Source organism: Hibiscus syriacus, unplaced genomic scaffold (assembly GCF_006381635.1).
Source record: "Hibiscus syriacus cultivar Baekdansim isolate YM2019G1 unplaced genomic scaffold, ASM638163v2 tig00110332_pilon, whole genome shotgun sequence".
Classification (NCBI taxonomy): Eukaryota; Viridiplantae; Streptophyta; class Magnoliopsida; order Malvales; family Malvaceae; genus Hibiscus; species Hibiscus syriacus.
This window is the reverse complement of record NW_024062688.1, coordinates 1,490,444-1,634,622: the sequence shown is the minus strand read 5'-3', so window position 1 is coordinate 1,634,622 and position 144,179 is coordinate 1,490,444. Positions and strand designations below refer to the sequence as shown.

The 144,179-nt window shown below is 34.1% G+C and overlaps 7 protein-coding genes, 1 long non-coding RNA gene and 6 pseudogenes across 8 annotated transcripts; 8 read left to right on the top strand and 6 right to left on the bottom strand.

Annotated features, from left to right (window-relative positions):
* The first annotated feature begins 16,831 nt into the window (after positions 1-16,831).
* LOC120119891 lies at positions 16,832-19,365 on the top strand (annotated as a pseudogene).
* Positions 19,366-31,611: 12,246 nt separating this feature from the next.
* On the top strand, positions 31,612-42,443 carry LOC120119219 (receptor-like cytosolic serine/threonine-protein kinase RBK2). The gene is given in 8 exon segments (XM_039139070.1): positions 31,612-31,637; positions 36,047-36,330; positions 37,165-37,353; positions 37,443-37,597; positions 37,683-37,762; positions 37,851-37,987; positions 38,069-38,217; positions 42,312-42,443. Coding segments are annotated over 8 exon segments (1,152 nt in total).
* Positions 42,444-43,964: 1,521 nt separating this feature from the next.
* On the top strand, positions 43,965-50,850 carry LOC120119218 (annotated as a pseudogene).
* Positions 50,851-54,370: 3,520 nt separating this feature from the next.
* LOC120119217 lies at positions 54,371-63,940 on the bottom strand (annotated as a pseudogene).
* Positions 63,941-70,063: 6,123 nt separating this feature from the next.
* LOC120119373 lies at positions 70,064-70,279 on the bottom strand. The gene is made up of 2 exons (XR_005515824.1): positions 70,222-70,279; positions 70,064-70,127 (listed from the first exon to the last, which is right to left on the bottom strand). It is a non-coding gene; the product is annotated as an uncharacterized LOC120119373 (long non-coding RNA).
* Positions 70,280-73,825: 3,546 nt separating this feature from the next.
* LOC120119929 lies at positions 73,826-76,629 on the top strand (annotated as a pseudogene).
* A 1,612-nt stretch (positions 76,630-78,241) lies between these two features.
* Positions 78,242-79,916, bottom strand: LOC120119963 (NADH dehydrogenase [ubiquinone] 1 alpha subcomplex subunit 8-B-like). The gene is made up of 3 exons (XM_039139742.1): positions 79,841-79,916; positions 79,518-79,742; positions 78,242-78,557 (listed from the first exon to the last, which is right to left on the bottom strand). Exons 2-3 carry the CDS (start codon positions 79,703-79,705, stop codon positions 78,425-78,427), a joined length of 321 nt encoding a protein of 106 aa, XP_038995673.1. The 5' UTR covers positions 79,706-79,742; positions 79,841-79,916; the 3' UTR covers positions 78,242-78,424.
* A 124-nt stretch (positions 79,917-80,040) lies between these two features.
* On the top strand, positions 80,041-82,608 carry LOC120119981 (50S ribosomal protein L33-like). The gene is made up of 2 exons (XM_039139758.1): positions 80,041-80,110; positions 82,172-82,608. Exon 2 carries the CDS (start codon positions 82,174-82,176, stop codon positions 82,348-82,350), a length of 177 nt encoding a protein of 58 aa, XP_038995689.1. The 5' UTR covers positions 80,041-80,110; positions 82,172-82,173; the 3' UTR covers positions 82,351-82,608.
* A 9,505-nt stretch (positions 82,609-92,113) lies between these two features.
* LOC120119372 lies at positions 92,114-96,603 on the bottom strand. Its single transcript, XM_039139179.1, has 3 exons — positions 96,370-96,603; positions 94,097-95,215; positions 92,114-93,901 (listed from the first exon to the last, which is right to left on the bottom strand). The coding sequence occupies exons 2-3, from the start codon at positions 95,136-95,138 to the stop codon at positions 92,280-92,282; spliced, it is 2,664 nt and encodes an 887-aa protein (XP_038995110.1). The 5' UTR covers positions 95,139-95,215; positions 96,370-96,603; the 3' UTR covers positions 92,114-92,279.
* Positions 96,604-101,099: 4,496 nt separating this feature from the next.
* Positions 101,100-101,602, top strand: LOC120119917 (classical arabinogalactan protein 25-like). The gene has a single exon (XM_039139706.1). The coding sequence runs from the start codon at positions 101,100-101,102 to the stop codon at positions 101,535-101,537; it is 438 nt and encodes a 145-aa protein (XP_038995637.1). The 3' UTR covers positions 101,538-101,602.
* A 3,237-nt stretch (positions 101,603-104,839) lies between these two features.
* On the bottom strand, positions 104,840-107,200 carry LOC120119370 (inactive beta-amylase 9-like). The gene is made up of 3 exons (XM_039139177.1): positions 106,802-107,200; positions 105,941-106,423; positions 104,840-105,844 (listed from the first exon to the last, which is right to left on the bottom strand). The coding sequence occupies exons 1-3, from the start codon at positions 107,042-107,044 to the stop codon at positions 104,975-104,977; spliced, it is 1,596 nt and encodes a 531-aa protein (XP_038995108.1). The 5' UTR covers positions 107,045-107,200; the 3' UTR covers positions 104,840-104,974.
* A 6,246-nt stretch (positions 107,201-113,446) lies between these two features.
* Positions 113,447-115,949, top strand: LOC120119178 (annotated as a pseudogene).
* A 2,362-nt stretch (positions 115,950-118,311) lies between these two features.
* Positions 118,312-119,199, bottom strand: LOC120119216 (annotated as a pseudogene).
* A 1,382-nt stretch (positions 119,200-120,581) lies between these two features.
* Positions 120,582-122,036, top strand: LOC120119369 (divinyl chlorophyllide a 8-vinyl-reductase, chloroplastic-like). Its single transcript, XM_039139176.1, is given in 2 exon segments — positions 120,582-120,753; positions 120,756-122,036. Coding segments are annotated over 2 exon segments (1,233 nt in total). The 5' UTR covers positions 120,582-120,692; the 3' UTR covers positions 121,928-122,036.
* Positions 122,037-144,179: the final 22,143 nt, after the last annotated feature.

Below are 144,179 nucleotides of genomic sequence, written 5' to 3'. Positions count from 1 at the left end.
TGAATTGAATACAAACTATAAAATTTGAATGGGTAACGTTTTATTATTGAAATTAGAGTGAATGTAGGATGACTGATCCACGCCCTTCCTTTGCTTTTGTGTTGGTACGTAGCCTTAATTAGGCTTTGGCAGCTAATTCAAAACCCAACACAAAGACGGTATGTACGAACCACTGCGTTTGCCTTCCTCCATCCTTCAATTTTTAGTAATATTTTGGAAATTTGGAATCCAATTCAATCCCAAGTTTTCCCCCTTACAATTCAATCCAAAGTATTTAGTATTTATTTCTGAACTACCACATGCTGTGATTTTATTATTTTTCGGAGTAGAACAAATTAAAAGAAAAGTGCACGTAAACAATGATTATATATGGGAGGATACACCTATACTATTACAAAATTAATATAGTTATTTATTATATATGTCAAATTTTAAACCGATATAAAATTTTGAGACATTCAGTCCACCTTGAAATCTGATTTTTTTTCTTTCTATTAGTTATATATCTTTCTGATTATATTTATCCTGAATTTTTAAACTCGCTCCATTAAAAAATTGTATTGTTAACCTCATGTGATACAATGATAAAGAAACTCCTAAAGAAATCAATTTCTAAGACACCGTGTTCTTGATCCTTAAACAATTCATTACACTCTTCAACTATAAAGAAAATTCTTGCACATTTATTCTTCAAGTTAATTTTGCGCCATTAGCAAGATAACATCACATTCATACTTTAGAAATTCTAAAGTATCCCCATCCTTGTCAAACCCTAAACCTATAAAAAAAAAAGCAACTCCTTTTTGTCATGATTCTTTGGCAATTAGGTAAGCAATTGTGAACTAGAAAACTAAAATAATTATAATAATCACACCTTAAACTTAATTTCACTTTCGAATGCTTATCAAATAATTGATTTACATTATCCAGGTTTTGCATGATTGATTGATGAGAAATGTAACTACACTACACGTCAAACACTTTTACTTTCTTGTATTGGTTTTGGATGGAATAATAATTATAATTAAGGGTTAAGGTCGGTTTTGTCTATGTAGTAGATCTAATTTATTATTTTTATCTTTATCTTATTCGTATTAATTTAGCCATCGAAGTTGCTCAATTGCATCGATGTTTAAAATGTTTACTATTGTTTAAGGTTTTAAGTTAGGGTTTATGGTTATAGTTTAGAGGTTACTAGATTATGATTTAGGGTTCTAAGATTTGAACATAGGGTTTAAAGTTAGTAGGATAATAAAATTAAACCACTTTAAAGACTAAATCTATGAAAAAAAATATGATAAGAACAAATAAATAAATTAAGTCTACTACAACGATAAAAGTGATTTTTAATCCTATAATTAATTATTACCATGTAAACTCCATCATGCATCTAAATAATTAATAAATATCATAATGATCCTAGATAGCTAGTTAGAACGAAACGCATTTTTCATTTTCGAATCATTAACTAAAATTTTATCCAAATAATGAGAGAGTTTATCAATTTCCCCTCTAATGAAAATATTAAAACAATTCATTCTTTCTTTCCTTTTATAAGTTTTATATCATTATTGTACCAAATGGAAATTTAATTTTTTTTACATCTAAATAGAATTTAACTTTTTGGTTTAACCACAGCTATTTGATCTTCCCCTATTTGAATCAAGTTTTACAAAGGTTAAATTTGGAGTGATCCTCTTAACTCAGTTTATTTCGTTCACAAATGCTATAATTCAAACTTTTGACCTTACTTAAGTGATATAATATCTCATCCCATTAGACCAACTAATAGTTAAAACTTAAAACTTAAAAAAACTAATTGTTAAAAACTTATTAAAATATTTATAATTGTTTCTTTTAATGATATTTGAAAATTCGAAGCTAGACTTATAAAGTTAAAGAAATAAGAGGGTTAGACTCCATAAATAACAACCTATAAAGGAAACATGAAAGAAAATTGATTTACCAAAAAAGGAAAAGATAAAGGAAGTGATGAAGATGGGCAGCATCAATTGTTTGCAATGGCAATATTAGCAGCATGCTGACGTGTCACTGTCCTACTAGTATTATTTAGAAGACTATGCTCCCTATGGCCTATGCTGCCATCACATCAATTTTTAATTGATTTTTGCAGTACAAAGAATTTTATAAGAAAGCCGGCGCCACTGCTGCTCTCTCTTTATTGATTCACAAGAAGATTTTTAAAAAAATATATATATATAATTTTTCTCTTAAATTGAAAGACATTATTTGGATAATTCAAAATATTTGTTAGATACATTGTTAAAAAAGTTAAAATAATAACCATTTGAATAAAATAAAAAAGATAAAATGTTTTTATCGGAATTAAATAAATGGACAATTTTAAATGATTTATATATATATAATATATAATTAAAAGTGAATCATTATAACTAACTATAGGTAAATTAATATACAATACAAAATAATTTTTCTAAAAAATAAAACATGAAATAAAATAAAAATAATATAAGCACGTCATAACTATGCATATATGTTAAAACATACACATATGAAAATTACATTAATTTAAAAATAAATATTTAAACTTTAAACAAACAAAAAAAATTTCCTTCATTTTTTCTTTCACATTTTTCATTTCATTTTCAAAATTAACATTAAACTTTAAAACATGAAATAATATGAAACCAAACACAAATATTACTTTTATATCATTTTTATTTCTTTTCCTTTTTTTGTCAAAAAAAAAAAGAATAAATACGAACTTATTACTTTTAATTCTAGAATTTATTGAATGGTATGCCATTATCCAGCAAAATGAAAAAGTTTGATGAAATATAGTTCGGATGATATGAAAATAATTTTTATGATAAATGTGTTAAACTTAAATAAAAAGATAATTATTTATTTTAAATTGATCAAATAATTATTTTCTACGTCGGACTTCTTGAGAAAGACTCGTTATAATTTTTTCGTACAAAGATTATTATTTTCAATTTGAGCAATGCATCTATAGGTTTAGGTCTAAACATTCGTCCATATGTTAATTAACAATTCATATTTGATCCATTTTCATTGTTTTAAATGATCTATATAAAAGTTGTCTATCAATTTAAGAGGAAATTTTTAATGATTTATATACTTTTTTGTTTATTTTTAAATGATGTATATAACATTTATACTTAAACTTAAACAACTACAATAAATAAATAAATTATAAAAATAGTCTATATAAGTTTGCTTTGAGATATTTTTCAATGAATTAAACACTAAATTCACATTTAGGAGATAAAATTAAGCAAATTAGAAATTTTAGGTCTAACTGACGCTAAATATGACATTCGACAGTGGCCAAAACTAGACAAAACCAAAACAAATATGACCAACCATATAGTTTATCCAAAACTGAAAGGCTTGTATTCCTTCCAACAATATTCGTTTTCTTTGTTTTGATACTTACACTATTTTTGTTCATTTTGATATTCAAATTATTGCTTCACACATTATTTATCCTAAAATTTAGAAATTCTTTCAAATAAATAAAGTTGTTGACTTTTTCAATTAATAAAAACACGACAAGAATCCCATTAAAGAATGCAAAGATTGAAGTTTTCCGCTAATGCCTGTTTTTTTCCTCAGCAATAGAGTCTATATTCATAAATTTATGAAACACGATTATAGTAAAATGTATCGTTAAAAACCTCCTTAAACTTAGATAGAGAAAAAGTGTGAAAAAGTTTTTCACTAATATCTTTTTTTCTCTCAGCAAATACAGTCTAATTCATAACTTTTTCCGGTAATGTCTTAATCATGATGCACTCCAACAAATCTAGTAAACCATTTGCACTTTTCCAATTGGATATTTGGGAGTCCGTCCAGTAAGGATGGTTGATAAAGTTTGTGCGCCACCATTACAAAGGGTAGCAGCTATAATTAAAAGCTGGGTGGAGTTGGCTGAATGTTTGCAGCTGAGCTTGGTGTTCGGTGCTGATGTGTAGTGTTGCTGTGATTCGTATGGGGGTGTCAAGAGGTCGTCTGATGTCCACGTGTTTGTTCGTAGTAACTTAGGTTTTCTTTAGTTTATTAGTAATCCGGTCTTTACTTTTAATTGTCTGTACGCTTAGTCCCCTTGTCAAATTGTGTTGGCTGCGTTCCATAGTGAGTATCAGCAGGGTTTTCTACACACAAGCTTGGTAATAGTCGATTGGTCTGTGGGCTTGTTTGGTATTATCTTGAGCTTAGGTGAGGCTTTGCGTGACTGAGTGTCGGGTTTTATTTTTGTTTTTGGTTGCGTTATCATTTCAGAGGTGGTGTACTTTCACTTAGTTAGGGGTACTCTTTTCCTTCATCTAGGCATAGGAAAGTTTTAATGAGGCCCCTAACATAGGTTTGGTTTAATAAAATTCCTTATTGCAAAGAAAATAAAAAGCTGGGCAACGTGAAACAAGTGTGTGATACGTTAGCAGCACTTGGTTTCAGAATATGGCTACAATCTTCAGCAGATTGCGTCAAGAATTTGATCCTTTTTTTTGAATGCCATGGTTGTCAGCTTTGAGCCTTACCCTTTGAACATAGTCGTTTCAGTATTGCTAGACAAGAGACCCTTTAAGGTTTCCCAATATGTTGCAGCATTATTCTCCAAGAGACCAGATTATAGTGGTCAGGCCTCTGGTACTTAAGCATTTACTGGATCTTTCTTTCCACCTCCATTTCCCTCCTGAAGGAAGGGTTCCTATTAATATTGTTGCTGGTCTACCAGCTCTTATGTTGAATCAGTTGCTACATGTTCCTTAAAATCATGACAATATTGATCTCCAATCTAGTTTAATGTGATATTAAACTAGAACAAGTTTCACAAAATGTTATTTTTTTGATATTGAACTAGACCATATTTGGACTTGTATCAGCTTATTAATATTGTGCTTACATCATATGTTGCTTGAATCAGCTTACTGATATTAAACTATTAACGGTCGCTACGAGTAAAATAAATAAACTTCACTTACTAATAATGAATTGAAAAATTCATAAAAATCATATTTAGATATGTTTAAGACACATCAAAGAAAAACATAGAATTAACAAAGACATCCAATATAAATAAGCATCATTTCAAGCATGCAATGATTGGTTTAAAAAATGATGAACTCTTATCATCTATATTGCAGACTTTTCAAAAAGTCTGAACAATCTAGAATTTCGAACTTCATTGTTTTTCTTAGATCAAAATGGGATAATTAATTTTAAAATTTATTCGAAAATGGAAAGAGGGGAAAGAAACAAAAGAACCTGAAATCTGCAGACGTAGTAATCTTCACCAAAGACAGCTCTGAGAATTTCAAGAGGTTTCCTATCGGCTACGACATCCAGTAAAGCAACGAGATCCCCCACCACGTTCGGATAGGTGTATCTCTCGGCACATCGGGCGCATATTTAAAAATTAAAAACAACATTCACATATTTTAAAGATTAAACCTATATATTTGAAATTGCATAACATCAACCTTTACTATTTTATCAAAGTTTCATGATAAATATTCTTTGGTTGTGATAACGTTTCTATTAGATTAGGTTTTATGCGAGGAATATTATAAGGTGTCTTTATTTGGACCATCATATTCATACCATGCCTTTGCAAGTTAAGAATTTTGCATGTCGTCTACTAATAGAATATTTAAATTTTTAACTTTAGAAATTAAGAGTCAAAACTCTAATAAAATGTATTATCTAATAGTTTTGAACTCATGTAATGTAAGAGTTTATATTAAAATATTATGAGTATTAAAATATACGTTTATAACATGTTTTATTTACCATCATATAACATCTAATATGAGATATATACATGTTTTTTTCTTTAGAGAAAACTCTATACGAAATATGGCTAATAGATCTAAATAATACTATTTTAAAAAGATTAATTTAAATGTAAAATAAATCTAAACAAAATCACTTACAATTATGACACTTGATTATGTGTTTGCCACGAAGAAGAAAAATAATTACGTAAAATTAAATTTCCTTTAAACGATAAAAACTTAAAATAAATATAGCTATAGGTTCATTTTTCAAAGGCAGAGAATATTACAAATAAACATTTTAATCACAAAATAATAATTAAAGTCATAAAGTAAAATTAATCTTTATTTCAAAATTTGGTCGTTATTTTTTTATTTTACTTAAACATCAACTTTTTAAAAATAATTAAGTTGGAGGAAAAACCATAAAGTTTATTTCCATACACGCTCATATCCATTATACTATGCTTCGGCATTTCATGTTTCCTTTACAAGTTCATATTCTTTGAATCTTATAAAATTCACGAGCATCCTTGAGTAAATTAGGCTAAAAGAAACCTAACTAGAATATAAGAGACTGAATGACAGTGTTATAGAATGTTTGTTTTCTCTTCTTCATGCACACATCATTGAATAATAAGATCAACACATTGCTCGAAGAGATACAATTCATCCCAATAGTTGCACTTGACTCCGTGCATAAACTTTCTTCTTCCTTGAGCATTTAATCTAGTGGCAGAATTTCTCGTACTAGGAAGTTCACTATATCTGCATACCATGGGAGCATACATGATTGTTAATAATTGTTCATAAAGACATGCCTTCTGTCACGACAATTAATCCATCACTTGGTTCTTAATGTTCTTTTCGATCTTGAATTTTTAAATCAAATATTGCAACAAAACATCTATCTATTCTTGTTTTTGCATTTTTTTTTTTGCCACCAAATATTTAATGTCGGATTGATTTATGTATATTATCACCTTAGTACGGACTAAGTATGATAGAAATTTATCGAAAGCGAACATTGTTGTCAATGATTCCTTTTAGTAGAGGTATATTCTATTGAGCATTTGTAAGAGTTCGACTATGTAGTTATACATGAAGATTTTATTTTTCTTTTGTACTAATACTGCTCCAATTACAAATTGGTTGACATCACACGTTAGTTTGCCCTAAGTATGATCGAAATGCCAATGATGCACACAAAAATCAGAGTTTCTCATTGGAACAAAACTTATGCTTCATTTGAGCATGAATGCGAGTGTGTGTGCACAAAAAATCAAAGTGGTTTTTGTTGGAGTGTGTATGATCCCTCAGAGCGGAATTAAGTGCAATTACGTGCAACCTCTATTGCAACAGTGCACACCTCATGCCGACCTCAACATGTCAAGCCTCTAGTGCCAACGACCATAGGCGCACATCCACCGACCCTATCGCCAGGATAGATAGAAAGGAGCCGAGTAGGACAGCTACCTCTAAAAATTCTAAATTCTCATATTTTAGATAACTTTTATTTATAATTTATTTTCATCTCCTAAATTTATAAATTCCACCTCTTAAAATTTATATATTCCCCTTAACATAAAACCCTCCGTCTATCCCCGTGTAGCATACACTCTAGTCAAGAACTATGATCAACCTAGTGTTGGAATCGTGTGAGCCAATACAAAATCTAGCTGCTGATGGGGTGTTCTCTTCCTTATCTCTTGTACTTTTTCATAGTTGTTTTAATTTTTTAGCTTTCTTGATATTCTGTTAGAGGTTTAATTTTTTAGACAATGTGGTGTTTAATTTTGGGGGGTTCTCTCCCTATCGTTTAATTTTTTAGCTTGTGTTCAATTTTTATCTTCATGTCGTGTTTAGGATTAGTACATCGTTTTTTTTAAAATAGAATGAAATGGTGATCTGCTTTCATGGTGTTAGTGTTTTACCCATGCGTTATAAGCAAATATTTTGTGTTAGTTTCTAGTTTAGAGAATGATCATATGTGTCGTGGTTGAAATTAAATCTAGAATCTATTTGAGCCTAAACTCTAGGTGAAATACAAGGGCGATATGGCCTTCTATGAATTATTTGGGCCTTTCAAGCAACCTAGTGTGCATTATCATCCTTTTTTATTTTTAGAATTTTAAGACTTGCTTTCTATCCCTAAATCAACGAAGCTGAAGTCTTCAAATATTTATTTTTTCTTTTCTCCCCTACCTTAGCTCAATAGTTAATTTAAGTGAAAACTCTAAATGAAAAATTATAACTGATAAAAAATATTCACAAATAAAAAATAGAAGAATATGAGAACTTTGCGAGTTTGTATGTGAAAATTTTAAAATGAAAAAATTATAAATCGTAGAAAGAATTTCGCAAATATAAAAAAAAATGAGAAGGTTTGTGAGTTTATGAATCAGTAACTTATACTGTATAGAGAATAACTTGATTTCAAAAGAAACTTTGTATAGCAAAAAAAATTTACTTGAATTAGATTTCTTACTATTAATCAGTGTATACCAATAAAGGTACAATCATTATGGATTCAACTTGTGAAGCAAGGTTCGTATCGTGGGGACTCTACCCCTGTAACACCCTAGACTAGTACGACGTAGTCGATCGATGCAGGATGCACAAGGAACCACCGAAGTGGTTGACCCACACCTTACTCTTTTCTTATACTATAAAACGATCATTTCAACAAATAAACATTAATTAAATAATAATTTAAAACTTATATTAGGGAGCTCCCAAAATAAATATTTACAATCAAAATATTAGAGACCGACTCTTAATAAAATTTACGACTCAACTGATACAACAGGGTTTATAAAATATACATGCCCTTCAAAAACTGCTGAGACGTACTCTGAATTTACACTGGGTTTGGACCTTGATCTATCTGCTGCACCTCGAACTCTCGATCTATTGACTTGCCCACGGAAAACAATCCGAAGGCTGAGCTGACTAGCTCAGCACCACATTAACACTAAAACATACTAAAAGTTTGTCACTAAAATGCTAAAGCTATCAAGTCTACCGCTATCTGGTCTACTGCTCTATTATGTTCTGCTTTAGTGAGTATACTCGTATACTCACTCTCTATTCTATGGTAGACATCATGGTGCGGCTGAGGGTTCTGCATCTCGGAGCTCACACACTCCTCTAGTCTACTAAGAATGTGGCCCCCAGAATCTCTGTATCGGACACCACACTCTCGACTAGCCCACTCCTTGAGTGTTAGACCTTGCGCCCAAACTATTCAGCTTAAAGTGTCTTGTGCACTCCCTAAGGATATATGGACTAAATCTATATTTTCGACTCTGCTATCTTTTCTAAAGGAATTCAGGTGTCCTGATCATTTTCCCGAGCATTCAAACAAGACTAGTCTTATTTCTCCCACTTTATTCTCATTTCTACATTTAAATTAAACATCATTAATGTTCTCACTTGAAGTCTTATGTGCCCTTAAAAACTAATCTTTTTGCCAAACAGACTGAAAGTATCTATACTAGCCATAGAGTATCGATACTCTTGCAAAGTTTCGATACTTTATATAAGTATCGATACTTTTAAACATTATGTTCTGCCCAGTTTTGAAACTTTCTTAGAGTTTTGAAACTATGACCCAAAGTTCGATACTCTTGAAAGAGTACTAATACTCTTGCCCAGAAATTCACGAATTTACCCAAACGAAGAACAAGTATCAATATTATCCTTATAATATGATACTTTTCTGCATAAGTCATAAAACACATACGAAAATGCTATATTTTAATCCCAAATACCCTAGTGAGGTCCCCAAACATTCTTTAAAGTCTTATGTGATTACAAAGAGCATAAAATTTTTATCATGCTTATAGCATAAATCATGTATCTACCATTAACATATAACACTAAGCTTCATAGCTTACTCTCAAGCTATAACTCATTCTAATGATCACTTGGAGTATGTAAGAGTTGATAGTGTGTTACCTTGCTTCTTGCTTGCTAGAAACTCTCTCAAGTTAACCAGTGTCAACTTCTTTCCCTCTTGCTTTTGTTTTCTCCCACCTCCCTTACTAAACAAAGATAAGAAAAAGGTTTACTAAACTAACTAAGCTCTTGGATTAAAGCTTAAGAAGCTCTAGTTAACTTGAAAACACTATAACCAAGCTTGGATTCATGGATCCCCTTAACTTCCATAAAACCATTTTTGAAAACAAATTCTAAAACTTACAAATGGAGCTTAAAACAAAGCTCGAAGGATGGAGGAAAACATTCTTACCTTGACTACAACAAACTATGCTTAAATACTTGAAACTTGGCTCTTGAAAGGAAGAAGAAATGGAAACTAATGGAAGGAAGAAGAAGAAGAGTTGGGTGAGATATTATGGGGAGTTAGGTTACGTGAAATATATGAAAGAGGGAGAAGTTTTCATCTTTAACAAAAAAGGTAAACTACTTTATGTCATTCTCTTATTTACTTACTTTTTAAAAACACCACTTTCCTATATTATTGGACCAACCTAAGTCCAATACTCTTAAGAATTGGTCTAAAATTGGTATAGAAAATCTAATGGGCTCTACTGACGGGTTCCGGGTTGACCGAAACTACTAACTCAAAATTCGAGGCATTACAACCCCACACCTCAATTGGATTCAGTGGTGGATGGAATATATGGTGGGATGTTTGTCCCCACACCTCAATATTTTGAATATTAAATAAAATTCGAATCACAAAACTCTAAAAAAATTCATAACTCAGCTTGAGCCGATGTTACATGTTGAATAAAGTCCCATTGATTTTTGACTAAGTTTGATCCTACATTAGAAGAGAGTTGACAGACGCATGAGTTATTTTTCATTAATTTCTTATCTCGTGATTTTATCTAGATAGTGCTACTCAAGATATCCACACATACAGAGGACATCGTTAGTAGGGAATGACTTGGAACATAAGCTTGCAATAACTTAATTTGATCTGAGATACTAAAGCAATTTCTGACTACATACAGACCAGTAGATCCATTGGATTTCTTTAGTAATCTACTATGGATTAGCAGATTTTTAAGTTTGAGGGTGTAATAGTTTCAATAGCTTTAATTTTGTTTTTATTAGATTTATAGGTGTTCAGTTTATTTTTAGCTTTTGAGTTTAGTTCTATGGGCTCAAACTGATCCTCTCAGTTACTCTTGCAATCCAAATAATTTGCTGTTACAAATATGAAATTTCATAAAGTTTCCTAATGAACCTGTATATCTAGCACGTTAAATAGACAAGATCTTACTGGACATTACAACACTGTATGGTTGTACAAAAGTTGTCCCTAATATTTGAGTAAATTTTCGTTTTCCTACTGAATTTTAAAATTAATAAATTAGTTACTGACATTATCAATTTATAACAATCGATCACTTGATGTTAACAGCATTAACAATTGATGTGACACCGTTTAACCACAAAAACGATATTTTAACCGGTCTTTCTCTTCACTCTCCCAAAATGCTTTCACCAGCAACATCATCTTCCCTGTTTTCATTATTCAGCAAATGGCCCAAAATCCCTTTCTTCATGCTATTCTTGTCATGAGGATGTTAATTTTCTATTTCTCGCCCTTGACTATGCTCCTTGTATTGCAACCCAACACTAGCAATGAAAACCAGCGCTTGTTGAACATCTGCACCATTAAGCATTGCAACCACCGGTTCTGCAGAAGAAACTGTTATAGCTTACTGCATAAACTTAAAAAAAATTAAAAATATATATATAAAAAACTATTAGCTTACGGTATAAAAACTTAAATTACAGCCTTATCATACAATAAACAATAAAACATTTCTTAAAATTATAAACATCAGTAAGAATTTAAATAAACCCTAAGATTATTTTTCAAGAAATGTTACTCAATTTTTTTTAATAATCCCAAAAATTATTTTCCAAGTATTTTTAAACTGAAGAAAATTCTAAAAAATGGGATTATTTTTCAACAACTTCTTTATAGACTAATTTCTATAGCTTTTGCTTTAGCTTTAGAGTTGTAGAAGTTTAAGTTTAACTAAAACACAAATCTATATTTGTTTGAAATTAAACGGCTAAAATTGCAGAACCATGTGCCATTTCGAATTGCAAACGGATTTCAATTTTGAAATGAATGAACTTTGATTTGCTGTACCCTCGGGCTTTGCTAACCTACACGTATTATTTAGGTTTCATGTAAGCCATATGTTTTGGTAATTGGCACACGAGTTCATTTTTTTGGGTAATAGGATCTCTTTAATTAAAATTTATCTTAAATATCAATCACTAAAGATGTCATACAATTTTTTCATACATATGGTGGTCAATGAGAGCCTTGGTCCATGCCAAATGTTTTTTAATATTAATATTAAAATATTTATAAATATATATATAAAAATTTATCACACCCCTCTATTAAAAATTATATTAATAAAAATAAAAATACTTTAACCTCGTTATAATAAATTTTGGTTGCGCCCCTGCATGTATGCATGCTAAACATATAATTATCATATAGTCATATTATCAATATTTGTACAAAATATTCGTACAGGATTAACCTAGGCTTACGGATTTTACATATGAATATAGTTAAGAAACATCATAAAGACTTCCGCATCAATAAATACATCTATTCATATTTCAGACAATTTTTAAGCATCACATTGTATAACTTATTATATGGTATACAAAGACCTGTTAATAATCTTTAGGTCTGAAATATGACTAGATGTATGTAGCGATGCCAATAACTTACCATATATTTTTTTAACTGTGTTTAGCTACAAAATTCATAAGTATCGTTTTGTAACATCATCAATACCGTGTTAGTGACTAAATTGTGAAATTTCAAAATTTGGGGATAAAAGTAGAATAGTTCAATAGTTCAATGATTTATGTGGAGATATTTCCTGAAAGTTATTAGTAATTATCAAAGGAATTAAAGGGCAAATAGGTCTTTGGACAAGAAAATAATTAAATAAGAATTTAAGGGTATTATAATAACCCATGTGTAGCATGTTTGGAAACAAAGTTTCCAGACAATTCTCATCTTCTTCTCTTCTCCAACGTGAAGACCCAAGCCAAGGTAAGACTTATTCGTTGTTGATTATTAGCTGAAATTTAAGTTGGGTTTTGATCCTTAGATGATAATTAAGCTTAAGGAAAGATTAATTTGTCTTAAAATAAAAAGATGAAGAAGTTATGAAAGATTAAAGAAAATGGGTTTTTAGGTGGAATTTTGAATGAAAAGGTTTAAATTAATTTGGAGGAAGAATTTGACTTGTCATCTATGAGAATAAGAAGTTAGAAGTGTTAGAATTAAGTTTGGATAACATGAAAAATTTAGTATGATTCTTAGCCTTAAGAATTTGGATGAAATATGAGAGATTATAAAGTGTTGGAATAGAAATTAGTTAAAGTTGTTATAGAGTTTAGTAGCATGATAAGGATTTTATACATGAAAATTTGGGTGAAGTATTGATGAATTTCGGGTTATTCTGGGCAGCTGCATCGATGCACTATGAGTGTGTACCGATGCACTAAGACAAAGTTTGAAGATGCATCGATGCATTAAGGGGTGCATCGATGCATGGGAATTTCGAACCTAATTTGGGTACCGATGCATCCATAGTGCATCGGTGCACTCCTAAAGAAAATTAGGAATATGAGTTTATTAAATTCGTTTAAGTTAATAGTATCGAAGTATAAGGTTTAGGCTTCTGATAATCATCTTGAAAATTATATTTATGTAGATATCGAGCCTAAACGAATTATGAAACAATCGAAGAGTTAGGATTGAATCAAAGCAAGCAAGGCTAAGGTGAGTGCAATTTAATTTGTACTTATATTATTGAATAAACATTGTCTTGCGATGAGCCAGTGACAGAGTTACTAAGGTAAGAAGTGAATCCTTAACTGTCATTTGAATTTTGATTGATATGATGTATATGTGATATGCACATGTGATACATGTTATATGAAACAAATGTTTACACATACATATGGTATGTGACAGAAGAAAAGTAATATGTGATTATAAGATCAATGATTACACGTACATGTGATACGTGACAGAAAAGAAGATATATGTGTTTATAAAAGAAATGATATGAATAAGTGATGTTAATATGTGAATTGTTATAAATGATAATGCCCATTTTGTGATATGAGAGCTAGGGGTATAGTTGGCATGCCAAGGGTCGAGGGTTTACCTATGTTCTTCGGGACATAGGACTGTTTACCTATGTTCTTCGGGACATATGGATTGTTTACCTATGTTCTTCGAGACATATGGACTGTTTACCTAGGTTCTTCAGAATCTATGGACTGGTCCTTCAGGACATTTATACGAGCTGTGGTGACAGCATAATTGTACACAACCTCAATGTACTCACATACCTTAAGTTCTCACTGGTGTACATGGGCTAATAAAGAGTTTAAACAAATATATTGAATGTGATATGTATATGTGATTGGTTATATGAAAGGATATATGTTTTTAGTTATATAAACTGTATTATATGAATTATATGATGTTAAGTGTATTTCTTTATAAAATGAAATATGATGGTATATGTGTATGTAGGCATTTTGATATATGAAATGTTTTATGGGTTTTATTATATGTTTATATGCCTCACTAAGTCTATGACTTAGCGTGTGATTGTTTCACACGTAGGTTTGGAAAGCGAAAAGAGAAGTAAAGAGGAACAAGACAAGTCAGTTCTCCTTACCAAAGATCATATTAGAATATAGATCGAATTACATGTATTTTGTTAAATAGAATTTTAGTTGGCATGTAATAAAAAAGGATTTTTATTGGATACGCTCTGATTGAATTTTGGAATGTTTTAAACGTATAAATGTAAATTTAAATGTAAATGTAAATGCATAAAAATGAACGGTTAAATTTTTACGAGTTTTATGTAAGTTTTACGAAAATCACTGTAGCAGTACTGTAGCAATGCATCGATGCACTGTTCATGGCATTGTTCATACCATATTTTACTGTTCAAAAATACATTTTTGCCTCAAAATTTTATAACAAATACAATTCAACAATATATGATCGCATTTTCTGAATATAAGTTCAAATGTTCTGTTATTTTGTAAGAATAAAGGTTTTGAAATGTCAATGTGACATCTCGGACTCGTATTCGGGTCGGATACGGGTTGGGGTGTTACACGTTTAATCTAATAATAATAATTTTATAAATGTTGAAGATATGATTGTATGGTAATGAAATAATGTTTAATTTGCATATAATTATATGTAAAAATATATGACATATGTAGTGATGCTAAGTATATAAAATTAAAAAACGTACATGATTTATTAATTTGACTATATGAATATTGTTAGTTTATTTTGTTGTCTATATGTTGTATGTATATATTGTATGCATATATTATGTATGTTATATGTTCTTAGAATATTTTTAAATTTTTAGTATTTAAATAATTTATAATCTATCATTTATAACTTGTAACATATTTTTCTAATTTTTAATTATGTTTCTGTTTTTTTTAATTTTTTAATAAATTAATTTTTCTAATATTATTTTTATTTACGATTTTTTTAATTTTTAAATATTTTTATACTTAATTTTAGAATAATTTATTTTTTCAAAAATTAAATAATCTCTTAAACTTTTTAAAAAATCAAATTTGGCATTTGAATTTGATTGAAAAATAAATTTAGCTCATCTATCACGTCATCATTCATTGTGAATCATCATATCAACACCATGAACTACTAGTGTTCATAGTTGGTTAATCGTACAGTTTAGCCTAAAAGGTTGGCTAACCATTATAACGGTAACTAAAGTTTACTAATCTTAACCTAACTACTAATAAACAATTAACCGTTAATGGTTAACCATTATTAACGGTTCAAATTATAGATTAACCTACTATTAATATGTTATAATTTTTTTCAAAGAAATGAAACATGAATATTTTATAAAATTTTCGATGATAGAAACATATACATTTTTGGGTCACCCGACCTGACCCGACGAAATTAAGTTTCACCAGACCCGACCCGACAAAATTAAGGTTTCACCAGATCCGACCCGAAATAAAAAAAATATTTTTATTCAATAAAAACAGTGACTTAATTGAAAAAAATTATATATAGAGGGATATTATTGTAATTATCTGTAAATACCTAGGGTAAAATTATATATATTTTTCGGGTCGGGTTAGGTCAGATTTTTTCCACCCTATCAATTGAAATCGTTTAACTTTAATTATTCGATTAATTAACTCATAAAATATAATTATTACTCAGATTAACATTTACAATTAATGATTATCGGTTAATTTGAACACCTCTAATGTGAATCGTGACATTAACATCATAGTGATTAGTGTTAGGTTTCGTTAGTTAAAAAATTAAATTAATTTTTTATTTGATTTAAATGTCACATTAAATGTAAATTCATTTTTTAAAAATTATATATTAAAAAAACGAGTTCCTTAAATTCCATTAAACTTTTTATGTATAGTTTCTTCAATGTTTACAATTATGGGGTATGGTCGTTTCAGTGTTTCAAATCTTAATAAAGACGTTAGCAGCATCCCATTATGGATCCAAGATTCAATACGGTCCACACGTAAAATCTAAAATGAATCAGAGCCACCAATTCCCAATCATATATGAAAATCAAGCCAGACATTCAATTCTGCTGAATCACCCAATTTAACGAACAGGAGGTGGCATTATCTACCGTCCAATAACCCACTTGCGTGGACGTTAAAGTAGCCTTACAAACCAAAAACACAATCTTCTTATCTTATGTCTTAAGCCTAAAGGATAGGACACGTGAATGTTCTTTTCTAGGCACGTGTCTCCTTCTTATTCGCTACCCTCTTTTTGTTTATCGGACCGTCCATTCTCACATGAGTTCAGCAATAGTAGCCGTTGCCTCCTAGACCGCCTTTGCTTTCGCCACGTAGTAGAAACGACACGTGTCGAGAAGATAACGGGATTTCGGATTAGTCAAATTTTAATTTCGCCTTCCATAAATACTCTATCTCACCTCGCCTTCCAACCTCCGCTCTCATCCCCACTGATAAGAAGAAGTTTTCAAAGAGTAAATTCAGATCTTTATTTCTTCTCACTTCTATCTGTTAATTTCAAAATAAAAATGGCGTTGAATTTGGCACACCAGATTGGGACTCTTTCCGGGGCCCAAATTGTGGGGGAAGTCCCCACCGGAGAACAGCCGTCGACGGCGTCCTCGAATGTGTCCGGAGTTCGGAAACTTCCATTGGTGAGCCTCCGGTGCAACGTTCCCGCAGAAACCGTATCCCCTCCTATGTTAACTCCGCCGCTGACACCGCGGAGCGCGGCAAACAGGTCGGGTATGACGAGTCCGAAGCTGCGTGGAGATCTCTCCGCCGCTTGTCAGGCGTATGGGACGTTAGAGCCGGAATCGACGGAGGAGGTGGCGTGGAAGGAGGGAGGGAAAAAAGAGGAGAAGGGAGGGGTTCCGGTGTTCGTTATGATGCCGTTAGATAGCGTGACGTACGGGAACACGGTAAATAGGAAGAAGGCGATGAATGCCAGTATACAGGCGCTGAAGAGCGCGGGGGTGGAGGGGATAATGATCGACGTTTGGTGGGGGCTGGTGGAGAGAGAAGCGCCTGGTGCTTACAATTGGGGCGGCTACACCGAGCTTCTCGAGATGGCCAAGAAACACGGCCTTAAAGTCCAGGCTGTCATGTCCTTTCATCAGTGTGGCGGCAACGTCGGTGACTCTTGCACGTAAGCAAAATTAATATCCTTCCTTTATTCATTTTTAATAAGATGATCACATGAGGTCCTCAAATCAAGTTTTGGAAAATGATATAATTTAATTTAGAATAAAATACATAAATGATCGATCATAGCTGTTGCTCTTTTAACTTCATATTTTTGTTGATACCTTTACAGTTAGAAGACGTCAGTCGACCATTTTTTCGTTTTTTAATTAAAAAATTAACTGTGGTTTGAGTTAGATGTTAATCGCTAATAAAATTTGATCCCAAAATTATGAAATTGTATAGTTATCTAAGATTTGGGATATGAAAGTGGTTGTTTTTGTACAGAATTCCATTGCCCAAGTGGGTTATAGAGGAGATGGAGAAGGAGCCAGACCTAGCATATACTGATCAATGGGGAAGAAGGAATTATGAATACGTTTCTCTTGGCTGCGATACCCTTCCTGTCTTAAAAGGCCGCACCCCTGTTCAATGTTATGCTGATTTCATGCGTGCCTTTAGGGACAATTTCAAACATCTCCTTGGTGACACCATTGTGGTAAATTATGTTCCTTCTGTTGCCTTTTTCACTTTTTGTTTAATTCAACTGCTCAGGAAATAACATTCTTTTTCATTGCAGGAAATCCAAGTTGGAATGGGTCCGGCCGGTGAGCTTCGCTATCCTTCCTATCCGGAGGCAAATGGGACATGGAAATTCCCTGGAATTGGAGCCTTCCAATGTTATGATAAGGTACCTAACATCTGTTCTAGTTTTAGGCCAAGTGTTATATGGTTTTGTGTGTTCTTGCCAACTAATGTGGATGCTATTCGATTCAGTACATGCTTAGCAGCCTAAAAGCGGCAGCCGAAGCGGTTGGCAAGCCAGAATGGGGTAGCACAGGGCCAACTGATGCTGGTCGCTACAACAATTGGCCAGAAGATACTCCATTCTTCAAGAAAGAAGGTGGTGGTTGGAATAGTCCGTATGGTGAATTCTTCCTCTCCTGGTATTCTCAGATGCTTTTAGATCACTGCGAGAGAATTCTATCGTCCGCGACATCAATTTTCGACGGTGCAGGTGTGAAGATCTCTGTGAAAATTGCGGGAATCCACTGGCATTATGGAACCCGATCCCATGCTCCTGAACTCACAGCAGGGTACTACAACACAAGGTACCGAGATGGTTACCTCCCGATTGCTCAAATGCTAGCAAGACACGGTGCCGTTTTCAATTTCACTTGCATAGAGATGCGTGATCATGAGCAGCCTCAAGATGCCCTATGTGCACCTGAAAAGCTGGTCAAGCAAGTGGCTTTAGCTACCGCGGCAGCACCCACTTGCCGGGGAGAATGCACTTCCCCGTTACGAATACGCGCACGAGCAGATCTTACAAGCATCGTTGTTGGATGTTGATGGCTCTCCGGTTGATAGAGGATGTGTGCATTTACGTACTTGAGGATGAACCCGTCACTCTTTCATCCCGAGAACTGGAGTCGGTTTGTTGCATTCTTGAATAAGATGAACAATGGAAAGGTGCCCGTCGGTGTCGGAGGAGATGGAGCGGGAAGCCGAACAATTTGTGCATGTAACACAGCCTTTAATACAAGGAGCCGCGTCGCACTTATGCAGTAGCACTAGTATTTTAGATAAGGGCAGTGGTAGCTTAGGACAGTTTGGATCAATAACAATGCCTCAAGGGTTGTGGCACGCTATAGTGTTTCCTTTTACAATTATTTTTTTCCTTATGGAGTGATTAGAATAATGCATGTTGTATAATTGGTATGCGATTTTACTTTGTACCAAATAGTTGAAGCTCTGCCATTTTTCACGACAGGCTAATATATATATATATATATATATATATATAATATATATATATATATATTATATAATATATATATATATATATATATATATATATATATATATATATATATATATATATATATATATATATATTATACCTTTCTTGCTTTCGAGATGGAAATATTGAATTTGTTGGGTGCCGAATATCAAGATAATTATTGAAAACGGGAAGTTTGAGGTCTAAAATTAAAAAATGCATATACACATAAGTTGTGGCAGACATGTTGGAAAATATTTGTACAAAAATATAATATTAAAAAATGCATATACTCAAGATCGACTTATTAGAATGGCACATGGGGCCACTGGAATGGCTAGCCTAAAAAGACCATTTGATAAAATGTAAAATCAAAATATAATAGTTTAATCCATATCGGGGAGCTCCCAAATAAATACATTAAAATTTACTATAATCAAGTAATTGAAAATAAGTTACAATTCAAATACACTGTGCTCACTAGCTCGGTGTCATAATAACAACTAAACCATACTAAGTGTTCATTAAATGCTCATGCTATCGAGTGCAATAAAGAAAGTGAGTATACTCGTATACTACATAGTACTCTAGGATAGACATCATGATGTGATTGGAGGGTTACACTTCTCGAGACACATACCCTTCTAGCCTACCTAGGGTGAGGTTAAAATTCTCTGCATCACACACAACACCTGACTAACCCACCCTCGTGAGTGTGAGGGGCTTCGTGCCCTAGTTGTCACAAAGTGTCTCGAGCACTTGCTTAAGGATATCCAAATACTCTATACCTCGAAACTATCGTTATATGCTAAAGTAACTCAGTTGTCCTGACCGTTTCCCGAGTATCAGTCAAGGCTAGATTTATGTTGTCCTAGTTGATATTGTTTCTAGTTGTAATTGTATATTAGCATGGTTCTCACTTGTAGTCTTATTTGATGATGTTTTAGTGTCCTTAGGTCCCTCAATATTATTTGGTTTCTTGCTAAAAAATGTGCGATGATACTGATACTAAGTTGTTTTAGTATTGATATTGGCCCATGAGTATCGATACTCACCTTTGGGTATTGATACTTACACGGTGATTACAAGCTGAGAAAGAAGGGTAGTATCTGTAAGGTATGGCTCATAAATATGTACCAGGGTTTTCTATTATAAATAGAGATGTAACCTAAACCTATGAGAATTGAATAAAATTTTCTAGCGCCGTCTAGGCACCGAGGACGTAAGCACATTGCCGAACCTCGTTAAAATTCTTGTGTTCTTTCGTTTACTTTGCCCGATTTATCAACAGTATCGATACTCCTGAGTTAGGGTATCGATACTATTCAGGAGTATCAATACCAAATTTTATTTCACTTTTTGAAAAATACCTTTGTATCGATACTCTTAATTGGAGTATCGATACTCTACCCCCAGTATCAATACTCCCATGAGTATCAATACCAATTTTGTAACGTCTTAAAGTCTGAGTCGATAGTTTCGGGTAGGTAGCCAGGTTGGTTTCCAAATTTTCGGTAAAAATATTAATATTATAATTTTTATTGATAAATATTTTCTAAAAAGATTTAAATAGTTTTGAATTATTAAATTATATTTTTGGGAATTTATAAATTGATTTAACAAAGTGACTAAATTGAATGAATTGAAAATTGTATTTTAGTGACTAATTTGTAAATAGATCACAAATCAAAATCTATGAAGATAGTTTTACCAAGGCTTATGCAAGTTTAACTGTATCTTTAATCTCTTTTTTTGCTAATTTTTCATCTAGATTCATTCTCTTAATTCATTCTCATTTTCATTCCTAATTCTCATTAATCGTTTCTTTCATTTTCTCTCATCCAAACACTATCTTATCATTTTCTCTCCCAAAATTCTCTCAAGCTCTCTCATGGCTAAAACTCTTCTTCTTAATTTTCTATTCACTTGTTATTGATTATTGTTATTTTTTTCTTGATTTTCCCTCTTTAATCAAGATTATTTCTTCTCTTTTTCTCTTTGTTGTTTTCCTTGATCTCTTTGGTATTGCCACTGTTGATATTCATCTTCTTTTCTAGCAAGATAATTATATTTTCCATGGTTGTTTGTGCTTCAATGATTAATGATCCAATGTGATTGATGATTTTATTAAGCAATTCTTTTAAAGAGAAGTTTGTGAATTAAACTTGATTTTCGGAGGTATTTAATGTACTATTTTTCTTGATCACTTTTCAAGGTTTTCTTGTGTTGATTAAGATGTTATTGATGATATTATTATCATACTAAATCAATTTTGAAATCTCACTTGATTTGGATATCGATTTCTTTAAAACAAGCTTGAGTTTGATGTTTTTTTTAGAAATTTAAGAATTTGGATTAATTGAGGTTAATTCTGAGGTTTTAGTTGAGTTTAGTTATTGATATTAGTTGTTCTTGATCAGATCTTGTTGAGGAATAGGAGTTTCAATTGGATGGAGCCACGGAGGGTCGTTTCGGTATTTTCGCTCTTTTTTGGAACAAAAAAAATCTGCTTTGTTTTGGATGTGTTCTTGATGCGTTATTTTGCTTTCCAAGGTGTTTCATGTGTTGATTATTGAGGGAAATTGTTGCATCATGTTTGTAAGCTATTTCGGTTAGTGGACAACAAAAGTGAATGACTTTCATTCTTTGTGAATGAACATGTTCAAGGGTAAAGAAAGTGTAGTTTAGGATGTTTTCTTAGCTTGAACTCTAGTATAAAGAATCTTTATTGATGCACATAATTGGCATGAAATGTGATATGAAACATGGATATGTATTGTGAATTGTATATGTGTTGCAATTGATGAATAGTGGTTTTAAAAGTGATTTTGAAAGTGTGTGTATAAAGTGAAAGTGTGCATGGATGAGTGAATGTCCGTATCCATTTAAGGTTGATCATGACAACCATTTCCGATAAGTGTTTCAAAGTTTTGAAAGTGTATATGTGTAAGCTATGCATAATTTGATAACCACTCTGATGAACTTGGATTAATTGGCTATTTATTCTTAATGGGACCTTTGGATATGAAAGACATGTCTACGAAAGAGTACTCTATGGTTTGGACCTAAGTGAGTCCACAAATAAAGGGGAGTTTTATGGAGTCCATATATCCAATGAGCGAGTTGTGTTTCGAACAAAGACCATGATCTTTAATTCAAATAAAGTGTACATTACGAGTAACTTGCCAAGAGGTAATTGTGCATGAGTGTATGTGTTTTCTATTGGACATATGATGATAAACAAAATGTATATATTCTTCATTTTGTGTTCATTTATGAGGCAGTATGTGAACATAAAACCATGACATGATGGTATGAATGTTGAGTTAAAAACAAGTGAGAAATGATTGCATATAGGGTTTTCCTTTAGCTTGGAATGTGCATTGCTTGGAATGTTACTTGTTCATTGGGATTTTGAGCTCACACTCGATGTTTAACACTTTTCATATGATTAGTAGCTAAGTTGGAGGAGATGAGCAAGCATCTGGAGTGGTCAAGCAAGACATTACTAAATAAAGTGTATGTAGTTGAATTCATATAGTGGCAATGTGGGAATCATTTTGGGACCTAAATTATTATTGATATGTTGGGTTGGAATAAGTGTGTCATGATATATGTACCATTGATTTTGTGTTGGATTTTGTTAATTGGTTTGATTTGTTAATTTGGAATGTTGAACTCATGTTGTTGGTTAAATTGGATATCAAATTTGCCAAATATTGATTGGTGCCTTAAAGAAGTGGTTGATGTATTTAAACAAGTGACATTACATGTACTACATGTGTTAGATTCTTAAGATGCATGAAATGACTCAAAATGCATAATTGGACTAGGCGACTTGTGTTAAAAGTGAACCATTATGCAATGTTTGACTTTTGATGCTAGATTTTTATATGATATTGTGACTTATGTTATGAAGCATGTTACAAGTGTATTTTGACATGTATGATTGGTATGAAAGTGTCCAAACATGTATCTAGTCCCTAGGATTGATTATATGAAAGTTTGGTAACTCATTTATGCATGATCTTGAGTATTCTGCATTTTTCTAGAAAAATGATCGATCCATTAAGGGAAATGATTAATCCCTTTTCAAAAAAGATCGATCCCTTGGTCAGAAGGATCAATCTCAAACTCACTGTTTTACAAAGGATCGACCCTTTATCTATGTGCTTGATGAAACATGGTAAAATTATATTCATTAAAAACCCTAAGTATCCCCAAGTCTTAGTTTGACCCCATGATGTTTATATAAGTTCAAAATGGTCCAAAAATTGATTGGCTAATTAATATTAGACCTTAACTTGGAATTTGATGAGAATTGAGTTGTCACTCTTAAATATACTTAATTACATAATGAAAGTGTCAATTGAATGATTGTTCTTGTATGTGCCTTTTGAGTTGTTTACATTTTAGTCCCTAAAATGGTATGTTCAATTAAGTCTCTGTTTAATGTCCGATTAATATGGAAATTTGCATGTCACTAATTAAAGATTAATAATGAATATTGAAAAATTAATTTAGGGTTTCAACTTATAATTATTTGGTTATGCAAATGATCGGTTTACCTGTAACTGATTGGTTATGATTATCATGCATTGTTCAAATTGTTTCGAGACTTTAGATTATTCGTTGATATTCATTTTCATGTGTTACACAATGTATGATTTAAATTTTATGCTTATGCTTAGTTCACATGATTTAGGGTTTTAGTTCTATCTAAAAAGATTAGAATGACCGATTTACCTCTAACTGATTGGTTGCGATTATCAGGCATTGTTCAGATTTGCTTCGAGACTTTAGATTATTCGTTGATATTCATTGTCATGTATTACACAATGTATGATTTAAATTTTATATTTCTACTTAGTACTCATGATTTAGGGTTTTAGTTCTATTTGACAAGATTAGAATCTGATGTATACTCAGGTACCCAGGTATTTCCTCATGACCGGCATGGGGTGTTACAAAAATGACCTATTGTAATCTGGTAAATGTGCTCAATATCGATACCACCCTATGAGTATCGGACCCCGACTAGCAGTATCAATACTCCTTTTATGAGTATCGATACTTCCCTTCCAAACTCCCCTATTTTAAACTAGTTGATGAACAGTTTCAGTACTCTCTTCTAATATCGATACCCAAACCCAGTAATACCTTGTTTGGGTAGGAAAATGACTTCCTAACCTACCCCAAGTGCCCTACTAAGGTCCCCAAACATTCTTTAAGTCTTATGTATGAAATAAGGGGTCATAATGGGCCTTTATACATGATCAAAGCACCAAAAGCTTGAATCTACCATAGATGTTCATTCATGTTTCACAACTCAATTCTCATTAGCTATATTCATTTTCATGACTCACAAATGATGTGAAAGAGTTGTGAATGTGTTACCTTAGTTTCCTAGCTGTTGGAAACGTTCTTGAATCAATTAAGGGTCAATTTCTCATTGTTTTTAACCTTGGAGCTTTCTCCTACCTCTTTCACTAATTATAAACAAGGTAAACGAGTTACAAACTCATCTTGGAGCTTGGATTAAAGTTAAGGACACTTCCTAACACTTAAATCTACTAAAAACGATATGAAAATGTTTTGTTTTTTTAAACCCCCCACTAAAACCCATTTTTAGCCACCATGGCTTAAAACTTGGGTTTGAAGGCTTAATTTGAAGCTCTAAAGATAGAGATGAAGATTCTTACCTTTGTAAACCCAGAAAAAGTCTGTATGACTACAAAGTTTTGACCTTTGCTTAGTTCTTGGAGAGGAAGGGAATGATGATGAAGAGAATAAAACAAAAAGTATAGTTTGGTGAAAAAGAAATTAACAAACGTGAGATCATCCAAATTAATGGGTTTTCAGCTTTTGTTTTAAAAATTGGTCTAATTTCTCTTTTAGTCTTTTCCCTTTTATCCTAAGATTAAAATGTCATTTTTTAACAACAAATGGGCCTTAAACTAAGCCCAACTCAAACCCCAAGTGGACCAAGTTCTCATACAAGGTAAATGGGCTCATTTAAACCATCACGTGTTAACCCAAAACTTTTAACTCAGGATTTGGGGCGTTATAGTATACAAATAGTCCCTTGATTATAGGGTTATGCTTTATTAAGTCCATTGACTATTAAAAGTTACAAAATGGTCCTTTGACTTTAGAGTGTTGCTTTGTTGAGTATTTTGAGCTAAATGGAAGATATTTTGAGCTAAATATTAATTTGTTGGTTGTGATACGATAAAATTTAATTTCAAACGACTATCATATCTCAATCATCATGTTAACATACAACTTAAACAACCACCATTTTTTAATGAAAAAATACGAGTTTGGAACATAATGAATAGTCAGATAACATTTTGTAACTTTTATAGTCAAAGGACTTAACAAAGCAACATTATGTAGTTAGAGGACCATTTTATAACTTTTAATAGTCAAAGGATTTAATAAAGCAGTACCCTATAGTTAGAGGGTCATTTGTGTACTTTACCCCTATATGTATATAATGACCCATTTTTCAAGTTTTTTTCTGAACTTTTAATCATATTAATACTTGAATTTATTTATTCTCCATATTATTATTATTGTTAACGTGACATTTCAATGATTAATTAAATTTTACAATGGTGTAAAATGTTAATCAATTAAAATATTAACAGAATTAGATATCACATGTCATAATTTGCTTAATTGTTAAGTGATCATATCATTATTATATATAATTTAAAAAATAAGTTAAGATATTAAAATGATAAAAGAAATCATATAACAAATTAAAAAAATTATCATATTCGAAAGCAAAATAATTATTAAAAAGATCTAACCAATTAACTCTCATACTAACTAATTATTAATGTTAATTGTATGATCCACAATTATTACAATTTTGAATTGCGTAGAGACAACATTTAGTTTTGCTAAGGATGTGGTTTATACCCTAACTGGGGGAGAAAAATTCATCCCGCAGTTAGCACTGCCAAGGTTCTAGAGTCGTCTAAATTTTGGACTCAGGTGGCCATTTTTCTTTACTTCAGAAAAGGGGAAAATATACTCTCTTTTTTTATTCTTTTAGCCACAACAAAAGTTCCACGTGATTAGCCTTTTTTCACTTTCGACATAATCACATGAATCAAATGTTCTGGTCCATTTCTTTTAACGTGTACAACATTCATTTTATTATCTAATATATTGTTTTTATTTATGATTTAATATCCATTCAACATTATTTATAAAAAGTTTTTTATTACATAAAATGAAGGAATGTTTTGTTAATTTTCTTTCTACAAAGAACATCGTATGTCTTTTCTTTACTTGAAATAATTAATTAATTAAGAAGAGAAAAATATATATTTTTTAATATATCTTTCTTAAATTTTATCATTTCTAATTTTCAGTTTAAATGAGTGATTTAATGTTTTAGGGATGTGTGGTTTTAGGATTCTTAGGTTAGGATTATTTAGGGCTTTTGTTTTAGGATAGAGATATTCATAGCTTTTTGCTGTGTTAGAAAGTAACGATAATGTTTGAGATTTAGTTTTAAAGATGAATTTATATTGTTTAATTATAATAGAATTTTTATATACGAAAATACAAAATGTTAAGGAAGATTTGAAATAAAAAAAGTTATTATTGGAGAAGAAAAATTACAAATGATAAGAATATGATTTAGGGTAGTGAGATATCAAAAGAGGAGTTTTTTCTATCTTTAAATGAGTTTTTATACTACCAATATTATTTAGGTTGACTGATGTTCTCTCTAATATTTATATCGATTTCAAACGACTTGAAGAATTTTTGAGTAATGAAACATCTGATAGAACTATAGAATAAGTTTAACCCTAATTTTATTCCTTTATATATAGAGAGAGAGTTATGATACACTTACTCCTAGTGTAAAACTTTGGATGAGGAAAAATCAAAGACTCAGATTAACTAATTATTTTTTTCTAGTGAATATCTTATCATTTCTTAATATTAATCTCAGTTTTCGATTTATTTTCATTCAACGATCCTATAAAGGTATAAAGCTTTTTATTTTTACACTGTGTAATTTGATCTTAGCCCATTGTGTAAAACTCTTTTAGTTTTACACATTTTTAGGATCACTGGATTGAGATTAACTCTTTATTTTTTCAGTTAATATATTCTCATTTTCTTCTATTGATCTCATCCTTTAATTTCTCTCATTCAATTGTCCTAAAAAGGTGTACAATTAAAAGGGATTTACACAATGTAATTGGATCCTGCCTGTATGTATGTATATATGTATGTATGTATGTATGTATGTATGTATGTATGTATGTATGTATGTATGTATGTATGTATGTATGTATGTATGTATGTATGTATGTATGTATGTATGTATGTATGTATGTATGTATGTATGTATGTATGTATTTTCGAAGATTGATATTTAATTTAGAGAATAATATGCATATTTAATAATATATTATATCAATTTAATATATAGTATAAAAATATATTTGAAATAAGACTAATAATACAAATACATATATATATTAGAGTGCAGGGATCAGAATAACCAAATGAAAAATAAAATGGCCAAATAAAAAAGTAACATTAACTAAAGACTAAATTAGACCAGTAAAAAATAGTAGGGCCAAACATATAATAAAACCATAAAACCAATCGAGCATTAAATAAAAAAAACTATGATCAAAATGAATACAAGGCTAAACTTAAGACCTATAATGTAAACTAAGTATTTATTCTCTAAAATAGGATTTAGGGGTCATAATGAACATTTTCTAAACTAGAAGCCAAAATCAAAGCATTCACATAAATACAATAACAATAAAATAAGGACGAAATATAATAGGAGAAAATAACATGCTGGAAATCGAAATAAAGTATTTCATTATATGTGGTGAAATTGCAAGTTTGCAGAAGTTACAATGGGCTAATTATTGAATAACACAAGGGTGTTAAGCAGCAGCTTTTCAACATGCGTATAAAAGTATCTTTTTTGGGTTTATGAAATCCTAACAACTTCTTTTTTTTTTTTGCCATTCCAAAAACAAGAGAGATGCTTTCTCTAAAATTCATAATGTTAGGTAGCGTTTGGTTCGTTAGAATGTTTTTGAGTGAATTGAAATTTGTGAAGGAATTAGAATCTGTAAGAATTGTAATTTGAATCTGAAACTTGTTTGGTTAGAAGGAAATTGAATTGGAATACAATTCCATATTCTGTTTGGTTCACAGATATGTGATGAATTTGATTTCAGTAATGTAAAATGACAGAATTGCCCTTCTTATTTTTTTGCTTAATTTTAGTTTGTTTTATAACTTACATGTAGCAATATATTATAAAAATTTTAAAAATATTAATTTTTTATTTTATTGATTAATTATTCATTTCAATAAATTATAAAAAATCATACAAATAAACATCATAACTTAAAATCATCCCAATTAGGGATGGCCATGGGTCGGGTTTTTGGTCCACCCGACCCGACCCGAGAACATGGGAACCTCCACCCGAGACCCGACCTGACCAAAATAAAGTTTCATCCGACCCGAAATAATAAAAAAATATTTTTATTCAATAAAAACAGTGACTTAATTAAAAACTTATATATAGAGGGGTATTATTGTAATTATTCATAAATATATAAGGTAAAATTATATATTTTTCGGGTCGGGTCGGTAATTTTTACCCTAAACCCGAACCCGACCAGAATATCAAACTTAAAAATACCGATCCGAACCCGAAATTTTAAAAAAAATCCGACCCGATCCCGATTTTTTTTAAAATCCGACCCGAATACCAAAAGATTGATGATGGTAGTATGGTCAAATTTCACATTCCCTCCTCCAAAGGATTTCAATTTCATCATGTTATGGATGAAATTTACTTTCCCTCCCTTGATGGAATTGGATTCCAATTCTCCCTTTGAAAACTTGAACCAAACATGGGAAAATAGTGGAATTGAATTACAATTCTTCATAATTCCAAGGGATTCTAGTGAACCAAACGCCACCTTAAGGTTTCACGAAAGAAAGTAGTGATGAGTAAGAGTCGGATTAGAACGAATTTTTGGTTATTCTATTTTATTTCAATTCATTTTTTATGATATTTCATCCGTTTTGAATCTGTTTCAAAATTTAAAATGAAAATTCGATATCAACTCGATTTAATTGAAATATGGTACAAACACTATATAAAGAAGATTGTACCAACAAAAAGTTAAAAGATAAAATTTACTCGATCTAAAAAATATTTTAAAATATATCATTTTATTTTAATATTATATTTCTGAGTTAATTTATTCATTAATTAATTTAATCAAAGTATTTCTATTAAAAAAGACTTTTTATGGTGAAATTTTACGAAGAAACATTGAAAAATAAAATAAAAGTAAAGTCCGTCCCGTCCCTTCCCTTCTCGTTCCGTGTCGTTTCGTCCCGTCACGTCACGTCACGTCACGTCACGTCACGTCACGTTACGTCACATCCTCCTTAAATTTGTTTCTATATATAGGAATGTCCCGTACAGTTCATCTTTCCAGTAAGAGCTTAGGTTAGCATCATTTTCAATCCCTTTTCTCACACCCTCTTAAAGCTTTCACAAAACCAACGAAGAAACATACATCATTTATATCATCAACTTAATTGTTTGAGAACGGTAAGAAGTTCATCTTGCAGTGCAGACGGTTTGAGGAAAGGAGCCTGGACTCCTGAAGACCACAGGCTCATCTCTTACATTAAAAAACACGGCGAAGGTTCCCTCCCACACAAAGCTGCTGCTACTTCATCACCTTTTATGTATATTCGATTACAATGTAATATATGTTTAGCATTATTATTAACTATTAACGACACGCAACACTCTGAAGAAATAACTCGAGACTTTTAAAGAGAATTACATTTGTTTTTACAGTTTGGGAAAACGGGTTATTTCCCACACGAACGTAGTTTTAAAATTGACCTAAAATGTCAAGATTAAAACCACCAAAGGTTGCACAGCGGATAAATCTGTCAAACTATTGAATATTGAAACACAATGAAAAAGAACCGAATAAAAAACAATAAAGGAGAGAACACACTAAATTTACGAGGTTCGACGAGAATATCGTCTACTCCTCGGGCACCACACCGGAAGATAACTTCACTATATCTCCAATATTACAACAAATGGAATTCTTTGGAATTCCCAAAGTGGGAGAATGAAGAATACAAGAGGAAGAGAGAACTTGTTTTTGGGATGATTTCTAATAGAAATACTTAGGCCTATTTATAGTTGAGTTTCAAGAACAATATGTTCAAAGTTTGGCCACCTACCAAAGAATTTTCCAATGTGTACAAGTTAGCCACCAAATATGAAATTCACATGTTCAAAGTTTGGCCACCAACCAAGATTAAATTTCCAACTTGTCAACTTAATTTCTAGACAAATCTAACAAATCTCCACCTTGGCTTGAAATTACCAAGCCTACTCAACTTCTTCAACTCCCCAAATTTGTAGTGCCTCTAATTGCGCTCACAAGCGCCACACACCCGAAGGTGTTCATACTTTCAGGATGTTAATCAAGTTCAAACAATGATTGAACTTGATTACTGTTACCACATTGGTCATCATATCTGCAAGATTTTCTGATGTCGCAATTTTCTGAAGTAGAATCTTTCATTCTTCAAAGATCTCCCGCACAAAGTGATACCTCACGTCGATATGCTTAGTCCTTGAATGGTAGACTTGATTTTTCACTAAGTGAATAGCACTCTGACTGTCACAATAGAGACTAATGTGACTTTGAACAACTCCCAAGTCTTCCATCAACCCGTTAAGCAAAATTGCTTCCTTTACAGCCTCTGAAACTGCCATGTATTCTTCCTCTTTAGTAGACAAGGCCACCGTAGATTGCAATATAGACTTCCAACTTACTGGGGCTTTAGCAAGAGTAAACAAATACCCAGTAGTTGATCGACGCTTATCCAAATCACCAGCATAATCAGAATCAATATATCCAACCATACACTGACCAAGTGCTTCATCCTGTTCAAAAACTAAACCAACATCCACGGTTTGTTGGAGATACCGTAGAATCCATTTCACAGCTTGCCAATGTCCTTCTCCAGGATCATGCATGTACCTGCTCACAACTCCAACTGCTTGTGAAATGTCAGGACGCGTACACACCATTGCATACATCAAGCTCCCAACTGCATTAGCATATGGAACTTTTGCCATATACACTCGTTCTTCGTTAGTTTTAGGAGAGATAAGTTTCAAATGAGAAGCCAATGGGAACATGGGGATTTACTGTTTGGTATTTTCATTCATGCCAAAACATTGTAATACCTTTCTCAGATAATGCTTCTGTGTTAAACAAAGCTTCCCTCTCTTTCTATCTCTGCTTATCTCCATACCAAGAATCTTCTTGGCCTCACCTAGATCTTTCATCTCAAACTCTTGATTCAACTGAGCCTTTAATTTGTCTATCTCCTTTTGACTCTTCGAAGCGATCAACATATCGTCAACGTACAAGAGAAGATAAATGAAAGATCCATATTTGAGCTTTTGCAAATACACACAATGATTATATTTGCTTCTAGTATACTTTTGCCTCCTCATAAAGCTATCAAATCTCTTGTAACACTGCCTTGGAGATTGCTTCAATCCATATAACGATTTGTTCAGCTTACAAACCCATTTCTCACAACCACCATCTTTGTATCCTTCTGGTTGTGTCATATAGATCTCCTCTTCTAAATCACCGTGCAAGAAAGCCGTCTTTACATCAAGTTGAGCTAGCTCCAAATTCAACTGTGCTACCAAGGCCAACAATATTCTAATGGAGGAATGCTTCATAACAGGGGAAAATACTTCATTGTGGTCGATTCCCTCCTTTTGAGCGTAGCCTTTAGCTATCAACCGTGCCTTGTAGCGAACATCTTTCTTGTTATGAGATCCATCTTTCTTTACAAATACCCACTTGCATCCAATGGCTCTTTTACCTTTCGGTAATTGTGCCAGTTTCCAAGTGTCATTTTTTTGGAGAGATTGCATTTCTTCATCCATGGCACTTTTCCACTTATCACTTTCCAAGCTTTGTATTGCTTCTTGGTAAGTGATAGGGATATCATCATCAACAACTAGAAGAGCATAGGCCACCATATCAACAAATCGAGCAGGTCTACGATTTTCTCTCCTTGGCCTTGTAACTGCAAGTGTTTCTGGTGTCTCCAATGGTTCTTGGGTTTGAACCTCTTCATCTTCTGATTCTTCTATTGGAGTTAAAGAATCAACTGCATCAACTTCTGGGATCATCATCTGCTGAAACTCCACCTGTTTTGGAGTATGCTCCACCTGCTGCGGAGTACTACTTGTCTGGACAACTTCACTTGTTACCTTCTTTACTAGGGAAGATTCATCAAAGGTAACATCTCTTCTACAAATTATCTTCTTGGTGTCTAAACACCAAAGGCGAAATCCCTTCACTCCATGGGTGATTCCCATAAAGAGAGCCTTCTTTGCTCTCGGATCAAGCTTGGATTCCTTCACATGATAATAAGCAGCGGATCCAAATACATGTAAGGAATCATAATCAGTAGCAGGTTTTCCAGACCATACCTCCAATGGTTTTTTCCTCCTATCGATGACGGCAGACGATTAATGAGATGGCCAGCATATGTCACAGCTTCAGCCCAAAATGCCTTGCCTAACCCAACATTAGACAATATACATCGAACTTTCTCCAATAGTGTTCGATTCATACGCTCTGCCACCCCATTCTGTTGTGGTGTATGTCTAACAGTGAAGTGTCGAACAATACCATACTCATGGCAAACGTCAAAGAATGGGTCACTTTTATATTCCCCTCCATTGTTCGTCCTAAGACGTTTGATCTTTCTACCAGTCTGGTTCTCGATCATATTTTTCCATTTCAGGAAAATTTGAAGCACTTCATCTTTAGACTTAATCGGATACACCCAAACTCTTCTGGAAAAGTCATCTACAAAAGTTACAAAATAATGGTTTCCTCCCAAAGACGATGTCTTTGAAGGACCCCATACATCTGAGTGAATATAATCTACAATACCTTTTGTTATGTTATAGTGGTGCCAAACTTCACTCTCTTCTGCTTTCCCAGAACACAATGCTCGCAAAAGTTCAATTTGCAAGCCTTTGCACCTTTCAACAATCATTTCTTTTCAAGAATTTGCAAGGATTTCTCTCCAGCATGTCCCAACCGCATATGCCACAACTGGGTTACGTCCAAATCATCACCTCCGGAAGCTGCTGCAACTGCTCCAATAATTGTACTACTACCTTGGTAGTATACAAATTATTTCTTGATGCCTTTCATCATCACAAGTGCGCCATATGTGACTTTTAAAACTCCATCTCTCATAGTGACTACTGAGCCTTTGGATCTAAGGCTCCCAATGAGATGAGATTTTTCTTCAAACTGGGCACGTATCACATCCGTCAGAACTGGTGATCAATCTTGATTCTTCAATCGAATTGAACCTATCCCAACAGTTTTACAGGCATTGTCATTGCCCATATAAACAACTCATGCATTTAGTTCCACTAAATCGAAGAACCACTCCCGATTAGGGGACATATGATAGGTGCAACCCGAATCTAATATCCACTCATCGGAATGGAATGTTGTTGATGAAGCAACCAATGATATGTCAGAGTCATGTGCATCATGCTCTGCAACACATGCATATGGAGCAACATTTCCTTTCTTCTTCAGCTTCGGACAATATTTCTTCCAATGGCCTTTCTCATGACAAAAGGCACATTCATCTTTTCCCAGTCTGGACTTCGACTTTGATCTCCCTCTCCACTTTGGCTTTTGACTTTTCGAGCGACCTCTTTCCACCATGGCCTCTGCTGCTTTGTACTTGCTCTCCTTCTTGGTTTTGTTCCTGAGTTCATAACTATACAAAGCAGCAGTTACATCTTTAAGGGTAACATTATCCTTACCATGAAGTAACATTGTCTCAAGGTGCTCAAATTCATCTGGAAGAGATGACAACAACATCAAAGCCAAATCTTCATCTTTGAAGGTTTCATACATGCCCAATAAGTCTTCCACTAGCTCATTGAACGCAGTGATGTGTTCATTCATACTGGTGCCTGGTTGATAATCAAATCTGAACAATATTTTCTTCATGTGGAGACGATTCTGAGAGTTTTTCTTCAGGAATTTTTCCTCCAAAGCTTTCCACATCTTACTTGCAGAAGTCTCGTTCTTGTAGCCATACTTCTGCTCCCTGGAAAGACAAGATCGAATCGTGCTGCACGCCAAACGATTGATTGTTCCCCATTCTTTCTCCTCCATATATTCGGGCTTTTCTTCCTCAATGGCGATGTCTAGACCTTGTTGGAATAAAGCGTCTAACCCTCGCCTTGCCACCATGCCATCCATCGAACAACTCCACCGAGAAATTTGCATTTGAAATCACCCTCCTCACCGGTCCAGATGAAGAGCTTGATGTCTCAACTGATCCGTATTTTGACATTTTAATTCTAACGAACAATATTCAATATCACGAACTGTATCTTTTCAGCAACGGAACCACCAGGATAACCTCAATCGAAGCTCTGATGCCAATTGTTGGGGAAAACGGGTTATTTTCCACACGAACTTAGTTTTAAAATTGACCTAAAATGTCAAGATTAAAACCACCAAAGGTTGCACAGCGGATAAATCTGTCAAACTATTGAATATTGAAACACAATAAAAAAGAACCGAATAAAAAACAATAAAGGATAGAACACACTAAATTTACGAGGTTCGACGAGAATATCGTCTACTCCTCGGGCACCACACTGGATGATAACTTCACTATATCGTCAATATTACAACAAATGGAATTCTTTGGAATTCCCAAAGTGGGAGAATGAAGAATACAAGAGGAAGAGAGAACTTGTTTTTGGGATGATTTCTAATGGAAATACTTAGGCCTATTTATAGTTGAGTTTCAAGAACAATATGTTCAAAGTTTGGCCACCTACCAAAGAATTTTCCAATGTGTACAAGTTAGCCACCAAATATGAAATTCACATGTTCAAAGTTTGGCCACCAACCAATATGAAATTTCCAATAAGTTGGCCACCAACCAAGATGAAATTTCCAACTTGTCAACTTAATTTCTAGATAAATCTAACATTTACCACCAAGATCACTTAATAAATTCTAGGAAAATCACGCAAGTAGTAAAATAAATCTTAATTTTGCAGGTCTTCAAAGAGTGGGAAGAGCTGCAGATTTAGATGGACTAATTATCTAAAGCCTGGGATTAGGAGAGGGGAATTCACAGCTGAGGAAGATCAAGCCATTATTAAAACTTCATGCTGAATTAGGCAACGGGTCAGGTCCAAAATATTACTATTTTCTTCCCTTTCTTAGACCAACAACACTTCATTGCTTTTAGATCACTTCATTGATTTAACTACAGTTTTCTCATTTCTATTCTTTCTACATGATAATGATAATAGTTTTGAAACATCTTACTGTTAAATCAACTGATAATTAATAATTTACCTAATTTTAGTATAAAATAAAATTGTACCATTATTTTATGATTCCACTGTTTGTATGTATTTGTACTAGTCAAAGTTTCTAAAGATAAGATATATTTATATTTGCAAGTTGGTATAATCAACCTCACGTATGTTCATGTGTTTTTTTTATAAATATTTTTTATTTTCATGAAGGTGGGCAGCAATAGCCAAGCATTTTCCAAGGAGAACAGGCCAAGAAATTAAGAACCGTTGGCACGCTCATGTCAAGAAACGCTTAACTAAAACGGGTGTTGATTCGACGACCACGGACTCCACCTCGTCCAACAAAAACTCCGATGGTATCACTGTCATCACCGCAGCCGACAAAGAATGTGCTAGACCACAACAGTCTGAATCGGCATTGCTACTCAATAAGTTAGCCACTAGAATCGCCCAATGTGTACGGCCTCCTCAAACCCTTCCACTCAACGCCAATGGTATATTTTTCAACCCTTTTTCGGTACCAGAAACATCAGATAATAATATCACTGATTCGATCACAACACCGGAATCCGGAAACGCCGTTGAGGAGCTTCTGAATTTTTTTTCAACTGTTGACTACAATGGAGGACTTTGGGACGACGGCTTAATGTTTGATGATCTTAGGATCTCTGGGATTTTATGACTCTACCCTATTTACTTCAACTGATGATCCCTTGAAATGTATATTAGATTATGAAGGGGGGACTAATGTTTCCGGTTTTCTGCAGAGCTTTTACTGCGAACTATTCTAATTTCGATTCAATAAATAACAATTTCATTTATAATTTCATGTTTCTTTTTGCTTAATGATGACTACAATAAGCAACTCATTCATATGTTATGCAATCATTTTGTTTAAGGATATAGATTAATACAACCAATTGATGGTACGTAAAATTTTATGTTAAACAATTTTTAAAATTTAAGAGGAATAGATTTATAAAATTCTAAGAGAAAAAAATAATTTTAAAATGTTACAGAATTTTTTTTAAAATATTTGATAATTTAAAAATTTTAATGGGAGTGATTTTCTCCGCTCACCTCCCTTTGATCCAGTATTAGATTCAAAATAACAAACCACTTTTCTTCCTACAAAATCCAGGTTGAACACTACCCATGTATGTACATTGTCAATATACTAAATAAAATTCTATATAAACAAATATTACCTTGTAATTATCTTGACTATTAAATATAAATTATTAATTACTATGATTACATTGTGACATTTAAGAAAAACATAATTTGTATAAATTATTTTTTTTTAATAATTTAAAAGTGACCGGAAGAGATGACAGTTGATTTCTTGTCTGAGCTTGGAATTGTAGTTCATGTTGACCATCCCAACATTGCTACTTAATTTTGATTTCCGCAAAGCTTCTTTATTTTGATTTCTTCACAAAGAGATGGTATTGAAGGCGGAATGTTCCTTGTTCTTCAATTGTCCCCCTATGGAAGCCTGGCATCGATACTTTACGGTTTGTTTTCCACAGCTTCTTAATTTTGATTTCTTCACAAGTTCATATACAAAATTTTAGTTGTTCAACACGTTGTCGTTCATATACAGGCCCTAGGACGCAAATGAATTGGAGTCTCAGATTCAAGATCACCGTAGGGACTGTTGAAGGCCTTGCCTATCTTCATGAAGGTTGCCAACGAAGAATTATCCATAAAGATATCAAGGCGGCGAACGTATTGCTTTCGGAGCATTATAATGCTCAGGTAAAACTCGAACTTAGCTCACAGTTTTGTCAAATTGCAGATAAAAGGTCTTGCTTAAGATGTTTTTCTTATGGTTGGATTTCAGATTTCAGATTTCGGCCTTTCAAAGTGGTTACCTGATCAATGGACCCATCATACCGTCTCTAAAGTCGAAGGCACATTCTTGTTCATAGTTTAACTTCACTTGGTTTCTGTACATCTAAAAGTTCTTTTTATTGTATGTGAATATTAATCGGAATTCAATGCATTGCAGTTACCTTCCTCCCGAGTGTTTCATGCATGGCATAGTCGACGTAAAAACAGATGTCTATGCTTTCGGTGTATTGCTATTGGAGCTTATCACAGGGAGGCAAGCCGTCGATAGTTCACACAAGAGTCTTGTTATCTGGGTGGGTTTGGTATACCGAAAAGTGAATTTATACTCTTATTAGATACCCAATTCTTGAGTAATCCAATTGTTCAACTTGCGGACAAAACCATTGATACCAGAAAATAAAATCAACGAGCTGATCGATCCATTGCACGGGGATGACTATGACCCGGACCAATTAAAACATTGCATCACAACAGCTTCGATGTGTATAAATCAATCGGCGATAGATCGACCCCAAATGAGCCAGGCATGTCCTTTTGTTGAAAGTCAAAAGCAAATAGCATGGGGCGGCTAATTTTCTAGATGGAAGCCGACTGCTTTGATTTAATTCAAAGTTGGTTGCAAAGTTGTTTGCAAAATAAAATGGTAAAAATGCAACTTTTAGTCATTGCACTGTAGGGTATTTATAAGATTAGTCCTTAAGCTTCAACTATAATACCTTAGCTCATTTAGCTTCAAAACCATCCCAAGCATTCTAACTTTCTTCCAATACTAGAGAATTTAGAGAGTTTCTTGAGAGTTGTTTTCTCCTTTTTATCAAGAGAGAATTATCATTGTTTTCTCCTTGTAGATCGAGAGAGTTGTAATTCCTATTTTCTCATAGTGAAATTCTTCTACCGTTGCCCGTGGGTTTTTACCCTAAATTTTTAGGGTTTTCCACGTAAATTTTGTGTCTCTTTTATCTTCATTTTTATTTTCTCAAATTATCATTGCGATTTTGCTCTATCCGGTAGCCGTATTCCCAATAATTGGTATCCGAGCTAGATTAGAGTGTGTAATATCTGCTTATTGTCTTTGTGATTGCCACCAAAGGTATCATCCAACATAAGAAAAAAAGTTATTACCCATTCTTGAAGGTTTCCAGAGAACTATTCACGATAGTGAAACAGTGGAGCTATCCGTAAAAGAAGCTATGGCAACGAAATTTGATATTGAAAAATTCAATGGGAGAAATTTCTCATTGTGAAAATTGAAGATGAAGGTCATCCTAAGGAAAGACGGGTGTCTAGGCTATCAATGAAAGGCCGGTGGATTTCACAGATGACATCAAATGGAACATATGGATGGGAATGCATGGCAACTTTCATCTAGCATTAGCAGATGAAGTATTGTCAAGCATCGAGGAGAAGAAGACAGCTAAGGATATGCGATCATCTCACCAAATTGTACGAGGCCACATCGATACACAATAAATTTCCTTAAGAGGAATTTGTACACTCTCCGTATGCCAGAATCTACTTCAGTGACGGAGCACTTAAATACACTGAACACCTATTTTCTCAGCTTACATCCTAAGCTGTAAAATAGGAGAACAAGAACGTTTGAACTTTCAAAAACTTCAAAGCGCGGTGGAGCTTGATTCTGGAAATAAGATCAGTGTTTCAGAACAGATAATGGAGAATACACAAGCGAAGAATTTGATGATTTTTGCAGGAAAGAAGGCATCAAAAGACAGTTCACAGTAGCAAACACTCCAACAAAATGGAGTGGCAGAGCGGATGACAGAACCTTGTTAGAAAGAACAGAGCAATGTTGAGAGATGCAGACCTAGAAAATCATTTTGGGCGAAGCAGTCAATACCGGCCTGTTATTTGGTGAATCGAGCTCCATCAACTGCAATAGAGCCGAAGACACAATGGAGATGGACTGGAAAACCAGCTGATTATTCAAACCTCCATGTATTTGGAAGTATAGTGTACGTGATGTACAACTCCCAAGAAATTTCAAAGTTGGATCCAAATCCAGGAAATGCAAATTCTTGGGGTATGGATGGAGTAAAGGGTATCGCTTGTGGGATCCCACTGCCAAAGTGATCATCAGTAGAGATGTTATCTTTGTAGAAGATAAACTACAAAGAAAAGAAGATGATGATAGCACTGAAAAATCATAGACTACTCAGATACATGCAGAAAAAGAGTTTGAACAAGGAGATTCTTCTGAAGCAGAACCAGCACATGATGAACAAGAACCAGAGAGTTCTAAAGCACCAATAACTCGTAATCAGATCGTGTGAAGACGTCCCAATTGGCACTCAGATTATGTTTATAGAAGGTAATTGCATACTGCCTTTTAACAGAGGACGGTGAGCCATCAACATACCAGGAGGCAATAAACAAACTCAGATGCTTCACTGTGGATGATGGCGATGCAAGAAGAAATTGAAGCCCTTCATAAAATAATACATGGGACCTTGTGCCACTACCACAAGGAAGGAAGCCAATTGGTAACAAATGAGTCTTCAAAATCAAGCGAAATGATGACGATCAAGTTGAGAGGTATCGTGCAAGACTGGTGGTCAAAGGATATGCTCAAAAAGAATGTATTGATTTCAATGAAATATTTTCTCCTGTGTTTCGACTAACAACAGTTAGAGTAGTTTTGGCAATGTGTGCTACATTGAACTTACATCTAGAGCAACTAGATGTTAAAACAGCTTTTCTTCATGGAAATCTTGAAGAAGAGATTTATATGCTCCAGCCTAAAGGTTTTGAAGAAAAAGAAAAGAAGAACTTGGATTGCAGGTTGAACAAATCTCTGTACGGTCTAAAACAAGCGCCGAGGTGTTGGTATAAGAGATTTGATTCCTTCATTATGTGCCTTGGATATAACAGACTTAATGCAGACCCTTGTGCTTATTTCAAGAGGTCTGGTGATAACGATTTTGTTATATTACTGTTGTATGTGGATGACATGTTGGTTGCAGGACCCAAAAAAGATCATATTGAAGAATTGAAGGCACATCTGGCTAGGGAATTTGAAATGAAGGACTTGGGATCAGCAAACAAGATTCTAGGGATGCAAATTCACCGAGACAGAAGTAATAGGAAGATTTGGCTTTCACAAAAGAATTACTTAAAGAAGATCTTGTCACGATTCAGCATGCAAGATTGTAAGCAAATTTCTACCCCTCTTCATATTAACTTCAAATTATCCTCCAGTATGAGTCCTAGCAGTGAAGAAGAGAGGATGTAGATGTCTCGAGTACCGTATGCATCGGCAGTGGGAAGTTTGATGTTCGCTATGATATGCACAAGACCAGACATTGCACAAGTAGTGAGAGTGGTTAGTCGGTACATGGCGAATCCAGGCAAAGAGCATTGGAATATAGTAGTAAAGAGGATCTTGAGATACATCAAAGGAACCTCAAATGTTGCATTATATTACGGAGGATCAAACTTACTAATCAATGGGTATGTAGATTCTGACTATACAGGGGATTTGGATAAAAGCAAATCTACTACATGATATGTGTTCAAAATTGCTGGTGGAACTGTAAGCTGGGTTTCAAAATTGCAGTTAGTTGTGGTTACATCCACAACAGAGGCAGAATATGTAGCAACTACACAAGCCAGTAAAGAAGCAATTTGGTTGAAGATGCTATTGGAGGAGCTTGGGCACAATCAAGAGTATGTCTCTCTGTTTTGTGACAGTCAAAGCGCATTGCATTTAGCAAAGAATCCAACATTTCATTCAAGGACAAAGCACATACGAGTTCAGTACCATTTCATTCGTGAAAAGGTGGAAGAAGGGACAGTAGATATGCAGAAGATTCATACCAAAGACAACATAGCAGATTTCATGACAAAGGCGATCAATGCTGATAAATTTACCTGGTGTCGATTCTCCTGTGGCCTGTCAGAGATGTAAACAACATGACGGTACAAGGTAGAAAGAATGGTGTGAATATATGATTGCTCCAATCAAATCTTCAAGTGGGAGATTGTTGAAAGTCAAAAGCAAATAGCATGGGGCAGCTAATTTTCTAGATGGCAGCCGGCTGCTTTGATTTAATTCAAAGTTGGTTGCAAAGTTGTTTGAAAAATAAAATGGTAAAAATGCAACTTTTAGTCATTGCACTTTAGGGTATTTATAAGATTAGTCCTTAAGCTTCAACTATAAATACCCTAGCTCATTTAGCTTCAAAACCATCCCAAAGCATTCTAGTTTTCTTCCAATACTAGAGAGAATTTAGAGAGTTTCTTGAGAGTTGTTTTCTCCTTTTTATCAAGAGAGAATTATCATTGTTTTCTCCTTGGTAGATCGAGAGAGGTTGTAATTCCTATTTTCTCATAGTGAAATTCTTCTATCGTTGCCCGTGGTTTTTACCCTAAATTTTTAGGGGTTTTCCACGTAAATTTTGTGTCTCTTTTATCTTCATTTTTATTTTCTCAAATTATCAGTTGCGATTTTGCTCTATCTAATAGCCGTCTTTCGCAATACTTTTTTCATCACAAGTTATTTGCAATCCAAGTAAACTTCAGATCTTTTATGAGAGTAATTTAGAAACCGGAAGATCGATGTTCTAATCTCTAATGATTCGACCGTTGCATTTCACTGCAGGCTTTAGCCATTCTTAAAGGCGATCTTAGCTGCCTTGAGATACTGAAAGAACGCTCCGCTCATCGGAGGACGTACTCGGAAGAGATCTTTGATGCAGAAGAGTATAACTCCACCAAGTGTTTGAATGACTGAAATAGTGAGATTGACCAAGTTTCATAGTGTTTTTTTATCTTGAATTCTGATTCTTCTGCAATAATGCTTTTTTAAATTTCTTGTAGTTCAAGTTCTATTTTCCATGAAATTAACAAAGTTTGAGGGATTAGAACAGTCTGAGAAAAGGTTGCTCGTGAAAATGTAATATAAATATCAACATGTTTATGATTTTGACACAAACAATTTATGTTTTTCTAAACAAATAGATAAAATGATAATAAGTACTTAAGTATAATCGATTATTTATTATATCAATAACAATTAAATCGAATTAAACTTAATCATCCACCGTATATTTATTATTTAACAGATAAAACTCTAGATCATACCAAGTTTGCGCAACGACACCGTCTAGTTCCTCAGATGTCGAATAATCAGGTGGCTCCCTGCTTATTGCACCTTACTAGTTAGTAGTTACTACACAGTTTAAGCAAGCAACTCGGTCAGACTCAGATCAGCAACTTCTCTCATTTTCCCCAAGAAATTTTGTGACTTCTTTCCCGGAAAATATTTTCCTTTCTTTATCTTTCGATCCAAGGTTCTACAATTGATGGCTGCTGCGAGGAGTTATCCTCTGCAATTACTGATACTGTTCTCAATCGCTTCATCTTGTAGCAATCATGTGATTCCTTCTTAACCCCTCCAAGCTCAATTATCAATCCTTCTAAGTCAAACAAGTTTCCTGGAAACATAGGTCGCTTTACCTCTCTCAATCTCTTTCAACAGCACCAAGTATTTACTAAAAGTTTGAATTTCCTTTTAATTTCTCTTCTTTTCCAGGGCTTTTGTCTATGAAGGCTTCTTGACGGACCTGGAATGCGATCATTTGATTTCTCTAGTAAATTCTATTCCGACTTTTCATCATTATTTCGAAATTTGAATTCATTTAATATCAGTTCTTTTTCTTTTCTTTTTTAATTATAGGCGAAATCGGAGCTGAAGAGATGCAGTTGCTGATAATGTTAGTGGAAAAAGTAAGCTTAGCGAAGTCCGGACAAGCTCAGGATGTTTATTCCTAAGAAAAGGTTCACTCTTTATCCCACGCTCTTGTATATTATAGTTGTTTCTTTTGTCGATCTTATTTTCCCCAATTATGGAAGTCTAAGTTGTTGGCCTTTAAAGCTTTAGGCTGTACTTAACACTAAAGCGTACTCCATCAGATGCAGTGGAACCTTTTTGGTAGGATTTGATGAAAATGGTATTCATGCTCCTTGTAAGTTGTAACTACACGTTATAATGTCATGGATAGTTTCATGCTTTAGGGTTGTTATATAGAGGCTTGGCTTTTATGGTATATTATCCTATGTTACCCGAGCTCTTCATTTTCTCTTAAATATATGTATTACACTTGTGTACGGCATGGGGATGATTATGATTGTCATATATGGAAAACATGGAGAAAAGTTGGCATATACATTCCTCATTCATTTTAGAGTCTAGGAAACTAGGGTATATCTTGATGAGAAACATATATGATGGTCCAAAGAGTTTGATCTGACAATGTATAGCCATCAGTCCCCTCCCCCTCCCCCGGATGCACTTGTAACATTGCAACAGTTTTACATTGGATATTTCAATCAAATGATGGTTGTTCCTTTTTTTTTCTTTTGTAGGATACTATTGTTTCTGGTATAGAGGACAAGATTTCGACATGGACATTCTTCCAAAGGTGCTTTACCATATGCACAAGAAGACTTTGGCCAAGCTTCTCTCTCTTGATTGTAACGTTTTACTATTTTAATTGAGGAGTCTACCAGACCATGTTATTTTGTTTGTCTTGACATTAGTTGTCAAGATTTTGCAAACCACTATGATAGGTTATGGGATTTGAAATAATGTTAAAAGTAGTCAAGGTTTAAGGTTGCAATTAAATAAGTAATTTGGTTAGATTCTGTTACTGTGACTGCACCCATCAATTTGAATGCGTGTAACCTTCCTTATCTAAAGATAAGTTACTTTGGTTACTCATGAAATTGACTAGTAATTATGAAGTGGGATGGAGACATGATGTTAAATGTCGCACATAAGATTAAAGGAGTTACTTTTGCACATTTCTACTTGTTTGGGAACTATATACATGGGTTGCTAATTTATGCCATTGGAATTTAATTTTCATGTTTCATAACCTGTCAGTATATTAATATCGGAATCAATGTGATCATCCTAGAGCTTCATGCTACTCTTTGGCTGCTAAATCTCATGTGTATACATTAATATAAGTTAAATACATGTTTATTTGAGGGTTGGAAGAATAAAAAATAGCAATTGTAGTTAAATTAAGGAAGCGCATAATAACATGAATTCAGTTTTTCTCAGTTACAGAAAATGGGGAAGACATACAGGTGTTGAGAGAGTTTGGGCAGAAATACAATCCGCACTATGATTACTTTTCTGACAAGGTAAATATTGCTAGAGGTGGACACCACATCGCAACTGTATTGATGTATCTTACAAATGTGACCAAAGGACTTTAAGGTATTTATAAGATTAGTCCTTAAACTTCAACTATAAATATCCTAGTCCATTTAGCTTCAAAATCATCCCAAATAATTTCTTTCTCCCAATACTAGAGAGTTTTCTTGTGAGTAGTGAGTGTTTTGTAAACACCTGTAAATTTTCGCTCTTAATAAAATATCTGCAGCAGTCCGGAGACGTAGGCATAATTGGCTAAACTCCGTTATCAATTTCGGGTATTATTTTTCCGCTTTTATTTCGCATTCTTACTAATTTGGTTATAGGGAAATTACTCGTACTCGTTTATTTCCCAACAACTGGTAATCAGAGCATTTGGTTGTGAATTTTATCAATTTTTTTGTGAGGTTACTATTAATAACTATTCACATGAATAGTAAATTTTGTGAATAGTAAAATTTTGCTGGCGATACGAATTTGTCGACGGAGGTGTTCTAATACACGGTGGTTCGCAAGAATTGTCAGAAATGATCCAAATGAAACCAGATTCGAGTGGGAGCGATGGCTGCAGACGAAGGCAATGTGAAAATCTATAACAACATCTCTCAGGAAGATGCATATTGAAGATTTTCTGTACCAGAAAAATCTATAACAACATCTCTCAGGAAAGCAACCAGAGGGCATGAAGAATGAAGATTGGGCTCTTCTCGACAGACAAGCCCTCGGAGTTATCAGACTGACGTTATTCCGCAATGTTGTTTTCAACATAGCAAAGGAAAAGACCACGGCGGGTCTTATGGCGGCTCTCTCCAGTATGTATGAGAAGCCATCGGCCTCAAACAAAGTTCATTTAATGAGGCGATTATTCAATTTGCGGATGGCGGAAGGGGCATCAGTGACTCAACACCTAAATGAACTCAACACAATCACAACCCAGTTGAGTTCAGTGGAAATTGAATTCGATGATGAAGTTCGAGCTTTAATTCTCTTATCATCTCTACCAAACAGTTGGAATGCTACTGTTACAGCAGTCAGCAGCTCGTGGGAAAATAAAAAATTAAAATTCGATGATGTTCGGGATCTGGTATTGAGTGAAGAAATTCGACAGAGAGAATCGGGTGAAGCATCGAGCTCCTCAGCTTTGCACACGGAGTCGAGAGGGAGAACTTCATAGAGAAATTCAAATCGTGGCAGATCAAAATCCAGAAGGGGAAAATCAAGAACGAGAAAGAAAGATTTTACCTGTTATAATTGTAAAAAGAATAGTTACTTTAAAAGAGATTGTCGAGCACTGAAGAAAGATACCAGTGTATAGGAATCTGCCAACATGATAGAGGAGGTAGGTGATGCCATGATTCTAAGTGTCAACAGTCTGATTGAATCATGGATCTTGGATTCAGGGGCATCTTTTCACTCCACCCATGCCGAGAAATCATGGAGAACTATGCCAGTGATGATTTTGGGAATGTTCATCTAGCTGATGATAAAACCTTGAAGATCGTTGGAAAAAGAGACATTCAATTAAAGTTGCCAAACCAGACCACCTGGACGCTAAAAGGAGTGAGACATATTCCTGGCCTCAAAAGAATTTTGATTTATGTTGGACAGCTTGATGGAGAATGATATAGTACAACATTTTCAGGCTGTGAATGGAAAATTACCAAAGGAACACTCGTCATTGCTCGTGGTAAGAAGATTAGTACTCTCTATGTAACCTCAAAATTAGAGAATATCATTGCTGCAGCAGATGCTGATGGAAAATCAAACCTTTGGCACCAAAGGATTGGTCATATGAGCAAGAAAGGGATGGCGACACTTTTGTCAAAAAGGAAGTTGCCGGATCTAAAGAATATAGATGTCGGACTATGCGATGATTGCATCTTTGGCAAACAAAAGAAAGTCAACTTTGCAAAGATTGGCAAGACACCCAAGGTTGAAAAGTTAGAGTTGGTTCATACTGATGTATGGGGACCATCTCCAGTTTCATCTCTTGCAGGCTCATTATATTATGTCACCTTCATCGTTGATTCTACAAGGAAGGTGTGGGTTTATTTTATGAAGAAGAAATCAAAAGTTTTTGATACCTTCAGAAAATGGAAGGCCATGGTGGAAAATGAGACTGGTTTGAAAGTCAAGCGATTGAGGTCTAATAATGGAGGAGAATACAAAAATAGTAGATTCCTGCGCAAACAATGTGATCAAGATGGAGACAACAGTTCATATGACACCGCAGCAGAATGGTGTAGTAGAGCGCATGAACAGAACTCTGAATGAACGTGCCAGAAGCATAAGAATACATGTCGGATTGCCCAAATTTATTTGGGCTGAAGCTATCAACACTGCATCTTACCTGATCAATCGTGGGCCCTCAGTTCCTTTGGATGACAGAATATCAGAGGAAGTTTGGAGCAAGAAAGAAATAAACCTTTCACACTTAAGAGTGTTTGGTTGTATTTCTTATGTACACATAGATTCTGCTGAAAGAAGTAAACTTGATGCCAAGTCCAACAAATGTGTCTTTGTTGGTTATGGTGGTGATGAGTTCAGTTACCGATTTTGGGACTATGAAAATCGAAAGATCATCAAAAACAGAGATGTCATTTTCAATGAGAATGTGATGTACAAAGACAGGTCAACCATAGAATCAAGTAGCTCCAATACCGAAGCTGAACCAAAGGAATTTACTGAGTTCGAGGAGATTTCTGGAAATGATGTTCAGATCAGTTCTGAAGAAGTTCAAGAAGAACCAGGCACACCAGAACTGAGACGTTCCACTAGAATTCCTAAACCAACCCAGCGTTATTCGCCTTCTTTGCACTACTTGTTGCTGACTGACAATGGTGAACCAGAGTGCTATGATGAAGCAATGCAGGTGGAGGATTCAGTCAAGTGAGAGTCTTCCATGAAAGATGAGATGAAATCGCTTATGTCAAATCAGACGTGGGAATTAGTTGAATTACCACCAAGCAAGAAAACGCTCCATAACAAGTGGATTTACAAGATCAAAGAATAGCACGATGGGAGAAAACACTACAAAGCAAGATTGGTTGTCAAAGGTTTTCAGCAAAAAGAAGGTATTGACTACAATGAAATTTTATCTCCAGTCGTAAAACTGTCTACAATCAGACTAGTGTTGAAAATTGTAGCTGTAGAGAATTTACATCTTGAGTAGTTAGATGTAAAGACAGCTTTCTTCATGGTGATTTGGAGAAGAAATCTATATAAGGCAGCCAGAAGGCTTCATAGAGGCAGACAAGAAAAACCTAGTATGCAGGTTGAAGAAGAGCTTGTATGGTTTAAAACAAGCTCCTAGACAGTGGTACAAGAAGTTCGATAGCTTCATGAGTAGCAGTGGTTTTACCATATGCCAAGCAGATCATTGTTGCTACATCAAGAGGTTCGACAACCGCATTATTTATTATTGTACATTGATGACATGCTCGTTGCAGGCTCAACATGCAAAATATTATAAACTTGAAGCAAAAATTGTCGAAGAAGTTTGCATTAAAAGATATGGGCGCTGCAAAGCAGATTCTTGGGATGAGGATCAAGAGAGACACAAAGTCGGGGACTTTGATACAATCACAGGCTGAGTACATTAACAAAGTACTCTCCAGGTTCAACATGCAATATGCTAAACCAGTAAGTACACCTTTAGGTGTTCATTTTAGACTCTCCAAAGAACAGTAACCAAAGACGGAGGAAGAACGTGCACACATGATGAAGGTGTCGTATGCCTCAGCAATTGGAAGTCTGATGTATGCCATGGTTTGTACTAGACCAATTGTCATGCAGTGGGAATGTTAGCATGTATATGAATAATCTGGGTAAGGTACACTGGGAAGCAGTCAAATGGATCATCAGATATCTACGGGGTACCACAAACAAAGCACTTTGTTTCAAAAGTGAATATATGATATTGACAAGCTCTTAGTCGGAAATGTTATGATATTGACAAGCTATGTAGATGCTGACTTAGCCGGAAATATTGACATCATAAGGAGCACTACAGGGTATGTCTATACTCTAGGAGGAACCACGGTGAGTTGGGTTTCTCAACTACAGAAGATAGTTGCTCTCTCCACAACTGAAGTAGAATATGTCGCTGTTACGGAAGCTAGTAAGGAGATGGTTTGGCTCCAAAGTTTCTTGGAAGAGTTAGGCAGGAAACAAGAAAACAATGTATTGTATTGTGACAGGCAAAGTGTTATCCATCTAGCGAAGAATCTGTCTTTTCATTTCAGGACGAAACACATATAATTGAGATATCATTTTCTCCGGTCTCTTTTGGAAGATGGTATTTTGAAGCTTGAAAAGATTAGTGGAGCTCAAAATCCAGCAGACATTTTGACAAAGACGGTGATCACAGACAAACTGAAGTTGTGTTCATATTCAGTTGGCATGCTAGAATAACAAGACTAGAAATGCTGTTGCATTGATCGAGGTGTGAAGAAATATTAAAATCAGTCTTCAAGTGAGAGATTGTAAAGTCAATTATTGCGGCTAACAAATGGGGGGAACCGACTTGTTTTGTTTTTTCAGCAAAGGAGGGGTGAAGTTTTCAATAAGGGGGGCATCGAATATTTTATTAAAATTAAAAATGAGTTAATTATATTTTAGCCACTGCACACTTTAGGGTATTTACAAGATTAGTCCTTAAGCTTCAACTATAAATATCCTAGCCCATTTAGCTTCAAAATCATCCTAAATCATTTTTTTCTCCAAATACTATAGAGCTTTCTTTGAGTAGTGAGTGTTTTGTAAACACCTGTAAATTTTCGCTCTTAGTAAAAAATCTGCAACAGTCCGAAGTTGTAGGCATAATTAGCTGAACTCCGTTATCAATTTCGGGTATTATTTTTCCGCTTTTATTTTATATTCTTACTAATCTGGTTATAGTGAAATTACTCGTACTCGTTTATTTCCCAACAATACAATCCGCACTATGATTGCTAGAGGTGGACACCACATCGCAACTGTATTGATGTATCTTACAAATGTGACCAAAGGTGGTGAAACAGTATTCCCTCAAGCAAAGGTTTGTTTGAAGAGTCCTTATTTCTATTAGAGCTCTTCTTCTGTTCTTTCATATGCTTGCAATAAAATGTTCTTAAAGCACTAGTGTTTTCTGGTGGCTCAAACATTTTTTTTCAGTCTCGTGATTTCTGATTATTTAAAGAAGTTTCTGAAATTATTTCTTATTTACAAGGTGCATTCTCATGGCTGGGGATAACTGCAATTATCATCTCTTTTAACTTCATTATCAGGAACCTTCACGTCCGGCAAAGGATGATGATCTCTCAGAATGTGCAAAGAAGGGAATCTCTGGTTAGTAACAAAGTAGTTGACATATATTTCTCGAAAATCATAGATGTTTGCTGTTCTAATATATTTTTGTATCTGTATAATTAGTGAAACCACAAAGAGGGGATGCACTCCTCTTCTTCAGTCTCTTCCCAACTGCTATCCCTGACCCAAGCAGTCTCCATGCCGGGTGCCGGGTGCCGGGTGATTGAAGGTGAGAAATGGTCAGCAACAAAATGGATTCATGTTGATTCATTTAGCAAGAATTTAGATGTTGGTGGCAACTGCACGGATTTGAACGAGAGTTGTGAGAGATGGGCTGCTCTTGGCGAGTGTACCAAGAACCGAGAATATATGATTGGAACTGCAGAGCTTCCTGGCTATTGTAACAGAAGCTGCAAAGTATGTTAAAAGGTAAACTATATGCTTTCATGATAGTGTACCTGCTGCTGCATTTTCTGTGGTGAGTTATTTATTGTTTTTCTTTTTGGGATTATAAATTTACATTCTTATGCTACAGTTTCACAAATGTGGTTGAAATACATGTATTTTAATGCTTAGCTTGGTTTAACATATCCTTTGGGAAGTTTCTGATTTGTCATACATAATCTTTATAGATTGCTAATGTTTCACTTTCAGCTTAAATCTGAAGTTTTTCTACATTGTACTCGTGCTTTAAAATAGCAATAAATGGATGTAAACTTTCTTCAACCATGGAATTTCTTCTTTTTTTTCCCCTTTTAATAAGATAGTTGTTGGCTAAAAGGAGAGTATCGATTTTATTTTGATCCTAGAGAGGAGTCATGAATTCCATATCAGCTATGTGTTAAAGTTGGTATTGAAATATAAGTGTTTCACTCTACCTTTAACTTAAGGCATAGGACACAGTGGGACGAAGCTGACAATACTTTGTAGGTTATTGTTGACTGCGATTTAGTATCAAAGCTGGTTTGGGTACTAGAAATATGTCAATGAAGACAGTAGTTGTCACATCCCGGAATCAAGATTAGTTGTCGAAAGTATGAAATTTTGATAAAGTACCTTAAGGATTATCGTAGATTAGACAATTATTAAATTTGAAAATTATCATTACCGAAAATGAAAGGTAATAAGGGTAACAAATACTTAGAAAATGTTTTCAGATTAATTAGGATAAAAATCAGACTTTAAAGTAGGGATTAAATTGAAAAGAAATTGCAAAATAAGTTTTAAGTGTGAGCATGGACTAAATTGGAAAGTAGGCAAAAGGGTGTCTTCACGAATTAAATCTGTTTTTAAAACAAGGGAATTTTTAGAGCCTATATTATCTAGTTGTTATTCATTTCCATTTTACTAAATCTGAAAATCTCTCAATCTCTCTTAATTTTCTCTGAACTTTTCTATCATTTTATTCTTGTTTTCAACTTTTTAATTTTTTTTTGAAGAAACCCTCCTAAATTTGATATTTAATGCTTCATAATTTCTAAAATTTACTTTTAATCTTTAAATCAAGATTTCATGTTATTCACTTTTCTTTTCTTTTCTTTTTTTAAAAAAATTGACCTTTTATGGTGATTTTTTTAAAAAATTTCAGCAGGTTTTTGTTGATTTTAAAATATTTTTAGTGAGTTTTTAATTTGAAAAGAGGATCAAAACATTTAATCTACTCATACTAATCAGATTTATAGAAAACGAAAGGGATTTTATAAGGAAAATAAAGTTTTCTTGGTTCTGAGATTAGGATTTGGAATCTTTGATTCCAAACACTCTTAAAGTTCTTAGACGTGATTAATATGATTAATTAGTAAACCAAATAAGCGAAATGAGTTTCCTTAGGTTTTCATCAAAATAGACATAAAAGAGTTAGTAAGGAAAGGTCGGCTTGTAGGTGTTTTAAGCATTTGCCTAACATTTGTTGCTGTTTAAATGAGGTCTAATAAGTGATTCTTAATTGTGATTGAAGAAACAGAGGAAGTTGGAACATCAAGTCGAAAGACAAAGGGAAAACTAAAGTCCATTAGTACTCGATAAGAAAAAATGAAGAGAAACGAGTTCTCTTTACTCTAGGTAGGAGGCATATAAACTCCGTTTTAATGTTTTAAAGTGAATGGTGGTTGGTGTACAATTGGCTTGGTAAGAGAGTAAATGTACATGGTTGTTAGCTGTGTGTGTTGCTTGAGATAGATGATGATGATATGATGTGTGAATAGGGTACTATGAAATGAATTCACACGTATTGGAGTATGAACATGAACATGATAGGTGATGAAGTGGTTAACATCAACACACGAATATGTTTGTGCATTTGGAGTCTTTGGATATAGTTGGCATGTCATAGATTTGAGATGTCTCATACATGTACACTTGATCACAAGTTGAGAGTCATCCAGGATCTACATGATGCATGATTATATGGTTCTAGTAGGTGTTAGCTTAGCTACACTATTTGGAGTTACTTGGCACGTGAACATGCATAGGTTAGAGCTTGATTCAAACAAGAAACTGAGCTTGACTTGTAGAATCCGTGTATCCTCTAAAATCCGTAAATTTACGCGGGGGGTTGGGGGGTGGCATTTAAAGATATTTCTGTATAAGTATGCTTATATGATGGTTCAAACTAAAGCAATATGAAATAATATGTAGAAATATAGATAGGATAAATGAACATGTTTCGTAACAGACCACAAGTGTTGATTCATGCATGTGTGGATGAAATGGATTAGATATGGTAAATGGAGGCTATGATGGTTAAAGTAGCTAACAGAACAATGCACTTATGACTTGTTTGTTGCTTATTCTTTGCATGTTTTACCCTTGAACACAAATTAAATTTTGTAAGCTTAGCAGGCTTTTCATGTGTAGGTAATAAAGGTTAGGGATCTAGAGAGCGTGGCATTGACACCAAGCTGGCTTTACTTACAGAGATTGTAATAAGTATCTTTAAATGATGTGGCATAAGGGTAACATGAAAATGACTTTGTGATTTGGATGTTGCATAAGTGTTTAACGTGTAATATAACCTTTGGTAATTTTGGAAGTTGGTTTTGCAAGATTGATGAATGAATGGTAAGTTTTTGTATGTTTCCAAGCATGCATGATATTTTGGTGATTATACCAATTTTGAAATATATGTTTCTCTTGATTGGTAAGTGTTTTTTTTTAATAATACGTTGTGAATACAAGATAATATATGTTCAAAGACTTTCAACTATTTGAAATTGAATGCTCACATCTACACCCTTTGCATAGGTGGAGTTCAAACTCGAGACTTTAAAGAATAATAATAATTTCTTAATCACTGAGATCACTTGGTTCGTGCAATTTGTTGGTATGGTTAAATAAAAAAAATCACATAATGACCATTTTAGTTATTAAGTGTAGAGACATTGAAAGAGAGAATGATATGCTTATTTTGTGTTTCATTCATCAATCGTATTATTATATAAAGTAAAGCTTATGTCATAGGGAACATCTTACATTAATTAAATATATTAATCTTAAGATTAAGCCTATAAATATGTAAATTCTCTCTTAAGTTGGAATATAGAATATTAATCATGATCAATTTGTTACATAAATAATCAATATGGATCTCATTAAGAGCTTTTGTGAAAATATCTTTTAATTTTTCAATTTTCTTATAACCAGAATCAAACCCTATTTGATGTTTTCAAAAATGAAATTGACAATTAATTTTAATGCGTTTCGTTTGTTTATGAAAAGCTCGATTAAAAACAATGTGAAGTGTAACTTGATTATAATATTATAATTTTGTAGAAACTGAAGCCTTAATTTCTACTTTATTGAAAAGTTGTTGCGATTTCAAGCACAGACTTGGTAATAGACTATTATTCCAATTTAATGAGATTATATTATGTTTTTTATTCTTCCATGAAATCAAGTTTCATATAACAAAAATACGATATTCTGTCCGATTCAAATATGAAAAGACCATGATTGTCATGTAGAATTACAAGTTCATGATCATTTTTCAAAACTTGTTTTATGCGTACAGTGGAGGAATATGGACTGAAAACATTTATGTTCATGTTTCCATTTCTGCAAATTCGTTGTCATATTGATGTCTTAATTACGCATGCGTGAGAGTTGAGACTGCTACCCAGTCGCAAAGGAGTCTTTATCAATTATATAGAATCTGTTGATATCGTGTTCATTAAAATCTGTCTTCTGTTTTCTAGTAATTAAAAACACAATTCAAAATGTCGGGTCGGGTCCAGTCCGATTTGGTGGTGTATTCCACATTTTTCTCTGTTCATCATAGCTTCCTAATACAGCAGACTGGTTTTGACCACCTAATTTACCTGCAAATAGATCGTAATAAGAAGCAATGTCAACATTTTCAATATTTTTACTGTTTTCCCTGCTCTTGGTCGATCAAAATCTGTCCATCAACCGATTCAACGCCTTCAGCAACACTTTGATCCCATTCTTCTATTGTTGGTTTCAGATTGTGATGATCCTCTACACGAATATTGCACCAAGGATTTCACCCAAGAATATTTCCTGCAAACCAACAGAGAAGATCTTAACGGTTCTTTGATGGAGAAACTTGTTTTTATTCATAGATTCGAAAACTTTACCATATGGCGATATCGGTGATGAATCTGCTGCAAATTGTAGAGTCTGGAAATAGATGCTTGACAAACCGAGCTTCGGAAGTCTTCCTTGGCAGCTTCAGCCTCTTTAACATCTCCGGAAATAGAAAGACTCTACGCTGAGTTCCAAGTGGAATGAGGGTGATGTTTAATCCCGATTCGAAGACCGTCTTTGTCACAAACAGATCGAGAAACATATTGAATTCAGCATACTTGTTTGACGTAGTGAAAACATTTTCTTTATCATCACAACTTCGGTTGATATGTCCTCCAACAATATAACATTCTGCAATATACAACCATACGTCAATGTATGCATGCATGCATGTATGCCTATACTATTACATACATACATACGTTACGTACATACATGCACGAAAGCATAACTCCAGATCGAGAAACATATTGAATTCAGCATACTTGTTTGACGTAGTGAAAACATTTTCTTTATCATCACAACTTCGGTTGATATGTCCTCCAACAATATAACATTCTGCAATATACAACCGTACGTCAATGTATGCATGCATGCATGCATGCATGTATGCTTGTACTATTACATACATACATACGTTACGTACATACATGCACGAAAGCATAACTCCATACACACATGCATACATATATATAATGTGGGAAGAGTAAATGCATTAGTGAAATCCAAGTATCTGAATTAGTGAAGCTGTTTTTGTTTTTATAATGTTGCCTAAAGTAGACAAAGGTCCATTAGTCAATATGTTAAATCTTTGATGCACGAGTCCTGGTTTTCAATGTTGAAGTCCAAATTTCCAGCGCCGATGGTGTTAAAAGTCAAATAATTTAGGCACCAAATTAGACACCAAATTGTGCTTTGTTAAAATCAAAAATTAGGCACCTAATTTTTGTTGAAATTGGATAATGGGATAATTAATTTTAGTCATTGTAATTTAGGGTATTTATAAGATTAATCCTTAAGTTTCAACTATAAATACCCTAGTTCATTTAGCTTTAAAATCATCCCAAAGCATTCTAGCTTTCTTCCAATACTAGAGAGAATTTAGAGAATTTCTTGAGAGTTGTTTTCTCCTTTTTATCAAGAGAGAATTATCATTGTTTTCTCCTTGGTAGATCGAGAGAAGTTGTAATTCCTATTTTCTTATAGTGAAATTCTTCTACCGTTGCCTGTGGTTTTTACCCTATATTATTTAGGGGTTTTCCACGTAAATTTTGTGTCTCTTTTATCTCATTATTTTATTTTCTCAAATTATCAGTTGCGATTTTGCTCTATCCGATAGCCGTCTTCCGCAACAATTGGTATCAGAGCTAGATTAGAGTGTGTAATATCTGCTTATTGTCTTTGTGGTTGCCACCAAAAGGTGGATCCTCCAACATAAGAAAGTAAGAAATTATTACCCATTCTTTGAAGGTTCCAGAGAACTATTTACGATAGTGAAATAGTGGGAGCTATCCATAAAAGAAGCCATGGTAACGAAATTTGATATTGAAAAATTCAATGGGAGAAATTTCTCATTGTGGAAATTGAAGATGAAGGCTATCCTGAGGAAAGACAGATGTCTAGCAGCTATCAATGAAAGGCCGGTAGATTTCATAGATGACAACAAATGGATCGAAATGGACGGGAATGCTATGGCAAACTTTCATCTAGCGTTAGCAGATGAAGTATTGTCAAGCATCGAGGAGAAGAAGACAACTAAGGAGATATGGGATCATCTCACCAAATTGTACGAGGCCACATCGTTGCACAATAAATTTTCCTTAAGAGAAAATTGTACACTCTCCGGATGCCAGAATCTACTTCAGTGACTGAGCACTTAAACACGCTGAACACTTTATTTTCTCAGCTTACATCCCTAAGATGTACAATAGGAGAACAAGAACGTGCTGAACTTCTACTTCAAAGTCTACCTGATTCGTATGATCAACTCATCATCAACTTGACAAACAGTAATGTCACCAGTCTAGTCTTCGATGATGTTGCAGCTGCTATTCTACAAGAAGAAAATCGGTGCAAGAATAAGGAAGACAAACAAGTAAATCTGCAACAAGCAGAAGCGTTGACAATGATGAGAGGGAGATCAACGGAACGTGGCCAAACCAGCAGTCCAAACATGGTAGATCGAAGTCGAGGAGCAAGAAGAATTTAAAGTGTTACAACTGTGGAAAGAAGGGTCACTTGAAGAAGGATTGTTGGAGTCTAAATAAAAACTCCAATCCACAAGGCAATACCGCAAACACTTCAGATGATGGGGATGCTCTATGCTGTGAAGCGTCAACCACCGTGGAAGGAAGAAAACGATTTGCAGTATATGGCTCATTGATTCGGGAGCAACATATCACATGACCTCAAGAAGAGAATGGTTCCATCATTATGAAACTGTTTCAGGAGGATCTGTGTATAGTTACAATGATCATGCCTTAGAAATCGTTGGCGTGGGAACCATCAAATTGAAGATGTATGATGGAACAATTAAAGTTGTTTGAGATGTGCGGCATGTGAAAGGTCTGAAGAAAAATTTATTATCCTACGGATTGTTGGATAATAATGCTAGCAAGATTGAAACACGGAAAGGAATCATGAAGGTGTTCCGTGGAGCGCTTATGGTGCTGAAAAATGAAATGATAGCTGCAAACTTGTACATGCTGAAGGGAGAGACATTGCTAGAAGCAGAAGCCTCTGTTGCCTCATGTAGTTCAGATTCTGCAATGCTATGGCATAAGAAACTTGGACACATGTCAGAACAAGGAATGAAAGTCCTTGTGGAGTAAAAGCTACCAGGCTTAACAAAGGTATCACTTACTTTGTGTGAGCATTGCATAACAAGTAAGCAGCACCGGTTGAAATTCAACACATCAAATTCTAGAGGCAAAAGTGTTCTAGAATTGGTTCACTCTGACGTATGGCAAGAACTAGTAACATCCTTAGGTGGAGCAAAATACTTTGTCTCATTTATTGATGACTACTCCAGGAGATGTTGGGTGCACCCTATTAAGAAGAAGTCAGACGTGTTTTCAACTTTCAAAAAATTCAAAGCGCGGGTGGAACTTGATTTTGGAATTAAGATCAAGTGTTTCAGAACAGATAATGGAAGAGAATACACAAGCAAAGAATTTGATGACTTTTGCAGGAAAGAAGGCATCAAAAGACAGTTCACAGTGGCGAACACTCCTCAACAAAATGGAGTGGCAGAGAGGATGAACAGAACCTTGTTAGAAAGAACAAGAGAAATGTTGAGGGATGCATGCCTAGAAAAATCATTCTGGGCAGAAGCAGTCAATACCGCCTGTTATTTGGTGAATCGAGCTCCATCAACTGCAATAGAGCTGAAGACACCAATGGAGATGTGGACTGGAAAACCAGCTGATTATTCAAACTTCCATGTATTTGGAAGTATAGTGTACGTGATGTACAAATCCCAAGAAATTTCAAAGTTGGATCCAAAATCCAGGAAATGCAAATTCTTGGAGTATACTGATGGAGTAAAGGGGTATCGCTTGTGGGATCCCACTGCTCGCAAAGTGATCATCAGTAGAGATATTATCTTTGTAGAAGATAAACTACAAAGAAAAGAAGACGATGATAGCGCTGAAAAGTCAGAGACTACAGATACATGTGGAAAAAGAGTTTGAAGAAGGAGATTCTTCTGAAACAGAACCAGCACATGATGAACAAGAACCAGAGAGTTCTGAAGCTCCAACAACTCGCCAATCAGATCGTGTGAGAAGACATCCCAATTGGCACTCAGATTATGTTATAGAAGGTAATATTGCATACTGCCTTTTAACAGAGGACGATGAGCCATCAACATACCAGGAGGCAATAAACAGCTCAGATGCTTCACTGTGGATGATGGCGATGCAAGAAGAAATCGAAGCCTTCATAAAAATAATACATAGGATTGTGCCACTACCACAAGGAAGGAAGCCAATTGGTAAATGGGTCTTCAAATCAAGCGAAATGGTGACGATCAAGTGAGAGGTATCGTACAAGACTGGTGGTCAAATGATATGCTCAAAAGAAGGTATTGATTTCAATGAAATATTTTCTCCTGTGGTTCGACTAACAACAGTTCGAGTAGTTTTGGCAATGTGTGCTACATTGAACTTACATCTAGAGCAGCTAGATGTTAAAACAGCTTTTCTTCATGGAAATCTTGAAGAAGAGATTTATATGCTCCAGCCTGAAGGTTTTGAAGAAAAAGAAAAGAAGAACTTGGTTTGCAGGTTGAACAAATCTCTGTACGGTCTAAAGCAGGCGTCGAGGTGTTGGTATAAGAGATTTGATTCCTTCATTATGTGCCTTGGATACAACAGACTTAATGCAGACCCTTGTGCTTATTTTAAGAGGTCTGGTGATAACGATTTTGTTATATTACTGTTGTATGTGGATGACATGTTGGTTGCAGGACCCAACAAAGATTATATTGAAGAATTGAAGGCATAACTGACTAGGGAATTTGAAATGAAGGACTTGGGATCAGCAAACAAGATTCTAGGGATGCAAATTCACCGAGACAGAAGTAATAGGAAGATTTGGCTTTCACAAAAGAATTACTTGAAGAAGATCTTGTCACGATTCAACATGCAAGATTGTAAGCCAATTTCTACCCCTCTTCCTATTAACTTCAAATTATCCTCCAGTATAAGTCCTAGCAGTGAAGAAGAGATGATGGAGATGTCTCGAGTACCGTATGCATCAGTAGTGGGAAGTTTAATGTTCGCTATGATATGCACAAGACCAGACATTGCACAAGCAGTGGGAGTGGTTAGTCAGTACATGACGAATCCAGGCAAAGAGCATTGGAATACAGTAAAGAGGATCCTAAGATACATCAAAGGGACCTCAAATGTTGCATTATATTACGGAAGATCAAACTTACTAATCAATGGGTATATAGATTCTGACTATGCAGGGGACTTGGATAAAAGCAAATCTACTACAGGATATGTGTTTAAAGTTGCTGGTGGAGCTGTAAGCTGGGTTTCAAAATTGCAGTCAATTGTGACTACGTCCACAACAGAGGCAGAATATGTAGCAGCTACACAAGCCAGTAAAGAAGCAATTTGGTTGAAGATGTTATTGGAGGAGCTTGGGCACAATCAAGAGTATGTCTCTCTGTTTTGTGACAGTCAAAGCGCCTTGCATCTAGCAAGGAATCCATCATTTCATTCAAAGACAAAGCACATACGAGTTCAGTACCATTTCATTCGTGAAAAGGTGGAAGAAGGAACGGTAGATATGCAGAAGATCTATACCAAAGACAATATAGCAGATTTAATGACGAAGGCAATCAATGCTGATAAATTTACCTGGTGTCGATCCTCCTGTGGCCTGTCAGAAACGTAAGCAACATGAATGTTTATGGTAGAAAGAATGGTGTGAAAATATGATTATTCCAATCAAATCTTCAAGTGTGAGATTGTTAAAAGTCAAATAATTTAGGCACCAAATGGTGCTTTGTCAAAATCAAAAATTAGGCACCTAATTTTTGTTGAAATTAGGTAATGGGATAATTAATTTTAGTCATTGTAATTTAGGGTATTTATAAGATTAGTCCTTAAGTTTTAACTATAAATATCCTAGCTCATTTAGCTTCAAAATCATCTCAAAACATTCTAGCTTTCTTCCAATATTAGAGAGAATTTAGAGAATTTCTTGAGAGTTGTTTTCTCCTTTTTATCAAGAGAGAATTATCATTGTTTTCTCCTTGGTAGATCGAGAGAAGTTGTAATTCCTATTTTCTCATAGTGAAATTCTTCTACCGTTGCCCGTGGTTTTTACCCTATATTATTTAGGGGTTTTCCACGTAAATTGTGTCTCTTTTATCTCATTATTTTATTTTCTCAAATTATCAATTGCGATTTTGCTTTATCCGATAGCCGTCTTCCGCAACAGATGGTTGTTTTAGTAATTCAACTGTGTTTTCTGCTGTATATCAGCAGTGAAAGTCCAAATATTTCAGTTCTAACTTCTTCAGATAGTAGAAAGAAGGATATTAGAAGAGTACCTTCGAGGACTTCGCGGTAAGTCTCGAGCTAATCCGTAAAGAGTATCTGAATCAAGAAATCCCCTGCTTCCATGTGGGATAGCCTTCGCACGTGCAATCTCCAACCCGAGGGAAGACTTTGTCTGATTGATTCATAGAAATTACATCTCCGAGGTCAACCGGAATGTCGTTCCGGCTCATCATGTGCAGTAAATCATAGATGATATCTATTGCTGCAGGATTAGCCCAGCCAGTTGGAGTAGCTAATATTGCCAGGATAAAGAGAAAGATGACGGACATCAAATTGAACATGCTGGTTCAAATAATCGTTTGCACAGCGTATGAAGCCATTCGCAGCCGTTCTTTTGAGAGCTCGGACATGTGTTTTCTGGTGACATTTAGAAGTGAAACCATTTACATTCAGGTTGAGAACTTCCACATGCACTTTGAGGAGATAAAATAGAGACAGAAAATCCGGCCCTCATCCATATCGAACACAACTGGTTTCCGAGCTTCTTGTTTCCAAAATCTGGCTTGTAAAGAACTTCTCTGTAATAAGGAAATTCCGTTGAAAGATTGAACCTCCCAGTTTGTTCCAGGCTCTTTAGAACCTGTTTTTTATCAATGTGTATGGCATTCATCAGTACACAGATCATCTGAAATCAGACTGATTAAAGCTAAAATAGTGAGAACTTACAGCCAAAAACTTATGAAAAATTCTCGATCGAGTTTGCTGTCAACATCCGTATTAGTTTTAGCCTTCGTAGCAACAAGAATGCAAACTGCACCGGGACTGGTCACCTCCATCGTGTAGCCATCCTATATGATTATAATGCAATTACATCCCTCGTACATTCATCAGTACACAAATCATTCTGAATATCAGACTGATTAAAGCTAAAATAGTGAGAACTTACAGCCAAAAACTATTGAATCGATCGAGTTTGCTGTCAACATCAGGATTAGGTTTAGCCTTCGAAGCAACAAGAATGCAAACTGCACCGGGACCGGTCACCTCCATCGTGTAGCCATCCTATATGATTATAATGCACTTACATCCCTCGTATAGTTACGGTTAGATTGTTAAGCCGAAAATGACCTCCGAATTCATGGTGAATTAAACCTAACCTTACATTTCCCTTTTCCATTCTCTACAAAACAATATGGATCTCGAAGTCCTGTCTGAACATGACCACTATGATCTCCATCTTTCTTCAATCTGAACTTTGGAACTTCAAGGTGATCAAAGAATGGATTTAACGACAGTGGCATTCATGTATTCCATTTCTGCGAATTCATTCTACCCATTAATCATGTCTGAATTACGCATGATCGAGGCTGCCGCATGAAGGAATTGTACTGTAAGTAGCAACAGCAATGGCATTAGCAGTAGAGAAATACAGTGTTATTTGTTACATATGCATTACCTTGCCGGATTTATCAGCAGAATGAGGAGCTAGTTTTGTTTTCAACGACCGGAAGCAGTATTCTGACTCATAAGTGCCTCAGCTCTCCTCGAATGCCTTGAGAAACTCCTCAGTTATGGGGATTGTGTTTGTTGCATCCAAGGGAACAATGGTGATCGGAATACCGGAATGAAACACCTGCGATATCAGCCATACGTAAACATCTCTATACACATTCAGTCGACAAGAACATGGAGTTTTGATGTTATTAACAGATCGTTTCTCGAGTTACCTGATAAGCTGCAAAGGATCTCCAAGATATAGAACTCAGCATAAGGATTACTATGTAGTCAGTGAACAGATTACCAGGACAATCACACATGCCTGGCTGGCTAGACGAGCTAGCATTCCCGAAACAGCAACCCCTCGGATTTTCGGACAAAACCCCACCACCCATCACATATATATGCTCAATATTCTTCTTAAGATGTGGATAATTCATTAGAAAAACGGAAAGATTCGTGTGAGCTCCGATTAGGAACACTGAAACCGGACCTGCATATAACGTTTCTATCATAACTTGTTGAACAGTAGGCTGTTGAAGAGGTGAATATCTCCTACTGCCCTGATTCCATGAAAAAGAAACCAGATAAAGGAAGCTTCGAATAGCATATAATGAACATGAAACTCAACAATTCAGCTCTCATTGGGATGTTAATTGAAGAGTTACCTGTGGAAGAAAGGCTTTTCGAAGGCCAAAGTTAGTATCTATATCTAATCGTCATCCATGGCCTACAGGAATTGCTTGTCTATATTTACAATACCCAACTGTAGTCATTCCCTAGTAAAAAAAAATTGCAGAATTTAAGCATAATCAACAGATAGTCGAATAACATAGTGTACTGATGCTGATAAATGTAACTCTAATGACTGGATTGAAAATCGAAATTTGACCTGTTCAATTATTGGAAGATATCCACCAACATTTGGCAATATGGTGCCATCTTCAAGGATCCCACCTTCGCCACCGACTCCGATGGCTAAGTCGTTGGGATTCAATATGATTCACAGCATGCCCTGCATCAGACCATAAATTGCATTGATTGTGATTTCCTGCATCAAATTACTATAGGTGAGTGTCGGATATGGCTTATGAGTACATGTCTGTCACGAGTATACTCATCACAGTACTAAATTACGGTAGGCTACATTGTAATATTTTAAGAAACAAATCACGCGGTAAGGTCCCAACAGCAACCGCGTTAAGAGCATGAATTATTGTACATGAAAATGACATTGATAGCAGAAAGTAGCACACCTCAAGTTCAAATTCAGATCGATTAAGCTTCAAGAGGTAAAGGAGAGCAAAGAAATCATCAGTATCCACATCTGTATCCAAAGAATTCGAAAAGGCTTGGCCTCAACGCGTTAAAATTGCTCCAAAAATTGTACAATCAAAACTAGAGCAACCCAAGATTCTGTCTCCTCCGATTGATGTTCCTCCCCGACAAATAGCGAGCAAAGGACAGCTTTGAGTTAACTGAAAACAACTGTTAACACCGATATCAATCAAAAGTCAAAAAACAACAAGAAAGATGTATTGAGAGCATGGATTTAAATTGCAGTTGAGGACTGTGATTCCAATAACATACCGCTATTTAAATCCGAATAAAAAATTAAACAAGCAAACATGATGTTCTTTAAGATTGAAGAGAAGATGTAGAAAAGGAACCGTTTGGAATAGAAATCTCGCGCCCATCATAATTCCCAATCATTTAGATTAAAACACGTGTATTAATGTTATCTAGCAACTAACAGAATTCTGCCCTTAGTTTTGTTTACTTTTTATTTAATGCATTTTTTCATTTTCTTTGTAAAACAAAACCCCGGTGCCTGCTTATGCTAAGTGTTTGTAGCTAGCTAGGCCCGTGCCACCCTATATTCAAATAATAATGATACTATATTTTGTCAACTTTAATAAATTCTTTATTTAATTTCTTTTTTTAAATTATTTTCTTATCTCTTATGATAATTCGATATGGTTAACTTATTCTTCCTTTTTAATATTAAACGTAGATTTAATTTTTAATTTAATTTAAATAAAATAACTTTAGTTTATGTTATTTTGGATATTATATGGTATTTTCAAAAAAATATCAGAAGTTTTTAAAATAATTATTTTTAGTAATAAATAAATAATCTTATACATCATGTTAAGTTATTTTTATTTTAGAAATAATCAATTTCTCTATTTCAAAAATTAATTATAAAATAAATAAATAAAACTTGATTCAGTCTAAGTCATTGTGTTTTTTTATGAATCTATTGAGTGGATAAAAGTATGTTCTCTTCGAAGTTTCGGATTTGACCAACTACGTTTGGGTGTGTGTGCATTTTCAATGACTAAGTAAGTATAAACATACTACATTGTAATCATTTCAGACTATTCAAAATTATGGAATCATAAACTATTCAATACTATGACTTTACTTTTGAACTATAAACCATTCAATAAAGTTTGGTTTTTAAAAATTGTTATATATCTGGAAGTCACTTTTGATATCAGTCCTTCGTCAATAAAAAATTAGCTTACCCCTAGGTATGGAGTAAGAGGGAGATAGGGTAGTAGGTTGCCCCCAATGTCAGGGGAGAGAGATTCCGTGAAAACATCCGTTATGAACCTCTCAAAAAGATCCTTTCGTTATTAAAATCTTCAAGGAACTATAACCTTCTACCATAGGAGTATCGTTATCTTCGAGCTAGACATAGCAGATTTCTGATAGGGCATATCTATTCTTAGAATGAATTAGAATCTACGACTATATTTATTTATCATGTTGACTTACGAGCAACCAAAATGCCCTTTGTCTATGCTCCATCATCTAGAGTTATTATAAATACCTTTCAACTACAATTGAGAGATCCCTTGGCTACTTTCTTCACTTATATACCAAAAAATACCGATCAACGGCAATTTTTTCATCAAACATGAATCTCCATCAATATAGAAAAACAATTGTCAAGGTTGACGACAAACATATTCCACCAAAAAAATTAATTATTAATTATATTTGAAATATTTTGAAGTTTTAAATCACATAATATCAACGCTACTAAAGCTATATTATTAAAAAAAATTGAAAAAATTAATAAAATTAAAATTATTATAACGTTTTTAAAAGAAAAACAAATATAACTGAATGCACCCTTAACTTATAAAGAATAATTTAGTGAGAAAATAAATTAAATTAATTAAAATTGACAATATTATTAAAGAAAATAATAGTGATCTTTTTTACGGGAACAAAATGAAAAATAAAATAAAAAAAACAGAGATAGAAAGCGAAAGAGTAAATAATTTTTCTTGTTTTTCCAAGGAATATGGGCGTCCTCTGAAAACTCCAATGGTGATAGCGAAACCGTGGCTGGTTTCTCAGTCAACTCAGGTTGATTCTAGGGCCACAAAGAAAGTGCGGTTCAAAGGAAAAACAGATGATTTTTCAAGACACGTGAAAGAGGCAGCAGATCAAGTAATCCCGGGAATGTCCTACGCAGCGGTGTTGGCGGGGAGAACTCAAGATGGCTCTAAGGACGGTATTCCCTTAGGAACGCCTGAGGAGGAGATCGACTTGGCGGATGATATCATTTCGGGACTCATCTGGGATTCCGTCTATCCAATTTACTGATCGGGCTTATAAACTCATGCAAGCAACCATGTCCAATACTGTGATCCTCAAGTTGTTGGGAAGAAATATAGGTCTCAGCGCCCTCAACAACAAAACGTACTCTTTGGAAACCCACCCAACACTTCACGCTTATGGATTTGGAAAATGGATATTTCCTCGCACGTTTCCTATCGGAGGATTACATCAAAGTGTTAGCCGAAGTACCATGGATCTATGGCCAATACTTAACGGTGCAACCTTGGACTATGGATTTTAGCACGTCCTAACCTACCCACGACGGTAATTGTCTGGATTCGTTTTGGACTACCAAATACTTGTACAATAAAAGAATTCTTAACAGTATTGGTAGTTTAGTAGGAAAGTGTCTAAATTGGACTTCCAAAAAGACACTAGTAACAGAAGGAAGTTCGCTAGAGTGGTCGTCTACGTTGATCTCACGAGACCCCTGATCTCTAAGGTGGTGGTGGGGAATAAGGTTCGGGTGATCGAGTATAAAAACCTCCACTCATCTGTTTTGGTTGTGGTCGTTTTGGACTCTCAAGGAGGCCTGCAGTTTCCACCGCAATAGCCATGATTATGCTAATGTCGGTCATACCAATTCCCCTAACACTGTTCAAACTATAGATGGTATGAACACTGAGACCCTGGGTGTGACTATAGACACTGTCAACAAGGAGTCGGATAATAAGGATTCTTCCTTATGGCCCTTGGATGGTAGTCGATAGGAGACGACGGAAGAATCCCACTGGAACGGTCAAGAAACCGGAGCAGAATAGGATAGCTAAAAATCCGGGATCTCGATTTGCAGTCTTAAACAGGGCTGATCATTCTATTGGAAAATTGCCTATACAAAATGAGGAGGATCTGGAAAAACAAATCAAAACTGCTCCTGTTGCTCAATATCCCAAAATTATTGATAGAAATGGAGCACTGCTAGTCAAAATCAGACTATGCTCATTAATAACCCAAGGCAAATTAAGCAGGTTCCTACATCCAATGGTAATCAAGGTCGTGATTCCCTTATTAGAGGAAAGTCCAAAGCTGTTCAAATAATCTCTAAGGAGGCATCAATCACGTCTTTGGGTCTCACGATTCAAAATAGCTATAATCAGGTTAGTATGTTTCTAACTCTCAACCTATAACGACTGACCATGTAATTATTCCCATGCAGGAGAACCACTTGCTCGATGCCATGCAACCCATAACTCCCGAGGAAAACGCTGGCCCGTCGAATACTGAAATGGTGCAACTAAATGTTCTAGCTTCATCACCAATACAAATCCAATATTTGACAATTCCCTCGGGCTTCAGGGTCAACAGTCGGCTACTTCCATAAACCTTCAACTCATACATCTATGATCTTAAGGAAGGACAGAGAGCTAGCATTCAAAATGACCGGTCTACGCCTAATAACCGACGAGCTCCATCCTCGAGAAGCAGAGTGGCTCCGTATGTTATTCGAAATAAGGGAATTAAAATCAAAGGCCAACCCCAGTCTCGCCCTTGTCAAAGATGCTATGAACAATGTCTTACAAAGCATCCAAGGACAAATTCAAGCCAACCGGGATGATGTGGAGCAGAATGTCGTTGTTCAGAACAACGTTCAATAAGGTCCGTTCGTTTCTCTTTCTTTATGGATTTTAATTTAATGGCTTGGAATTGTCAGGGATGCGGAAATCCTCGTTTTCTTAGAACCCTTAAAAGTATACGCATGAGCATAAACCCCATATGTTGGCCTTGGTTGAAACCCGCATTAGTGATCTCAAGCTGATAAGGTCATGATTGTACTGGTTATGCTAAGTCCTACGGAGTTGAAGAACTGGGTTTTCTGGTGGTTGGCTGTTTTTGAATGACACCATCTCAGTCTTTATAATGGCGGCTCATCCCCAGTTTATTCACACTAAAGTCACGGTTGGCATACCGGCCAAACACTTCTTTGTTACGGTGGTTTAGGGTAACCCGGAAAAGAAGAAACAGAAAGCTCTCTGGAAAGATCTTAATGATGTTCATAATAACTGCAATTTGAACGGAACCGTCGTGGTCTTTCGTTGGACCCATGGATTGGGGAGGAAACGGTAACTCATATTCTATGGTGACACGTGACAACGTCTGGTTGAAGAAAAAGTAATTAAATAAATTTAATATATATATATATATATATATAAACTTTCTATAAAATGATGTGTCACAATCTAGTTAGATGACTAAATTTATTTAACTAAATTAAATTTAAGACTAAATTAATAGAATATATAAATATTGAAGACCAAATATATAATTATACCAGATTTATTAACTGCCACATCATCAAGTCTGTTAAATATTATCGTCAGGTGGCTTAATTGAATACAATTAAATAGTTTAATAGTCTGGTTGACAAAATTGAAAGATCAATGATAAAAGTAAAAGAGTTAAATAGTTAAATAGTCAATGTTTAGTTTACTTTTTTTAAATTTAGTGAGGAAAATATACAAAACTTAAACGAAAGTGATAAATTTTGTAATTTACACTAAAAGAAATCAAATATATAAAACTATTTAAATCTGCATTATCCATTATATTATTCAGTAGATGTATAGATGGACAAAATCGAAGAATAATCCTCTGACTTTGAATATTACTACTCAAAAATGTAATTTGATAAATCAATACAAAGCAGGATCAAGTTAACCTGACATGGAAGAATACATAAGGAGAGAAAATGTGGTGAAAATATGTGGCAGAGAGATGGGATGATCTAAAAGTGTAATTTTCATGGAGTTGAAGCAAACAACAAGATTTGTTCCGACATCATTATGCTTATGGGGTTTATCTAGGGATTTAAATTACGGTTGTAATCGTATTTTTTTTTCTTTTATCATAATTACGAAATTAACGGACACTATTATCATTGTGGGTATCATGGTCATGCAATAACGTTTCGAACGGGACCGTTACCGTTATATAATGACTGCTATTTAAATTTTGGATTCATCTATTTGAATTGATGCATGCCTGGATTTCTTCTCGGCTTTTGCCTTTGGTTTCTGGAAAAAAATTTGCTACGTATAGGATGGTCAATAGAGAGAATCCGGAGTAGATGTAAAACGTGCCATAGGAACTCCATGTCATTAGAAAGTTGAATGTGTAAGACACTGCCCATGCACCTTACCAATTCACCAGCACCACCAAGCTGCCTGCCGCTCCCTTTACGTTTATTGGGAATATCGGTCATCCATTTCAATATTAACTTCAAGTTCAAAGAAGAAAAATTGAGATTTCTAGCTTAGAGCTTTAACCCTCACCTCAGGCATTATCACCATGGTCCTGCTCCCATTCCAATTGAGAATAATCCAATATATATATATATATATATCTGATTTCAATTGGGAAAATAATATGAAAATTAAGTGAAAAAGTTTTATAACTATTAGTATTCGGTCTATTTGTCGATTATTTTGGATCAAATACGATATAAGTTCATCATCGGAATGATTTTGAGTCGACTGCTTTGGATTTGATATTATAGAGGTTCATTGTGGGACAACCCTCACAATTTTTGGTTTATTCCATTTAAATCCACACCAATTTAAATCAATGACCTTATTTAAAGAACATAGTGTTTCAACTCGTTAGAATCAGTTGATTACATTTATGTATGTATAGAAGAAGGCAACCATGTATGGCTATATTATTATGCATTACTTACAAGGACTCCGACAACAGCTATTATTGGCCTCCATTCAGGGTAAAGGTCATGTTTCATAATTTGGAGGTCTCTTACGGAAGTTACTCTCAACCTAGTGTTGGGGGCAGCCTACTATCTTACCCCCCTTACCCCCATTACATATAGGAATATAGGAATAAGGGACAGCCATTTTTATATATATATGGAGATCATGAAACTGAACTATGACTCTAAATTTATTCCACTGACACAAATACTATGAATTACCTTGAAAAAAATGAAGAGCCAGCCAGAAAACAGCCAAGAAATGTGCCACTTGCTGAAAGCTGAAAAACAAAATTCTTATCCCAAAATTTCCCATGAAAATCCAAGAGGTAAACTGGAAAAGAAAATTTTCTGGGGACTGATTTTACCATTATGAGTGGTCTTCTTCCTGATTTGTCCATTAGCATTGTTCCATAATAATTATAGCCAGGGACCTAAGGAATTCGTTATACGAAGTACTAATAAGTTAACAAAGAATATATATATGTTGATTTTTTTTATCAGAATGTCAGACATGAAGAACACAAGCATAAGCTATGGTTCCGGTTTTTCCTGAAGAAAGCCCTGAATTTTTTATTTTTTATTTTATATTTTATAAAGTTTTATCATTGTGAAAGTTGGTATCCCACACATATGAAATCAAAAAACGATTATTTACCGGCTAATGCAAAGGTTTCACTTGCATAGAAGCTTATTCCATTAATTCCTCCAAACTACGTGTGACTCGGCCGATTTGGATATAGTTGCCCCCTTATTATCCTTTAAAATACAAGTCAATGATTTTAATCATACGTAGTTTCCTGACGGAAGTGAAGGTGCGAGACCTGTTCTGACACAATATTCAGAATCCTTTAACAAGCAAGATTTTTTTATTTTAGGCCAACAAATATGTAAAATCAATTTAATAGAGAAAATAACCTCTCAGTGACCAAAAATCTCAGATAATATACGATTTTGATCAACTTTTTTTGGATTTGCGAAAATGACCAACAAAATCGCAATGCGATCTCTAATTCGCATTGCGATCTCCACTATCGTAAATTCGCGTTGCATTTCGCGTTGCGATAGTTAAAAATCGCGTTGCGATTTTTCATTTCGCGTTGCGATTTTCCATTTCGCGTTGCGATAGTTGAAAATCGCGTTGCGATTTTCCATTTCGCGTTGCGATAGTTGAAAATCGCGTTGCGGTTTTCCATTTCCCGTTGCGATTTTCCATTTCGCATTGCGATAGTCTACAGTTGTCGTTGCGATTTAGTTAAAAAAAAGATTTTGTTTCTTAAGAATTTTCTCTAAAAAGATAGTATCCGCGCGGACGTGTCGAAGACACGTATTACCACGACCACGACCACGAGACGAGACGAGACGAGACGAGACGGACGGCGGCGGCGCGCGAGAGTCCCTCTTGTTCTCTATCACTCGACAAGGAAGTGGGAAAGCCAAGCCTTAAATACCATTCCCAATAGTGTTTCCAATACTATGTGGGATTTGAGCATTACCAACACTTGTTCCCAATACTATGTGGGATTGAGCCTTAAATAGTGATATTATTTTTGAATGTTTTGCTTAAAATTACAATAATCACGATTGATTGTAGATTGACTTTTAATTATGACATATTTAATCGTATAATACTAATGTAATTGGTTGTTGATTCAGTTGTTTTAAGGTGCATGATTGTTAATTGTTTCCTGAATAATCACATTGTATTGGAAACAAGTGTTGGTAATGCTCAATCCCACATTGTATTGGAAACACTATTGGGAATGGTATTTAAGGCTTGGCTTTCCCACTTTCTTGTTAAGTGATAGAGAACAATGGGGACTCTCGCGCACCGCCGCCGCCGTCCGTCTCGTCTCGTCTCGTCTCGGGTCGTGGTCGTGGTCGTGGTCGTGGTCGTGGTCGTGGTCGTGGTCGTGGTAATGGTCGTGGTAATACGTGTCTTCGACACGTCCGCGCGTATACTATCTTTTTAGAGAAAATTCTTAAGAAACAAAATCTTTTTTTCAACGAATTTCAACTATCGCAACGCGAATTTGTGATGATGGAGATCGCGTTGCGATTTCAACTATCGCAACGCGAAATGGAAAATCGCAACGCGATCTCCAACTATCGCAACGCGAAATGGAAAAACGCAACGCGATCTCCAACTATCGCAACGCGAAATGGAAAAACGCAACGCGATTTTCAACTATCGCAATGCGAAATGCAACGTGAATTTGCGATAGTGGAGATCGCAATGCGAATTAGAGATCGCATTGCGATTTTGTTGGTCATTTTCGCAAATCCAAAAAAAATTGGTCAAAATCGTATATTATCTAAGATTTTTGGTCACTGAGGTTATTTTCTCATTTTAATATCTAAACTTTATTTTTTTAAAACATATCTAACATTTACTCTTTATTTTATTTTAATACTCTATCGTTAAAAATATAACAACGGTTAACATTACAATTTGTAATTATCTGTTTCAATTTTTAAATCATTATTAATTTTATTCAACTCATCAAAGTTAAACTAACCAAACTAAAACCATAACCAAACCAACAACCGAAACACAGAAGAGAGAAGAGAGAAGAGAGAAGAGAGAGAGAAGACTTACCTTCATGGCGTTTGGCATCTGGGATGGGGGACTGTTGGTGCTGCTCACGTGGGGAGCTGATGAGGCTACTTGGGACCACTGGTGTTGGCGATGTGGAGGCTCCTTGCTTGAACGGGGGTTTAGGACCACCTAAGCGCGTGGCCATTGGCTGATGGACGTGGAGGAGGGATCACGGGACCATTGCTGGAATCTCGAAAGCCACAGCTGACGTGGAAGCTCGACGGACTGTTAGATCCAGACCACAGACGGAATCTAAAAGGTCAACTGGAGGCGACGATAAATTGCTTCATTAGGGTTTTCCCCAACCCTAAAACATATGTTGGGTCAAATCTGTTAATTGAGTTTTATGTAACGGTCTCCAAGTGGTGTTTGGTATTGTAAATGAACCTTTGAAATGTGTCTGTAAATTTCATTTGGGTTTGTTGGAATAATCAATTTGATCAAATTATAAATGGTCCTCATTTTCGGACCGTTATTACAGTCGGATGCGGTCAAGAGGGTAGAGTCGATTACAGTCGACGGTGCTAGAAGGAGAGGACGACCAAGACGAAAGTGGGAAGACTGCTTGAGATCTGATTTGATGGATTTAGCCCTTACCGAAGACATGATCTCTGATAGGAAAATATAGAGACTTAAAACTAGGGTAGTCGAATAGTGTGAGTCACATCTCTAGGGTGTATCATCTCTGTCTTCTTTTAATGCATTTGTAGTAATTTCCATGACTTCTACTTTTTATTCGTTTCTGTTATTGGTATTTATGAAGGCTTAGAACTGGGATTGCTATCGTTAACTTTTGTGTAACATTCTCTTCACTTTTAAATTTAGTCGGGTCTTACGTTTCTGTCTATATGCAGAGATTTTTTCGCAGGGATTTATTTGCAGTGATTACTGCCTATTACAAACGCGCATATGATATTAATGACTACATATGAATACTGTTCAACTATGTATTTATGTATTTATTTATACATGCATTGCATTTTATCTATATTTTTAATTTCCTGACTGCCGAAGGTCTTTCACGGAAGCTACTCTCAACCTGGCATTGGGGGCAGCCTACTATCCTACCTCCCCTTATCTCATTGCATATGGGATTTGAGTTTTGTTGTTGTTGTTATTGTATTTTCGTGGCGTTATTACTGGCCCATAACGGAACAAGATTGGACAAGCCCAAAATCGAGTCATTAACTTTTACTACGGTTAATATGTGTTCTTTTTAACCTTTAATGCAGTTAAATTTAGGTTAAACTACATGTTTAGTAACTAATTATTATTTTTGTTTTGTTTTGGTACCTAATTTTTTTTTCTTAAATTATGTCTAATATTTAGTTTAGGCTTCAATTTGGTACTAGTCGTTAAAAATTAACATAACTATTGATGTGATATTTTTAATTTTTTCAATGATGAGATTGAATTACCTTATGGTGACTAAGTCAACTTCACCATTAAGTTTTTAATTACGGATACTAAAATAAAACATAAACTAAATATTAGACATAATATTAAAAAAGATAAAGTTGGATTACCAAATGAAACAAAAGTAATAGTTTAAATACTAAACATGTATTTTACCCTTTTACTTCGCTTTCTCTTGTATTTTCCCTTCATATTCTCCCTCCAAAAATTCGCAACCCACGCCCTTGATAAAAAAAAATCACCTTTTTTTCATATTTTGTTTTTGTCTGCACTGTGCTAGGGTTTTATCTATTGTTAAAGGAATGGGGAGGCATCGGAGCCGGAGCAGAAGCTACAGTCCTCGCCGTCGTAGCCGGACCCCTACACGTGAAAGGAAGAGGTATGACGATGACCCTCGCGATCGCCACCGATCTCACCGTCGTCGATCCCTCTTCCTTCGGCTTGCTCATTCGAAATCTCCCTCTCGACGCTAGGTATTCATATCTCTGGCCCCATCCATTGATTCTTATTGAGATTTTATTTAACTGTAATTTTGTTTAGTCGAATTATTTTCCCATGAGTAAGTGTAAGAAGAGGGGGAATTTGATTTTTTTTTTATTTTCACGTCTTTTTAACTGAAATTTGTGTTGTAGGAAGTTTCCTCATTGAGAAATAGATTCAGAAAAGTTTTATTTTTTTCCGCAGGCCAGAAGATCTTAGGGTTCCGTTTGAGCGGTATGGTCCGGTGAAGGATGTTTATCTGCCGAAAAATTATTACACAGGGTACGCCATTGCTCGGGACTATGTTCATATGTCTGTGTTTGTTCTTTGATGTTTCAGCATTCAATTTTGGTTGTTTCTTTGTTGACGTTTGTGCTACTTAGAATAGAACTCAATGAGATTATAATGCCCTTTTCTGAAATTGTTTTATATCCCATTGATGGCCTGCTGATATTTTGTTTTTAGTTTCAATAAAGGTATCCGACTTGTTAATTATAGGTAGTAATTATTTGAATATGTAGGGAGCCACGGGGATTTGGCTTTGTGAAGTTTCGGTATGGTGAAGATGCAGCTGAAGCAAAACAACGAATGAACCATCAAGTTATTGGTGGACGTGAGATAAGAATTGTTTTCGCTGAGGAAAATAGGAAAACTCCCCAAGAAATGCGAGTGACTGCCCGCGTGAGGTGCCACAGCACATTTCTCTTTTATACAGTCCTCTGGTTATTTTCTTCCTCAATATCGGAATAAAATGCTGATGTGATCAATTATTGTTTTTTCTTTCTTTTTTGTTTAAAGTGATCAAGACAGGGGAAGCAGGAGAACACCACCTAGGTCCCAAGACGCCGATATCGCTGTCAGTAAACTCGCTCACCGTCACCTGCTAGGCATGATTCAAGGTTTGAATTTTTACTTATCAGTTTTTATGCGCTCTTTTTATACATAATTAATGGCTCTTCTTGTTACATGACTCAACTCATTTACATATGTAATGACATAAAATGTTCGCTATGAATTTCTATTGTTCTACTTTCGATTCGAATCATAGCTGTCAGTTGGACTGATATGATACCCTTCAGTGAATATATGCTGTGGTGGCCTTGTTATGCAGATTGTAAAGAGAAAGAGATTCTTAAAGACTTCTGGATTAATAAAGATTACGAGATCATAAAGTGGACAACTGATTTTTTATCAAAGCTTCTCTATAAGTTATCCATAATCCCCCTTCACCAAATATTGACCACAAATTGCATGAGGTCTTGTTTTTTGACTTGGGTTTATGAGGCGTGGTTCCATTGAATGAACTGACCAGCTAAAATGTTTGTGAGATGATTAGTATCCCAGGAGTATCTTATCTTTTTCTTTTGCATATGAGCTTCAAATTAGTGTTTTTCTTTTTATTCTTTGCATGAGAAAATTTGTTAAGTATGAGTCTTCTTTTCGTATACTATCCAGTTAAGAAAGAAATTAGAGATTATATTTGGTCAAAGAAAGAACCATCTTCAAACAAAGGAAGCCAATCAACGTATTTACTGGTAGAGATTTGATGGCATTGTACAAGAAAAGATAATATGATGTTTATAAAGTTGGGGCAAAGAGAGCTATGAAGTGGTCAGATGTGGTCAACAAGTACATCATTATAAAGCCTAATTCTCAGTTTTTTCGATCCAAATGTTATATTTTGTTCAGTGATACTGGAAATGTGCAGCAGTGCAGGTAAAGGTCAATATTTTAATCCATTGATTTGTGTGAGGATGCTAGTAAAAATTGCCGTTGGAAGAAGGTTTGCCTTACAAAGAAAAGAAGAAATACTCCTTTTATAATTGCCTTTTAATTTTGTTATGTGAACTGAAATATCTGTTTGCCTTGGTAACATTGTATGTGTTAATTATTAGTTTCTCACACATTCTGTTTTCACTTGAAACTGGAGATAGGTATCAGAGAGGGAGAGATTATCATTGCTCCCCAGGCAGTCTAGATCAGTTTCACAGGATCGTGCTGTGAGAGATGACTATCGGTCTCCTAGTCAGGCCAGATCCATGTCAAGGGATCATGGGGCGAAAGATGATTATCGCTCTTCCAGACGACCTAGATCTGTTTCACAGTCTCTTTCTCCACATTCTCCGCATGGTGACAGGGAATACAGAACCAAGCAGAGGTCCCCAAGTCCGAGGGAAAATGTTCAGAGTCCACATGATGAGAGAGATCATGTGCGCAGCAGCCCAAAGAGTCCAAGGCGTGTCAATCGCAGTCCTTCAAGGTCTCGTTCAAGATCCTTGAGGTAGGTTCTTTCCAAAATTGACATTTTTTGAACGCCTAAAGGCCATACATGATTTGATACTTTCAATCGAAGTCCTGTGCAACAATTGAAGTTAGCATTTTTATACTTTTTGTATCTTCAGTCCTCGCCAGCAGCTTTGCAAATGATGATGCCTTCTCATGGTGTCTTGCACGTTGTTACTGCTGGAAACTGCAAGTGTGTTTGTCAGGTTCTTTATATTTCCCTACAATTAGTACTATGAGGTAGTGTGGGTAAATTATGGGCATTCAAAGTCTAGAAGTTTTTAAGTGTGTTGATATATTTCTGCATCTTGTCTTTAGTGATTTTCAGGATAGAACTTCTAACTATTGCAATCTACCTTTTATTGTTGGAAGGATTTATCTATAAACTTTAGCATATTGTACTTGATGGGAGTTGCCATTTCTGACGCATCTTTTTCAATGCTTTTTCTTCTTTCTATTTTCTGGGTTTTGATCTAAGGGCTTGAAGAATCTAACGGAAGTTTTCTTCATTGCTTGTGTTTTCTTAAATGACTGTTCCATCAGTTGGTCTAAAGAAATCCAAGTTTAATTAAAAATATATATATATATATATATATATTCTAAATATTAGAAAAAAAATTTAATCTGTACTCTTTTCTTTTTCCCCTAACGGATTCCCATTGATAATACATTGATAACTGGCGTAAAATGGATAAATATGTTACTTTCTCAATGGTTGATGGTATTTCAGGTTTCTGCCCTCTTTTCCTTTTTTTTTTTTTTTAACCTTGAGGTCGTGGGATTGAGTCCTATGGAGGCATTTCATAATTTGGAGAACTACGAAAGCTGTTCTCAACTTAGTATTGGAGGCAGTCTACTATCTTACTTCTCTCTTACCCCATTATATATGGGAATAAGGAATAACCATTTTTATATGGTCAACAAAAAATATTAATAACGACAAAGTATTATTATTTTTAGGATGAATGTATGATAAATTATGTCAAGAGTTTCTACGATCCAAAGTTAATAGGTTTGTTCCTTACGCTTGATCTTTTGTCTTGCACGTGTTTCAGTAATAGTAAAACTAGAATAAAAATTATAACATCATAAACTAAAAAAGGATTGTCGCATATAAATTGTTTCTGGGGTGAGTATTCGATCAAGTTGAATATAAAAATTGAGTTATTCTTGTAATTTACTTCTGGATCATTGAAATCACCTTACAGCATCAACCGGAAAGGTTCTAGTATCATCTTAATTTACCTCATGTAGACTCTTTGAACACCATAAGAAGAGGAATAAGGTAACCAGAGAAGGAAACTAGTATAATAATGGGCGTAAACAACGAAGTAAAGAATGCATAGATTATAACAACGCAGTTACTGTTAATGTACATAAGAAAACGTCAAGTCGGATGAAGAGAAACCGTCACATTACAGACCAAACTTAGAATTTCTGATCTGAATATATGTGGATGTAGGCCGAAGATTACTTAAGGCCTTATCAGGGGACCTTTTTATCTGAGAGCCTTCTAGCTCAATAACATGTTTAACAATAATGGACTATGGTTACAACATAATGGGCAACGGTTACAACAACATAACCAATTTGACACGAGTCCACTGGACTACATTCATTGGACCTACAGGGTCAAATGGAGAGCGGGACACCCCTAAACTCAACATCCATACTCCATAAAATCCAATTCCAAAAGAATCCGATCTTATCATACTGAATAGAATCAGAACTCGGCAGATTCAAATATGACATCAAAACACACCTTAAAAAGTAGAGGTATTTACAAATTTGATAAACTCTAAAGGTCATTTATGACATTATCAATAAATTAATTTTACTAATATATTAAAATTGAATTATAAAACCAATTTTAGCATTTATAAGGTGAAGGAAAAGCGCATGAATGAATAATCATCATGAATTAAGTTTTTACAAACCAGTCTCTTATCCATACAATAGGGAGGCAATGCTGAATGCATTGAACGGGACAGTTTCTGTTCGATGCAAACTGGACCTAACTTATTAATTATTCAAGCATGGAAGGCAAGATTGTTCAACCAATGCCGAACGCCTAAAGCCAAAGTCAATCCAAAGGGCATGCTTTCTCAAAGGCTTGCTGCTCTTTGCGACACAAATCGAATTCATTTGTGTGGTAGTACATGCATCCCACATAAGCTTCCATGGGGTCTTTGCATCTCTCATACAGATCTTTTAGCCTGCACCACACTCAGTCCAACATTCCATAACTCAGCTATAATTAAAACAGAAAATCGTTATAGTAATACACATTGTAGCTAGTTTCATGTGTGAATATGGAAAAGGTAGTTTCCCATAGCCAGCAAGAAAAAATAAACGTAAAACCATGTTTGAATCTTCGCTTTTCTTGAAGCATCCATAGTCTAAAAATATACCTATGCCTGATGCATATTCGTACAAAGGTACAAAGATATAGCCCTCCAAAGTTACTCCAAATACATTGAAAATCATAAAAGAACATATGAACAATACACATATCCGACGATCACACTCGAGTTCGAAAGCCCCATTGTAATAATTAAAGACAAAGAAGAGGCCAAAACTTAATACAACTTTGATGTTTTCCTGTGAGTAGTAGATCTAAATCAGATTCAAACTAACATAAACAGGAAGAAGAAACATCCGATTCTATGGCTTGGCTAAACTTGAATCTATTTTGCTTAATCATGCGAAGCCTAACATGGACTTGTTTTAAGTTTCAACTGCTAATCATAAAACAAATCTAGATCGATCAACATGACACCAATGTTAAATTCAGCAAAGCAGCACATGTTAGCCATTTGACTAAAATGAGTGATGATCATTTCCACAACCGAAGAGATTATAGAGTTTAGACCTATGTTTCCTGTATTCAGAAATAATCATATGCCAGTACCTACATCCAAATATGTCTGAAATCGATACTTTCACAAAAAAACACTGATCCCCGTACTTTTAGCCACAATTTCATAGCATAAAACCTCCAAAAAGACAACCAATTCCAAATTCTCTAACAATGCTACATTTGCATTGAAGAAATTTGAAACCTAATGCTAATTATCATCATATTCCAGTTTAATTCCTTTCCAATTCCAACATTATCTAATACGAAACAATTAAGCTATAAAACTCAACAAAGGAACTAAAATTAAAAAGCTTACACTCCAAGCGCGCGAGTAGCTTGGCGGCCCTTATCGAGACATTTCTCAGGGTTCGGATCTTTCTTCTTACACTTGATGAACTCCACGTTTTCGGACATACATTTGTTTTCAATGTGCTTCGCGGCTGACATCAGCACAGATGATGTCGGGATCGGTTCCCCCGCCGCATCCACCACTTTCGTCGCCATTTTCCGCCGCCGATCTCTGAATAAAGATCGGTTCTTTCTGCACCAATAAAGAAAACCCTAAAAAATATCAAATTTTCAACACTTACAGATGCGAAAAAGAAAAAGAGAGAAAATTTATTACGATTAATCTTTTACCCAAAAAAATCAGTGGGTTTTGGCTTAAACAGAGAGAGAGAGATGGGGGAATTTTTTTTTGGGGGTGGTGAAGACTCTGAGGTTTTGCTTAAACAGGTGCAGGTTCGTAATTCCATTTTCTTTAAAGGGTATTATCGTCATTCCATGTTTTATGTTTCTAACTAACTTCTTTTAGCCCCAAAACCCTCGCATTCTTCAGTTTCTTTGCTCTTTCTTTTCTTTTTCTCTTCAGCCAAACATCAAAACAGTCCTTTCCCATACACTTTAGCGGTAAGTTAAATGTTTTTTTGGTCTAATTTAATGCTAAAGCTACTTCTTTACTTAGTTATTTTAAATATGTTTCTTATGGTTTTTGTTATGGAGATAGTGTTGAATTTACTGCAAACTTTTAGAGATCTTCTAATTGATTTTAGCCTGGACATGCCAAGCGTTTGAACACGAAAAAATGTTTCATTTTTATTTTCCATTTCATTGTTGCAAAGGAAGTTTTCTTTTACCCCATTTTTACTCTCCTATTGCAGTGACTGTTCTGTGTTGTACATATGACTATATATGTTTTCAGCTTTTATGTTCAGAATTACTGCCCAAGCCCAATTTTCTTCTGTAATGTATAAGATATACGCAATGATTTAAATAGTGGTCCGCTATCGGAATAGCCTATATATCGGTAAATGTGCCATATAAAACCATTATTGTATGATACCTGCAATGATTGTCAGATTGTAATATCATCTGTTATGTCCGCAATAGTAATAAACACAACCGCAATCGTAATTTAAATCCCTTGATGTATGGTATCAATAATCCATTTTTTTTGGAGGATGCATCAACAATACACTTAAATTGTTAGGTTAGGATGGTTTAGGAGTTAAGAAAGAAAACCCTAAATTTCAAGCAATGCCCCTTGCTTTCTTACCTCATTTAGGCGATACCAATAAATCCGAAGAGCTGGTGATATGTTAATCCATTTTTGTTCTGAAATGAGTAGGACGTCAGCATTGACTATCACCTAAGTTTCTGGGTGTGGGTGGATATAATGAAGTCAAGGCGTGATTATCGAGCAATGGCCTTTGTATTTCTATACTTAATTAGCTGAAGCTTGTAAACTTGCAAGATGGTAATTGATTAGCAATAGGGTGAATATCCATTATGACTTTTTCTCGTAAGAGTCAGTGCTGTCGAGGAATTGTGCCTGAGAATTATGCAGCAAAGGCACCTTAGACCCTTTCGGTTGTGGCGCATTTGATTGTGTGCACACCTGGTGTGCCTAGAAATACTTAAACTGAAATAGTGGGGTAAGACTTAATTTATCTGGTTTCAAAACTACTAGGGACCTAAGAAGTAATTAGACTAAAAAAATTTGGGGGACAAGGCTTAATTTATTTAGTTTCAAAACGTCTAGGGACCTAAGAAATAATTGAATCTAAAAATACTTTCTGGGTAGCTCCGTCCCTACCATAATGGAAGCTAGGATGCACCCGTTGAAGCTCTCTTTCTTCAGCCTTCAAACCCGTCACACAGCAAAGACATGGAAAGAAACACTGATAAATCTGGTGTTAAGCAGTAGTAGGTAGAAGGAAGACAAGAATTTTGGATGACGAATGATAAACTTAGAAGTGGCAGTAACGGTGGAGGGATAGTACCATGCTTCACCAGTTAGATTTTCAAACATATGATGACTTTGAAGACCCTTTGATTTGGCTTCACCGGTGTAAATGTTTTTTGCCAACCGATGGTTGCGACAAATCAAGTCAATCCAGTAGCTTTCAACTTGGGGGAAGCTCAATTGTATTATTACAAGCTCAAGCAAGAGGATTCATATATTAGTTGGGACAAATTTACCGAGTATTGTATGTTGCAATCTCATTGCCTTCCCCCTTCCTGCAAAGTTTCTAAGTTAATAAACTTCATTGTATATGAATCTCTTAGTCATTGAAGCTGAGCTGAGCTCGGTGGAAGAAATTGTCCAGGTCTGGCAAAAATTGACTGGATTTGTTGGCCTCGAGGGGCCAACGAGCCCATGGAGACTAATTGTATGTTCTGAGTACTGCAGGATATAATTGTTTCTATTGCTTCATGTGTCATCTTTGGACCTATTTGATGTTCATGGTATGTATTTGGACAGTTGATTGTTGCTCACTTGCTTGATTTGTGTTTAAATATTTGTGCATCTAAAACTGTGTGGACAAAATATAATAAGTACAGTTTTATTTACATGTATATACAGAATGGTAGGATCAATGTTTTGTTTTTCTTTTTTAAACATCGTTTATATTTTATAAAAAGCTTTCATCCCTACTGATTTGAGTGTGTTTTCTCATGAATATTTAGAAATGGGGGACAAGAAGAAAAAGACTTTTATGTTTATCCGCCTTGTCTCGGCTGCTGGGACTGGATTCTTCTATGTGAAGAGGAAAAGTGCCAAGAAAGTGGCCGAGAAACTCGAGTTTCGCAAGTATGATCCCCGTGTAAATCGCCATGTTCTTTTCACCGAACAAAAGATGAAATAAGGGACCCTGTAGTGTTTCAGCTTTTCTGTTCTCGTCCTTTCTTTGATACGCATCCAGTACGTACTGTTTTTGCATAGATGAAGCCAAAATATTTGAAACAGAATAGGAAACTGTTGTGTTTAGTTACATCTATTTAAGCCTCCGGGAGTTGGCCCAAAGGTTGCATCATGAAGAACATTATCATGTATCAAATGCTTTATTTAAATAACTGATCAAGACATTTATTCCTATATAGAAGGCATATTGTTCACATCCTTCGCACGTTATTGCATACATTGTGCTTCATGTTTTCCAGGAATGGAACACTTGCATCAGGGACCTACTTTTCTTCATTTCATGTACTGAACCAATTGATTCTGTTATAACGGTATGCTCGGTCGGGGTTCGTGTCGGTTCGGAAAAATAAATTTTGGGTCTGAGATAGTAGTTAATGTCGAACACATCACATGGAATTCTGTGTGGATTTTCATTCTCAATACCTCTAATTATTTCTTAATCAATTTATGTCCTATTGAATTCGAATCAAATTCCAAGGATAACAATATCGGGAAGAAGTTCCCAGATATCCACACCGTGTAGTTGATCGAGTATTTCGAAATAACAACGAATTTGACGAAATCCCATGTCTACAATTAATTTATTGCATACATTGTTTTCTTTTTGTTTTCTAGGAATGGAACTCTTGGATCAAGTGTTTTCTCATTTCATATACTGGATGACTTAATTTGTGTTATGTTGGGAAAAGTAATTCCTGGTTGAAATAATAGATATTTTAGTTCCTTATGGTGTAAGAAAAAATTGAGCAGTCAAGTAAATTGGAGCACAGATAAGAGTCTTGGTCTGTAATAACTCCGGTCATGCATAATTGCTTGTTGACTTGAACTTAAGCTTTTGAATAGTAGATTGAAAAGGACAAAAGTATTCTTATTCTTATCTGATCCATGACTTAAGGGATTGCAGTCTGGCAAGGTTCTTGCCTTTTCATTTCTTTGCTCTTTTTTTCCAGCGAAGAGGGAAGAAACAATTTGATTCAATTTAGTTATTAATAAATATAAGGGTAAACTACCAGTTTAGTACCCCAATTATTATTTTTCATCTATTTTGGTCACTCGGCTATTTCTTGTTTTAAAATCATATCTAAGGTTACGTATTGGTTTCATTTTATGTTAAAAAATTAATAGTGGTGCTGATGTGTCACCATAAAGTAATATCAAATCATCATTGATTTTTTAAAAATGTCAAATTAACAATTATGTTGATTTTTTAACGACGGTGATCAAAATAAAATCAAAAGGTAATGTTATGTATAACTTTGAATAAAATAATAGTTAAGTGATCAAAACAGAATAAAAGTGATAGTTTTGATAAGTATGAGGTGATCACATTGTTACATATGCTCATAACTTTCTTAACCTATTGACAGACGCAGTCATCCTGCAAACGTAATTGCTCAAACCCAAGACCTCTAGGAAAATTATAATCTTTTTATCACTGAAGTTGTCACATTCCAAGTTTCGGGGGTTAGATTAATGTGTTTCAAAATCTTGGTACCAGTTTATAAGCTCTCTAAAAGTGTGAGGACTTGTAGCTTGGTTTCCCTATTTCTAAGGATTTCAAAACCGCTCTTCCCCCTTTCTTTTTCCCTCTCTACTGTATTTTTCTCTCTCTCAATTACCATTCGGTTGCTTTTATCCTTGATTCATCATTGTCCGTGTCGTTGTGTTGCTCACCGTAGGCGTCATTGTGTTCCTCTCGTCGTCGTCGTTTGTCTGATGGTCTCGATGTTTCCATCGTCGCTAGCGTTAGCATGATCGGAGGGGAGGAAGTTTCGAGTTTCATTAAAAATCTCATTTCGTCAATCTTTTTCACACACCGACCTCGGTAAATGTCTCCTCCTCGTCTAAAATATTTTTTTTATATTTTTCTATAATTTTTTGCCACCAGATGGTGTCCTACGTGCCCCCACCCTGGATTGAACTGGTTGAACCAGTTTGTCCGACCCGACCTGTAATATCTTAAAATAGGGGTTAATGACTAAATTGAAAGATTCTAAAATTTAGTGACCAATCTCATAAAAGATTAAAAGTTTAAGGATTTAAATGAAAAGTGTTGATGTTGGATTTAATAACAAAGTTTGAAAGTAATAAGGGTAAAATAGTCTTTTCTAAGGAAGGATTTTATTTCTCCTTTTATATAGGAGAGCAACACGTGGTAATAGAGAGAAATGAAAGAAAAATATGGAGATTGTTTTATCTTCTTCCTCTTCTCTTCTCGTAAGCTCCATGGCAAAAGTAAGTTGGTTCCAAGTTGATTAATTCTTTTGTTTTAAAGTTGGTTTTAATTCTTAGAGTGATAGAAAAGATTAAGGAAAGCTTACGATGGATAAAAACTCAAAGATTATCAAGTTATGAGAGATTGAAATTAAAAGGTTTCAAATTGAAATCTTGGAAAAGAGTTAGTAATTGAAGTTGGAGGTTAAATTTGACTTGTCAAAGGGTTAATTAAGAAGTTAGAGGTGATAGAATTGAATTAAGAATACATGAAAATTTGATGAAATTCTTTGATTCAAGAATTATAGTGAATTATGAGGGATAGTAAAGTGTTATAATGTTATAAGAAGGTTTACATATGTATAGATAAGTTTTATGGTATAAGGAGGGGTTAATAAGTAGAATTTGAGGACAAAGTAAGAATTTTCGGGCTCAAAATGTAATTTCTGGGTTGTGTGCATCGATGCATCTTCAATGTGTATCAATGCACTCTCAAATAAATGAACATCAAATGCAATTAGTGCATCGATGCATAAGGAGTGCATCGATGCACCCCCTTAAGATTAGAACATCGAAGGTGAATTGTGTACCGATGCATGGATAGTGCATCGATGCACATGTTAAAGAATGCATCGATACACTGTAGAATGTACCGATGCACTTCAAGGGAAAATATAATTATACCTTTCTTTTGGTCTAAGAAATGATAGATTAGAATATATCAATTGGATAATGATATGTATCAATGTATGATTATATATATATCGAACACGAACAATTTTCGAAACGATTATCAAGTTAAGATTCGATCGAATAAGAGAAAATCATAAAAGTGTATGGGAACTTAGTGAGGCCAAGGTGAGTGCAATTTTAATTATACTTATATTATTGAACGAACATTGACTTGCGATGAGCCAGTGACGAAGTTACTATGGTAAGAAGTAACTTCTAAAATGTTATGTGATCATTATGTGTGCATTAGTACATAGAAATGGATGTATGCTCTTATAGGTTACATGAACAAATGAGAAATGATATAAGCCATATGAAATGATCTACGTGAATACATACCTTTTGATATATGTGATATTAATATAAGTAATTATAGGAATATGTAATATAAGTGTTATATGAAATGTGACTATGTGATATGAATGTGATATGTGAACATAAGTGACTAATTGACATGAGCTATGTGACTATATGAAAGCAAGAACATGTGATATGAAATACATGATAAGAAGATATGATACTCTGTAAGGATATTACATGATATAAAATAAAAGAGTTATGAGTTATATGCATATGTGATATATGTTTACACATACATATGGTATGTGACATAAGAGAAAGAAATATGTGATCATATGAAATGTGATAAAGAGCTATGTGAAAGAACAAGTGATATGAAATGTATAAATGATAATGCCCATGTTATGTGATATGAGAGCTAGGGGTATAGTTGGTATGCCAAGAGTCGAGGGTTTAACTATGTTCTACGGAACATATGGGCAGAATTACCTATGTCTTTAGAGACATATATGGATAGTATACCTATGTTCTAAGGAACATATGAACAATTTACCTAGGTTCTTCGGGACCAATGGACAGTTGTAGAGGTTCTTTATGACATCTGGATAGGTCATTTGGGACATTTATACGAGTTGTGGTGACAGCATAGTGGTGCACAACCTCAATGTACTCACATACCTTAAGTTCTCAAAAGTATACATGGGCTAATACATAGACTTTAAAGAGAGTAAATAAATCAATTGATATGATACGATGTGTGTTCGGTTGTGCACTGATATATGTGTACCATGATATGTATAGAAATGTTTAGTATAGGTTTATACGATAAAAAGAATTAGTGACATGTGTACATGGGCTAATAAGAGATAACATTGAATACAATGTATGTGATATATATATGTGTTTTGTGATATGAATTATATGATATGATATATGTGTGTTAGTGATTATTATATATGTTATAAGATATATAATATGAACATAATGGATCATATAAACAAGAGAATAGAAATATGAATGGTAATAATATGATAATGATAGGAAAGAAGATAATTATATGCATGTGGGGATTTGATATATGAATGGATATATGTTTGGGTATGATGTGATAGCAATAATTGTTCATGCATGATTACAAGTTATAGTTTACATTATATGTTTATTGCCTCACTAAGTCGTAGACTTAGCGTGTGAATGTTTCACACGTAGGTTACAGAAACGAGAAGAAGAGTAAAGAGCAATGTGGAGCAATACATGTCAGTTCTCCTTACTGAAGGTCAGATCAGAAGAGAGGTGAATAATACGTATTTTAATATATAAAGTCCTAGTTGGCATGTACTCAAAAGAATATAGTGTATAAGCTCTGAATAGTTCTGTAAACGTTTTGAATAAGTTATATGTTATAAAAGTTTTAAATTACTCATTATTTTATACAAGTAAATGTTTTAAAAAGTCAATGTGACACCTCAGACTCGGATTCGGGTCGGTTCGGGTTGAGGGTGTTACACGACCCGTTGACTGACCCGACCCATTGACTAAACCAACTCGTTGACTAACCCGACCCATTGATCGATCCGACCCATTGACCATGACAGTTGATCGTTGACTTTGACTGTTAACTGTTGAATTTGACCAAAAACCCATATCTTTATATTTTTTGACGCCCTGAGTTTGTTTTTGTAGTTCGTTATGCCAAATTTTTACCCGAAAGCCATGTTTTGCATCGTTTATCACTTTAAGTCATTATTATGTTAAGTAAATTGTAAGATTTTGGACACACTTTTTGATGTTATTTTTTTAAGGTGATCATGCTTATTCACATCGTTCTTTGATAGATCCTGATCATCCTCGCTCAACTTAGTTCAATTCTTCTCGCTTGTCTCAAGATACACGTAAGTATTATTTAGTGACTTTATAGTCCATTTCTGTTTCGGATTATGGTTTTCGTTATTCATAGAGTGGTGTTGTTTTAGGTTCTTATTCCACAGAACCTTGTTTTACAAGCCGTGAAAAACGTAAGGCTTAGCTGATACTGATTATCTTTTATATGTGTTATCTCTGTACCTATTCAATATTTTCGATGAATTATGTTATTATGTCTTCATACTTATGCCACTAGCATGTGTATTTAGTGAATGCATGTACTATAATACAATTATTAGTGTGGCACTGAGCTCGTAAGCTCATCTTTCGAAATGTGTTTCTGTGCACAAGTTCTTAGAAGACCATCTGTGGAGCGCTATGATCATCAGATTTTCCAGGTCAGACGAGGCTTCAGAGTATGTCTTGATTTGTATTAGAGGGCATGCACTATTATAGACCCCTTTTTGTATTTAGCCATAACTTTGTTTTTGTATTAAACTCAGTATTGATATTATTTTGGATATTTGATAGCTCCCCTGTATTTGTAAACTCAGATTTATTTCGTTTTTATTTTATATCACTATGGATGACTTTTTATATAATTGTTTACAATTTTTTTAAAAGAAATTTTTTGGATTAGTCGCTTTGGTGGTCCTTGTGATATAGTAATTTATCAATCTTCGGGTCATGCTGAACTAGAGTGTTACACAATCACTTTGTAACTCAAACCCTTATTAGCATATGTTATTTCATTTACTTAGGCCCATTAGGGAAATTTAGTAATTTCATCCCTTCTAAGGGTATTTTAGTAATTTTTCGCACTCAAGCTAAATACTCGATCTCAACCACTATTAAACTCATCACTCTAAAGTCTACTTGATATCTCGAAGTCCACTAAACAATCGCACCGATGGTATTAGTACCTTTACATGAGTATTGATACCTACCTTAGGATATCGATACTCTCCCTGAGTATCAGTACAAAAAATAGCCTCAAAGGTCCCCCAAAATAACATTAGTATCGATACCATACATGTAGTATCGATACTCTTTTAGGTAGTATCAATACTCCTTTGAGTATTTGTACCAAATTGAGCTTCGAAGTTATCCAAAAATCACCCTTTATAACTTTCAAAGGAGTAGAACTGATACTACCTTATGCAGTATCGATACTACCTTTATATAATAGTCTAATTTTTTCCTCTGTTCATCTAGTATCGATACTACAATCCAAAAAAATTTGTTTCATACGAGAAACACCCCCAAACTCATCTTTATTTTAAGGTTTATATTGATTATTAAAGGTTATGAAAGTTTTTAGATGTCATTATATACCATTTTCACACCATTCTAACATCAAAAACGTCCACCACAATCATCAAGCACTTAGACCTCCTCATGCTTCATCACCCCATACAAGCAAGCAAAACTCATGTAAATGGCGTACAAGTAGTATGAAAGAGTTAGAATGCATTATTTCAGCTCTTAGTAACTCAAAAATCTCTCTAGCTTATCCAAGAATCAATCTTTCCTTAACCTTGATCATGGAGGGTTCTTGCACCATTCTTCCATCAATCACATGACAACAAGATAACTCTAACATGTAAATGATGAAGGCAAGTTGTTAAACAACAACTATATTATAAGAAAATCATATAGAAATCATAGGAGGAAACCTTTGGAGCTCAAACCCTTTCAAATCTCTAAATGAGCTCATGACCACATTGAAGATGGTGAACTCATCTTGAAGCTTAAAATCAAGGGTCATAAATCTTACCTTAGATTTTAGGATGAGGTGCTGATGAAGAAGTTTCCATATAATTTTTCTAGTTGGAGAAGAAAGAAAGAGAAGAAAATATGAGGAGATGAAGGAATAAATTTTGGAGATGAAAAGATAGCAAATGTGGTATGTCCAAAGGTCTTCAAAAGTCACGTTAAAATCAGCTAATATCTTGTTCATGGTAACTATATTTTTTCAAATACACTCTAGGTCTCTCTCTCATATCATCTCAAGTTTAAAAATTCATTTTTAACTTCAATAAGATTAATTTCTCACTCAATTGGACTCAGATTCGAACCAATGGACCTCTATGCTATTATAAATCTATTAAATAAATTATCAGATCGGTACTTAAATGTTGACTCATACAGTCAGGTCGTTACATAATCTTTATCCAGTAGAGTTACCACAAAACCAACTTAATTTTTAATTAGAATTTGAATTAATATCTGACATGCCCAATAAATCTATTTTTTCTATTAATTAATTAATTTTAATGAAAATTTTAAAAATTCACGAATAAGAGAAACGAAAACCATGAAAATTAAAATATTTTCTTCAAAAATTCAAGAGTTAAAAATATTATTAAGGTGATTATAAATATAGATATTTTTTTATTTATTATCTTATTTTAAAATTTGAATTTATCGTAATATTTATTTTATTCTCATTTGTAACTGGGTTTACATTTTTCATTGTATTTTGGAAGTAAAGATAATATTTTTTACGTTGGTTGACGCCGAAATGTGGGGCATATTCGAAGGTTTATCCTTAGCTTGGGATCTTGGTTTCCGTTGCAATATCGTCGAATCATGTAGTAAAGAAGTCATCACTCAAGACTCCCGGGGATTTTATCGGCCCGCCTGACTCAACATATAATTGCTCTCATCAAGAGAGAGTGGAAGATTCGGATGGTTCATGTCCCACGAGAAGGTAATGATGTGGCTGAGGCAATGACTAAACTAGCCTGAAATCTTCCTCTCGGATCTTACCGCTTCCACGACCCACTATCAGGAGTTTTTCCTACTTTCTTTGCTGATAGTTGTAATGTTTTGAATTCATGACCTTTTAGACTCGTTCTTTTTTCCTTACAATAAAAAATAATAATATTTTTGAACTATGAAGTAAAGATGAATTTTATCACTACATTCTTTTTAATTTTAGGATTAATAGAAAAATAAGTGATTTTGAATTTTGTTTCAAAAAAATGATTTGGTGTCTAAAGAATTTTTTTACTAAATATTAATGTCTAACGTTTCTCATTTACACTTTTAGGTCTCTATCCTTAATTTTTTATTTTTTAATAAAAAATTTAATTTATTTACAAAAGAACCCCAAAATTTTAATGAAATTATAAAAAACTCTAAAAAAATTAAAATCTCTCATTTCAACTCTATTACCAACCATCGCCAACCATCTCCGACCACCATCGTCATCGTCGAACGGTCATCCACCCGTCGCCGGCCACCCATTGATCAGTCTTCGCCCTTATCGTCACCAAAATCCCCTAAATCTCTAAAATCTCCAATATCTAAATCCCTGAAACTTTAAAATCTTAATCTCCACGATGGAAAGCCGGAGGAGCACCGATGGAGCAGCGGCGAGGATGGGTTTTGAGTGGAATTGCACGTTGGTTCGAATGATGGTGATGGTGTGGCTTATGGACGTCGGGATCGGCCGAAATCGATAAAAAACAGTGTTGGTGGCTTAAAATCCAACGAACATTTGAATGCTTCTCCACGACAAACACTGACAGCTTATAATGAAAGGTCAACTGGGGGTTTGATCGGGGGTCGACGCCAGTACTAATGAGGTTGACGGTGACGGTCACGGCTGGTAGGCCAATGACCATGGAAGGGGAAAAGGGGAGAGGGGGGCTGCTGCACGCGGGGTTGGTTTTTTTAAATAAAAATATTTTTATTTTTTAAAATTTTAAAATAAATTCTCAAAATTATCAGGACTTGACATGTGTCAATTAACAACCAAATTTAACGGTATACACCTAAAAATTTAACGAAAAAAACGTTAGACACTTATTTTTAGCAAAAATTACTTTAGACACAAACGCTTTTCGAGGCGAAGTTCAATCATTTATTTTTCTATTAAGCCTTAATTTAATATTGAATGTCTTTAAATTTAAATTTTATGAACTTTGTAATATCATTTAACGAAAAAATATTTTTTATATTAATTATTTACATGTAATCTATTGGCTGATTAATCCAGATTGAATTTTGTATTGGTTCATTATAAGGGCGACCCTCTCAATCCAGTTTATTTCATTCTAATTGTTAGGATTTGAACCTCTAATCTTACTTAAAAAATCTAATATTTTATCTCACACAATCAACTAATTGTTGATAATAAAATAATACTTTAGTATATTGTTAAACCCCCCTTTCTTAATTTTCAAGTTTTCTTTTTATATTTTCAAAAATAGTTTTTCTTTTATTATTTTCAAAATAAAGTTTTTCTTCTACTAAATAAAGATTAATGTTATATTTTACTTTTTCTTTATTTATACATTAACTTATTCCCATGATCTCAACTATCAAAATAAAAAAATGTAAGAAGCTTTAGTTTCTAATTTTTATTTTCGTATCATTAAAACTAATACTTAGGGGCAAATTTTAATCTAAAAAATCAAAATTAGAGTAAAAAAAACATAAAATTCAAAGTTTAGTTCCAAAATTCGTAAAAGTTCACCCAAATTCTCAAAGTATAATGAGAAACTATCAACCAAAATATAAACAGCTTATATTTCACACACACAAAAAAAAGTGATTCGATGAGATATAGAACATATCTGCAATAACCAGAGAGCATTGCATTGATTGCACAAAATAAAAAAGGGGGTTTATGCCTCACATCAAAAACATGATGCAAAGCATTTCAGTTGCAGCTAAGTAATTGAGACTTTAACCCACGGTTCTGTTCCTAGACATCTAAGAAGACAGTAATGGAGTTCTACTCTTTGCCATTTCCTATTTTAATTGAAAAGAAAAGTAATGTGCCGGCAATGCAGCCGGATCAAGTTCCCAGCAACCTCTTAGCCTGCCATTCCTCTCTTTGGTTAACTGGAAAAATGGTATCTGATGAGAGAACCTTAGCTGATCCATCCGAGAGATTTCTACTGTAACATTAGATCCTCCTTGTACTTGAGCCTTGAAAACAGAATTGAAGCCGTCAACTCGTTCTAAGTTTAAAACCTCTATGCACCTATCGGTTTCCTCCATAACCAGCACTATGTCATATCGCCAGTTCTCCAAGTCAGAACATTTAATTTCACGAGTCCAGTTACAATATAATGCCCAGATCTCGCCTTTTCTAGGCGAGACGACATATTCATTCTTACTGACGGTAAACTCTGCCTTTAGCTTATGAGAAAATGAGACGGTGGAGGAGTAGGTTTGGGAACGCTTTCTAATCCTAAATCTTCCGCAACAAGTGGGCATGTTTTTATCATACCACTCGGTTCTGGTTTCAGATGGGCAAGGAAGAAGCCATCTCACTTGTATTTTGAAAACTGGGTCGGACTCGATTTTCATGATCTTAGCATAGTATTTTGGCAAGCCATCATCACTGTACAATGCCCAGACCTGACCAACAAGAAACTTATCCTGGGATTTGTCAGCATCAAAATTGTAAAATTCAGATTCTGGAATCGCAAAAGTTTTTGAGGTCGAATCTTGAGAGGGAGGTTTATCAGATCCCACAATAGGCTTCAGTAGTTCAGAAGCACTTGAATAAGAACTATTAAGATGTCTGCTATCACCATTCGCCTTCAAGTCCTTTGCAATGACAATACCTTTGGGCAAAGAAGCTGTATCGAGTTCAAAGGAACCTTTTGGCAACCCTTGTCTCTCATCACCAGTCAGCACAAAGGATGGAACCTTGTGGGAAAACATGAACAGTTCATTGGGGGGAATAAGAAATGTAGCAACTCCATTCTTACTCATTGGACAGAATACACTAACAAAGCCTTTCACCTTAGTCAAGTAAGCAACCTGTATACCTGCACTTTCAGCAGCATCGGATAAAATCTCAACAAATTCATATTCAAATTTCTGGTCAGTGCAAGCACCGGACTTCCAATCAATACTCCAGTTCTTGAAAAGGGCCCAAGTTTCTCCTTTTCTTGGAAAAATCTTGTAGGTGTCCCTACAAGTTCCTTTTTCACAATATAGTAAATGGGAAAACATAAGACGGTTGTCAGTGTTTTCAGAGGCCCCAAGTTTGAATTTACCACAAGAAACCGGTAAACCTTCGTTAACCCATCCTATTTCATTTGCATCATCTGGATCTGGTTCTAGCCAGGTTATCCTCAGTTTGAACCCAGAAGAGAAGATTTTTCTGATCAGAGCATAGAATCTAGGCATGGCATCCAATGTATCATACAAAGCCCAAATCTGACCGACTGAAAAACAGCTTTCTTTCTTCGCATTGTCAAAGTCATAAAACTCTGGGTCAGGGTATGCAAAGAGCAGGGGCTCTTTTGTTTCTTTGAAGCTCGAATCTGACACAGAATCATCAACAATGGGGTTTAAGTTTTCCTTAAGGCCATCAGCATAAACTTTCTCAGGTTTCTTAAGAACATCCCCTTCAGCTGTTTCCTTCACAAAGCTTGCCCCAAAACTTTTACCTTCTCTATGGTTCATTGCTTTCTTATCTTCTTTCACTTTACCAGCTCGACTTCCGTGTTTAGATTTCTCTTCATTTGGCATTTCTTCAATATCATCATTTGCACAGGGTGATCCACTTATTTTAGCCTTTTTCGGAAGACTAACCATGTCCTCCTCATCATTTAAATTGTCCTTATACGAAACATGTTGCTTTTGCCTACCAGATCTCCACACATTCTGCTCAACTTGAGAATTGAACTTCTTTCTACCCATAAGATCACCATTGCCTTCAATAACAATATCCTCATCACACTCATTACTGCTTTTATCAGATTCTACAGTTTGCTTCCTTCCTATTTTATCATTCACCTTTCTCGTCCCAGCCTCAGAAGCACGGGCTGCATTTGGAGTAAAGGCTGTAAACACATGCTCGGTAGTAAAACTCCTTTGCGACCCTTGATCAACTTTGCAAGCACCCTGATTCTGAGCAACTCCTTGTTGGGGAAAGATTGGCCGACACATGTTACTTCCCAGTGGAACAACACCTGAATCATAGGCAACGAAGGCCTTCTTGCAATTTTGGCAGTTAATAGATCTATTAAGTATTTCTGTATACTGGTACTTAACCATACAGTATGGACACTTGGTCCAGAATGTGGACCGGCCATTGGAGAAACCCATTTGAGTTGGTGGTTGCGGTTTCTGTTGAGAATTCAAGCCAGGAAAGTTGGCACAGAAGTTATTCTGAGCAGCCACATGTGGATACCAACTTGGGTTCAGCGGAGGCCGACAAGCTGCGGCTGGAGATGGTCTGTTAACAGTAACTTTGCGTTTCATGTCATGTGTAGAACTTTTACCTTGATCCAAAAGAGCTCTTTGTGCATCCCCAATCAATTTAAAAGCAGCTTCCGCGCCAGGAAACTTATTCTTATCTGGGTGAAGTTGGAGTGCAAATTTTCTATACTGCTTCTTGATTGTAGCTTCATCAGCCGTTGGCTCAACCTTAAGTATGGCATACCAATCCATCCCATCACCAAACAATCGTTTCTCAGCAGCACAATGCACATCACACACCACTATCATCTGAGATATATTCTCCAGTTCCTGACAAAGTTGCTGGGCCTTGGATGCAACCCTAAGAGCCCCTGAAAAATCCTTGTTTTGCATCTTCTGCTCTGCAATATCTCTGGCCCTGATGGCCTCTTCCTTGTTGCAGTCCATCACCGGTAAAATCTACTTTTCCTCCAGGATCTGTTAACTATCGGATGAGAAACTCAGCTCACACCTCCTCATGAATCCTGTAATAGTTTTATCAAATTAGACCTTTCAAAAGTAACATAAAATAAATTCAACTGAACCAAAACAAATAAAGGAATAAAGAAATCAAAATCTGAAATTTCATTTCCAATAACAATTTTATATGATAAGTGGATATTCATGCATGAAGACATATTTTTCAAGTTTTTACACAAAAAAGGATTAACTTCAAAGATGGAAAGGAGGAAAAAACAAGGTATTGCAGCGTTTTTCTGGCACGAAATTAACATGATAATCACATGAAGAAACAAATCAGGATTGAACTCTTTCAATCAGAGGGTTCAAAGAAACATAAAATATGAAAAACGAAAATGAAATCTTCAAAGTTCAGAAATAACCAAAACCAACCAACCAAATTAAATATCATGCCAATAATATACCAACTGCAAATCCAGGAAAAGCTTTCCAATATTCAGTTACAACTAAACACAGAAGCCTAAAATGAGATCACAATACACATAGACCTGTCAATAGAGCGGGCCTGATTAATGTGGATCGATCTAATTTGGATTTTAAAACTTTAGGGTCATTTTCAGTCTGTTTGGTTTCAGGTTTGAGGATCACTTCCTTCATTTCGGAAAAATTCAGGTTTGAATTATTTCAAGTGAATTCTGTATCTGTTTGAGATTGGATTGATCGTATCAAGCATTCGCATTCTGGACAGATACATCTAAGAATAATTCCGTGAAGACCAGAGAATTACAACCCTATGCATAACAATACTAGTTACAATGTTCAAATTTCTCACATTTTCAATTAACGGTGCTAATCATATTATTAGCCCATACACCAAAATAACAACAAAACTAATGAATCCTCTTTCTAACATTAAATACAGTATAATAACCCTAAAACTTAAGAACCAAAACCCTAGTTATAAACAATTTCAAGCCCGCTAAACAACCAAACATAGTTGAAGACGCAAAACCCAAACTGAACCTTCTAAACCCAAAAAAGGGAAAAAATACAAACAAAAATGAATCAATCGCATAAGAACCATTCACAAACATAATTGGCGAAACATAAACAGAAATTTCAAAGAAGCAAAACCCCGAATAATGCTTGTTGGATTAAGTTCAAAATTATCTTTAACCAAAAAAAAAACAAAACTGAAATATAGATAAAGGGAAATGACCTGCAGTTTCAATTCCATCAAAATCCCGAAGAAAAGAAGTGAGGTGGGGGGTTTTGAGGGTTTGAGAAAGGGAAGAAAACTAAAAGGGAAGACGTGGAGACAAAATTGGGGAAGAAAATTAGCAACATCTGTCAGTACGGACTCTCTATTTCCCACTGTTTTTGTGGCAGATGCAGGACAAGATTGTGATTTTGCTCAGGCAATTAAGAGGATTTTGCTGTACCAATTATTCGGCTGTTTGGTTGGACTTATCCTGTATTTCTAATTTTCGATATAGGATTAGGGGGTGTCAATTTAACGGGTTTCACTAGATTTGATTTGATTCGATTAAGTTAATATTTAATTTGAAAATTTGAATATAAATCAAGTAATTTTTACAGATATGATTGAAATAATTCAAATTGAATCAATTTTTGAGGTTTGATGAATGACGGCAGAATGATTATTTGACAGTGACGACGTTAACGTTGATGATCAACTATATATGATAATAGTGATTTAGAGATTTAAGGATTTTAGACTATTTTTTATATTTTTAAAAAAATGAGATTTTTTTAAAAAGATAATAATTTTAAACTTTTTAAAAAGATTAATTTTTTTAAAATAATATAAATGTGACCTGTGTTAAATAATATTTTTTAACAATGGTTACTAGATAGACGTTTAAAAGTATAACAGTAAAAACATTTGATATATTCACTCCAAATGAAAAATTCTTTAGACATCTATAGTAACTTAAAAGAACATTTTAAACACTTATTTTTGCATCAAGCAGCCTTTTATTTCAAGTTTGAATTATTTAAAATTTAAATAAACCTGAAGTTGAAATGAATTAGTTCAAAATAACCTTTTAATAATTAAATTCGATTTTTAAGTCGAATTTTGGTGTCAACTTATCTAGTTGTCGTCGTCAACTCAAATCCTTGAGCTTTGATGAAATATACGTGTCATCCCCAAATGTTAAAAAACTCTCGATGGATTATTTGGCAACGAGCACCTAACAAAAGGAGAGATAAACAGGGACAGCAAATAGTTACTCAATAATAACTCTTCAGCTTTTTCTATTAAATTCGTTCAACCATCGGAGATGACAGTTTGAGTAAACAGTTTTCTAATGTTCAAAAGTATACGTATTTACAGCTAATGATAAAGATTAAGATAAAACATATACAAATTTTTGATATAATGATTCAGCTTTGGCAAACCCTAATGGTATCAAAAGATAACCATGAAGCCAACCCTTAATCTTTGTTAATATATGCATTAGTTTCATCCGTTCTAGGTGATGGAATCTCTGTTCCCATATCGGTGACGACCTTGGGCTGCTCTTTTGGCCCTCCTTGATTGAAGATGAAGATCCCATTCCCATGTATGCACAGAAGCTTCTAGTGATGCTAATTGAGTTTGGTTATATTAAAATCTCTGATATTTTAGATCTCAAAATGGTCTCGAAATGTTTCGAATTTTTGCTTGGCAATCTGACAAATGCAAAATGTAAACAGTGTGAAACTATGTCTAGCTTTGGCTTCTGCTCCAGAAATGGACACTAAGTTACTTTCGCAGCTAAAAGTGGTTCGCAAGATTGGAAATCTTTTGGAGTTTGTATATGCAAAGGATATGGAAGATTTTATAGAACCGATACTTGGCTTGTGTAGGGCTTTTCTTCTACGCTCTGTAGGCGGTAGAAAAGGCCGTTCCGTTTATACAGAAGAACCCACACTTATAGGCGATGTTACTGCTGAACCAAGTGCTCAAATTGATCTGCAGCACTGCATACGAGATATAATGGATTTTGGGAGCAATGTTAGAGTCTTGCTGGAGTTAAGTGCATCTCATGAAGCAAGCATTGTAGATATAGCCTCTGAATGTACCATATTTTTGCTCAAGGCAGCTCCAAGGTAAGCCACCACAGCATTCCTAACTAAGCTTCCAAAAGCAGATTCGATACTCGAGTCCTGGTGCAAGGACATCTCTAACTTGATCTTGCAGCGGATACTACACGCTGTCGGTTATTCCTGTAGGCTATACCTGTCACATGCCATGATACTATCAATATCGAAACCCGATATTACACGGATCGAACGCATTGTTTCCGAGCTGAAAAGCTCTAGTACACCTGGATTAGCTAATGTTGCTTCCCTTGTACTGTCGGAGTTGCAGCGGCTGCCGCGTTGCATTTGAGCTTCTCGATGTTACCCAACTTCATTTCCTGCTTGTGTTCTTTATACATTGATTGATTCTGAGATTTACTTTTCTCAAATGTCACAGGCTATTGTAGATTACTGATTTCGGCGGAGGATATAAACATATTTATAAAGTTTTGAAGAATGGTAGTCTAAATGATCCATGTAGGAGGTGACTTGTACTTTTATTCGCTTATGTTCTTGGCCTGTAACTGTATCAGCATGATCCATGCATACGTTGTATCATCATTGATATATTCAATTTACTACATTTTGGTTGAAAATTTAATATACCTGTTTAGAATCCATAATTTGGCCCATCTGTGTAACCCACTCCGATCTTCAGCAATCATTGAAAAGCAAAGACAACTGTGCTGAAAACGCCATAGTGCTGTGAAAGCTGTTTGCAACTAAGATTTGAATGATACAATGATCTCTCTCTGACTATTCTTTATATGGCCTTTTAGGGGCAGGCCAATTACTTTCTTTCATATAAGGGTAAATTACACTTGTTTATCACTCAATTATATTCTTACCCATATTTTGGTCATTGAAGTTTAAAATATTTCAATTTAATCATTAAATTTTTAATTACTCTTATTTTGGTCACTCTAATTTATTTTATTAATATCTTCAATGATGCGGTGTTTATTCATTGTTTTTTCACATAGAATCAAAAGAAAAATAAATAAAATTATATACCCTAAACCTTAGACTTAAACCCTAAATAGCAACATATAAACCATAAGTTACAAACTTAAACTTCAAACCCAAAGCCTAAATCTTAAACAACAACAAACAAATCGTAAATTAAAAAAAAAACCCCACACCCACAGTGTAATTCCGCTTTCCATCATATCATTCGCTTGGTGGACTTTGAACATGTGGTAATTTCAAACTTGGAAGTTTCCCTTTCCAAACTCATCAAATTGGCAAAAACTCTTATTTTCTGCAACCAATCTTACACCATTGTCCTCTTTGTCTCTTCTTCCTCTTCATTCTTCCTCTATTACCAAGCTTCATACTTTATTCCAAAACTCAAATTTTCTCTAATCTTGCCCATCATTCTTCCTCTCTTTATTCTTCTCCCTCTCTCCATTACCATTTTATTGAGCCTATAATGGCACCATAGAACAAAACTAGTTTTGATGAGGTTATATTAGAAGGATTTTTACAATCTTCATTCATTTTTCTATACATTCTCAATCTTGCTTTAGCATCATAGCATGGAAAGTGATGTTTTCGAGTTGTTTTCTTGTTGGTTGGAGAAGCTAAGGAAGTGTGAGGAACATCCAAAGTCAAGGACAAGGAGAAGTTGGTTGAACAATACTTCATGATTTAGTGTAATGTGTTGGTTTGGATGCTTAACTAGTGTATGATATGCATTTTTGTTCTCGACATGCTTTTGAAGCTTTATTAATGGAAAATGATGATTTGATGTGTTAAGCATTTGTTTTAAGGTGCTAACTAACTATTTTGTTGTGTTAAACCAAACACTTCTTATACAACAAAATAGCTAGTTAGCACGTTAAAACAGATGTTTATGAATAATGATTTAAAAAGTAAAATATAATTACAATTTTTCAAGTTAAGTTTTTAACTGCAAATATTAAAATGAAAAAAAAATAAACATTAAATATGATTTAAAAAATTAAAAGTTTAAGAACTAAAATATTATAGTTTAGATATTAAAGATGTAGTTTACTCTCAATATGATAATTAATATACGATAAAGACACTCATTATGCCATTCCAATTTTTTCAACCACTCTACACATATATGACTGAAAGGCAAAAAGATAACTTACTACCCATCTTCATGTATAAAATCCTATCTCGAAGAGAGTAAGAGTCTCTCTTCTTCCCCCTTTCAAGTCTTCCATGAGACCTCAAAGAAACCCAGCAAGCTTAGGTCACCACTCCCACAATAATCATCTTTTGAGTTCTCTATCTCGTTCTAATGAAATGGACCGACCAGAGCAATCAACTTACACGTTGTTCATCAACATATGTATAAACAATAACATATGTAGTATGCTTTTATATTTTTAATTCCGATCATGAATGGCTAATGTTTATATTAACTTAAATTTGGCTCAACAAAAATTCAAACGAAATACTAAGAAAAAGATTGGGGATGGAATGGACACCTTTTAATAGAACTCCCTAGAGATAAATTAAGCTGAATTGGAATTGATTAACCAAATCATAAAGAACGCTTCCAAATTCACGGGCTCTAAAGGAAGAATCCATCCATGAGCTAATGTCAAAACAGAAACCTCACCCATCTTTCTATTTTCCTTTTCTACAATGATAAACTGTATTTAATCAGCACTGACCCATTGTCATTTGCCATGTAGCATATTGGTAACACTTTAGATACCCTTAGTCTTCCCTTTTTAAGGCTCACTCCCTTTCTCCACCTTTCCTTTTGCCTTTTTTCTCACTAGAAAAAAAAAAAACACTCATCATTACATTATATTATACACATAAAACATTCCAACGCTCTCCAATAAGTGTCGCATTAATTTCTCCATCATTACCAAAATGGCATTCCTTCGGTTCCCCATCATCATCATGTATTTCATAGCCTCATCACTTTTGCCATCTGTAGCTTCTTATGCTTCTGGTTCTCAGCTAAATTCCGATACCCCAACAATCTCAGCTTCACCGGTATCCATGTCGGATCCCCCATTGTCCCCTTTCCTACCACTGTCACCCGATATTGCTCCTTTATTGCCATCTCCCGGTGGACTGGTGCCCACAACCGGCTCATCCATGCCCACCATCCCTTCCGTCCCGAGCCCCTCAAACTCCAACGACTTAATCCCTCTCGGCCCCGACTCTGCTTTTCCAACGTTCGGATCACCACCGGCTTCTTTCTCGTCTCCGAGACTTTCATTCCGGTCTTTACACTTGGCATCAACTTTTTGGGTTCTGGTAGTTGTACCCTATTGCTTAATGCAGCTTGTTACGGTATTGTAAATTTAATTTATTGGTTATGAAACTCTAGTCTTTTAATTTCTCATCTTCGTCTTTTTTTGTTTTGTTTATGGTACATGATTACAATGTATCTAGCTAGTTATTGTAATAAACTCTGAGATACATACGGTAGTATTTCGAGTCTAGATGATGTACCGTAAAAGTTTGGGTTAAATAAATTAGAATTAAATATATATGATTGGGAATCATGAAACATCCGTTGTTTACAATTGAAGCTTTTGTGGATGGATTGAACGACAGTTGATAGGGGCTTATCCTTTAAAAATTTTAAACTCATATGATTCAAGTATTTTTTATATTTTTTATTAATAATTTATTTTTATTCTTAAATTTTTTAAATCTATCGTTCTAACATTTTATAAATTTATTATCTTTAATATATAATCATGTTTCGGTATCTTCTTATATATGATTAAGGAAGTGGAAATTGTTATGAACAATAGAATGAACTTTATGAAACAGACCAACTAACATGAGTATCATAACATTTTTTAATTAAGACATTACATTTTAAAATAAATTTAGAGATTTGGATTTACATTCGATCAATTGATGAATCTTAAGATACGATAACACTTTGAATCAGAGAAAATTAAATGAGTACTCGAAAGAGATTAATATCGAATTATATGTATAACATGATACGAAGTAATCATTAGAAATGCGAATAACTGACCGATCGATTTGATGACCACATGGGTTTTGTGCCTTGAACCATGTGAGACACACACCAAATGACCACACTCTTTGGTGTCTTTTGTTTTATTCGAAGAATCCGTCACATGTTGGTTGATCATGCTTTACATACCATACTGGTGTTTAGGTGAACCTGTTTTTGCCTGATTTGAGACTGACTTGTAATCTAATTCCTAAATTGGGTCTCTTTTTCTTTGGATTGGGCTTGGATGAGGTCATTTTGAATCGGCTCTATATTTGGATTAATTTTATTCGGGTCAAATCAATTTTTGGTCGGATTGGGTAGCGGGTCAAGTTAATTTTTGGGTGGGTCAAATTTTGGGTCAGGTGACTATCGGATCAATTATTTTTCGGTTCAAATCAATATTAGATCGATTGATTTTTGGGTCGGATTAATATAAGATCGGTTAGATTTCGGGTCGGGTCAATATCAGATCGATTGATTTTCGATTTGGGTCAACATTTGGATCAGGTCAATTCAGATTGAATTAGTTATGAGTCTAATCAAGTATATATAGAATTATTGATATATTCTTGTAAAAATATGTCTTATTGTTTGTTAATCTTATCATTTAGACTTAACTCGGTTATAAGTCTAATTAAGTATATATAGATTTTCGGTTTAGATTGCTTTCATTTCGGATTAATTTTGGATCGAGTTAAATTCGGTTCGGGTTAAATTCGATTCGAGTTAAATTGGATATTGGTTCATATTGGGTCATCTAAATTTTGCATCGAGTATGGTTTAGGTTTCAGATTAAATTTGATCATCATGTTTGGGTTAATATCGAGTATTGGATCGAGTAAATCAATTCAAATAATCGGGTTTGGATCAAATTTATCAAGTCTACTCTTTCTTATTCATTTATTTATTTTTAGACCACGTTATTTACTTTCAAATCTGATAATCTTAAATACGATACAAAGTTATGATATGAACACAATATCAATGTAATAATAGAATATGTTTAATTACGCTTAATATATATTTAATACACTATAATTTCTTTACAATCGTTTATGATAAATAAAATTGTTAAACATTAAACTCAATATAACGTTATTAAACAATTTCTGAGTGTTGTTATGACACATTTCTAGAGTTTTGCCCTTTAATTTATCTTGTTTAGTCGACGACTGAAGTTAAAAGTGGTCTTGTTCAGTTGTTCTAGGTTATCAACGGTGAGTATGGCGGATCTAGAGCATACATCGGAGGGCTTAAACTTGGAAGAAGAAGAGGATGTCCCTATCAGATTGGAATAGAATCTGACAAATCGTTTGGAAACTGTTTGGTAGGGCTGTTCTTAACAACTAGTCAACTTAACTTTCAGGCAATGCCATCCACGCTAGCCAACGCAACATAACGTTAGAGCGTGTTTTGACACATCAAATGCTACAACTATTATCGAATGGAAGCATTTTACGTCTATATTTTCACGTCAGCAATTCTAGCTTTTGAATCTAATTTGCACCCTGGTCTGTCTTTCCTTCTTGCGTTGTAGCACTTTGAATTTTTTTTTTTTTTTAGTACAGGTGATTGATTATAATGTAGTATTTGTTCAGACCTAATCGATAAAATACACGCCCACAACTGCTCAAACCCCTACCTTCCAGGGAGAACAACATTTCCTTTTTCATAACAGCATTATTGGACGTCGGAAAGTCCCTTCTTGCTGCTTGCAAGTGTAGACGTCCCACTTGCACCGATCATATCATCTCTTTACAGGAAGAGGATGTCTCAAAGGGCAGGCATGCTTATGTTGGGAAATTGAGGTAAGCAGTGATATATAACCAACAAAATTATATAGATTAGTTCTTTGATTTACCATATCTTGCAGTCTCAAATCTTTATCCTTTTTTTCCCCTTTCGGGAAGATCAAATTTTTTAGAGACCAAGTTCGCCATCTTTGATGGACAACCTCTCGGTGGCGCAAAGATGGCTAAAAGTAGGTCCTCTAGGCTAGCAAATTTGAAACAAGTTCCACCTGGTAGTCCCTTTTGGCAACCATCCAATGGCTCAAATTTCATATGAGTTGAATACTTTTGGTTCGAGGTAAGAGTTGGCCATTATTTTGATCAAATATTTGATCATTTCTTCTTATTCATGGCAATAATTGATCCATTATTATTATTAGCTTATGCATTATTTTGATCAAGTATTTGATCATTTCTTCTTATTCAAGGCAATAATTGATCCATTATTATTATTAGCTTATGCATGAATCTATAATCTATGATCAGAAACGATTACAAGATAATATCATAGTCGTTCAAATCTAGAATTTTTATAAAGAATACTTCTTTTTACCATTAAGAAAAGAACGATTCTAACCACTAAAATCAATTAACTTTTGTTACATTTAAAACCCTGGAAATGAGAAAGTGATGTCTTAAATACAAGACATGGCACCATTTTGTAACTTCGACAAATGATTGCTCATCCAACTCTTGATGTTGAGCTCTGATGTAGCGAGCTACTCACCAGGAGGCAATCATACAGTCAAGTCATCATATGCACATCATTGCTCCATTCTTTTCTCTCTTAAATACAATATAAAGATATATTAAAGGATATTTCCAAGGTCTTCTTTAAGAAAATAAAATATTTGCTTAGATGTATACAGAACTTAATCAAATAGTACAATCTTCTCCCCATTCAAGATTCTGTGTACTTACAAGAATACAATATACACATACATATATGTTCTTTGACCTCTTGCTACCTAAGCTGTCTGCAAGTGGATGCTGGGATCTGAACTCGTTTCTACAGATCCGGTGGCTTCTCCCTCTTCTGAGGGCAAATCATCTGCATGCAATTCAGGTTGTTTAAGGCTTCTGACAAACTCGGTGAATGACGGAAAATGCTCCGGTGAGAAAAAATGAGCTCCCATTCTCTGATAAGTGAATAGGTCAACTGGATTCTCACCCAACATGTTTTTCTTGATCTGCTCTAAACCACCAGAGGCCAGGTTCTGCCCGGCAACCTCCACCCCGTGCTTGTTGCAAGTTGTTCGGATGTGTGCAAGTAGTGATTCAGGGCTTGAGAGAGACTCGTGTGGCTGGTGCTCATCCGACAGGTCCATTCCTGGCAAGATGATTTTGCATGAATTCCTTGCAAACATTTCTGCAACTGCTTCATAGCCATTTCTTGAGGCAGTGTTGTAGAAGCCGGCTGTCAGTTCAGAAGGGTGTGCCCGGGTTTTGTACCAAGAATGCATTAGTGGGACTTTCCCGTAAACATCGGCTTCGGAATCACCAAAAATTGAAGAGGCAATAGAGAGGAGGCGATTTCCATGAGATACAAGCTCACTCGAGTACCAGGAAAGGAAGAAGTCGCCATAAGGACTTTCCCAAGACCCACAGTGATCGTTGAAGAAGTTATTTGGTGTATGATCATAAGTAGGGGCATCATGTGGACCACCTAGTCCCCATAACGGATTTCCACTTGCTTCAGCATGTTGCTTAAGAAGGTTAAGCATGTTTGTGTCGTAACATTGGAACTCCCCGACACCAGTAATCGTGCCACTCTTGGCAGGTTTGTGGTGAGAGGGATATCGGAGGTCACCATCTGGCCCGAGACCCATCGAGATTCCCTGGAAAACCACAAATCAGACGCCATTAAAAAACCATACCAAAACAGGGTCTATGGCTGGCTTAACCAAGTTATTCAACAGACAAAAACGTCTTACCGTGATTGTAGATCCGATGAAAGGTGAGAATGTGGACTTAAAGCTCTCACAAAAGTCCCGGTAGACTTGAATTGGAGTCTTTCCATCAAGAACAGGAAGATCATCAACAGCCAGTGATAGACATTCTCGATAATGCTTCCCTGACCGATCCGTAAAGAAGATACTCGATTGGTATTCCCCAATCTTCATTACCCATTTCGGAAGTGGAATTCTCGGTTGAATGGAGGCGTGAAAGCAGAGTGATACATGAAGCTTCAGACCCGCTTTCTGAACCATCTCTGTAACAGCAAGATAACCTGACCAGTCATATTTTCCCATCTCCTCATTCTCGACAACTCCCCACCAGACAGGCAATTCAACACCTTCCACACCCAAAAGCTTCAAAGCTTTCAGGCCGGCTCCGATCGCCCGTGCATGGTTTACTGTATTGCCATCTGATACCGCATCGAGAGGCAGACCGACGAATAGTCTTAACCTATCAAGCTGAAAAATGAACCAAAATTCGTGCAATCAGCATTGATATGAAAAAAAAAAGTTAAATTTCTTCGCACTTTACCAACAAATAATGTGCAAATATTAAGGACTAGATATGTAATTAAGTGGTTTGATTGACAAAATTGAAAGATTGGTTATTAAAATAAAATCCGCACAAGTGGTCGTATGTGTAATTCACCCTGAAATATATGATTTTTTTTCTAAAATCTACCCAAAACACAGCTCAAAATCCTCCAAACACAGCTTAAACAAAGCTTAAAATCCTCCAACTTCATCAATTTAAAACACGCAAATCAAGCCAATTATCTACTTTTTTAACAATAAAAATCCCAAATTTGGGGGAGGAGGAAAAAAGGGGAAACTTACAGATTTGGAGCTTGTAGAAGACTTGGCTTTAAGAATGGGTTCAGAGTGGACAGCTTTCACCGTAAATCTGAGCCGAGCTTTTCTCAACCTCGAAAATTGAGTATCAAAAGAAACCTTGTTTGGTTTTCGAGCAAATATTTTGTTTTTCTCATTAGTTTTCCCAAAACAAGACCTTAAATCCCTGCACCCTAATTCTGTTTTACAAACTTTTGCCTGTGAAGAACTCGTTAGCGAAACCTCCATTTCCACTGAAAACTCGAACTAGAAATACCTTCCAGAGGCTTTTCTCTTTTGGATCTAACAAAGAATAGCCAAACTAAAAATCAAAGCTTTAACGAGGATTTACACAGAAAACTCTAGAAAAGAGGGGAATTTGGTTGGATTGAAAAGAGGGTTGTTTCCTGTGGTGTACTTGAGAAAATTGATGTGGGTTTGGATCCCTTATATAAAAGGCTGCTAGCGAAAAACAACAAAAATGATGGGTATCTGCCACGCGTAAACCTTATAGTATGCCAGCGCATAATCCCTTTTTCTTTATCTATTTACGTTTTTATAAAAAATATTTATCTGTTTCGGTCTATTAAAAGAATACCGTGTGTAGCAGATTCCACGGTTGAAAATATACTATTTTAAAATTTTAATTATTTTATTATTTCTTATACTACTTGCATGTAGAAGATTTACTCATTTAATTGTTTTTAATTTTAAAATTATAATTATAGTTTAAACTATATAAATTTTGAATCTATTAAATGAAATTATAATATTAATTTAAATAAACTACATGTTTAGTACCTTAATTATTAATTTTATTTTGTTGTGATCATTTAACTATTTTTTAAAATTATACATAATGTTATATTTTGATTTTATTTTAGTCATTCACTGTTAAAAAATTAGCAAAACTATTGACATGATATTTTTTATTTATCAACTATATGTGACATTATCTTATAGTGATACGTCAGCATCATTGTTATGTTTTTAATAGCGTGTGATCTAAATAAAGTCAAAATTAAATATTATGTATGATTTAGAAAACAATAGTTTGATGTTCAAAATAAAATGAAATTAATAATTGGGTACTGAATATGTATTTATCCTATTAATTTTTTATTATATAAATTATAGGTTTAATTTATATTTCTTAATTTTATTATTTTAATCTTGATAATTTAATTATATATTTCAAAAATTATAGAAGAAAAAGAATTCAAAATATCCAACTATTAAGGAAGTCAGCAAATCCATGTGCCCACTTCCCAAGCTGTCTGACATTGCTAAACTAATCAAACCCATTGTTTTTTAACCAATAAAATAAAAGAAGAAGAGAAGAAGAAAACTTTTTCATTAATTTTGTGGATGAGGTGGCTGAGTCGGTTGATATCTCCAACATTTGGTTTGGTTTTATTCACAAAATTCAATGACACAGAATTTGGATTGGGGTGCCACGTGGAAGATAAGAGGTGGTCGGTGAGGTGCTGACTCATTTCCCTGCAATGGTGTGCCCACCATTTTCAATCATAACACTTTTGGATGAAGATTTTGAATAGAACTGCGTATACGAGCTACCGGTATAATCCGCTGCTCGTACGGGTTTTAGATTTTAAAAAATAAAATTCGTTTAAATTACAGGTTTATTAATTCGGACAGTTAAACTCGTGAATTTAATGGGTATACTCGCGGGTTCTGAGGATAACATGCTTAATTTAATTACTTTTTTTCAATTTATTTTATGTTTTACGTTTAGTCCAATTCACGTTTTATGTGCATTTTAACCATAGTCAAATTTACGTTTTATATGCATTTTAGCCTAACACAATTTACGTTTTATATGCAATGAAGTCTAATTTTGTATAAATGATGTAGAAGTTCTTATAATTTGAGAATGATTTTTTGTCACAAGAAGAAACTTCTCAATTATATACTTATTTAAATGAACAAAGGTTTTCTTTAATTTACCATCAAAGTCTTTATCTTTGGCATTATTGGAAGGAGAATCAACTTAGATTCTCGGATCTTGCATTGATGGCATGTGACATTTTGAGCTATTAAATTACAACTGTTGCATCAGAATCGGCATTTAGCATTGGCTCTCGTGTTCTCAACAAATACCAAAGTTGTCTCTTTCTGGAAAATGTTCAATCTTTGATATGTACAAAAAATTGATTGTTAGGATTTGAGGTTGAAGATAAATATTACAATTTTTAATGTTTAGTAAAATTGTTTCTTTATAAATTTACTTTTAATTTCAAATTTCAAATTATTTAATATATTATGATTTTTTTATCTTATAGATGAAGTGGACAAGTCTCCGGTGATTGGAAAAATAGAAGATTCAATTACATCCAAGGATTCAAAAAATATTGAATATTATTGATGTTGATTTTATTTAGACTTATTAGTGTTATTGTGTTATTTATTTTAGACTTATTGAGACTTATTAGTGTTATGGTGTTATTTATTTTAGACTTATTGCGACTTAATGGTGTTATTTATTTACTTGTTTATCTTGAGACTTATTGCTAGATCATTTTTAATGGTGTAGTAAGTTAGAACATTATTTTTTATTGCATTTAAAATATTTAAAATTATTATTATTTAACGGGTCGCAAGTAAGCCCGTTAGCCCGCGTGTTAAATGATACGAGCCGCGAGCCTTAGAATTCAAGATCATTTCTGATTGCAGGCTTTTTAAATCACTCCATTTAAACTCGCACCGTCAAAACCTGCGGGTTAAACGGGCGGGTAGCCTGTATACCCAGCTTTAATTTTGAAACGTTTTTGTTTTTGTTTTTACTTTTTACTTTCTGAACTTTTGATTTTTATTTCTATAATCTAAATGGTTGTGTAATATCATTCAAATAGTTAGGATGTTGAAACGGTTAATTAGATCACCGTTAAATTAAATTATTATTAATTGAATTATGTAAAATTTTTCTTTTAATAGTAATTGAATTGATTTTTTTTTGAAAATATTAACTGAATCGAATAAATTTTGATTATTTCGGTCGGTTAATTAAATTAACCAAAAAAAAATATATTTTTTAATTAGATTATAATAGAGTTTTTTTATTTGGGTTAAAATTTAATTAGGTATTGATAATTTAATGAATTTAGGATAGTTAAAAAATAACTAATTCTTAACGAGTTTGAACTTAAAATATGGATTTAATATATAAAATATATTTAATATTTTGGTTAATTTGATTAATTCAGTTAATTAACTGATTTCAAACCGAATTAACTGTTAACCGAATATTGAAAAAAAAATAACCTTTTTAACTGATTAAATTAATCGAACTAATTCAATTCGATACATTAATTCAATTAAAACCAAATAATCAACACCCTACGAACATCATTTTTACTTTTTGTATTTTGTATGCAATATTCATTTATTTTGACTAAGATTTTGAAAGTTGATTGAATACACTCATTAATTATAATTGGCTTAAATGCTCGGTTACACGTTGAAGTATACTATTTGTATCGAATTATCTCTTAAAATATTTTTCGAAACGTTTTATTCCCTCAACTATAAATTGTTACATTATTTGTTCCAAATAGTTAATACTGTTAAAAATAAAATTCATAGACCAATCAGAACATATCATGTCACCTCTTAATATTTATTTTATTTATCTAAATAAATAAAATTCAAATAATAAAATAAATTAGCTAAACTACCAAGATTGTCCCTCCTATTCCCTAACCCAACATCTCTGTTTCCTTTCTCCAAGTCCAGGGTGTGAAGCTCAAAATCTTCAAAGATTGATTAAAAAAGGCTGCATTTACACCCTAAAAACCACAACTTGAAACTTAACAAAAGATATAATTTCTCAGAAACTAGCTTCATAGAATACAAATTTGTATCAAAAGCAATAAAAATCGAAGCTTTCTACGGGATTTTCCAAGTAAACAAACAAAGGGTAAGAAAAACCAACAAAGAAGAAAATGAACAAAGAATACTGTAAGTAGGAATTTCCAGTTTTCCACTCCGTTTTATTCAGATCCAAAAACAAAGGGAAAAAAAATCCTAACCTTAAAGATGAGCACACCACCACCACCAAACGCCTTAACCTTCTTCTCGGCAGAAACCAACAACCACAATTGATTGATTCTCCGTCAACACGCCTTTCCTCAACACCTTAAAGTAACAGAACTGGGTTACGTCGACCATTGGTGTCAAATCCTTGTTGGCCTTTTCATTCCTCCTGCGTTTCCTCTATCTCCCGAATCCTTGTTGGCCCCTCTTATTCCGATTCTTCTTGAAACAAGTTGTCGTTGTTGTGTACTCGAATAGGTGTAGATCTTTGGGAGGGGGAAGAAGGTTATACCTTGTAAAAAACACAGGTGTTGGATTAGGGAAAATGAGTGATGTTACGGGGAAGAGAGGAAGGGGCAATCTTGGTAGTTTAGCTATTTAATTTTATTATTTTATTTTTATTTATTTAGATAAACAAAATAAATATTAAGAGATGATGTGGCATGTTCAGAACAATGTATGTGATATATGTATATGATGTGTGATATGAATTGCATGATATGATATATGTGTGATAGGGGTTATGGTATCTGTTACATAATATACATGAATATGTTGATGTATATGTAATTGAGTTGTATAATTTGATAGCATAAAACAGTCATGCATGATTAGTGGGTATGAATTCCATTGGATGTGTTTTCTTTATGCCTCACTAAGTCCTCGACTTAGCGTGTGAGTGTTTCACACGCAGGTTACAGAAAGTGAATATAGAAGCTGTGAGGAGCAATACAGGTCAGCATCTCCCTTACAAAATTTCAGATCAGAAAATAGATGATTTAAATGTTTTTGGTTATTTTGAGTATAGTTGGCATGTACTAATTGGTTGAATTAAGTATGCTCTGATTGATTTTGGTTATGGTGGTCAGTTTATGTAACTAAACCGCTTTTACTTTAATGAAATGTTTAAATTTTCTTTAAATTTTGTCAAGAGTCAAAGTTTGAAAAGTCAACGTGACACCTCATACTTGTATCCGGGTCGGATATGGGTTGGGGGTGTTACAATCAACGTCCTCAAATCCACTATTCTATTTGCGAGGCACATAGATAACAATATGAGAAGAAGAATCAATATATGCCTCAAACTCAGGAAGTCGAACCTTGAAAAATACCTAGGGGTCCCTCATCCGAGGAAGAGTGAGCAAGACGCTCTACCATAATCTCTTCTAGAAAGTTCACAATCACCTATCTAGGTGGAAAACGAAATCCCTCTCCTTAGCGGGAAGTAGCCCGTTTCTGAGATTTTAGTAGCACGGGACGAATATAAAATTAGGCCTCTAATAATAAGTATCGAAAAAAATTGAATTGTAAGAGCAAGAATAAATAAATAAATAATTTGTTTGTAAATTATTTTTTAGTACGTTTAATAAACAATAATAAATGCATATATATCAGACATTTTCGGGACCCTAAGCTAAACTAAAAGATAGACCCTTATAAAATGAAAGTATATTATAATACTTTGAATAATTAATTTAATATTATGTTAATAAATCGTATAAAATTTGTTAAATTAGGGGTTTAAACTATAAAAGTAAAAAGTATGATTGAAAAATTAGGGACCCCAATTAAAAGGTAAAAAGATATTAAAAATACAGGGGTGTCAAATTTAAAGGAAAAAAGTGATTGAAAAAAAATGGCCTAAATTATATGAGTGAAAAATTGAATTGAAAAAATTAGGGGTCTCAATTATACGTAAAAAGTGAGATTGAAAAAAGTAGGAGTTTAATTATAAAGGTACAAGGTGGATTGAAAAAATTTAAGGGTCTCCATTATAAAGATAAAAACATGATAACAAAAATTAAGGGACCTCAATTATAAGGATAAAAAACTAAAATTAAAGAAAATTAAAGGGTTAAATTATAAAATAAACATTATAAAAAAATTAGGAGTCCCATACAAATGAAGGGCATGAACAATTGCTCAAGGTCACCCTTAATAGCCAATATATATATATATATATATATATATATATATATATATATATATAATATAATTTTAATGAAAAGGGAAAAATAATTTAATTTAATTTTTTAATAAAATGGATTAGAGATTAGAGATCAAAAGAAAAAGTTTTAAAAAATGGTTGAACAAATTAAAAAGAAACTAAATTTGTTGAATTGACGAATTTGAGTACTAATGATTTGACTGATTCAACTATTAATTCGATCCTACCACAAATTTTAAATATTTCATTTCAAATCTAAGTTAACATAATCCACAAAAAGACCTAGTGAGAAACACAGTACTAATACTTTAAGGATCCATTAAAATATATTGAAGTTTGATGACTAATTTAAAACATTAACCATCGCCTCAAGTAGTACTTTGTAATTAAATCATTATATTCAAACGCCATCGTTTTGACTTTAGGCCAATCCGACCAACCAGAGAGTGACAAACTATCCACACCACGTGTAATAATCATTGGTCATAACGTTAACAATCCTCTTTTTGAAACTGTTGCCTGAATATTTTCATTTTCTTTAAGCTTGGTTTTTCTTAAAAAGAAGTTAATAAAAAAATTGATAGAAAGAGAGAGAAAGAGAGACACGTTACTGTCTGTTAATTAAAAACCGAATAAATTTAATTTATTTTTTGTTTTTAATGTAAATGGGAACCATTACTTGCGTCAGTAATTTCACCAATCTCCCGAGAAAATCAATTTCTTGGTCCTCATCGCTATCCATTTTCAAGAATCCGATTCCAATCTTCCGAAGCTTCAGCTTCTCTTCTTCAGTGGCTGCTGCTTCTCTTCAAGTCTCAGCTTCATCCTCAACGGGTCTCTTTGAATTTTTCTTTTCCAATTTCCTTTTTGTTTCTTTATTTTTGTAAAAAAAAATAATCTGGGGGTTTTTTTTTAAAATGAAGCAGGGAAAGCAATTGTGGGAGAGAATGATTTGCTAATTGTAGGACCTGGTGTTCTTGGTCGTTTGGTGGCTGAAAAATGGAGGGAGGTAAGTCAACTGTTTGATTCTTCACTTTAATTTACTCAACGCTCTATTGCTTCCATTCACTCTAAGTATTGAGCAAAAACATCATTCAATGTAGTTTCAGGGGTTGCAATTCAAAGGGTTTTCTTGGATTTTATATGATTAGCTGATTGAAGGATTTGGCCTTTTAATCTTTAGTTGTTGTTCATAAAAAGTCAATTAACATAATATGTGGAAGCAGGAACATCCAGGATGTCGAATTTACGGGCAGACCGTGACGATGGATCACCACGATGAACTGCTCTCACTGGGATTTACCCGCTTTTGAAAGAGACTAAGACCGATCAAAAGTTCCCTTATGTGATTTTCTGTGCTCCTTCAAAAACTCCAGATTACCCTGGTGATATTAGGTAATTCTGAGAATATTTTCATGCCATCTCTGTTGTTTATATTTGTGATTTGTCACTCGTTAGTCACTAGTCATTGGTGTCATAGGGTAGTAATCATATAGACATATACGGAAGAGCTTTGGCAAACTTTTATCTTGAATTTTAGATTTCTTGGTAGTGGAAAACTGTTGATTGGCTATTTTTTTCTTTTGGAACTGAAGTTGGTGCTATTGATTTGGCCTTGAATTGATCAGATTGGCTGCTTTAAGCTGGAATGGTGAAGGTTCATTCATATTCACATCGAGCTCTGCAACCGTATGATTGCAACAACAATGGACCATGTGTGAGGTATTTAGAACTAACATAATGCATTGTTCGCTGGTAACACTTCCTTCTTGTTGATTGTTTTCACTACACAGGGATGTATTAATATCCATCGCTCTGTTTTCTCGATTGTATGGTTACTGAGACTAATATCCTTGACAGGACACGCCGAATGTGCCAGTTGGGAGAAGCCCTAGGACAGATAACCTTCTCAAGGCTGAAAAAGTGGTGCTGGACTTTGATGGTTGCGTCGTTAGGTTGGCTGGACTATATATATCCTTTTTCTCGGACTTTAATTATCGGATAAATATGTTATATGTTTCATGGAGTTTGTGATGTTTCCAATATTACATTCATGATCACCTTAACCTTTCAAACAAAATAGATAGAGGTGCACATTTTATTGGTTGCATGAAGGGACTATCGATTTCGTCCCGATCACATCTTGAATCTTATACACTATGAGGTGAGAATTCACTTTTTAATATTGGTTATGAATGGCAGGATATTCAACTTCTTTATTACACTACCATGAAGCACTGGAAATGATCTCTTTTGAGATTTGCAGAAAATCTTTAGGTACCTCGAATGGTGGTGATGTGATTTTTATGCTTGGTGTCACAGGATGCAGCTTCCCTCTCGGTCACTATTCTGAAGAAGAAACTTCGGGGTCGGATTTTCTTCGGTTGCGACAATCATCCTTTGTCCAGGTTTGTCTTCTTTTATGTTAGGACGGATGAACACCTGTGTCTGATATTTCTTGCAATGCTATTTATTGTAAAAAAATGTTTATTTTGCTGAGTTCTTAACACTGTTACTTTTACTGTAGGCAAGAAGTAATGGATTTGGTCGATAAAAGTGGGAAATTCGACAAAAAGTTTGAAGGCTTTACAGGTGTTTTTTCTCTTTACTCTTTTTGAAACAAACGTATACCATGATTATGGATTATAATTCGGATATTGGTAAGGGTTTACGATTATCCAAATACATGGGAAACTTATACGAAGAAGGATCGTGTGTGTTCTTAATCACCGGGGTCTGAGTAACATTAATTTTAGTTACAAGATATGTGAAATTTGCATTCTCTGATGTATGTTGCATGTTGCATGTTGCATGTTGCATGTTGCAGGCACTATTGATCCCCTGGGAAAGAAGCTGAACAACTCGAAAACTCATAAGGACTTAGGATGGGAGCCAAAATATCCTAGCTTTGCCCATTTCCTCGGAGTTTCAGAATAACTCGTATCGTCGTTGCTGGGATTGGATGGATTTATCCTGGAAGAACTCGATTTAGTTGGTATATAGAATTCTTTGCCTGCACCATGGTGGCTCTTTTTCTTTTTCACTCTCCAATAGATGCCGGCAAATGCTTGTTTCATATACAGTTTCTAAACGTTTTACACCAGTGCTAATAATAACAATTTACACACCAGAACACTTTCAGTTGAGTCGCTGACCTCAGGAGTTTCGGTTTAACTACTACCTAATCCGAATTGCCGAGAAATAATTATGTTAGAAAACCGGATTTACGAGGCACTGCAAGTTCTTGACATGGAGCTGCTGTTGCCAAGACTTTCATGCCTAGTACTTTAAATTGTCGTCTTTGTTTCATAAAATGTAACTCGAACTTGATTCTAGATAAAAATTGTATTGTTTGAAAACCCTTCATTATATTCTATTAAGTTCTTTTACTTGGTACTAGATAAACTCGATTCACGTATTCTGCTTCATGCATGAGTATAAATACTCTAGTTTGAATTGGTAAATTTTTAATACTAAGGAAAAAATATACATAATGATAAACAGTGCTCGATTAACTTGCGGACTTAAACTCATTAGATACGGAGATATGCTTCTTATTATATTTTTGGGTAAATTTACGTTTAGTATTTAAACTATCAATTTTGATTCGTTTTAGTACATAAATTTTCAATTTTTTTCAAAATTAAAGTTTAGTTTTTGTTTCATTTTAGTACAATGCCGTTAAACCTTTTAGTTTTTGTTTCATTTTGGTACTCTCATTCAAAGTTTAACGTCAAGTTTTGAAAAAATTGAAAGTTTATGTCTAAAACGGGTCAAAATTGATAATTTGGGTAATAAACGTGTTAAGTCTTTAACAGTGATGTACTAAAATGAAATGAAAATTAAACATTAAGTATGATTTTATAAAACTTAAAAATTTAGATACTAAAACATACAAAAACTAGTAATTTAAAAACTAAATACATAGTTTACCCTATATTTTTTCGGATCTCTTTCAACAAAAATTCATTTGTAGTCATCGATAGCGTGCACTTCTATGGTTATTCTTCGAAATTCCCCTTGGAAACTCCATAAAGGAAACTCCATAATTTATGATAAGTTACACTCTTTTGATATAACCGTGGACAAACTTACGATTTGTCATAGGCAAATCTATTATATGACATTAATATTTATTTTTCCTATCAATATATGGATAACATTACCACTCTAACAGTAGTAGGGATGATCAAAATACTAGAAACTGATGATCCTGACTTGATCCTATAAAAAAATTTTAAAAAAAAGTTTGGGATTCAAGGCGGGACGAATTATATAGTATATAATTTCAGGATGAGATGAGACCGGGTTTAAGGTGAAAAATACAGATCCGACTTGACCCAGTATAGATTATTAATTTATTCTTTAATATATATATATATATATATATTTAAGATTTTAGAGATTTTTATTTTTTATATCGTTAAAATATATTCTTTAATGGTTAAAATATAAAAATTATTATAAAATATATTATTTTAATTGTTTTAAAATATTAATATATTTAGATAGAGTCGGATTGGGGTTTTAATATAAAAATCAAGGCTGATTCGGGACGGGAAAAAAGTTAAAATTCATCGGGGCAAGCCAGGTCGAATATAAGTAATATATTTTTAGGTCGAGGTCGGAGCGGTCAACCCTCAATCCTGTCCGTCTATGGACTCTAGACTTGACACCAACACTAAAGATAAGGATATAACTCACCATACAAAGGATAAATCGTCTAAAGTGGTCAACCACAATTTTCCCATCAAAATAACTCAAAAATCTTCAGCCGTTAATGAATTGTTGTGAAGCAAAATAAGATTTAGAACTCCAGAGCAATTAATATTTAAAATCCAAAAGGCAATTTTTATTTATTAAAAGATGAGTTGCGCAATGTTCCAAGAAACCTCATAATAAACTATTCCATTTCAAGTTGACTTGGGAGACCAAAGATTCTCCTATTTCTCTATATGTTCATCAACATGTTTGAACAAAGGCACAAGATCTGAGCGTTCTAAAACCAAGTTTCTTACAATGGGGAAGTTTTGTTGTATGGAATCAGATGATGGTGGCGGCTTAGATCTCACCGGAATTCTCATGGTTTTAATCATAGCCCTAGTTCTCATGGCTATCTGCTTCCAGCAACCACGACCTGCCGGTTATACAGTGTACCGTTACCGATGAAAACCCTTCGGTTTGAGCTCAGTCGTCCCGTTTCAACCGTGTCTCGTTGCATCTGCAAAATAAGGTTATGGTGAAAACATTTGTTGCTTGCATTTCATTGAAACATATCGAATTTTAGATTCATTACTTTTTCCCAAGCTGAATTGTTGTTGAATATGAATCTGTTTCATTGTTGTTTTATGTTCCCGACTCGTAAGTTGTCGGATATACGTATCTATCCTACTCTATCCGACACTCGCATTCGAGAATGAATAACACAAGGTTTATTCTTCTGGATTTCTCATTGCTAACAGAGGATCAAATAATTGCAAATGAAATTAATAAAAGGTTATATATCAGTCTGCAATATATATACACACATATTTGCATACAAATCATGAGATAACACTGTACATATGCAAATCTGTTCATAATTGTTCCCCATGGTTTAAACTAGTCATTGTGAGCTAAGATTAAGCCAGGCACTGCTTGTGGAATTAACAACAGATATCTGAACTTGTAAAACCTCATGAATCGCTCCTCGGTGAAGTACCCCCAGCACGTCCGTGTCGTCTTTAAATGTTGCAAGATCTTCTAGAGAGAGACATCGAGAATGGAATTCATCACGCATACGGAATCCGTAGAACCATCTTCCGAGCTTCCACCATTTGACAAGAACTTGACGGTCAAAAATCTTGCTACTCTCAGCGCTTCCTTGACATCCAAGGCCTGCTTGTTACGATGCAATGAAAACATCATTAGCACAAAATCATAATTCATGATTGTATCAGAAACCACATGAATGTTGAATCTTTTGAATTTCTTCACATATAGAGAAAAGGCATTCCAGTTCAGTTTAACCCTTAATCTGGTGTTGCCATCATCAAATAAGTTTCCAATCCACTCATCACTAGAGAACGTATTCCTTCAAATGAAACAATAATACAGATAATACCAACTATTCCGATCCCTCTCCCTCTTATCGTTCTCGATTTAGTCTCTGAAGCAATGTAAACTTAAACCAAATATCACACAACAACACAATACCCCACTTTTAACATTTAAAACAAGCATCAAGAACACTAATTCAACAATTTAAGCGAAGCAAACACATGCACGGACGAATAAAAAGAAAGTTACGGGCACTAGGATGTTAAGGCAGTAGTGAAGTCCAACAGGTTAAGCAGAACACTCAGCTTTGGTTTGAACAGCAACATTTGGACATCTTAAATCCGAACGCAACGATTTCAGGCATTCGACCACTTTCAGATGGTCGTTTACCTGGGTGATTCGGATTTCGAACATTGTTCCACAATTTAATAACGGATTCAGCTTGATCCCTCATCTCCTTGTGCTGCTTTATGTAAACCCCTTCCACCCCTACATAATTAGTTTTTTTTTCAGGATTTTTAAACCCATACAAACAATTGAATTTTGCCTATTTAGAATATAAAAATGTTTCTACTATTTCCAAAGCTATGAAACAAAAACAATTAGCCAAATTACCCAATAATAACAAACCCAAATCACAACAAATTAATCATTTTTTTAAAAAAGGAACTTCGAAAAACCTTGAATTGGGGTCTTTCACGGTTTCTTCATACAGAAAAGGCCATCGTTGTTTGAATAGTGGCTCCCATACACAATCGGAGCCCCATATCTCACGCCAAACCCGAGAACAGCAGCTCAAAGAGGAAAGATCAGGAACCTGAAAAACCAGAAGACTCGGGAAATGAATCGGGTTTAGATTCGAACAGCACCCAGAAAGAGGGACATCAGGAAGAAATAATGAAACGAAAAGGAAGCCAACCGTAAGGGAAGAAACGATTTTGAAAGCTACATCGTTATGGATTGAACTGTATGTGTAATCTGATTGGTTCATTGGATACAACTGATAAATATTGGTGCATAAAATAGTTTATCTTTTCCTCGCGGAAATGGGACACTTTCTGTTCAAATTTCGTCTTTGAAATTTGGGCAAGTTGAGCAGATCAGTTACTTGTTCATGTTGGATTTCTTGCAAATCTTGGAACTCAATGAGTTTCTACGTACGGCTGTATTTAAAGTTAGAAACAGCGTCATTTTAACCGCAAGATTTGTCGATGAATTTTTTATCACCCAACTATAAAAAGTTACAAATTCATGATCTAATTAATTAAATTATTTTTTATAAAATGGTTGATGTCAAATTCTCATATAGTTTAAAGATATTTTATTTGAGTTTTATTTATGATATATTTATACGTCTAAATTTTATAATTTTACATCCCCTAAAATTTTAATATAATATATTAAAGATTTATACCTACAACATAAAATTTACATTATCCTTGATTGTCCATTGTGTTGCACATACTTGAGTTGAGAAAATGATAATCTCCTTGAGTTAGAGATGAATACATATCCTCCATCAAATGTTTAAAGTTTATTGTATCGATTATAAATATCTCTTTATCCAGGGATAAGAATGAAGTTTGAAAAGTTCATGGTTGAGAATAACATTTATCAATAACTATGGGGAAAAACAAGTAACTCTACATTTTTATCAGCTGGGGTATCGGCAATATTATCCACCGCCTATCTCGAGATATTTTTTGCAATATTTACGATGAACGCACTCTATTGACCATGAAATCAGCTCAAAATTTCTCTCACTTCCTTTCGTTCTTTCTTCAAATTCGACTGACAGAGACAAATTTTCCCCAGATTTCTCTTCTTTCCAAACACAGGTGAAGAGAGGAGAGAAAAATGTCACTCTGCTTATCATTCAATCCCTTCACAGTTCACTCACCGAAGTCCCAAATTCACAAACACGCTTCAGTTCTCAGTTCATCAAGCAATACCAGGTAAAACCATCTCCTTTTACTTTAAAATCAAGACCCTTTAACGGAAAAAGATCTGAACTTGTTAAAGCTTTAGCGACAAAGCCTGTTGAAACAACTGTTTCAGCTTCGTTTAGGAACAAAAACCCAACAGACATCAACGTTTTGGTGGTGGGTTCAACCGGTTATATTGGGAAATTTGTGGTGAAAGAGTTGGTTAATAGAGGGTTTAATGTGATAGCCATTGCTAGAGAAAAAAGTGGGATTAGAGGCAAAAACAGCAAGGAAGACACTTTGAGTGATTTAAATGGAGCTAAAGTATGTTTCTCTGATGTTGCAAATTTAGACGCTTTGGTTGAATCAGTGAAAAATTTAGGATTTCCCATTGATGTTGTTGTGTCCTGTCTTGCTAGCCGTACTGGTGGTGTTCAGGATTCATGGAAGATTGATTATGAGGCAACAAAGAACAGCCTTGTTGCTGGTAAGAAATTCGGGGCTTCACATTTTGTGTTGTTGTCCGCCATTTGTGTGCAAAAACCCCTCCTTGAATTCCAGCGAGCTAAGCTGAAATTCGAGGCGGAATTGATGAAAGAAGCCGACGATTACGATGGATTTACTTATAGTATTGTGAGGCCGACTGCATTCTTCAAGAGCTTAGGGGGTCAAGTTGAGTTGGTGAAAGATGGGAAGCCTTATGTGATGTTTGGCGATGGCAAATTATGTGCGTGTAAGCCAATTAGTGAACATGATTTGGCTTCATTCATAGCCGATTGTGTTTTGAAAGAGGATAAGATTAATCGGGTTTTGCCGATCGGCGGTCCGGGGAAGGCATTGACACCATTAGAGCAAGGGGAGATTTTGTTTAAGCTTCTAGGGAAGGAACCAAAGTTCTTGAAAGTGCCTATTGGGATAATGGACTTCGCCATTGGGGTACTCGACTTCCTAGTTAAGATCTTCCCCGCAATGGAAGACGCTGCCGAGTTCGGTAAAATCGGAAGGTATTACGCTGCCGAAAGTATGTTGCTTTTGGATCCCGAAACCGGAGAATACAGTGATGAGAAAACACCGAGCTACGGCAACGATACGCTGGAAGAGTTCTTCGCGAGAGTGCTGAGGGAGGGGATGGCTGGCCAGGAACTAGGTGAACAATCCATCTTCTGAAAGTAGATTGCTTTACATTAAGTCGGTTAAATTTGGCGATTCATTGAGTGAACCAGTTTTGTCTTAGAACATGATTTGAGATATGCAGTCACCCCAACCTTAAAAACATCAAAAACTAGTGAATCTCATATTGTCTTTGTAAAGAGTTCTTTTACTTGAAAATCGCCAATGTTCTGAAATTTAAAGATTTATCAAGCAAGAGGGTCCCTTAAATAAAGTTTTGAGGGATGGAAAAAAATATATAATTTCATTATATTAAGCAAGAGGGTCCCTTAGATATAGCTTCTAAAATTGTATATTTATATCCATAAAAAAAAAATCAAAGTCAAAAGAAACGTTGTGGTGAATCTAAGACCATTTCTACTGGTTTGGAAAGCTGGATGCTCACCACCTTTGAATTTTGATTCTGCACTTTAGAATATTTAATTCTCAATCTATTTTACATGTTTTTATAATATTTTATTTTCCACTCTCTCACTCCAGCCGTCAAACAATAGACTGTACTAAACATGGTTATGTTATCATCTAAAATAATATCTTTAAGAATATGATTTTTATTAGGTTAAAATATTAAGTAGGCTCTTGAACTTTGTCATGACATATTAAAATATTTATTTTATTTGTTTAGTATAAAAATGGTTTAATTATTTCCTGAAAGAATTATATGTTGATTATTGAATTATTGATTTTCATATTAATGATTTAATATTAAAATTTAATATTATTAATCCATGACCTAAGATAATATTAGTGAATAAAGACGAGTAGTTTGATTATCCGATCAAATGTATTTGCCTTTATAAAAACATAATTTTAAAATAATTATTTTTTATATTTTTAAATTATTTTAATATTTTATTTCGAGACAATTGGACTTTTTATAGTGAGAATTGTCCGTCAACAAAACAACCAACATATAAAGATAACTCGATGGATATTACTAGACATAATATTGACATATATCTATAAATGAAAAAAATGATATATAACATGTCATGTCAATAAAGAAAATATCTTTTTAAAAACAATTATAATTAAATTTTGTATCAATTGCTGATTTAGGAAATAAAAGAGAAGAAAATTTGGGCAGAGGAATCAAACCGGGCCTAATTGATATTAAGATCAAGTTTTAAACACAAAGCCGATATACTGATTTAAAATTATTCGAGAAAATAGTAGGTATAATAGTTGAATGTGGATGTTATTCTTGCTTTGGGGCTCACATCCAACAAAGTGTTTGCTGTGGGGCAAACAATGAATGAGTTTTGAGGAATGAACAGCTGCAGTATCAGAATTGTAAATCTCAGCATGAGCCAGTGGGTTTTTGGCACTCAATTAACTAAGTAAACATAAATAAACTTGCCACTAGATGGGGTTTGAAAATCAATTTAATGTTTTGTCGTCAAGTAATTTTTATTTAGTTGATTAATATGGTGGTTAAGAATTGATTTCTCTTACCTCAATTCCTTATCCCCCCCACAATGACACAAGCTATCTGATTAGTTGTAATAATTAAATTATAATTATTTTTTATTTTAGGGGATAATACATAAATGGTCACAAAACTTTCTCTTCCCTCAATTCCTTATCCCCCCATGACACAAGCTATCTGATTAGTTGTAATTAATTAAATTATAATTATTTTTTATTTTAGGGGAAAATACATAAATGGTCACCAAACTTTTAAAACTTGTAATATAGTGACTTAATTTTTAATTCATTTTCAGTAAGGTCTATAACGTTACCTTCCGTTAGTTTTATTTGACTTGGCATGTTACCATTATTTTTAGCTTAATGAGATAATCCTTTTAACCCATTTAAGCTTAATAAAAAAATCCTCACCCTATCCCAACATGTTTATGTGGAATATTAGCTACTTTACACAAAATTTGGATGAATAATAATGCTGGAAGGAGGTTCTTTGGGTGCATTAACCATGTGCGTGTATTTAGAAGAAATTTTATTTTTTATTTAATATGACCCCCATTGAATCCACGTTCATGTACTGTTATCGTTGGTTTGTTAAGGAATACGAGAGCCATCGAGAGGGGAAGAAGGTTTGAGTGAGTTATTTGGGTGGTTTGTTTGGGGTTTTTGTTGTAACTGGTTATGTTGGGTTAAGCAATTGGTAATTTAGGATTTAGAGACTCTATTTTTTAACTTATGTTTGTTGCTTTAAGTTCATTTTGGTAAGCTGGATTTTGAACATGAATTTGGAATTTGAGGTTCAACATGTAAATTGAAGTGTAACATATGAATCAATTCAGAAATAATTTTTCAAATACATCAGAAATAACAACTTACCGTTCGTCACACTTGAACAAACCTTTGATTGAGTCATTCTCTCCCTCATTTTTATCCAACAACAGTCGATATTCTGGGGCAGCCTAAAGTAGAAACCCCAAGTTAAAGCTAATTTTTATAAGTCATTTGATCGGTCAAATAGTTTTAAGCCCTTTTAATTTTTCTTAAATTTTATACGGTGTCATTTGGGACTGTTTTTTTATTAAGTTGAAAAATAATAGTAACGCACCACGACAGATAAAACTAATAGGAGGTAACATCATGAATCTTACTAAAAAAGAACTAAAAGTTCAATAAATGTATTGCAAGTTTTAAAAGTTGGGTGACCAAATTACAAACGTCCTAAAAGTTTTGTGACCATTTATGTAATTTACCCTTATTTTTTAGAAAAATAAATGTTGTTAGTGTGACATGTATATATTTTTTTCACACGTGAATATACTATGTCAATATTACGATTTAATTATTTATACTAGCGATTTTATCTGTAAATGATCGGTTTGTCCAAAAAAATAGAATGTTAAAACTAAAATACTTTAAAAATATAAATTAAAGTAACCATTCAATCAACGTTAGAATTATTTTTCGACGTTGTGCCTTTCATGCTTTTTCTAAAACAAAGTAACATTTTGGGCGATTTGAGGAAGAAAGCATAGTTGGGTACATTTTAATAAACAGTTTAGATACCAATATGAATATATATATATATATATATATATATAAAAAGTAGGGATTAAGTTATGATTTGAACCACGTTTAAAATGTATTGGACAAATGGTAAAAATTACAACTCTGAAGAAGATAGAGTTGTACCGGTAATAGTGAATCTGACGGGAAATGAATGGAAAGCTTATAAAAGCAGAGCCAAAAAAAATAAAAATAAAAAATTAAGAAACAAATATATAAAAGGAAAATTCCTCCAAATTTAGCACAACGATAGAGAGAGGGGAAAAGACCCACAGGTGGGTTTTTCTTCTTTTCTGTTTGTTGTACCCAAGCCTTAGTTTTTATTATCACTTCGACACCAAGTTTCTTTTAATTCAATATTTTAATGTTTTGTTTTGTTTTGTTTTGTTGTTATGTTAGTTGAGCTAGTTGCTTCTAGTTGAACTTCATTGTGTTGTTTCGATTAAAGTAGTCTCTTTTTTTTTTTATTTGTATTGTCACTGTTTTTGCTGTTTTATTGTTGAATATGCACAAGATGGGCCTTTTTTAATATGCTTTTAAGTCTTGAACGCTTATGTTAGTAATTGAGGATCATTACTTTTTTATGTATGGAATCGGGTTTTGATGATAAGTGATATGGCCATGATTGTATGTATATTCGTGGAACTAATATACAATACAATAAAGTATATATTATATATTAGTATCGATGCTTAACCGCTTCTACTAAATACTAGCAAGTATGTTAAAACAATTCAGATAACTTAAATTTCCTTCATTTCGGAATGAAAAATCTTCTTTCTTTTAAGGGAAGAACTTACTGTACGGAGTTGCTCCACTTCAACATTAAGTGTTTTCTTCAGTTCAGATAGCTCCTGCAATAATAAATGCAAATTAACCTAAGAAATGACAGCACCAAAAGGTATTTTTGATTGAGATACCTAACTAAAACTGCAATAAGACAAGTTATTGCTTGATATAAGCACTCCCAGTCAAAAATCAGCTCTTCCATCGATGTTTTCAAACAATGACAAATTTTAAGATCCATGGCGACAACTGGTGCGAATCAGACAGGAAAATAAGATCCAGGTACTAGATATGAGACCAACATAGGTGATAGGGGTGTGTTCATTTACTAAACAGTTTTCTCATACAATTGGAAGGTCAAATTTATGAATATTATTTTATCAATCAATAGAAAAATTTTAAAACATATAATTGACGAAAGATTCAAGAAAAGAAATTGATAATAGAAAAGAATTTGTAAAAAGATATAATCATAATATCAAATCGAATAAAATATAAAATTACAAACAAAATATTTAAACTATGTGGAAATTTAAAAATTTTAAAGGTGCGATCATATTTCATGTCTCTCGATTCATCCTATCCATTTGATCTTTGAATCTAAAGGAAGTTTTTAACTATCGTATGGATTTGACTAGGACGAGTAAAATTTGATTTGATTTGAATTTTTTTATTTTGATTTATTTGAGTTAATTCTAATTTTTAGTTTAGATTTTAAGTTCGAGTTATAACAGATCATAAAAAATCAGAAATTTAAATGATGTTATTTTAATATTTAGTTAAATAAATTTGATTATTTTACAATTTAATCCTTAATTTTCTTATGTCTTCGATTTCTTTTTTTTTTTTGTTTTAAGTTCCTTTTAGCTAAACTTTAACCGTGTGTTCCTCAACCATTATAGAATACTTGTCTAGCTTTAATTCCTATTTTTTTTTTACCATCGATTGTCTCTTTTTGCAATTTTTTCTTTTGTTTTAAATCTATTTTGGTAAAATTTTAACCACATGCTCCTCAACCAATGTAGAACACATATGTAGATTTAATTCCTCTTTTTGTAATTTAATCTTTCAACTTTGTATGGTTTGTTTGTTTCTTCAAAATTCCTTCATTTTAAGTTTATTATTTACTAATTTTGAACCACATGATCCTATACCACTATAGAATACCTATACAACTAAAATTCCTCTTTTGACAACAAAATTTATCTTTTTATAAATTTTAATCCCTCAATTTTATATTTATTTAATTTAATCCTCAAATTTTAATTATTTAGGGAGTTTTTCTTCCCATCATGTCCTTGGCTCCTTTATGCTTCCATCAATGTTTTGTCCTCAAAATTCTTATCTTGAAAAATAATATTATATAATTTAAAATGATACTTGATTTAATAAATAAAGTAAAAAAATCTTAGTTACGCATGTGAAAAAAAAAGAACATGAATATATATATATATATATATATATATATATATTGTATATATTTAAATATAGTCGTTTAGCACGAACCAAGTGGCCTCCATGATAAAGGAACTCTTGTCATTCCTTGAGGACCCGAGTTCGAACATCATGAATGCTAAGAGTGTGGTTGAGAGTAATCTTTGAACAGATACTCCTCTACACTCACTCCAAATTATTCAAAAAAATATAGTTTTTAAATTAAAACCAATTTGTACCATAAAATTATAATAATTGCATTTAAATTTAAACATAAACTTTAAAATATATATTTTGAATCGAAATTCATCCAAAACATTTTAATATCCTATGCAATATGCTAATATTAAAGACCATAGAAATATGGGGGCTAAAACTAAGGATACATAAATAAGGTAGTCGTTCAACATGAAAACTTTAAATTAATATAAAGTTTTGATTTATTTTATTTTAATTAATAATATATTTTTATCCTAAAATTATATAAATCTATTTTCTCTCAAAATTATAAAAATGTGCTGCAGAACATAAGATACTGTGTTTTCATAAATCAATTTTCTCTCATGAAGTCATGCCATATCGTTAACGCTTGCATCGTTATGGATAGGATAAAAAGAATCGGCTTTCCTCTTCCCCACCATCTTCTTTTCTGACACTTCCATTTACTTTTATAAGATATTATTTGACAGGACTAGTTTTTTCCAAAAATTATTTTTCATTTTTTTAATTCTGCACCTTTTAAAATGTTAACTAAATATAAGCGATGGATTTTCATTAATATTTATTTGTGAAATTTAAATTTTTATTACATTTGGAATTGTTTAATATAGTACCAAGACGTATTATATTATTAAATAAAAATTACATTTATATTTTGAAAATAATATTGTTGAGAAATAAATAAATAAATAAAACCTCTAAATTGTAAGGTGAATATAAAATATTAAGGTAGAAGGGTAACTTTCGCCTTTTTAGTAGACTCAATTTATAATTTTCACCCCGATTGTATTTTCATTAATTTAGTTATCGAAGTTGTTCAATTGTATAATTATTTATTGTACCTCTAACTTAAAACCCTAAATTATAAACAATAAACCTTAAACCATAATCTCGTAAACATCTCTAAACCATGCACTTTAAACTCTAAACTTAAATTAGAGTTTATAATTTAGGGTTTTAAGTTAGGAGTATGGTATAAAATGATGCGATTAAAAAAATTTAAAGGTTAAATTGATGTGAAAATATGATAGAAGTAAAAATAATAAATTAGATCTATTATAAGGATAAAGGTAACCTTAAACCAAATATTAAAAATAGAGAGTGAGTGTTGAAAGTTGAAGTGGGTGTAGGTTTAATTGGGATTCCCCCGTCCATTGACGGAACGGGCTTTCCACTCTTCCCTAACTCAAAACTATAAAAGAAGAAACTTTTATCGTGGGCTTTTCTCTGCAATTGATAAAAGCTCTTACCACTCTCTAAAATTAGGACCAACATACTCCTAAATTTTTTGAACTATTATATCTAATTTTTATGCCCCTATTCATATTTGCCATCTCATTAACAAATCTTTTATTTTTTTCATCCTTCTCATCAAGATAAATTGTAAGATCAGTTTACTTCTTTTAATTAGTTCATTTATTCTTTTCTTTTATTAAATTTACATTTATTTTTAAAATCTGAAATCTTTTGAGATTTGATAATCATATTAAAATCTAGAGAAAATAACTTGAGTGACCGAAAATACCTTATAATTTACGATTTTAACCAATTTTTTTTGGGTTTGCAAAAAAAACCAACGAATTTGCAACTCAGTTTCAAATTCGCAACACGAACTCCAATTTCGCAACACAGTTTCTGAATTCGCAACTCAAATTTGACAATTTCGCAACACGAATTTCATTTTCGCAACTCAATTTTTAAATTCACAACACGAGTTTCCTTTTCGCAACAAGATTTTCTAATTCGTAACGCGAGTTTCAATTTCGCAACAGGAATTTCGTTTTCGCAACTCGATTTTTGTATTCGCAACGCGAATTTTAATTTCGCAACACAGCTTTATCGTGTTGCAACACAAGTGTTTTGGGTATATAAAATACGCAGCAGCAACAACTCATAACCTAAACCCCTAAATCGCAACTCAATCCATCTCTATCTCTCACTCTCAAAGAAATTGAGTTTAGAGTCTCTAAGTGAATTTAGGCTATCTTATCAGAGAAAGGGTAAAGTTTATTTGTTAACCGATAATGACGATGTCGGGTTTGAAAGATGGTCAAGAGTACATCAACTTGGAGCAAGATATGGTTTTATGACGTCTAATAGTGCAGAATCAATCAACGCTCTAAGTCGTCATTCCCAAAAATTACCCATTATTATGTTAATGAAGTTTTTTCGAGCCTCTATTCAACAGTGATACTATAAGAAAATAAACCATGCATGTATTATTTCTTTAAATTCGTAACTTATCATATTTAATATATTTTACTAAGTATTATTTATTTAAAATTACAGGAACATTGGAACGTCGTGTTACACCATGGACTAAAAAAAGATAATGAAACGTGTGTAAAGTCAACGTCATGGAGAGTTGAACCATGTTCAAACACTTTGTTTGAAGTCTTGGATAATAACTTAAATGGGCTTGTCGATCTAAATGCAAAGACATGTAGTTGTATGAAATGACAAACATCTGGTTATTCGTGTGGTCATGTTATAAAAGTTGCTCTTCATCTAAACCAAGATTATTCAAGTGCATACGTTATGGATTGCTACACTACAGAAGTATATCGATAGACTTATGCCGAGATTGTCTACCCTATTCCACATCCTTCTGAGTGGGACATACCAGTGACATCACAATCATCTTTTCCTCCACCAAAATATGGATCTTCATCAAAATCCAAAGCTCATATGGTGCCAAGTAAAGGGAAATTAAAATCGCAATCAAAATCAAAATCAAAATCTCAATCACAATCGCCTTCACCTTTTGGGACTATTAACTTAGGTGATTTTTAGATGCAAACATCGTATTTTGTATTCATGATTGTATAACACTTATTATATTACTATATTAACAACTTTATGTGTATTTTATGTGTGGGTGCATACATTTTTGCAGTTAGGCATGCATTATTAAGTTGTACTCCTAACATCACTTAATTCTTTCTCACTTATCACTTGTAATGATTGTTGTCTGTTATCTTTTTGAAGGTGTTTGCCTTGAATGTGAAACTAGAAAAAAAGATGGTTATTGTGAACTTCTCTGGACACTTGAACTTTAGTTTTGTAATAACTAAACAAGTATGATTAGTAGGAAAATTTGCCTAGCTCAAATTCGCAACTCAAATTTGCAACTCGAAAATCAAATTCGCAACTCGAAAAATGAAATTCAAAACTCGATTTCGTGTTGCGAAATTCATTTTCGAGTTGCGAATTTGATTTTTCTTAAATATAGTTTGCCTTCAACATGTCTTTTGATAATTTGCCTTCAACATAATGCAGATTCAATTATTGTACAAATCTATCAAAATAAGGCATCACAGCTTTCTCACTAGTTCAAGTATTTCCAAGCAAAACCATAAAAAAATACAGTACTTCTCAACCAGGTATGTCAAAAGATACAAACACCATCATATGAAAGAATATTGGATCCGACACCTGAGTCTAAAGGGTACACTTTCCCAGCAAGGGACTGGACTCGTTACAAGTACCATTTGTACATAAAACTTAAACCTTGTATTCTTCAACATGCATTCACTTTGTAGAGGACCATTTATTCCTATAATTATAGGGTATCCACCTACAATCACCCATATCACACACTGTTAAATTAGCAATACATCTAAAAGTTGTTTTGATAAAAAGAGAAGCATTATGCACATAAGTGTCGAAATGAATGGCACGACTATGGATAAGAATTAAAATATTTTTTTCATATGGAAATACAATCCCTCTTAAGTATTCTTGAACCACAGCTAATGATATAACATGAAAAAAGGTGGGAAAGGGGGATCGGCTGCAAACCATGCAAGCTTGAAAGATCTAGTGTGGCATCATGTCTCATGCTCTAGAACAACAATGCATCACCCATCTTAGGCTTCACTGCAAGACCCTGTTTACCATATTCGGACAATTCATTCCACCATGGCACAACACTAATATTTCCCTTGGCTGCAGGAAATATTATCTCACCCCCTTCTTCAACATCCGACCTGTACATCGGTAGCATAAATTTTGGTAAGAGGTAACAAATCCTTTTTTTTAATATAACAAGAAGTCTATGCAACACTTGATTAGGTGTGGAATGCATCATAAACATGAAGAGAGCCTGTGAATATACAAATACATAAGCATAGTAGCCATCCTCTGGTTACAAATTTCCAAAACACTTTTACACTTTCCCAAAGCAAAGAGAGCTCAAAGCAATAAGATGAAAGTAATGAACTAAGGTAAAAGGAAATTCTCACATGGTCATACTGTCGCATATCAACTATTGGATGCAGGTAGGCAACGTCTCGCATATATCTCTCTAGCCATAAAATATCGAAACCATAACCCTATTGTACCTCTATATCTATCTATCAGAGGTAGAAACTGATTGCCTCCTCTTGTCATACGTTCCAAGCACATGCATACAAACGGACCACAATCCCCTCTGGATATTGACGCTTGTTGTGGCGCTGTCTCGTCTCTCATCATTGTAACTTTTAACTTCTTCGGCTTCTCGTTTCCTAAATTACTCCAATAAGCAATCGCATCCAAGTATTTAGACAAAAGATCGATCCATCCCCTACAAATAATATATTTCAAATAAGACAATGGTATGTAATTCAGCATGCTGTCATATACTATCGTCTTCAGTGATGGGAGCTGAAGCTCGATGAGAAACCAATGACGACGTTCCATAACAGGGATAAACACCTGCAATATTAAATAAATAATACTTCAACTGCACATATCAAATAAATTTGATGAACACCTTTAAATGCAAAATTAAATACTAACCTTATCGACCTCCCACCACTCAGGATAAAGGATAGCTTTGACATTACCTAATGCATATGAAGCGTCTCTCTGATCCTACAAGTGAGCTGAGTGAAAAGACGAAGGCATAATAGTCTATCGCGTCTTTTTCAGTTTCTTCAATTTCCTTAAAATCAGAAGTCGTGTTACCCATGCATCAATATGATGTTTATAAAAAAATACATATATTAGTGAATTTAATAAATTAAAAAAAATACTCAAAATCAATATAAAAAGAATATAATACTTACCCCCATTCGAAATAGCCATTATCTTTAACCCCTAATAAAACACCCCACCAAGACCGCTCAAGAAACAAATGTGTATGGTCGATTTTGCATATATCGGTAAAGCACCCCTTCCTCTGCTCATGTAGATAAAAATCAACTGCGGTCTTAGCCCAAACGGTATTACCCTTAACCGTGTTCGATAGTGTGCATATCTCGTGGTGAGGAATGATACTGGCTGGTAACTGATACGAAAGCCATATTGGATCCAGCATACCGGGAATAATAGGGGGTTTACCAATATGTCTACATAGTATGAAATGTGGATCCTGAATGATGCGGGGTGGATCCTGAACGATGGGAAGTGGATCCTGAACGATGGGAGCGGCCTCTTGAACGATGAGAGGTGAATCCTGAACAATGGGATGTGGATCCTGAACAATGGTAGGTGGATCAGGCTTCTTCTTACGTAGTCTTGTAACTATTGGGGTGAAATGAGACGTAATGGAAGGTCTGCGACGTTTGATGTGTGAACCCCGTCGTGCAAGAAAAATGTTTGGCTCGGAATTATAGTGGTCATCATGTAACATATTATCATCGGACCTCTAAAAATAAATTATTACATAAATCAGTAAATAAATAAATAATGTCGAAAAAAGGTTATTTGCATTTTTAGTATAGTATTTCTTATAAAATTAAACAAACTTACCTCATCGCGTAGAATATGCACCTCATTCTGCAAGGATGAAAGAATCTCACGTAGAGCACCTACCTCGTCACGTAAAGCAGCTACCTCACCACGTAAAGCACCATTGTCATCACGTAAAGTAGTTATCTCACCACGTAAAGCGTCTACCTCATCACGTAAAGCATCGACCTCATCACGTAAAGCACCGACCTCATTACGTAAAGTACATAACTCATCCCATGGAGGTGGAGAACGGGGAGATAAATATCGTGGCATCTTTGTTGGTCGCCTATCATGAGGTGATGGTGGAGAAGAGACTCGATGATGTGATGGAATAGGTGATGGATCTTGGTGTCGAGATGTAGAATCGGCTCGATGAAGTGATGGATCTCAGTGTCGAAGTGGAGAATCGACTCAATGAGGTGATGGATCTTGGTGTCGAAGTGGAGAATCGACTCGTTGAAAAAGTGGGGGGTGCTCATCATCCGTCCCATAAAAAAATGCCTACTAGCTTACCACCAATCAGTGGCAACCTCAGCCTCTGTGGGTATCAATGTCTGCAATGGATAGTTTGCCTCCTAACAATATAAAAGCCCAAATAAAGTCAAACATCTACTAGTAATAAATTGTTTATATATGGTAGTATTTGTGTTTACTTACATCATCGACCGTCATATATGGTAGTATCTCATCCCAATCCAATTGTCGGATCCTCTTCCAAGTAATAGCCCTAGGAATATCATTTGAAATCTTGATGGCATAAGTACGCATGCTAGGAAATGCCTCAAATATCCAAATCTACAATATAATACACATACATTAATTTTTAGTAATTGTTAAATAATTAATTTTGGAAACAGTATATATTTCTTACCTTAAAGGCCCAAATAAAGCCTACCAAAGTGTATTTGGAACCATGCCTATACAAACTATGACGGTCTTCAAAGGCAGACGATAATTTTTCCAAGTAGCTTTCCATATATATGAACCCCACGAAAATATGTTTCATGCATCTAGGTCATCTACCAATAATATTAAATCTTTACAAATAGGTTGTCTGCCCTGTTTTGCTAAAAAGTCGGCATACAAAAGTAACAAAATGCATACTCGGACAACATCAAGGTCATCAATCCGAGTAAAACCATCTTTAAGAGGTAATCTTCTCAAATCGTCGACGTGTAAAGTGGCCATCACCTTTGTCAGGTCAGGAAAAACCCGAAATAACCATGATGGGGTGGCGATATGACTAGTGTACGGACCTAATTCATCATGTCGTCCGAAACGTAGACCAGTGACCAAGCAAAACTTCTCCCGCCCAAAACGAGTATACGCCGGTGGAAAATAAAACCATATTTCCTCATCGCCACGTAGTATCCCCTCTGGTAGATCGTTAGTCATGGTATGTAGAAACAAATAAGCTGTAACATCCGCATTACCGGGTTAGTGACCAAATTGTAAAGTTTCAGAATTTGGTGACTAAAGTAGGATAATTGAATAGTTCAATGACTTCTTGGAAATATGATGAAGGTTATTCAGTAATTATTAAAGGAAATAAAGGGTAAAATGGTCATTTGATCATTTTAAGAAAAAAAAAGGGAATTATATACACGTGGAGAGGGAGAGAATTCTCTAGAATTCTCTTCTCCTTTCTTCTTTTTCTTCACGTGGAAGCCAAGAGCAAAGGTAAGTTTGATTTAGCTTATGATTTCTTGAAAGTTTTAAGTTGGATTTGAGTCTTTGAGGGTTATATAAGCTTAAGGAAAGCTTATATCAGCTTAAAACACCAAAGAGATAGAATTAGAAAGGAATTTCTATTAAGGGTTTATAAATGAACTTTTGTTATAGAAAGGTTTTTGAAGTTCTAAAGTTGGATTTGACTTGTCATCAGCTTAATTAAGAAGGATTAAGTGTTAGAATTGGATTTAGAACATATAGAAAATTTGGTATGATTCTTGAATCTCATAAAGAAGATAGGATTTTGAGGTTAAAAGATGATTTACATGGATATAAGTTGGTTCAAGTTATAGTAGTTGAGTTTAATGTCAAAATAGGGGCTTAAAATAGAAGAATTAAGGGAAGAGTTGATGATTTACGTGCTAAAATGTCAGTTCTGGGCAATGTGCATCGATGCACATTCATTGTGCACCGATGCATCGATGATAAATACCAGAAATTGTTTAAGGTGCATCGATGCACATGCAGTGCATCGATGCATGAATTTAAATAGAAAACATCAAATAGGATTTATGCATCGATGCATAAGGAGTGCATCGATGCATCCCCATTAAATACAAGCATCGAATAGGATTTATGCATCGATGCATGGTGTAGTGCATCGATGCATACCTTCATTAAAAGATGAAATTGGCTTTTCTTTGAGACTAAGGAGTGATAGTTTCGAATATATCAATCAGTATACTGATAAGTATTAATGTATTATTATGTAGATATAGAATGAAAGCTTGTTCCGGAACAAACTAAGGATTAGGATTGATTCAAACAACGAGGCCCAGGTGAGTGCATATTCAATAGTATATGATGTGCGATGGGAATAAGACTTGCGATGAGTCTATTTCCTGAAGTGTTACACATGAATGCATGATTAAAGGCATGAATTGAATATGCATGTATGTATGCTTGATTATATGGATTGATCTGTTCTTTTATGTGTTAGGTGAGAAAGTATAAGTAATTACATAAGAAATGTTATGAATTATATGAGATATAAACTATGTGATCATAGTAAAATAATTATTATTATATGATAAGTGAAATAAGCTGGATAATATTGATCTATAGGATGAAGTGAGAATAGTACACTAACTAGGAGATTTGAACATAAATGATAAGATGAACATATAAGATAAGCTAGATGGGAAAGATTCATATGTTTAAATAAAACTATAACAAATGGGTTGTATGATAGAAATTTATGAAGTTATATGATAAGATTATAGGAGTTATATGAATTGAATTAAGTAAACATATTATATATATATATATATATAAAGAAATAATAGAAGTGAGATGTGTTTATAAGTCTGCCCTAGATGAATATGAATATGAATTATAAGAGTGCTATATGATTTATATTTGGATAAATCTTGAGAATATATTTATATAGATGAATATGAAATGAAATGAGTTATATGAATACATAATTATGTGATGAAATGGTGGATTACCTGAACATGTGAATATATATATATATATGTGTCTAAGAGAAGGCATAAGATTAAGATATAAGCAATGTGACTATAAGTATATATGTGTGCTCTAAGTGATATGACTTATAGGTATTTCTATTATAATGTTACATAATATGTTATGTATGTTAAATGAATTATGTGAGGGTATAAGAAATGATATGAAATATATATGTGAAAACAAGTATATGTTATGAGATAAGACCTATGACTATAAGCTACGTGAAAGTGTTCTAGGTGTTTCGATATATTATATGAAGTATATGATCTTATGTGAACAAGATATGATAAGTATGTTTACATGAATAAAGGTGATTGGGTGAGAAATGATAGAATTATATGAAAACATGACATATGTGACATGTGAATTATATGGAAATGATCTACGTGTAAGTGAACTACGTGACTATGTGATAATATGAAAAGAAGCTACGTGATACGTGATATGTGAAAGTGAATTACAAGTTTATGTGAATATCTGAAATGAAATAAATGATAACGCCCATGTTATGTGTCATGAGAGCTAGGGGTATAGTTGGTATGCCAAGAGTCGAGGGTCTACGCGGTCCTTCGGGATATATATATTCTTTGGAACATGTGTGAAGTCTGGTGAGACACATATATGATCCCTAGCATATGTATATGATTCTTAAGGAATTCTATGTGGTCCTTATGGACATCATTATATGGCACTACGGTGCAATTCTACACGGTCCTTCGGGATATATATATATTCTGTGGAACATGTGTGAAGTCTTGAAAGACACATACTTGATCCCTAGCATATGTATATGATTCTTAAGGAATTCTATGTGGTCCTTATGGACATTATTATATGGCACTACGGTGCAATTCTACGCGGCACTTCGGTGCAATTATACGAGCTGTGGTGACAGCATTAGTGCACAACCTCTATAGACTCACATATCGATAGTTCTCACATACGTACATGGGCTAATCCAGAGATATGAACAAATATAAGTTAGTGGTATGATAAATACTATAGGAATGATGTTGTGTGTGTATAGTGTTTGATTGAAAAAGTATGTGATTATATGATAAACTGTTAATGATGAATTATGTGTATGTATGTATTTACTGCAATTAATCTGATATGATTTTATACGATATGAAAAATGCATGGAATTGCTATAACATGATAGAACAGAACATGCATGTATCGATATATGTTTTAAAGTGCATTATAAGTTGTTATGCCTCACTAAGTCTTCGACTTAGCGTGTGATTGTTTCACACGTAGGTTTCGAGAAGAGTAAAGAGTGATGCGGAGCAAGACAGGTCAGTTTTCCTTACCAAAAGATCAGATCAGAAATATTTGACAAAGTATGTATTTGGTTATGTATAAAGTGTTGGCATGTAATAAGTCATTAAGTACGAGCACTCTGATAAAGTCTGTATTTTGTTTTAAATAAAGTTTTAAATTTCCCGGGATTTTTCTTAAGAGTCAAGGTTTGAAAAGTCAATGTGACACTTCGGACTCGTATCCGGGTCGGATACGGGTTGGGGGTGTTACATTTAATGGTATCAGAGCTATGGTTTAGCCGATTCTCGGCATAAACCGAAGTCCAAAGTGTCATAAAAGGTGTACATACCAACATAGATTGAAAAAAAAATTCTGATCTGATAGTGTAAGGAATATGTTGTCTTGCTAATAGAATAAGAATAATTTAATACAGTAGAAATCTGATCGTGATAATTTCGAAGTAAGTGAAAGGTGATATTCCTGATTGTGATAGCTATTCACCTACCCTGGCCAGGCAGGATGAAGAGCGGACACCTCAGGAAATGCCTAGTAAGATCAAAAGTTGATTTCAGAAAGCTGAAATCATATCTGAATAATGATAGAAAGTTTTCATCGTTTGGAATTGGAAAAACGATATAGAGTAGTTTTGCTATTATGTGGATAAGATAGAATATGGTGAACAGGTGTCACCATAAGAATGTTTAAAAGATCTAATGACGTGATGAGTACGTATAGAAGATCTCAAGGATAAGTGCATCAGTGACAAGCGTATAAGATGTATAAGTCAGAGCTTATGAGTTCAAAATGAAGGGATAACATTGTGTATAAGCCAGAGCATTTATATGATAAGGGTTTGAAGTTAAGACGGAAAAGTTAGCGTTGGCTAACAAGAATATGCGATGGGAATGCACTGGAATTATAAGATTATAAGATATTGTCAGGATATGATAACCAGATCTGCAATGGATCTGGATATAGTTGCATATTTGGATCATAGTAATGTGGTATAGTAAAGGAAAATGAAGTAAGAATTTGTGTATTTAAGTAAAGCTGAGGATTGATAAGAAGAGTTTGAGAATGTGTATATCGATGATCAGATTATAAGACACATGAAGTCAGAATGTTGAGTTTGAGCAAAAGAAATTTCAGGATGTATGAGAATAGAGGTGAAATTGATAAGTTGAGTAAGCGAATTTTAAGATAATTTCGATTTGAAAGGATGTATGTGTTTGGTTGATTAGGGTTTGTACCCTAGATTGAACATATGTTATTGACTAGCTGTCACAGTAAAGGTGCTAGAGTTATAAGATTGGAGGAAAGATAAAGTGGAATTAATTGATTAGGATGTGAATTTGAATATGGTTGTATATTCTGAGCAGATAGCTATGATGTAGAAATAGAGATAAGTATTTACATGGAACCTTCAGGAAGGAAAATACAAGTATAAGAAATGATAAAGAAATGAAAAGGATTGATTTAAAAGATCAGATACGATAAGTATGGAAGTACAGATGACAATTTTGATATAGAAATAAGACAAGTGTGCAAGGTGATGTGAAAAAGATTCTTTAAAGTGTAGGTTGAATCATATTTAAGAAGATTTAAGGTCGTATTCTTGGTTAAATGATGATGGAAAATGAATTTGGTTATTATAAAGTATTTAAAGATGAATTTATGATGTTAAGTGATGAAAATTGATGTTACCGTCTATGTGATTAGTGACCTTATATGAAATTTCAGAAATAGTCAAAGGAAAATGCATAAAGGAATGAGAGAGAAGCCATAAATGGATTAAAGTTACTAGTTATTGTTTATATGATAAGTGTCAGTACATGAATGTATAAAGGAAAAAGGCAACTGAAGAAATAAAGGAATGAGAGATTAAGTGAAAGAGGTAGTATGAGAACATTAGAAGATATGTTCTTATTGATATGTTCAGTGAAAATTCAAGGACGATTTTTTTTAAAAAGGAGGGGAGATTTGTAACATCCGCATTACCGGGTTAGTGACCAAATTGTAAAGTTTCAGAATTTGGTGACTAAAGTAGGATAATTGAATAGTTCAATGACTTCTTGGAAATATGATGAAGGTTATTCAGTAATTATTAAAGGAAATAAAGGGTAAAATGGTTATTTGATCATTTAAGAAAAAAAAAAGGAATTATATACACGTGGAGAGGGAGAGAATTCTCCAGAATTCTCTTCTCCTTTCTTCTTCTTCTTCACGTGGAAGCCAAGAGCAAAGGTAAGTTTGATTTAGCTTATGATTTCTTGAAAGTTTTAAGTTGGATTTGAGTCTTTGAAGGTTATATAAGCTTAAGGAAAGCTTATATCAGCTTAAAACATCAAAGAGATAGAATTAGAAAGGAATTTCTATTAAGGGTTTATAAATGAACTTTTGTTATAGAAAGGTTTTTGAAGTTCTAAAGTTGGATTTGACTTGTCATCAGCTTAATTAAGAAGGATTAAGTGTTAGAATTGGATTTAGAACATATAGAAAATTTGGTATGATTCTTGAATCTCATAAAGAAGATAGGATTTTGAGGTTAAAGATGATTTACATGGATATAAGTTGGTTCAAGTTATAGTAGTTGAGTTTAATGTCAAAATAGGGGCTTAAAATAGAAGAATTAAGGGAAGAGTTGATGATTTACGTGCTAAAATGTCAGTTCTGGGCAATGTGCATCGATGCACATTCATTGTGCACCGATGCATCGATGATAAATACCAGAAATTGTTTAAGGTGCATCGATGCACATGCAGTGCATCGATGCATGAATTTAAATAGAAAACATCGAATAGGATTTATGCATCGATGCATAAGGAGTGCATCGATGCATCCCCATTAAATACAAACATCGAATAGGATTTATGCATCGATGCATGGTGTAGTGCATCGATGCATACCTTCATTAAAATATGAAATTGGCTTTTCTTTTAGACTAAGGAGTGATAGTTTCGAATATATCAATCAGTATACTGATAAGTATTAATGTATTATTATGTAGATATAGAATGAAAGCTTGTTCCGGAACAAACTAAGGATTAGGATTGATTCAAACAACGAGGCCCAGGTGAGTGCATATTCAATAGTATATGATGTGCGATGGGAATAAGACTTGCGATGAGTCTATTTCCTGAAGTGTTACACATGAATGCATGATTAAAGGCATGAATTGAATATGTATGTATGTATGCTTGATTATATGGATTGATCTGTTCTTTTATGTGTTAGGTGAGAAAGTATAAGTAATTACATAAAGGTTATGAATTATATGAGATATAAACTATGTGATCATAGTAAAATAATTATTATTATATGATAAGTGAAATAAGCTGGATAATATTGATCTATAGGATGAAGTGAGAATAGTACACTAACTAGGAGATTTGAACATAAATGATAAGATGAACATATAAGATAAGCTATATGGGAAAGATTCATATGTTTAAATAAAACTATAACACATGGGTTGTATGATAGAAATTTATGAAGTTATATGATAAGATTATAGGAGTTATATGAAATTGAATTAAGTAAACAGATTAGATTATATATATATATATAAAGAAATAATAGAAGTGAGATGTGTTTATAAGTCTGCCCTAGATGAATATGAATATGAATTATAAGAGTGCTATATGATTTATATTAGGATAAATCTTGAGAATATATATTTATATAGATGGATATGAAATGAAATGAGTTATATGAATACATAATTATGTGATGAAATGGTGGATTACCTGAACATGTGAATATATATATATATGTCTAAGAGAATGCATAAGATTAAGATATAAGCAATGTGACTATAAGTATATGTGTGCTCTAAGTGATATGACTTATAGGTATTTCTATTATAATGTTACATAATATGTTATGTATGTTAAATGAATTATGTGAGGGTATAAGAAATGATATGAATATATATGTGAAAACAAGTATATGTTATGAGATAAGACCTATGACTATAAGCTACGTGAAAGTGTTCTAGGTGTTTCGATATATTATATGAAGTATATGATCTTATGTGAACAAGATATGATAAGTATGTTTACATGAATAAAGGTGATTGGGTGAGAAATGATAGAAATTATATGAAAACATGACATATGTGACATGTGAATTATATGGAAATGATCTACGTGTAAGTGAACTACGTGACTATGTGATAATATGAAAAGAAGCTACGTGATACGTGATATGTGAAAGTGAATTACAAGTTTATGTGAATATCTGAAATGAAATAAATGATAACGCCCATGTTATGTGTCATGAGAGCTAGGGTATAGTTGGCATGCCAAGAGTCGAGGGTCTACGCGGTCCTTCAGGATATATATATATTCTTTGGAACATGTGTGAAGTCTGGTGAGACACATATATGATCCCTAGCATATGTATATGATTCTTAAGGAATTCTATGTGGTCCTTATGGACATCATTATATGGCACTACGGTGCAATTCTACGCGGTCCTTCGGGATATATATATATTCTGTGGAACATGTGTGAAGTCTTGAAAGACACATACTTGATCCCTAGCATATGTATATGATTCTTAAGGAATTCTATGTGGTCCTTATGGACATTATTATATGGCACTACGGTGCAATTCTACGCGGCACTTCAGTGCAATTATACGAGCTGTGGTGACATCATTAGTGCACAACCTCTATAGACTCACATATCGATAGTTCTCACATACGTACATGGGCTAATCCGGAGATATGAACAAATATATGTTAGTGGTATGATAAATGCTATAGAAATGATATGATGTTGTGTGTGTATAGTGTTTGATTGAAAAAGTATGTGATTATATGATAAAATGTTAATGATGAATTATGTGTATGTATGTATTTACTGCAATTAATCTGATATGATTTTATACGATATGAAAAATGTATGGAATTGCTATAACATGATAGAACAGAACATGCATGTATCGATATATGTTTTAAAGTGCATTATAAGTTGTTATGCCTCACTAAGTCTTCGACTTAGCGTGTGATTGTTTCACACGTAGGTTTCGAGAAGAGTAAAGAGTGATGCGGAGCAAGACAGGTCAGTTTTCCTTACCAAAAGATCAGATCAGAAATATTTGACAAAGTATGTATTTGGTTATGTATAAAGTGTTGGCATGTAATAAGTCATTAAGTACGAGCACTCTGATAAAGTCTGTATTTTGTTTTAAATAAAGTTTTAAATTTCCCGGGATTTTTCTTAAGAGTCAAGGTTTGAAAAGTCAATGTGACACTTCGGACTCGTATCCGGGTCGGATACGGGTTGGGGGTGTTACATAAGCCAACAAAGCATCTCCACTTGGATGTTGTACTTTCAGTCTTGGCCCGAAACAAGTATTCTCAAACAAATTTCTTTGGACAGGTGTAAGTGTCGACGCAATTGTAGTGACTAGGCTTAATTTATTCCTTAAAAACAATGCAGCCGAAAAAAATTCCTAACAAAAATAATAAAAATACTAAGTTAAATATACTAATAATATATCAAAAACTACAAATTATACACAATAAACAAACATTATATTAAACAAGGAAAATATAGCCAAATATGTTTCAAACTAACTTGGTATTCACCCAAGTCATTTTCCTATAATAGTTCACAAAATGCATCAGATAACATTCCAGAAGTAAGCATAAGTATAAACAAAAATAACAACATATATGTTTAGTGTAGGTTCAAGGACAACATTTTAGAAGAATAGTTTATTCTGAAACTTAAATTCGCAACTCGAAAATGAAATTCGCAAGTCGAATTTTGAATTCGCAACTCGAATTTCATTTTCGAGTTGCGAATTTCATTTTCGAGTTGCGATTTTCGTGTTGCGAATTTAAGTTTCTTGAAATAAACTACTATTATTCTGTAAATTGAAGCTTGAATGAAGTGCATTACTTCAACAAAAAAAACAAAGACAAATACTAACTTCACAGAGTTAAAGACTAAACTGTTTAGCAGTATTGGCAGCAACCGAATGAATTTACTAAGCAATCTAAGTGAAATGGTTAATCTATATATTGAAATTACGAGTAAATTTAACATCAATTTAAATATGGAAAATGATTAATTATCTAATAATAATACAAAATTTTCAAAATAAAATAATTAAAAAAACTAACCCTCGGTCGTTGATTTTCCATTTGTGGCCGTGAATGGTTGTGAGAAGGTGGCCGTGAGAAATGGAGATGGAGGGTGGCTGTGAGAGTTGCGATTTAGGGGTTTAGGTTATGAGTTGCGATTTACGGGATATACTATTTACATTTGTGTTGCGAAATTAAAAGCTAATTTTTGAAATTTAAATTCGCCTTGCGAATTCGAAAATCGAGTTGCGAAAAAAAAATTCGTGTTGCGAAATTGTTAAATTCAAGTTGTGAATTTGTCTTTTGTGTGCGAATTCCAAATTATGTGTTGCGAATTCGGAAACCGTGTTGCGAAATTGGAGTTCATGTTGCGAATTCGTTGGTTATTTTTGCAAATCCAAAAAAAATTGGTTAAAATCGTTTATTATAAGTTATTTTCGGTCACCCAAGTTATTTTCTCTAAAATCTAATTAAATTAAAGGGCACGAATCAAGCAACATCGATTGTAAAGAAATTGTTGTTATTCTTTTCGAGGAATGC

What these genes read in the sequence shown, in the direction of transcription:
- LOC120119963 (XM_039139742.1), bottom strand. Translation starts at nt 79,705, where the DNA reads ATGGCGACGAAAGTGGTGGATGCGGCGGGGGAACCGATCCCGACATCA. An exon ending in GCTACTCGCGCGCTTGGAGT is followed by an intron (nt 78,558 to 79,517) that starts GTAAGCTTTTTA and finishes AGTGTGGTGCAG; the next exon opens with GCTAAAAGATCTGTATGAGA.
- LOC120119981 (XM_039139758.1), top strand. Translation starts at nt 82,174, where the DNA reads ATGGGGGACAAGAAGAAAAAGACTTTTATGTTTATCCGCCTTGTCTCG.
- LOC120119372 (XM_039139179.1), bottom strand. Translation starts at nt 95,138, where the DNA reads ATGGACTGCAACAAGGAAGAGGCCATCAGGGCCAGAGATATTGCAGAG. An exon ending in GTATAAGGACAATTTAAATG is followed by an intron (nt 93,902 to 94,096) that starts ATGAGGAGGACA and finishes TGAAGGAAACAG; the next exon opens with CTGAAGGGGATGTTCTTAAG.
- LOC120119917 (XM_039139706.1), top strand. Translation starts at nt 101,100, where the DNA reads ATGGCATTCCTTCGGTTCCCCATCATCATCATGTATTTCATAGCCTCA.
- LOC120119370 (XM_039139177.1), bottom strand. Translation starts at nt 107,044, where the DNA reads ATGGAGGTTTCGCTAACGAGTTCTTCACAGGCAAAAGTTTGTAAAACA. An exon ending in CTTCTACAAGCTCCAAATCT is followed by an intron (nt 106,424 to 106,801) that starts GTAAGTTTCCCC and finishes TTCATTTTTCAG; the next exon opens with CTTGATAGGTTAAGACTATT. An exon ending in TCATCGGATCTACAATCACG is followed by an intron (nt 105,845 to 105,940) that starts GTAAGACGTTTT and finishes GTGGTTTTCCAG; the next exon opens with GGAATCTCGATGGGTCTCGG.